The sequence below is a fragment of the Amphiura filiformis genome, chromosome 7, assembly GCF_039555335.1.
Source record: "Amphiura filiformis chromosome 7, Afil_fr2py, whole genome shotgun sequence".
Taxonomy (NCBI): Eukaryota; Metazoa; Echinodermata; class Ophiuroidea; order Amphilepidida; family Amphiuridae; genus Amphiura; species Amphiura filiformis.
In genome coordinates this window covers 71322157-71461708 of record NC_092634.1, presented here as the reverse complement: position 1 = coordinate 71461708, position 139552 = coordinate 71322157, and the positions used below count along the sequence as shown (strand labels likewise).

Here is a 139552-nt window from a genome sequence, read left to right as displayed (position 1 = left end):
TGTATATTTGTGTACATAGTGTGTGGATCCACTCTCCTACGGACTTGGCTACTAAGCATGTCGGGAAGGATATGGCGGTATGCTGACCTGGGTCAATATGTTCTGGGCAGATGAGGTCCGACCAATTGCCTACGACCTTATGTGCGATCATGTGTAACAGGCAATTCCCGATAATAATAGAGGTTCCCTGCCATCATGGGTTCGAACCCTTTATTGTATTTTATTGTTAAACCTGAATAGCGTGATTACTTTTGAATGAGCGGCAGCAGCACATTTTTGTTTGAGGATAGCTGGATCTATCTCCTTTTCCTACATCTTCTCTGTAGTACCAGAGAAGATGTAAAAGAAGGAGATAGATCCAGCTATCCTCAAACAAAATATGTGTGTTGCCGCTCATTCAAAAGCAATCACGCTATTTAGGTTTAACAATAAAATACAACAAAAGGGTTCGAACCCATGACGGGTGTGATACACAAGTTGCTGCTTACTGGTTTTAGAGAAAGGTCAGTGTCTGTATACCATCAATACCATGCATACCATGCATGCAGATCCTAACATCCAGTTTATTTTAAATAAAATATGACCGAAGTTCCATGGCAAATAATAATTTTGCACGCTTGGTTACGCTTTCAACCTCTACGATTTATGATACAGACTATTTTCAATTATCAAAATATCTTTATTAGGTTTGCAGGAAATGACAGGAAAATACATTAAAACAATAAAATATAGATGATCAAAAATCATCCTGTTTCTAACAAAATCCTAAAACACTCTCCTAAATAATTAATATATATTCCAAAATGGGCGGATTTTTTTGGAATCTTTACAAAACTACATTTCTTTCTTATAGTATCCACGTGCGATATCTCTGCAGAGCAACATCAGGTTCTTAACACACACGTGTCATACTTTCAAGGAATTATCTATAGAAACATTGGATATGGTTTCAATTCTGGAGTGAAAATTAATCAACCGTAGTCGGCAAGGCACATCACATCAAAGGCTACTTTCAAGTAGATGTGTAACTACTTGAGAATAAAGGACTATGAATAGGTGCGACAGGATAACCTACGGGATTATCTCAAGGATATAATTCCGTTCTTCCTCCTTCTTTTTCAACTTTCCTGGTAGTACAAAGCTGTCTTTTTATCTAGTGTTTAGACAATGTTTACTCAACCATTGCTATCAATGGATGTTACCATTTTTGACAACTTCTAACTGTTAAAATGCCCAAAATAAATCAATAAAACCGTGTATAAGATATTTGCGGGGATATTTGGGCGCGATTACAAAAAATTAGAAAATAAATGGGCACTTCTGGGTTGGGTATCTATAGAGGCCCTGCATGAAATTATTGATTGGCTCCAAACAAAGAATTTGAACCGGTGTCCTTCACCGTAGTTATGGCGGAGTACAGTCCATTCAATCAAATGTTGTCATCAACCTATTTGATCGTAGTGCAGGGTTATGTGTGTGAGACGAACTGTCACGGTAGATTGCAATCATGCTTTTGTAGAATGCATTTGAGTAGTCTGCCATATTTACGGATGATACTTCACATGCAATGCCTCTATAGATTCTATAGAATTTAAGTATGATATATTTTCGATGGTAATATATTTTCACTTTCAAAGTTTGTAGTTTTCATAATTGCAATTTCTGAATATTATATAAAAGGTGGGAATAAGTCTATAAATGAAAGAGTATCGGATCATTTTGAATGTTAATAAATACGAAACGCCGGCGGTAGACACCAGCAATATCAGGGATTGCCGCGATTCTTGCAGTAGCTTTTATGAATAGAATACAATAGTGGATACAATAGCGGATACAATAGCGGAACAATAGAGCTCTCTTACGGGCAAATAAACCTCGTCGCGTTTTGCTAAATTTCACTTCTTCTTTTTCATGAACTAACCGTTATTTCATTAAGTAACCGTTATTTTTAAAACTTGGCAAAACCTCGACGCGAGGTTTTTAATATACAATTAACAGTCTACTGGTTATATACTCTATCTTAGATAAAAGATTCTACAGGTTCTACATACAGGTCATCTGGAGTTCTAGCAAATTTAACTCCCTGAGCACTACCTGCCGATCTAATATTGCCTCTGATTGGTCAATTACATGATATCATTACTTTAATTACCAATCAGAATGGAGCTTTGCAAATAATTCACTCTAATGTTTTTGCGTGGTGAAATTATTCTAACATTAATGGTTGACTATTGGTCCAATTGATAATGAAAACTTCTTTTTGGCCAATCGGCAGGTAGTTCTCATTCTCAAAATGCTTCATTCTGGCCTTTATAGAATCTTTTTCATGTTGAAAATAGGTCTTTCTGACCTTTGCCGTATTTAAATAATTCAAAGACGGCCCGGGAAAGACGGCAAACGAAAGTCCTAATAAAGTGATTGATGTATTATTATAGCACGATCTATTTTTATGATGCACTCTTTAGGCCTATATTATGTACGAGTCACGTATCAATTTCCAATAAAGACAATTTGTTTTCATTTCTATAAACTAAATACGAAATATCACTTCGGTGATGGTTGTTGTTGTTAGATTATTTTGAAATGCATAAAAAAGAAAGAATAAAAAAACAACAACAAAAAAACACAACAACAAGCAAAAACAAACAAACACATAAAACACATGAAGTAGTGTGTTATCAGCAGTAGATAGCAGATGAAGTAATGTGCTATCAGCAGTAGATAGTTGATGAAGTACTGTGTTATCAGCAGTAGATATAGCTGAAGTAATGTGCTATCAGCAGTAGATAGCTGATGAAGTAATGTGCTATCAGCAGATGAAGTAGTGTGTTATCAGCAGTAGATAGCAGATGAAGTAATGTGCTATCAGCAGTAGATAGTTGATGAAGTACTGTGTTATCAGCAGTAGATATAGCTGAAGTAATGTGCTATCAGCAGTAGATAGCTGATGAAGTAATGTGCTATCAGCAGATGAAGTAGTGTGTTATCAGCAGTAGAGAGCTGATGACGTAGTGTGTTATAAGCAGTAGATAGCTGGGTAGTGTGTTATCAACAGTAGATAGCAGATGAAGTAATGTGTTATCAGCAGTAGATAGTTGATTGAGTAGTGTATTATCAGCAGTAGATAGCTGATGAAGTAGTGTGTTATCAGCAATAGATATTTAATGAAGTAGTGTTCTATATCAGCAGTAGATAGGGCCTACTTGATGAAGTAGTGCGCTATCAACAAAATATAGCTGATGAAGTAGTGTGTTATCAGCAGTATATAGCTGATAAAATAATGTGCTATCAGCAGTAGACACTTGTGTTATCAGCAGTAAATAGCAGATGAAGTATAATGTGCTGAAGTAGTGTGTTATCAACTATAGATATTTAATGAAGTAGTGTGCTATCAGCAGTAGATATATATAGCTGATGAAGTAATGTGCTATCAGCAGTAGATAGCTGATAAAATAAGGTACTATCAGCAGTAGAGAGTTGCTGAAGTAGTGTGTTATTAGCAGTAGATAGCTGATGAAGTAGTGTTATAAACTAAATACGAAATATCACTTCGGTGATGGTTGTTGTTAGATTATTTTGAAATGCATAAAAAAGAAAGAATAAAAAAAACCAAAAAAAAAACACAACAAGCAAAAACAAACAAACACATAAAACACATAAAGTAGTGTGTTATCAGCAGTAGATAGCAGATGAAGTAATGTGCTATCAGCAGTAGATAGTTGATGAAGTAGTGTGTTATCAGCAGTAGATATAGCTGAAGTAATGTGCTATCAGCAGTAGATAGCTGATGAAGTAATGTGCTATCAGCAGATGAAGTAGTGTGTTATCAGCAGTAGATAGCTGATGAAGTAATGTGCTATCAGCAGATGAAGTAGTGTGTTATCAGCAGTAGAGAGCTGATGACGTAGTGTGTTATAAGCAGTAGATAGCTGGGTAGTGTGTTATCAACAGTAGATAGCAGATGAAGTAATGTGTTATCAGCAGTAGATAGTTGATTGAGTAGTGTATTATCAGAGAGTAGATAGCTGATGAAGTAGTGTGTTATCAGCAATAGATATTTAATAAAGTAGTGTGCTATCAGCAGTAGATAGGGCCTACTTGATGAAGTAGTGCGCTATCAACAAAATATAGCTGATGAAGTAGTGTGTTATCAGCAGTATATAGCTGATAAAATAATGTGCTATCAGCAGTAGACAGTTGATGAAGTAGTGTGTTATCAGCAGTAGATAGCTGATGAAGTAATGTGCTATCAGCAGCTGTAGATAGCTGATGAAGTAGTGTGCTATCAGCAGTATATAGCTGATAAAATAATGTGCTATCAGCAGTAGACAGTTGATGAAGTAGAGTGTTATCAGCAGTAGATAGCTGATGAAGTAGCGTGTTATCAGCAGTAGATAGCTGATGTAGTGTGTTATCAACAGTAGATAGCAGATGAAGTAATGTGCTATTAGCAGTAGATAGTTGACGGAGTAGTGTGTTATCAGCAGTAGATAGCTGATGAAGGAGTGTGTTATCAGCAGTAGATAGCAGATGAAGTATAATGTGCTGAAGTAGTGTGTTATCAACAATAGATATTTAATGAAGTAGTGTGCTATCAGCAGTAGATATAGCTGATGAAGTAATGTGCTATCAGCAGTAGATAGCTGATAAAATAAGGTGCTATCAGCAGTAGAGTTGCTGAAGTAGTGTGTTATCAGCAGTAGATATAGCTGATGAAGTAGTGTGTTATCAGCAGTAGATAGCTGATGTAGTGTGTTATCAACAGTAGATAGCAGATGAAGTAATGTGTTATCAGCAGTAGATAGTTGATGGAGTAGTGTGTTATCAGCAGTAGATAGCTGATGAAGTAGTGTGTTATCAGCAATAGATATTTAATGAAGTAGTCTGCTATCAGCAGTAGATAGGGCCTACTTGATGAAGTAGTGCGCTATCAACAAAATATAGCTGATGAAGTAGTGTGTTATCAGCAGTAGACAGCAGATGAAGCAATATTCTATCAGCAGTAGATAGCTGATTAAGTAGTGTGCTATCAGCAGTAGATAGCTGATAAAATAATGTGCTATCAGCAGTAGACAGCTGATGAAGCAGTGGTTTATCATCAGTAGATAGCTGATGTAGGGTGTTATCAACAGTAGATAGCAGATGAAGTAGTGTGCTATCAGCAGTAGATACTTGATGAAGTAGTGCGCTATCAACAGTAGATAGTTGATGAAGCAGTGTGTTATCAGCAGTAGATAGCTGATGTAGTGTGTTATCAACAGTAGATAGCAGATGAAGTAATGTGCTATCAGCAGTAGATACTTGATGAAGTAGTGTGTTATCTGTGTCGCCCATAGTTTCAAGTGGTATTCAGACTTGTTTCGTCAGAAAGAAATGACTTTTATTAATATAACTTATACTTAGGAGTTGCTTTCTAAAATGTGTGGGGCTAGAGGTTGTAACATGCCTAGAAAATATAAAACAAAGCTGGTTATGCATATCCATGTTTTCCTCCATGTCGCCAGCCAAGGTACGTTCCGTATAATGTGTCCCTGATCGCTAAACATGCACGCATATAATGGATTATAGGTACTCTTCATTAGCTGGTATCATGCCCTAAGTTATAAAGTATAAAACATAACAACACAGGTTATCAAATTTTTCCAACAGGTCTTTGAGACTATATCGCCAATATTGTTCACAGATACGTTACCATATTTCTAATGGATAACAATCTGTGAAAATAATTGGCTTGATGAATGTTCTCATATGTGATGAATCAAGTAGGCTCCATAGTTATATTATATGTGTGGTACATAATATAATGGTTTCAAAGTAAAAAAAAATCAGGTCTATTAATGGGAAAAAGTCCTGACGTTACGTTCATGTCGTCACAGATACGTTACCTAAATTCTACTCCCCTGTGATAAAACGCTGTGATAAATGAAGCCAAATACCTTACCAGACTTTTGTACATTGAGTCGGTAAGTTTTACACTTGCACGATTCGGACAAAGGTGGGAAAGGGTTTCACAGATACGTTACCACAGAAACGTTACCCCCCCAATACGTACAAGTAATATTGCTTAAAAATGAAGTATTGTTGAAAAATCACCCATGCATTGCTTTGTGTTCTGAAACTATATTAAAGTTTACGATTCTGAATGATTTTCATGAATTCTTCGTGGTTGGCAATTTGTCATTCCTGAGACCAAACTTGAACACTTTATCGGAGAATGTGCCTAATCAGCAGTTTAGATAGTAGTGATGTGTTATCAGCAGTAGATAGCAGATTAAGTAATGTGCTATCAGCAGTAGATAGCAGATTAAGTAATTTTCTATCAGCAGTAGATAGATGATGAAGTAGTTTGCTATCAGCAGTATAGTAGTTGATGAAGTAGCAGGGTTGTTTTTATTTAAATCACGCCGATTTAAATCATTGATTTAAATCGCGATTTAAATCACTTGATTTTTTTTTTTTTTTAATTACTGATTTAAATCAACTTTTTCATTTTTTACCATTTTTTGATAAATGTAAGTTAATTTCTTCCTTAAATTGACTGTTTTACTTCATTCCTGATGTTTCTACAACTTTTGGATACAATTAAAATACCTTTTGGATACAATTAAAATACACTTTATCTATAGCTAAAAAATCATCTTCAAGGTGCAGAATTCAACAGTTTTCCCCACAATTTTTGCCAATTTTTTTCTTTGAAATTTTCACATGTAAAAACATGTTTTGAATTTTTGTAAATACCTGATAGTATTGCGCATATATGTCTAGCATTCCATTGGTCTCTTTTATTTTTATTATGGGGTATAGCAGTTCTTGGAATTAAAAAAAAATTCAAAATTGATTTATTTTGTACTAAACAAAAAAATCAGCAGAAGATAGTTGATGAAGTAGTGTGTTATCAGCAGTAGATAGCTGATGAAGTAGTGTGTTATCAGCAGTAGATAGCTGATGAAAATGTGTTATCAGCAGTAGATCGCTGATGAAGTAGTGTGCTATCAGCAGTAGATAGTGAATGAAGTAATGTGATATCAACAGTAGATATTGAATGAAGTAGTGTATTATCAGCATTAGATACAGGATGAAGTAGTGTCTTATCAGCATTAGATACTGGATGAAGTAGTGTGCTATCAGTAATATTCATGGAGCGAAAAGAAAATGGGAGACTCTTCTAACTTTGAAAAACGTTGATCAACATGATTAAATCGTGGAGGGAATTTGTAGCCCTTTAAATTTACCATATTTCTCTCTAACGTACGCACGGGATCAGGGGCGTAGCCGGAGGAGGGGTAATTTCCCCCAGAAACTAAGCTGTTATTCCAGTTTTTGTATTTTACAAGGAATTACATCATTCGCCTTTTAAGGGGTGGGGTATGAACGTTTGGACAGTATTTTTTGTGGGACATGAGAGCACATCAGACATATCGAATTACATTCTGAATACGAAGAATGTCCTTCTGATATCAAATAATTTTGATTTTTTGAATTCGCGATATAATACCCATTTATGGCAAATGATTAAAAATTGATATTTTGATATTTAACAGTCCTCGAAGTAAACTTAATAAATCTAATGATGTATATCTTCAATATGAAAGGTCAAACTTTTCAATTGATCGTTGGCTTTTCATCCCAGCTACATACACTTTAAGTACATATCATCAGATTTATAAAGTTTAATTCGAGTACTGTTAAATATGAAAAATAACAATTTTTAATCATTTGCCATAAAATGTGTATTACACAAATTGCGAATTTCAAAAAATCAAAATTATTTGATATCAGCAGGACATTCTTCGTATTCAGAATGCAATTCGATATGCCTGATGTGCTCTCATGTCCCACAATAAATACTGTCCAAACGTTTTACCCCATCCCATAAGTTAGCCATTAAAACAATTGGGCATGTGATGATGCCTGTTGTGACGTGTATGCCTGATCATGCATCATAAATGGATATTCATAGTGCCACAAAGGCAAAAAGGCAGAGGTTATGCCGGTGCACACACAGGATCACCCATCCTGAAAGATAAGAAATAAATGTGACGTGGTTTATCGAAAGGAGACAATTTTAATAGGCAGGATCGTAAGTGGAGAAATAGCAAATAATCGGCGTTGTGGAGCAAAATATCTCCTCCGTAGACAAGGTGAAAAACGGGTAAATTTCTTTAGAAGAGCATATATCTTCAAAAGATGTGAGCCGATTGAAATAATTCGTTCGGTTTATTAAAGCTAACGAATAAAGGTTTCTTTACATACCAAAATATATTTGATTCATTTTTCAGAAATAGAAGAAAAAGAGGGTACAATTAGGGTTTTTTGGTACACCCTATATATAACCCGACATTTGGGTGATTCTCTGAAAAGGTGAACTTTTAAGTCCCGCGACTTTCGGCGCTCATAAAAGTTTTAAAAGCGGATTTTTTTTTTTTTTTTGGCTTAGTCATGGACTTTTGTATATATAAAAATAGTTAAGAACATCCAAGTGGGGAAAAATAAATTTCTTGGAGTCAAAAAATTCTTCAATATCTGACGACCCCCCTGAAAACCCCATGTCCCGATGTCACGCACCGAATTTTAGTGATTTTGTAGTATTTTTGTGAGCAAGTGTGGGCAAGTGAAAATTACCACTGACTGGGGTAAATATCATGTCTAAGAATGTTTAAATGCTTAAAACCACTTCTAAAGTCAATTTTATGGAATAATTCAAAATTTGTGTCAAAAATTGCTGTCCCTTAGTTTTGCATCATTGCCGTCACATTGGCATCAAAACGGCTGGAGGTGAAGACCAAATATCAGAGGTCAATAATTTGACCCCGTACGCTGCCGTTTACAGACGACGAAAAACATCAACCCGAAATAGCTGCACATTGGCACTCTTTTCCTGCCAATTTTGAGGGTATCTTCAAGTATACAGGCGCGTACCTTTATTCAACATCATCTCCAAACGTTTCTGATCAATTTGATATAAGTGTTATTGTTGAATTTTTCAGGAAAATAATGATGGTTGAATATGTCCCACAAGCTGTTGTGGTGATATGCAACACGTGGGTAAGCTTTACCCTGCTATTAACCGTAAGTAATGTCTGAACCATCATCTCCGCTACATCAGTTGGCGTCACAATTTGCCGTGGCGGAGATGATTCTCTATAGGAATTCTTGTAGAAATATCATCTCCGTCACATCACCATCATCTCCATCACAGCAATGTCATCTCCATCACAATTGTTGTTGACCTTTATTTGACCTTTGACCCAGACAACATGGAATTTACTATTTGGAAATGTAATTGATATTGTATGTGTATATGTTAATAGAAATTTATTTAGTTATTTCAAGCAAAATTATGAATATACTTAAGTTTGTATAAAAAAAATACCAACAGACATGACTTTTACCGTACAGCCTGCCTCTCATTGTCCCAACTAAATGACGAAAGTACAAAGTCATTTTTTTTTTAAATGAAAAAAGCAAACATGAACCAAGCAACTTACAGGTTATCCATAAAACTCATAATTAAGAGTTTTAACAATTTTTGTGTCCTTTTTTCCTTTTTGGCCTAGATGTGACGGAGATGATGCTCACCTGGCACAACCTGCAGATTACGCCCTCTATAATATAGAGGGCGCCCCTAAAGATGGCGCCAAATATTGTTTTCATGCACTAGAGACTTACATCCTTACAGATATGTAAAGGAAACATTTTTATAATCATTTTCAAATTCATATTTGCCTATCTTCCAATAGTACACCTTTTCAGAGAAATACCCATTTAAATGTTAATCAAACGTTATGAAAAAAACGTGTTTATAACACGTTTGAAACGTTTTAAGAATATTTTTGGTGAACGTTCCTTAAGTCGAAATAAAGGTGTAATATTATTAAGAAATAATAAATTTGACTGACAAATTTTTTATTTAAACACACACATATTTCCACAATTGTCTGAAACCGATAATGTCCAATCCCCGTGTGTGTGTGGGGGCGGTACTCAAGTAAACATCTCAAAAAAAGTAACTAACCCCCCTTAAATAATGACCATTATTCAAAAACGGGTGATTGCATTATAAATCTATAAAATGCGTTGGAAGCAGAATTTATTTCTGCACATTTTGACACCTCATTTGTAGCAATTGACTAAATATTGACGTCACAGTGTACATTTAAATCAATGTAGCCCCAGATTTAAAAGTTGCAGTAAATTTTATTGATTTTGCATTCAGCGTAATGGAAGGAAATCTGTGTAATGATATCTGAGTGTTTTTGCATTGTAAAAATTTGTATGTAAGTGCAACTTTCAAATCTGGACCTCACTACATTAAATTTACAGTAACTCCTTTTTGAATAATGGCCATTATTTAAGGGGGGTTAGTTACCTTTTGAGATGTTTATATAAGATATACAGGGATGTACCGCTCTAACGGATCGTTTGTTTGCAAGGAAACCCTAAACATGGGTCCTGGTTTGAGAAAAAAATCCAGAAATATGGGTCCAGATTTAAAACAAAAATGGTCACAAACTGTCAAATCATCCATTTTTATGTTAAAAAATTCCTAAACATGGGTAGGGGTTTTATAGTTCCAGCGGCACACCCTTGTCAAAATGTAATTCGAGTGCCCCCTCCCCCGGACAAACACATTCCAAAAGAAATTTTAGTCGATTTGTAAACACATTTAACTGCTAAACATTGTTTTGAAATTTGATGACATTTGTTTAGGATTTTCAAAAACACATAATGTCTTGGAATTTGACAATGGTGTTTACGTTTAACATGTTTATTTTACAAATCTCTAGTTTAAACTGCAAAAAGTGTTATCTTGCACTACGTTTATAGACGTGTTTTACTACACATGTTTTATGGAATTTGATGCCTTGTGTTTAGGAATTTAACACACGATGTCTTGAAATTTGACAATGGTGTTTAGGAATCAAACATGTTTAGAAACGTGTTTTGATGTGGACGCACCATCGGGTAGATGAGTGCCACTGTTGTAAAAGTGAAGATTCCAAATAAATCTATCTATCTAACGTGGTGCAAGAAAAGTGGTGAATTTCTAAACACGATTTTTTTTATATCTATAAATATACATGTTTATGAAAAACGTTTTCAATATAGACACTGTGTTTTAAGTTTAGTATTTAGTATCAGGCGTTTAAATGTAAATAACCAGGGTGCCAAATAATTCATTTAAATTCGGTCATAGTAAAGACCGGGTACAAACACAAACATTCCCCCCCCCACACACACACCTATGTTACGTCACTTAATAAGCATCGCCTTACGTACAGAAATCCAATGTGACCCGAATCCATTCAGGCTAAAGTCGGAAATTTTGAAAATTGCGTTACTACCATTTAATACTAACTTCCTCAGTGTCTCTTGAATAGGGGGCCTACTTGGTTGCAAACTTAATGCAAAGCTATGAAAAAATGTTTATGTCAATTTTCTTATGTTTTTTAGGCCTATTGTTTGTTTTTTTCTCCTCATTTTTGCCTAGTATTATCTCAGTTTCATTACCGACTTTAAAAAAAAAAAACATAATTAATATTGTCTACATTGCCATTGTGCAGAGTGTTACCCTTACTAAGTGTAACCTAATTTCCCCCCGAAAAAACAATAAACTAATGTTCTTGAAAACCGAAATCGGACGCAAAAACAATTTCACTAACGATGAAGTGTGTTAACTGTATTATAGTTAATATCAGAGAGGCATGACGTTTCCCGATTTTTTTTTTGTAATGAGACCAAGTGATTGTACAGCTTAATTCTAGGAACATGTTCGTATGTTTGTTCTTAGTAAACCTCAGATAACGTCAAAACCAGGGTATATCCGATACACCATCCAGGCATCCAGGCCTACTTATTTAGAGTCAGCCGTTCGGCATATAGTTCTTCATAATAAGTATATTCTCTGTCCACCATCCCTTTAAATACTTGCGCTAAAATTGGCGGAATCTGTTTCATTAGTTCATCTTCAGCGCTGCTACTATCAACAGTCGTAGTCGGTGATTTATGAAATCCTGTGCTTGCAAAGGTTCCATCATGTACTCCAACTGCACGATAGGTGAGTATGGTTTGCTTGGGAACCATCCAGATCTTTGTCATGACGTCATCACCCGCGGGCCAAGTCAGTAGATCTTCTGTGAAGGGGATGCCGATTTCTTTACAGTAAGCTTCCAGCATTTCTTTGGGATTCTCCAGAAGCTCGTCGATATCAATGATCACAGGTCGTGACTCTAAACCTTCAGCTTTCACGTACTTCCATAGTTCATTCAAATACTGAACGGGACGTATTTTGTCGGGAGTAAGCTTGGGGTTTTTAAATGATCCTGTCTTTTGTGCTCTCATAAACCCTTTCAGTTGAGATTTCATGATTTTATTAGGATTACGTATCAAGAAAGTGTGCCGAAATCCCTTCGGGATTTTATCATGTCGCGACTCTCTAAGAATACTTGCTCCCATGTCTTTCACGAAAACCATCTTCTTTCCAGGAAAATCACCTTCTAACTGCTCTTTCAGCCAATCAAAATCTTTGTCACTTGCGTCATATCCACTTTCAATCTTAGCTACTTCGGAAGCGCCTCCGTGCTTTTCCGCCAATTCTCGGTAAGGTTCGGAAAACATCGGATCTTCGACTTGATAGGAGAATTTACCGATCTGTAGATATGGCTCGTGCCAGGCTACGGTATCAGGCACATAAGTCATGCATTTGAGAAATGAAGTGGACACAGTGCGAGGAGTTGTCCAGAGGAAGACCTTGAGAGGACCTGCTTCACCAGCCATTGCGTCTCAACAAATAGGAACCTGAAAAATATCAATAATATTACATAGATTTTTCACCATTTTTTCAGTCTTCATTTTCACTAAATTAAAAAAATATTTTGGCGTATAGAATTAAAACAAAATTCTCTGCCTCCTAAACGACATCAACTGTAGGCCCCTACCATGCACAATTGGGTATCGCGAATCGTTATGATGTGCAGTTAATATTCATTCTTACAGGAGGCCTACTTCAGTTTTTACACAAAAATATTGCATTGAAAATCCTCCCACTCGGCTATTTCAAAAAAGTAATCAGGCTTCCATAGAATGTGCAATAAATTAGCACTAACAATTTTCTTATTCTGACAGCATTCTAGAAACACTTGGAGCATGGCGCAGTGAGGAGAGGTGTCCGAACTTCCGTGTCCCGATAAATTCCATTTGAAATCCACGCACCCATTATGGAAGACATGACCATAATCTCCCACATGCACACATAGGTGCATATTTCAAATCGAGTCACCCATTAATAGGTATCATAAACCCATTTGAAATTCACTTCCTTATGTGGCAGATTTAATAAGGCCATGTCTTTCACAGGGGAGGGGGTGTATGAATTTCAACTGGAATTGCCCATAGCACTATCGTTTACTTTATAATTGAGAGTAACTTGAGAACTACTTAATTATTTTTTGCAACTTTTAAAAATTACAGAACAGTTAAATGTTGGCATACCATTCAAATGAAACTTAAAGTTGGCTTTCAAATTTGGTTGCACCGTGGCCATTTTTTAGATAATTATTATTATATAGGATGCACAGTATACGCCATAGCATCGAAATGTCTATAGTGTGTCATTTCTCCTACTCTGTTCCGACTCAGGCATGCAGTGTAAATATAACAGCGCAACTGTGTTTAAGTTTATTATTATATAGCAAATACTTGAATAGCAAAATTACATAAGAGCTATTTGCTATTACACATACACGTCGAAAAAGTATATCATCTCGTAAAATATGCTAGTTTAAGAATAACTAGACACCGCAAAAACGGTGTACAGAAATTTACATACTAATTTTTCTAAACGCATTTTGTAAGCACTTTGTAAATACGTTTAAACCTTTAAACATGTTTGCAGTTCTATAAATTATCATTCTGTTGTTTTATGCATTCCAGCCCTACAGCAGCATCAAGTTTAATTATTAAAATTAAATTAAACAACTCGTGTTTTAGATAATTATAATGCCTCGAACATTCGTGTTTTCTAAAATGAAGCATAAAACTATTATTGTAGGGGGACTATTATCATTATATGAGGGGGGCCGGGGGGGCGGAGTGTTCCAACAAAATTATGAAAGAGAACATCAGGAAGGCACAGGAAAAGAAAAGGAGCCCGTTTTCCACCACAATTCACCCGATCATGGTTCAAAATAGTGTGAAAATTGTTGTGCTCCTTATCCCAATGTCCCAAATAAAGCCTTTTTTGGAAGCTCGAAGATCTTGAATAAAAATAGTCTACATAACCGGTCAATGATGCAACCGGATCTTTTTTCATTACTAGCTACGTATTCATGTTATAATGCATGCTTGAAATCATTTGATCCTGGGAATGGATTATAATCTTCGGAATCTTTTATTATTCACCCTTATATGCGGCACGGCATATAGGCCTATATTAAAATCTTCGAAAAGCAGGAAGTGAAAATTCTAAAATAGACTGATCTTCTCAGCACGCTCAGTGACGTTACGACGCCTAGATCCCAAATACCAAAAAAATAACGAATTTAATATGCTCAATCAAATCACCGAGATAATAAAAAAATAGGCACATTTTGAATCCCGGCTGGCAGGCCGGCTATAATTCCACACAGTTGAATCTTAAAGTGCCGTACTATTACGCTGACTTTCGTATTCGGCGAGGAGGACGATTTCGACCTCCTGGTTTGTTTACAAACAGAGAGGTAGACAAAAACCGTTCCGCTTGTCCAAACACTCAAGTATCAGAAGGATGGTCCACAATAGCGTGATTCACGTAACCTGCATAGGGATTAAAAAGCTGGCACGTAGAACCATGTGCTTCTATTGTCCAATTTGCCATCAAGATTTCATATGGAAACAGTTCAGACCCAGTACACGATCATGTCAGAAATTAATATTTTGTTCTGGGTCTGATTATTCGGACTAAGTTGTCTCTGATCATGAGCCCCGGGTAATGAGCAACAACAAGATGTAATTGGAATTACTATAACTTTAAATAAAAATATGTTTTCTTCTTATCAACAAAAATTATAGTATTATACATAATACGTACAGTTAGACTTACCGAGCTTTGATTAATACTGAGCTAATAATTCCACCAGCAGTACCGTGCACTACCAACCACCAATTATCAGCTTTTAGTAAGATGGCCGGCTGCGGAGTTTATGTGAGTACAGGTAGGGGTGTGCGACGTGCGTTAATGGATGAAACCACTGAACTATGAAAGTAATGTGAGCTTTGTTGACATTTCCCGTAGGCGTGTTAGACTTGCTTCAAGTCCTTTGGCGTCCATAGTTAGTGAATGTATAATGGACTAAGCTTTGCCACATCTTCCAAAAATGTCTGTTTCAAAATTTGAAGTTATTCTTTCAAAATAATTATTTACCATCATAACTTTGTAAAAATCTACAAATTTGACATTTGAATCATGTTTGAATTGTTAGGCCAGATAGTGTCATAGTGGACTTTCTTATCTTACTTTACCCCAGGCATACTGTGCACTGCAGGGGTAGTGTTTGAGAGAAAATGCTAATGTCCACAAGGCACACTTCCTCCCTAGGCAGCGCCAAGTGGCACAAAAAATCTGACCTGACTAAAAATTTGAGAGAGTCCAGTACCCGGGGGGGCACTTCCATAGTGGATACGCCTCATGTGCCTCGGGAATGACCCCCTTTTTCAAACCGGCTTGTACCCAATGACCCCCTTTTTTGTGTTATGGTCCTACCTATTACCCAATGACCCCCTTTAAAAAAATCCATGTACTCAATGACCCCCTTTTTCTATTTCCTGCTATACCCAATGACCCCCCTTTCAATTCCCAAATTTAGGTGGTATTTGTGTTCTCCTCCAGAAATAATGAGATTTTTCACATTTCCAAGGTGGCCAAGATGTTTTTACGCAGTTTGGCACTTATTTATGTGTACTTAATGATACTCTTTTGGCAATCCTGTACTCAATGACCCCCATTTTACTTTTTGTTACCCCAATGACCATCCTTTTTTCACAGTTTCATACCGAATGACCCCATTTTTATTCAGGTTGTGTACTGAATGACCCCATATTTTTGTATTGTACATTTGACCGAATGCCCCTACTTTTAACATGGCCGAGGCACATCCCTGCCATTTCAGATAGGGAGTGCCCCCCCCCCGGGGTCCAGTATATGATACTTCTACCACTGATTATACATGGGTCCTATGAAGAGCATGAATAGAGAAAAAGCAAAGGAGGAAGCCTTGATCAAGGCTATAGGCGTGTATGAGCTGCTGCCACGTATTAGAAAAGCTTAGAAATAGTGATATTATTTGCAAATCTTTCGAGGCGCGAGGTCAAGATACTTTACGTAGGCCTATATATGAGATTTCATTTTAAGCAAAATGAAATTGTTACCCCGGGAATTGTTATTGATTAAATAACATTCAATAGGCCTACATGTATGTAGCCTAATTATCATCTTTGTTATTGCCCAACCAAGAGTTAAGGGCCTATTCAGTGATTGACTCATCCGGAGGATATCATCAACAATCAGATACTATAGTAATTATATAAGCCTATAGTTTGCTAGCGGTTAAGCCGAAAGCCGTGGATTTAAGGGATCTGGAATGAGCGTTTTGAGCGTTTCGACACTTTTTTGTGGGACATGAGAGCACATCAGACATATCGAATTGCATAATGAATACGAAGAATGTCTTTCTGATATCAAATAATTTTCATTTTTTAAATTCACGATATAATACAAATTTTATGACAAATTATTAAAATTTGATATTTTTCACATTTTTGATATATAACAGTCCTCGAAGTATATTTTATAAATCAAATGATATATTCTTAAAGTGTATGTAGCTGGGAGGAAAAGCCGACGATCAATTGAAAATTTTGACCTTTCATATTGAAGATATGGATTTTTTCCCCAAAAGACCTAATTTTTTTGGTGTTTTGGAAAAAAAATCCTTATCTTCAATACTAAAGGTCAAAATTTTCAATTGATCGTCGGCTTTTCATCCCACCTACATACACTTTAAGTACATATCATCAGATTTATAAAGTTTACTTCGAGTAGGCCTACTGTTAAATATCAAATTTTAATCATTTGCCATAAAATGTGTATTACATTGCGAATTTCAAAAAATTATTTGATATCAGAAGGACATTCTTCGTATTCAGAATGCAATTCGATATCTGATGTGCTCTAATGTCCCACAATAAATACTGTCCAAACGTTCATACCCCATCCCTTAAAGGGAAATAAGATATAGCTACAGTGGGGCTTCAACTTTGTAAATACCGCTGTTTTCCTGTTGTTTTGTCTTTTTTTTTCCTTCTTCTTCTTTTTTTTTTTTTGCGAGCATTGGTCTCCACTGAAAAACCACCCATCGAGACCAAAATCCCTGAAAAGGTCCCAGGGGGCCCACTCAAGTATGATAGTGTACGCATGCGTGACCATTTTTTTTAAACACCCCCTAAACGAGTTTTACCCTACCAGAAAATTTAGCCCCTTAATAAGTTAATTTAATATAGAATTTACCCCCTAATGAGTTTTTGGCTAGTAAAAAAAAAAAAATGTACCCCTTTTGGACTCGTAATTTACCAATAATTTGAAAAGGTACCCCGAACAAGTTGTTCGGTTTCTCTTGACAATCAGTGTTTTTAGACCCTAAAATGCGTCACGCGCGTAACTTGCCTTGCCTAAAAAAACACCCCATTTTACTTTTTTTTTTGGTCAGGCATGCGTACAGACTATTTATATGAGTGCCCCCCGGGAAAAGGTAAGCCCGAAAGCTTTCTTTTTTCATAAAGTCACAGTTAGAATTAAGTAAGGGGTTATGGAATAGTGATTAATAATAATAATAATATTTATTTCAATTGCCACAAATTCATCGGACCAATAGGCCTATTTTTAAGACATGATTAACATCATTGAGAGACGTATATCGTAGTAGTTATGCCCGGCGCAAGGGATTTATAAGTGGTGCGGCGCTAGAAATATACTATCCAATTCGAGCGTAGTGAGCGACGCGAGCGGAGCGTGTAACGGCGTGGGGTGCAGGGGCCCGCTAAAGGGCCCGTGAAATTTTTTTTGTTTCTGGATGCGCTTAGAGGCCATTTCCTGTTGTTTTTTAAACAAAATTGTGGATATTCTAGACCGTAGTTAACACCAAAATACTAGGTCCCGGTTGCGCGAGAATCACGAAAAAAAAAATCACTCTATTATAATTTCCCCCAATTTGCAATGGTAAATATGCAGATTAAGAACTTCACATTATAAAACCCGGGAAAGGGGGGGGGTGCCGCTTAGAATTTGAAAGTAGACCCATCAATATATACAAGGTGTCAAGGGCGGATCCAGGACTGCTTCCCCGGGGTGCTTTAAAATAAAATATCGTAAATGTAAAAAAATGTATCCTACATGAAGCGAGCATCGTATCGCAGGGTGGTGTCTGAGGGGGGATGTGCCCCCCTGAGAAGTAAGAAACTTTTTGCAAAATGAAGACCTAATTGAAGCGATTTGGTGGACCATTTTGTCTTTATTAGTGTGTAAAATTTTAGTTTGAAAAAACCGACAATTTGTGAAATGACATGGCATGAAGCCTTTCGTGGACAAGTTTTCCCTATTGTTGTAGGCCTATGTTTAAATTTTAGTTAGAACATGTTGAAAAAGCCGAAAATATTTGTGAATGACGGCCCGTCCATATGAAGCCTTTCGTGAACAAGTTTTCCCTATTATTGTCGTCTAGTGACTTTGGTGACAAAATGTGAAAAGTAATTTGCACCGTGCTTTTGGTACGAGGACCCGTCTTCAAGTAATGCCTAAAATAATCAGGCCTATATTATAGGGCCTACTTCCGATCGATGTGCGGTCTTTTAGGCATGGACCTACTCAATTACGTGCAATTTAACTTTTCTCTCCTCCCTTTCTCCTTTTTTTAATAGCTTTTTCCCCCTTTCTCTTCTCTCATTTCCTCTTTTGTGGGGGGGGGGGGGGGGAAGGAGGGCCCCCCTCCTAAACCGGGCCTGGTGTAAAGTTATGCCCAATACGGGGGCCCCCTGTGTTGGAAGGGGCAGCGCCCCCTTGCCTAGGGAAATTTTGCATTTCTGAACTCAATTCGCCCGATTTGGTGCATACTTTTCCTTTCTTTCTCTTTTCTTTCTTTCTTTCTTTCTTTCTTTTTCTTTCTTTCTTTCTTTCTTTCTTCCTTTTCTCTCTCTCTCTTTTTTTTTTTTTTTTGCTTTGCTCAAAACTGGTGCGGCGATCGCCTGACCTGTCGCATAGGTTGCGCCGGCCCTGAGTTTGAAAGGTTAGGACAAGTATTATGGGAAACGGGTGTTGGGTAATTAGAGATAGGCCTATCACGAGAACCGTCCAACCCGAGAACCGCGAAATCTATATAATAATAATAATAATAATAATAATAAATACAAGATACACATTAATAATTAAAACATTAGAAAAAAAAGTGAAACTCTCTAAGACTCTCAAAACCCATGGTTTGTTTGGTGGAACCTCAAGCATGATTGATCATAGATGGCTGCCATGGAAAATATCTCCATCATGTCCAAGGTTAAATACCACTAATTATGTATTACACGTGTTTCAATGGGAAAATGTCTAATTTCGGGTGGAATTTTCTCATATTCAGAACTCTCACAGTTCAATGCCACCAATATCAGGTGAAACTATATGATTTAGATTCCAAATGATCAAAAATTCAACATAGGTTGACCTGAGACTTTTCTTGTTTTAACGCACTGAACCGTAAACACCTTAAAATGACAGTGCGCGCTCGAAGCTGAAAGTTAAAATTATGATAAGGCGACTATTTACTAATAAAAATTCCTTTAAAAGGAATAGGGTGGGCAAATGAAAAATTGTCAAGAGAAATGAAAGAATGAGTAAGTCAAGTTCACAATAAATAAAAATTCCTTTAAAAGGAATAGGGCGAGCAAATGAATTGTCAAGATAAAGGTGTAGTTCCATATTGATAAGTCCAAGTAAAATAAAAAACATGTTTCACGTCCAGGTTTTTGAAAAAAAGGAGTAGGAGGGGCCTTTTTATTTTGTATCGCAGAATCGATGTAAATACCCATATTTAAAGCTATTTTAGCGTGCACAATAATGCCTGCAAAAAGGAGGAGGCCTCTTTTTATTTGTTGTTCTGAGGGGTAGGCCCCCTCTAATGATCTCGAAACCTTCCAAATTGTTTCTTGTATATTGAGAAGGCTATAGAAAGCATCTCAACTCCCTAGACATAATTTTTGTAAAGTTATAACTGAATTGCAAAATATAAAAATATAATTGAAGAAACCTCCAAAAAGGAGGGAGGGGAAGTGAAACATGTTTATTTTTGTATTTGGCCTATGCAGTATTACTTCGATTATCACTTGTCATCATTAGCAGAGGAGTGAAATTTTGATTGAAAGATTAAACTAAGGGACGCACCATTTGATACTGAGAGGGGGGGTAGGAAGTTGGGGTCGGGGAAAGTTTTTTTATTTTTATAGTTGGTGGGGAAAGTTTTTTTTGCTCATGAAGTGGGTGAATTTTTTTTTTTTTTTGAAAAACTTCCTACCCCACCCTGAGAATCTAATGGTGCATCCCTAAGAAGGTTTGTGTTTGAAGTTATATAAATAACGAACTAAAAGCAATCGAATTAGGACAACAAAATAAAAAAATAAAAACCCACACCATAGGACTGTACGGTAAAACATGTACCAACAGGCTACTTTTTAGTCACCCACCTTTGTAGGACTACACAACAAAATAGCCCTCCACCATAGGACTTTGCGGTAAAATATTTAGAGGAGTATGCCAATTAAGGCCAAGTAAAAAAAATGTATATGTCCGGACTTTTTCAAAAATTGGTGAGGGAGGTCCTTATTATTTGTTATCGTGTTATTGTTTTACCATTCATTTCTGTGTTAAATTGCAATGGCAAATGTTTGTCAACACATCATAAAATCGGGGAGGCCCCTAATATTTTTGTTATTTCCCCAAAGCCCTACCCCTAGCTTGAAGAAAGTGTTTGCAATGTGTTTATAAATGATAACCAAGAACTTCTAAACATGTCATTTCATCACAACAATTTTATAAACAAAGTAAGGAAGCAAATAGGAAAAATAACTAAAATATTTGAAAATCTCCAAAAATCGGAGAGGGCGGGGACGATATACACGTTATTTATTTTACTTGGCCTAAACAATGAATCACCACTCATGACTCGAGGTCAAAACCATTATGTAAATAAGATAATGTTTGCATGCGATGTCAAACAAGGAAATGTTGACATAAATTAATTGACTGTTTGGTTTTCACGATGCTATTAATTTAGCCCAAAGATTAGGAAAACTAGCAAAACTGGTGAACTGGTACTGTTCAAATAAAAACATCTGCAAATCTTGCTGCAATTTCCAAATAGTATTTCTATTACTTAAATAATTATTTTTGTTATTTCTTTTAATACAAACACATTACTGCCTATGACGACTTTATCGTATTACTTACATATCAAAATCAAGTAATAATTACAAAACTCGCCGTAAACTATCACCTCTGTGGGTGTTTGGGATATAACCGGCACGAATATTTTCTCAACACTGCGGCATGTGAAAAAGTAGGTCAATAGTCATAGAATACGGGGTGCGGCACGCCGCACCCACCCAAAACCGAAGCCGTGCGTATGAATTTTGGTACTATTACATCAAAATGTCATATAATGAGAGAAAATGTACCATTTTGAAGCATCAAACTCTAAAAAGTACTTTTTGGCTATATAACTTGATCAATTTCAGCGATTTTAATGCAGTCTTTTCGAACAAATAGTTCCTCATCGTATTTCAATGTATCCCCCAAGCCTATTAGTGGAATCATAATAGTTTAACCCCAAGAGCTGAACAATATGTGCAATATTTCAAATGAATAGCGGAAGTCTTAAACATTGTTCAATCTTTTAAGGTCAGCACATTTTATCTTCAAAATGATTATATTTCATCATGATAAGAGATGTAGGTTTTTTTTCTAATTATTTGATTGTACATTTTTTCAATTTAACTACTTTTTGTAAACAGGCAATACTATCGCATAACTGCGACTTGTACGGCTCATTTGTCAACAATTACGGTATAATAACATCATATGCTGATAAATTAATTGTCTGTTATTATATTTCTTTTTAAACGGGCCTTTTCATGCCATATAACATGACATATAACTTATATGTACATAATTATTATTATTATCATGTTATTCCTATTATTAGGATTGTTACTATTGTTATTATATTAGTTATTTATTACCATGATTTATATTATTATCATTATCACTATTATTGCTTCTGCTTATCATTATTGAATTACATTTGTACATTGTATTATTGATTGGTGATTGGCAAAATAAAATATGAATGAATGAATGAATGAATAATAGGTGGTACCAACATAAAAACACAAAATTTGTATGTATAATTCAATTATTTAATTCACAATTTTTCATCATTTTTTCACAATTATCCCCTGTTTTCTGTCACCCTGGGTACAACATTGTCTATGGTTAACCCTATTTATTTTCGCCAACACCTTCCGTCTACCGACGGCCTTACATGAACCGACGGCCACGCTGGTTTAATATAATAATAACCCATGATTAAATAGTAGTGTTCAACTGTAAAAATCCGAAGGAATCGCATGGGTGACCGCTAGTATACATTATATTACATCATCTTGTATTTTGTGAGCTCGCTGGAGGTTAAGCAAAACTTCTGACAGGAAACATTACCCAACTCTGGAAAATCCGGTGACTGAAGAGATGATACACTTAATCATTCAGCCATCTAGACTTGCTCCAAGTCCTCAGATTTTCTGTAGATGATGCATTTTTCTAGTTGATCATATTAATCCAATACATTGGCCTAAATAGAGTATCAATCAGTGTTGTTAATTTACCGGTAAATTAAAAATGGTGGTAAATTACCGGTAAATTACCGGTAAAAAAAGGTAAAATAAGTAAATTACAAAAGAGCTAAAATATGACCAACAAAAATTCAATTCTTTTAATATTATAAGCTACATAGATACTATAGTACACAGTCCTGTTTTGTAGAATATACCTCTCCAGATGAAGATCATCTTCATAAACAAAGATGAAGTTGAAAGAAGTGAATCAAAAGTCATGTAGTATTTACGTACATTTTTAGAAAGTGTTTTCATGTTTTCTCTCATAAACAGACACACAGAGCCTGTGTAGACCACTCGGCAGTCCGGCGCTATAATACTCCCTATTCCTATTCTACTGAAGATAGCTATATTGATCTGCTATCTACAGAAGATAGCTATATTAATCGGCTATCTACTGAAAATAGCTATATTGATCTGCTATCTACTGAAGATAGCTATATTGATATGTTATCTACTAAAGATAGCTATTATATTAACCTGCTTTCTACTGAAGATAGCGATAGTAATCTGCTATCTGCTGAAAATAGCTATATTGATCTGCAATATACTGGAGATAGCTATACTATTGATCTGCTATCTACTGAAGACAGCTATATATTAACCTGTTATCTACTGAAGATAACTATATTAATCTGCTATCTACTGAAAATAGCTGTATCTGCTTTCCACTGAAGATAGCTATATTGATCTGCTATCTACAGAAGATAACTATATTGATCTGCTATCTACTGAAGATAGCTACATTGATCTGCTATCTACTGAAGATAGCTATATATTAACCTGCTATCTACTGAAGATAACTATATTAATCTGCTATCTACTGACAATAGTTATATTGATCTGCTATACTGAAGATAGTTATATAGTTATATCCATTTGCTATCTACAGAAGATAGCTATTATTGATCTGCTATCTACTGAAGTTAGGCCCTTATTTTGACCTATTATCTACTGAAGATAACTATATTAATCTGCTATGTACTGACGATAGTTATATTGATCTGCTATCTACTGAAGATAGTTATATTCATTTGCTATCTACAGAAGATAGCTATATTGATCTGCTATCTACTGAAGATAGCTATATATTAACCTGCTATCTGCTGAAAATAGCGATATTAATCTGATATCAACTGAAGATAGCTATATTGATATGCTTTCTACTGAAGATAGCTATATTAATCTGCTATCTACTGATACTGAAGATAGATATATTGATCTGAAGATAGCTATATTGATCTGAAGATAGCTATATTAATCTAAATTAGTTATATTGATCTGCTATCTCACTGAAATCCCTCTGGCTATTTTGGCCATTTAAATTGTGGTGGGGAATTTCGCGCTAAATTTGGAGCGAAATTGTGTAATATTTTTCGGCGTGATTCGTGTGAGGAAAACTGTCGATTTTATCTTTGTTTGAGCCAATCAAGCCAAATCATTCGGCACATACCGGGTATGTAATTTTGTTTCCACTTTTCATGAATATGTTATTGGTTTTATCCGATTGTACTTCTGATGAAAATAAAAGGCTGTATTTTGTGACTATTGTCATTCAATTTCGGCAATGTTTACGTCCGAAATGTCATTTCCTGGATGGTTGCGCACCACGTAGCCAGTGGCAATAGAAGTTCATACATACACATGAGGGTTATACATTAAATACGTTTTTTGCTATATATTTCAGTTCCCGATATATCTGACCATCTATAATCGTTTCGATACTTTCTGGGTTGAAAACAAAAATCTCATAATGCTATGTTTAGCCTTTTTTAACATAAAAATAACACATTTTGTAAAGATAAGATGGAGTGGCCATGTTCTACATATAAATAGCTAGACTGCCCCACAGTCTGGGTTCCATCTGTGGGTAAATAATTAGAGCTAAAACCACCTTCTCCTTCACTCCAAAGATTAAAACAATACACCACTAAACCCTAATTATAAACGACAACAAAGTTATAGTGCTCCTAGAGCACTGTGTGTCGACGAAAACTCAATTAATCTACAGACCAACTTGTTTATTTTTTTATAATAGCTCTCCTAAACCCATAGACTGTCCCACAGTCTGGGTTCCATCTGTGGGTAAATAATTAGAGCTAAAACCACCTTCTCCTTCACTCCAAAGATTAAAACAACACACCACTAAACCCTAATTATAAACGACAACAAAGTTATAGTGCTCCTAGAGCACTGTGTGTCGACGAAAACTCAATTAATCTACAGACCAACTTGTTTATTTTTTTTATAATAGCTCTCCTAAACCCAGACTGTTCCGCTTTGATAGTAAACTCCCTTCCAAATAATTATCAAGCTATGTACGTGACTGTGGCGTCAATTATGATAGCCCCGCCTCATTGTCAATTCAAATTAAAAACCTCGCGTCGAGGTTTTGCCAAGTTTTAAAAATAACGGTTACTTAATGAAATAACGGTTAGTTCATGAAAAAGAAGAAGTGAAATTTAGCAAAACGCGACGAGGTTTATTTGCCCGTAAGAGAGCTCTATTGTTCCGCTATTGTATCCGCTATTGTATCCACTATTGTATTCTATTCATAAAAGCTACTGCAAGAATCGCGGCAATCCCTGATATTGCTGGTGTCTACCGCCGGCGTTTCGTATTTATTAACATTCAAAATGATCCGATACTCTTTCATTTATAGACTTATTCCCACCTTTTATATAATATTCAGAAATTGCAATTATGAAAACTACAAACTTTGAAAGTGAAAATATATTACCATCGAAAATATATCATACTTAAATTCTATAGAATCTATAGAGGCATTGCATGTGAAGTATCATCCCGTAAATATGGCAGACTACTCAAATGCATTCAACAAAAGCATGATTGCAATCTACCGTGACAGTTCGTCTCACACACATAACCCTGCACTACGATCAAATAGGTTGATGACAACATTTGATTGAATGGACTGTACTCCGCCATAACTACGGTGAAGGACACCGGTTCAAATTCTTTGTTTGGAGCCAATCAATAATTTCATGCAGGGCCTCTATAGATACCCAACCCAGAAGTGCCCATTTATTTTCTAATTTTTTGTAATCGCGCCCAAATATCCCCGCAAATATCTTATACACGGTTTTATTGATTAATTTTGGGCATTTCAAAAGTTAGAAGTCGTCAAAAATGGTAACATCCATTGATAGCAATGGTTGAGTAAACATTGTCTAAACACTAGATAAAAAGACAGCTTTGTACTACCAGGAAAGTTGAAAAAGAAGGAGGAAGAACGGAATTATATCCTTGAGATAATCCCGTAGGTTATCCTGTCGCACCTATTCATAGTCCTTTATTCTCAAGTAGTTACACATCTACTTGAAAGTAGCCTTTGATGTGATGTGCCTTGCCGACTACGGTTGATTAATTTTCACTCCAGAATTGAAACCATATCCAATGTTTCTATAGATAATTCCTTGAAAGTATGACACGTGTGTGTTAAGAACCTGATGTTGCTCTGCAGAGATATCGCACGTGGATACTATAAGAAAGAAATGTAGTTTTGTAAAGATTCCAAAAAATCCGCCCATTTTGGAATATATATTAATTATTTAGGAGAGTGTTTTAGGATTTTGTTAGAAACGGGATGATTTTTGATCATCTATATTTTATTGTTTTAATGTATTTTCCTGTCATTTCCTGCAAACCTAATAAAGATATTTTGATAATTGAAAATAGTCTGTATCATAAATCGTAGAGGTTGAAAGCGTAACCAAGCGTGCAAAATTATTATTTGCCATGGAACTTCGGTCATATTTTATTTAAAATAAACTGGATGTTAGGATCTGCATGCATGGTATGCATGGTATTGATGGTATACAGACACTGACCTTTCTCTAAAACCAGTAAGCAGCAACTTGTGTATCACACCGTCATGGGTTCGAACCCTTTTGTTGTATTTTATTGTTAAACCTAAATAGCGTGATTGCTTTTGAATGAGCGGCAACACACATATTTTGTTTGAGGATAGCTGGATCTATCTCCTTCTTTTACATCTTCTCTGGTACTACAGAGAAGATGTGAGGAAAAGGAGATAGATCCAGCTATCCTCAAACAAAATATGTGCTGCCGCTCATTCAAAAGTAATCACGCTATTCAGGTTTAACAATAAAATACAATAAAGGGGTTCGAACCCATGATGGCAGGGAACCTCTATTATTATCGGGAATTGCCTGTTACACATGATCGCACATAAGGTCGTAGGCAATTGGTCGGACCTCATCTGCCCAGAACATATTGACCCAGGTCAGCATACCGCCATATCCTTCCCGACATGCTTAGTAGCCAAGTCCGTAGGAGAGTGGATCCACACACTATGTACACAAATATACATTTGGCCACATTTTATTATACGATTAATACGAATTTATTAAACATGGTAACAAATATTCTCTAGCAAATCGGTTATAGATGGAACTGGTAGGCATATTATAAATTCGGGATATTAAATATCTTCCTGACCAGCCAGATCTGCGCATGGTCAAAGACGAGTATCAGACCGACGCAAACTGGCTTAGTCTCCACATCAGCCAGTTTGGTTCCGCCCCTCCACAGGGAGCGTAACCTGTGAAGGAGACTCGGTCGGACCTGGTCGGACCTCATCTCTCCCCATCGATTGTGTCCTATAATCCCCGACATTGCCCTTTTATGAAGTCACATCGCCCTGATGATGGGTGTGATACACAACTTGCTGCTTAATAGTTTTAGGAAAAGGTCAATGTCTGTATATCATCATACTATGCATACCATGCATGCAGACCCTAACATCCAGTTATATTTCAATAAAATATGACCGAAGTTCCATGTCAAATTATAATTTCTGACGCTTGTTGACTCTTTCAATACGATTTATGATAAAGACTATTTTCAATTATCAAAATATCTTTATGTTTGCAGTTTAAAAACCACTAATCGCGAAATGAGGATATCGAACATAGGCCCCGCAGGGCTACAAAAACTGCTAACCGCAAAATATGGATATCCAACTAGTTTGCCTCTCGAAGCTGTAAAAAACCACTCACATCCAACTAGTTTACCCCGCAGGGCTACAAAGAACCACAAACCGCGAAATATGGATATCCAACAAGTTTGCCTCGCAGGGCTACAAAGAACTGCTAACCGCGAAATATGGATATCCAACTAGTTTGCCCTCGAAGCTTCAAAAACCACTCATCGCGAAATATGGATATCCAACTAGTTTGCCCGCAGGGCTACAAAGAACCATTAACCGCGAAATATGGATATCCAACTACTTCGCCTCGCATGGCTAGAAAGAACCACTTACCGCGCAATATCCTTTTACCTCAAAAAAAAAGAATTAATATCTACCAAAACACGTTTCAAAACGTAAAAAGGGCCAAGTTTAAAAATCTTTCCTGTGTGGCTTTTCACCCTTTTTTAAACTTGGTCCCATTTATGAAAGTTTCTAAAGACCCATACGAAGTCATCTTTAGGCTACTTGTTTGTTTTCTTAGTTGTCAGTGTTCATTTTGTAGAGTAAATTAATTAATGTTCGTGCTTGATTGAAGTTTTTCCGTAAAAAGACGTTATAATGTATTTTGATTTAAGCAAAAGTAGCAAATACTCACTTTGTTAAATTCTTCATCGTCTTGTGCGATCCTGCGCCTTATGTACAGATGTAGGGACTATAATATGTAACAGGTTGACAGACAGTCAATTTGCTAAGTATATATAATACTCTACTACTCTTTATGAACACGCAATATAATGAAACATAAACCTTCAAATGTTTTTGATAATACATAGCCTACGTCATATTGCACCGCTTTCGAACAGCCTTAAACCTAATTGTTGCATGTAGAAATTAGGACTCATTCTTCATGTTATTACGGTACCACTTTACTGAATGGGACCAAGTTTAAAAAAGGGTGAAAAGCCACACAGGAAAGATTTTTTAAACTTGGCCCATTTTACGTTTTGAAACGTGTTTTGGTAGATATGGTAGGCACATAACATGCATGACCCAGTTCTATTGTCATTTTGCGCGCGCGTTGGTTATGATCAATAGACTATCAATGAAAACCTATTTCAAATATCGCCTTGCTTGCCGAGATCTACATTGATTGGTCAGGCTAAGTAGCCGCTTACACAAACGCCCACACAAACGGCAAGACAGTGAGACCACGGACGTGATATATAGAAAACTCGTCTGACCCAGGATCGGTAAAAGTGAACTCCCACAAAATGCTGGGAGCTGGAAGGCAACTTGCCTACACATTGGAAGGGTCCATGTATCGGGTTTATTTAATGTTGTATAATCTACATTACCAGTCGTTCTCCATGGACCCGAGGGAGGGTCTACTATACATATTAGTATTACACCGGTATTTTACAATTCAGAATCAATGAGAAGATGCTGCATGTGCTAATCATCTCGCGGAGACGCGAGGTGAAACTAAGCGTGGTTTTAGTAAATATACTAAATTTTGAGGACACATTCTTTAACAGGGAGATGGGCAACTGGCAGAAAGCTTGAGACTGATAATAGGGGGCACTCAAATGCGCCGTTGTCCGTATGTGCCGTCAGGATCTGACAGAGGGCAGGGGGATTATTCTTATAGATTAGACTGAGGGGGAAATGCCCCCTTCGTGCCACACCTTTCATCTTTCTTTGTTCTTTCCCTTTAAACTGAATTGACGGGGTGCGGCCGCCCTCATTGCCCCCCCCCCCTCCCCGTAATGTGCTTTAGCGACGTGAAAACCCCCTGTTACGGTCCCGACCAACCCCGATTATTATTTACAGGCCTATTAAGTATTAAGCATATAGTATAAGCTAATAAAAATATATTGTTTCTCTTCTTAGGTGCAGTAATAAATGATTATGTCTGTGAGAGTAGTAAGTTTCACCTAAAATGCCCATATGGGCATACTATCTCTGTTTATCGGCACTATACGGTCGTCAAACTGACGTCGTGTGTCCGAAGAAAAATCAACCCGTCAATGACGAACCAACAGGAATAAACTGCGCAGCCAACAGTTCACTAGAGGTGGTTAAAAACAGTGCAACGGGCATCGAACATGTGACATCGTGGCCAGCAATAGTGTCTTTCATGGTGATCCATGTAAAGGGATATATAAATATCTGGATATACAGTATTCGTGTGGCGGTAAGAATGAGACAACTGATAGGCCGTAACATGCATGAGGCTAATTTTAGATCAGTACAACAAACCTAAATAGGTGTGAATTATGATATTTCATTAAACTTCATAATTCAGGATGTCAAAATTCTGAAGGAAAGGAAAAAAAAAGTTTGCTAACTTTTGCCGACTTTATTGCCAAGCTTGATCATATAGTTTTATTTATTAGTTATTACATCATATTTACCCAGGGTAGCCCGATCAGCAAAATGTTGTTCTTACACGGGGCCCTGCATCAGTTGAAGAAAGGGTTGAAATAATTCATAACCAATCAATACCATGACTCAATTTCTCGCTTTCAAACCAGCCGAATTTGTCATATTCAAGTTTGCGTTGGTAATACAGCCTGTCTCAAAAAAAATTGTGCAAGTAAAAAGCGCCCTCTGTGGCAATTAGAAAAACCGTTGTGACATAGTGCTTACATCAACGTCAAGGGCTTAGTCTTAGCTCTCAAATGCAGTTTGTTCTGTTCAATTTGCTTGTTTTAATCTCGAGATATGTTTAGTTAAAGACGAAAGGGTAAAATCACAATTGTGCCACTTTTACTAGGGAAGAGGGATTTACATGTAAGAGTTCTTTCGTGAAATCTAAAGAATGCATCAATTACACAATACAAAATGTTTTTGACTGTTTTTACTGTTTTATCATGATGCAGGAATGATGATTCTCTTTTTACACTTAAAAGAGATTAAAAGATAAATAAATATTTCACATTCTGCTGTAAAAATTAAATACATGTGCATGTCAATGATTTTATCATGGTAAATACTGTTTTCTTAGTCACTTAAGACATGTTAAAAGACAAACAAATATTGCGCACTTATACGTGTTATAGGTTGATGAACGCGCATTACTTGTTCGGAGATATATTAGACAAAATAATGCACGCGTGCTGATGTTGATGAGTCTAATGCATGCGCCCCGAAAGGGAGAGTGCATTAGAGTCTAATTTAGACGCATCAACATCAGCTATCATTGATTTACATGTACAGCACTCCTCCATAGTGAAAGTGGCACAATTGTGATTTTACCCTTTCGTTGTTAAATAAACATATCTCGAAATTGGAACAAGCAAATTGAACAGAACAAACGGCATTTGAGAGCTAAGACTGCGCCCGTGACGTTGATGTAAGCATTATGTCACAACGGTTTTCACTTGCACAATTTTTTTTGAGACAGGCTGTAGATACCCTGAATTTAGTCCATAGCCCGCGTAATACGTAAACTGCAAACGAACACATGTTTCTTTAGTTTTATGATGGTGTTACACGCAAATAATAACCACTTTCTTTCTAATCTGTTTCTGTTTTAGGACCTATTCCTGGTTATGCATGTGAAGGCAATACATTTGACATGTCTTGTGACGTCGGCAAGTCCATCAAGGTGAATTCTGCTCTATACGGGAGATATATTACCGCTATTTGTAACAATGGTCCTATCCATAACATTCATTGCGCTACATCCAACTCGCTATACTTAGCTCGTCAGCAGTGTAACGGACGTCGAACCTGCAGCCTTGGTGCCAGCAACAGTGTGTTTGGTGATCCGTGTGAAAGGACATAAATACCTGCAAGTTGACTATTCTTGTGAATAGTTTTAACTCAATTATTATTTTGTAAGTGAATTAGTCAATTAACAATTTCAGTACAGATTGATTCGGTAAGTTTGACACAAACTACAACTTTCAGGCAACGAAAAAAAACCCACTGTACTACCGACTCAAGTAGGGTCAGTCGGTTGATGTTTTTTGTTCCGCAGACTGTTTTAGTCCGAATTGAAGGTGAATGTTGCTATATTACAGGCCAGTGCGCCCGAAGCGCGCAAAATTTTGCAATTTTTGTAGGCTATTTTGGCCCAAAACATGGTGTGTTTCGGCTAAAATGGAAGATGCATACTGCACAGGGCTGCTTTCTTTTATAGGCAACAGGAACCTCTATAGAGGTGATGGGTTGCCAGTCTGAAGAAACCACTAGTGTAGTGGTGAAACGTCACTAAAAATGTGAGTTTAACATCTTCATTTTTCTTGGATTTGCATAAAACGAACTATTTTAACATTGAAGTAAACAGTCTAAAATATATAGTTTCACTTGTAAATAGATGTTTTATTCATGATATGCATGATGGTTTAAAGTATAATATCATTTCCCTGGGCATCATTTAAACCATGATACAGGGTGTCCCAGAAAAAAATTACCGGGCGAATGAATTTGGACGTAAGTCGAGAAATAGCCATCAGAATCCAAATATCTAAGAATCAGCGTGTAGCCCATCTTATTCTGCATCTTTACCTTAATTTGGCTGGAATCGGTTGACTGATTACGAAGAAATGAGCGATTACATAACGTATGCGTCAATTCACTTCATTCCAAGTTTGAAATAAAGATCATTCAACACAATGCGCACTAGTGGTGAACGCTGTCAATGGGCTTCATGTTTTGTTCGGTGAAATCCTTTTCGTTCTTTTAAAAAAATCTGTTTCTTGCAAAACATTTAATTAGGTTTTGTTCAAATTTGAAAACCTGCACGATATTAAAAATGAAAGCTTGCATGTAAGATGATGCTCGGTACTTGTAAATATCTTTTTTCGTTAATGTTGATATAAATGTTACATAAAGAATTATTGCATAGAGAATTCCAGCTGCCTTTAAAAAATTTTCACACATATTAATGTTTTTGGAACATTTCCAAGAAATTGTAATGCAAAGTTTAAATCGCTTAAAACTTCAACATTATAATGTTGCATGGTATCAAAAATCATACATAAATCGGTAAGCACTTGATCATTGTCAATCTTGGCTAAAATGTTCTTTGGAAAGTTAAAATTTAACATATTTGCACAACCTAAAGAATGAAGTTGGAAAGCTTCCAATTGCCCCAAATTGAACTCACCATTCGCCAAGATCAAGCCATCTGAGGCTGTTCGTCACTTAGAACAGGCTTTTTAGCTCTTTTTTTTCCATCGCTTAATATATTTTGCCCATCAATGATTGATATAGGGGTCAAATCCGTACCCGGTAACGGAACAAACAGGAGGCGAAATTATTTCAAATTATAGAGCCTAAACTATTTCAGTATATCAACACGGATGTTTGGTGGAGTTCTTGAAAACACGGATCAGGGATGTGAGAGTCCCTGACGCATCTAGTACGACATCGCGGATATATGAAATATTTAGTCGCAAGTGAGTAGGCCAATTCTGGAGTTTTGTTTTCAATCAAGTTTCACTGGCAGCATTGATTTTGTTTCAGCATGCGGTATGGGAGAATACATCTGTATTATATTCTCACCCCCGTGTAACTGTTAAAAGATGGGCCAATTTAATTAAAGGCCAAAATCAAAAATTTCTCATGTACGTGGTGGCAGGTGCCATATCGTTCCAATTTAAACCATTTAACTAAAACCCTGCCGTCTATGTCTTAGGGGCTGAGCAATAACTATGAGCCTTGGGGAGGTAAAATTGGCGGGGGAAGCAATTTTGGCAAGCCGAGGGGGGAGCGATTTTGGCACACATTCTTGGGGCACCTTTTAAATAAAACGCTCTAATAAAAATTCCCTTTAAAGGGAAAGCCAGCTTCAATGCAGAAGATGCCTTGTAATTAGTTTGGGTGGTGGCATTTTTAGGATCACTCTTTTTTATGATCCATTATGTTTCATGACAGTCCACCAAACCATCAATGATGAGAACATGCACACAGAAACAGCAAACCAAACAACTCCTATAACTTCCTGTCAATTAATTACTCCAAATTGTTCTTTTTGTCTTTTCTGCCTTTTAGGCTGTCCTACTTGCCTTATACATGCACATTAATTTTATATTAATTCGCAATAAAATGTATAAAGACTGATATTGTTCAATTATAATAGGCCTACATGTATATAAATTATACCCATATCAAAAATAGGCCCTGAAATTGCATCGAATTTTTCCCGTTGAAAAGACAAAACTGATGTTTAAGATATAAATTATTTCATAAATGACATTTTGAGTCATTTTTATCCATAAAACGATACATGCAGGATATAGGATATTTTTACTTTGACTTTTACGTCCATAAAGGTTTTAATCATGTTATCAATACACTCACATCTCATGCTGTGCTGATCTCCAGGAGGTCAGTGTAAATCTAAGAACGCCTGATAACAAGGATTCTATAATTTTCTTTCGTTGATATGCTGTGGAAACTATTATAGGCCTGGCATGAACTTTTAATGTCATATTTCCTTCAAACCACAACTTTTGAAATTCTCACTCGTTTTCATTCGTTGAAACGACAAAACATACTTTCTTTTTCTTACAAATCCAATAACAGGTCTATTATATATTTTCACCATAAAAAGTTCCGCAAAGTAATTCAAACCAATGCTAGTACCCCGTAATCTCTTTAGCAAACAAAGACGATCTCCGAATTAGATAGCCAGCTAACGCTGGCGAAAATGCTTAGGAAAACCGTACGGAAACACTTAAATATGCAAATTTACCTGCTCGCTGCGCTCGCAACATGTATATATACTGCGCCAATAAAGTATCCTTACATTTTGAAAAATAATCACAATTTCCAAATTGGACAATATTGGGGTAAATTTGTTTTTTTAATAGATGCACTATTTAATACTGCACATTATGACACCACATTGAATCAATGTGACTTCCAGAAACAAAGTTACAAGCATTTGATTAGATGAAGGTCCAGTTTTAAAAGTGACAAGCTGGCCTATTCAAAACTCCACAGACTAGAAATCTGGTTTGAGAGTGGTGAATGGCTGATTTATGCGTTTGGCTTTAATTTAAAACAAAAGGAACAAAAGAAAACTGAAACAAAAGAACTGACAAATAAAATGAAAGTTATGAAAAGTACAGAGAAGTAAAAACTGAAATAAAAACTGCTTTAAATAATGCTTCATTGAAGAAACTGTGTTGTCTCTTTGTTGCGGCTTGTTGGAATCTTTTGCGCCTTGTATAGGCCAGTTTGTCACTTTTAAAACTGGACCTTCGTCTATTCAATTGCTTGTAACATTACTTCTTGAGGCCACATTGGATTCAATGTGGTGTCATAATGTGCAGGATTAGATAGGGCATCTATTAAAAAAACAAATTTACCTCAATATTGTTTAGTTTTGAAATTGTGATTATTTTTCCAACTGTAAGGATACTTTATTGGCGCAGTATAGAACATTAAGTTTGCGAATTGAAATCCCAAAAATTTGGCATGTGCAAGGGGGGGGGGGCAAAGATTTTTGGCGGGCCGAGGGGGGGGGGGGCAAGGGATTTTGGCAGGACGAGGGGGGGCAAGAAACAGATTTAAAAAAAAAAAAATCAAAAACAACCTGTTGAAAATGGAGGACTTTCAAAAATGTCTTACCGAAAAGAAATAATGTGACAACCTCAAATCCAGCTCCCACCTTGATATCTTGTGGTGTGTCCCTAGTGTAACTTGATTTGCGTGCTCTCAGTGGGAGACTACTACCATGACTACAATCCCAGGTACCTCATAATCCCCCGGGACAATCTTTCGCCGAATTCACTTGACTTGATATTTCTAAGAAATTATACCTTGAATCCGGGTGTTTCGTATATTAAAAGGGGCATACCGATGGAGAAATATTAATATACCAAGCGACTGTCGAGACACAATCAACTCGAGTATCATTCTGCTGTGCAACTAAAACAAGATTCGAGTTCAAGACGTTGGATATTTTCCCATTGGACTTTAAACAAGGTAAATTATATTCATTCCTTTATTTTCTGTAAATTATTGGCGTATTCCAAGAACGGCATTTAACTTGTTGCACTGTGCACTCTAAGATTAAAGCCATATTATAACATTTGCTGAGGAGAACGCCCTATTTTTAAATTCTGTTTTTTTCACGATTGTAATGTACTTTAGTAATCAAAGATATTCTGCAAAAATCACGACTTTAGGTGCTGTATTGTTTTGTCAAATTCCGAGATTTTCAATAAAACGCAGGAACCGTCGTTTTATTATTATGGAAATATCAGTAGTAAATTCCAATTTTCTATGCTTTACCTCACTTGTTCGGTTCAAAATTAATTAAAAGGGGACATATCTGACAGCTAAAGCTAACATTTTATGTAAAATAAATACTGATCTGAATTAAAGTTTTAACTTCAACACTACACTATTTTTCGCTCACCTGGAACGTTTTCACTATCCGACTAGCGTCTTCAGCAGATGGTGATGCTGTGGTAATATCTTGTCTACAATCGGGATATTCCTCACTGATGACGTCATATGTCATATGACTATCCACTCGTATAAATACTGATCTATTTTTACAGAAATGTTATAATATGGCTTTAAAAGTGCTTTGTATCAACGCGGGGTAATTATAAAAGGTATAAACACTTTTGGAAAGGAAATTAGTCAAGGAATCTAGTAGTACAAAACATTTTTTTGGGTAGGCCTAAGAGCAACACTTTTTGGAGAAAATCACCAAACTTAAACAAAACGAACAAACAAAAACATTTATTTGGAACACACTATATGGAAAAAGTTAAGATCTATATTGGCTTTGTGTGTTTTTGTAATCTGGACACACCAGTCAAGGGAAGTTTTTTTTTCCATATTTTGACTATTGGCCTTATTTTTGGATAATAATAATTAAATCATGCTGATGTTAGACAGTAAATATCCGTGGCGTATATAAAATTAATAATGACAGTAATATTATTATAAAACCATACCACAATTTACAGGATGGATCAGTTGACACGGCAAATAATTACCGTAATTGCTTAAAACAAAGTTAAGATATTTTAAGAAGCTTAAATATTATACAGGCATGTGGGAATACGCATTCATGAAAAAGTCTGTAAAAGCGCGTAAAATTGGGCACCTGAAAATGGGCTGAAATTAAATAAAACTGCGGAAATTTTGACATAAAAAAAGACTGGTTCCAGAGTTTTGACTGGAAATTCTCATGCCTGATTATATGATTGACAAATTTGAAACGTTGACTTAATAGGGGTAGTCGACAAGTTACTTTCCCAGATATAAATAGTGTCAAGTAGCTCAAAATGAGCTATAAATATAGACATAATTGCGTACAAGCTTTTGTAACCCCATTCTTTTATGATGTTAATGAAGAGTTGATAATTGAGTACTGAAATGAGTAGGTTCTAAAAGAGTTGTGAACATTGCCAAGATTTTCCCCCATAACAATTCAGCCCCCTGGAAATCTATGCGTCCCTTAAAGATAGTGAAGTTAAGGGTAGACACGATATTGTCGATCGGTCGATTTTCAATATCTAAATCAATATAATTGAATAACACTTTGATGCTTTGCAAAAGTTCATTCTACAAATCATATACTTTGAAAACTTGCTTGATTGGTAATGAGTTATGTACGTTTTACAAGTGTGTTGTTGTTTAAGCCCTCTTTACAACATAACTCAAGAACCACAGGATGTCACCCTGTACTACCTGCACAAAATTTTCGTAATTTTGGTTTAAAATGGATGGGGAACGGGGGGGGCAAGAAAATGCCCCTGACACTCCCCCCATCCCGTAGTGCTGCCACTGGTTATAATGCTGTTTAAAATTGAGCCTAACCACCCGGGGCCCGTCAATTTTTGTTGGGTATGCTCCGATCCCCTGAAAAAGATGGTCTTTCGGAGCAGCGAGCAGCAAAATCGTTTGTCTTTTTCCCAGAACTTGAGGTATTTGCGTCTTTTAGAGCTGAAATTATGAAAATCAAGGGTAGCTTTCACCACTCTGCACTGTTTTGGTAAAATTCAGGAGTCTTTTGGGAGGCCCAACAACAGGGGTCTTTCCGGGAGACCATACCCGCGTATGTTCATTTGTGTTAAGTGCCCCTCCCCACCCAACCTACGAAATTGGCGCTTATAATTTAGACTACTTAATCATGTTAATTAATAAGGGATATTTTCACATTATGTAACAAACATCGGCACCGCGTTGAAATGTTGATTTTTTATTTGCTTTCAAGAAATGTGGGGGTGGGGGTGCATCTAAGCATGTAGGCCTATCTTGGACCAAACCACTAGTTTTATTAAATGTTAATATTCATAATATTACGACCATTTTTCCTGCAGATTAGTGTCATATACCCACATACGAAGATGTATACTGCTTGGGTTTCCATTATTAGTGTGGTGACGTTGGCTTTCTTAGCAATAACCAAAGGTATGGCCATGTTGCTTAACGTTTTCTTTGTACTTTTTGCCAGTGTCTTGTGTCTGACCACTTCAAATTTAAACCGCTGTGCCAGGTTTTCGTTATACATTCTTTATTCGGAATTCTAGTTTCGGTAAGAGCATCCCATTCTTCAAGCAATGACCTCCAAATGATGGTAATGACCCATTTTGTAAATCAGAGACCATAGGCCTATTTTAGTTTCGATTTAATGGCAAAACATCACTACACGTACCACCACGTTCTTCATTTTATTGATGTAAAGGTGCGAAGAAGGTATTTGGACACCATGATATGAGAGCTATAAAGAGACACTGGGAACCAATATTGAACTTCATTGTCCACAGGCCAGCATATAGCTTGCCTTTGAGCATTTTACAAGCGTGTCTCCGCACATCGGAGCGACCGGTTAAATAAATAAATTAAAATGGCTCCCATCATGTATAAGTTGTTCCATCATAAAACTGGTTCATGAAAGCAACTATTAACACAGTGTAGACCATTAGGTAGCATTTTGGTAGCTACCTGTATTTGCAATGCTAAAGGCTTCAAACATACGTCAATATACAATGGAAGGTTAACCGCTTAAAGGGACACTACCGTACGTTTGGGGCTTAAAGGGGTGTAATCAGATATTTTCTTTTCAACATTTTTTTTTGTATGGAACATGTTTATTGCATTATTTAAGAAGAGGAACATTCATTTACACAGCAAATACAATTATAGGGGTATTCCTTGATTTGTACGGGTGTCAGGAATGATTAATAGTGTCATGATGGGTTAAGGGGCCGGGGCACTCCAACTTTGGAGGTGACGCGTATGTAGGGCTGTTAAGACCCCTTTTCAGCATCGCTGTCACCCAAAGACCCCATATTTTTTACGAACACATGCTCTGTCACCCGAAGACCCCTATTTTTCCATTTGATCTGTCACCCAAAGACCCTTACAACTTCAATTTAAACAGCAACTTTCATTTTTCACTGATTTTGTTACTTATTTTGAAAAAACAATGAAATTTGAAGCCATTTAGAACTAGAAATTTGATTTTCGCGGTTTATGTGGCGCTGTTTCGGCTCTCACCCAATGACCCCATATTTTTTACATTTTGCTCTCACCGAATGCCAAAAATCATGCTCTCACCCAATGACCCCATATTTTTTACATTTTGCTCTCACCGAATGCCAAAATCATGCTCTCACCCAATGACCCCATATTTTTTACATTTTGCTCTCACCGAATGCCCTTAGTGCGAAAGTGCCAGCCCTACACCTATATCCATTTCATATTGAAGTGGGAAACACGCGCATAGATAGTATTGTTTGGTAAAACGCAACTGTGCCATCTAGTTTTTATTGTTATTGTTTCTCCTCTTAGGTGCAGTAATAAATAATTATGTATGTGAGCACAGCACCATTCACCTAGAATGCCCATCTGGCCATACCATCTCTGTTTTATCTGCACTATACGGTCGTCAAACTGATGCTGTGTGTACAAATGGACCCGGTCTTCAAACAGACAATTGTGCAGCCGCCAGCTCACTAGCGGTGGTTCGACAACGCTGCAACGGGCATCGAACATGTGCCATTCAGGCCAGCAATGGTGTATTTGGTGATCCATGTGTTGGGACGTTTAAATATCTGGAAATACAGTATTCGTGCGGCGGTAAGACAAACTCTTTCACAACTTTTAGGTCGTAACATGTCTAAATAAGTTCGAATTCATTATATCACTTGCATATTTCAACTTAAACAGTTTAGGAAATCTGCCGTTTTGTGTTATAATTCAAAACGTCAAAATACAGCACTCTTTTCTGGAATTTCCAAAATTAGGGTCGTATTCGTACAGCAACAACTTTTCCCCTGAATTTTAAAATTAAGGTCAGTCGGTGGAGTGGAGGACATGGAAACTCTTCTTTTTTTACCTTAGCGGGTTCCAAGGAATATTGAAACTGGAAGGGACACTAACAATTAGAATGTGACCTATTCTTAAAATGACCTGCATATATATTTATTATAGGCCTTACTAAAATTTGAACTCAGCACGTTTGGGCCGGGCGTACTTCAATTTATCATAATGCATTAATCAATTTGATTATAAGTTCACGTTGGCAATAGTAAAAACATGCATTTAAGTCATAAGCCCGCGTAATACACATTTGCACAATGTTAGTGTTTAAGGGACACAACCTAAAAGTTTGACGAAGTCACAAACGAAAGTGCTTTCGTTAGATGGTTGAAATCCTCCCGCCTACTCTGTAACGCAAGTGTGAAATATTGAACATTCTAACCTCAACAACTTTAACCTAATCGAACTTTATCATCTCACTCTCGGTTTGTTAACCGCATTATCTAATGTTTGCTGTGCTCTTTTCTGTTTTAGGAACTGTTCCTGGCTATGCATGTGAAGGCAATACATTTGACATGTCTTGTGACGTCGGCAAGTCCATCAAGGTGAATTCTGCTCTGTACGGAAGACAAATAACCGCTATTTGTAACAATGGTCCTATTCACAATATTCATTGCGCTACATCCAACTCTCTATACTTAGCTCGTCAGCAGTGTAACGGACGTCGAACCTGCAGCCTTGGTGCCAGCAACAGTGTGTTTGGTGATCCATGTGTAGGAACATATAAATACCTGCAAGTTGACTATTCTTGTGAATAGTTAATTATTAAACACGATTCAAAGTCACTTAAAATTACAAAGTTTTTATGCTTAACATATAATATAGGCGACGAAAAAACATGTTCTATGAGCCCGACCGGACCAGATTTTCCGTTTTGGTATTTTCTTTTTTTTTAATTTGATGTATAGTATGCATGTAAAATCAGCCATATTTTGACCAGAAGTGGATTCAGTTTGACAGAATTTGTTGAATGCATGTAAAATCAGCTGTTTATGGTAAAAAGTTGATTTATTTTGATTGAAAAAACGCGAGCAAAGTGAGGGAATAATTTACTTACAGATTTTGGTGACTTTGGAGTCGATCTGCTAAAACAAAATCAACTCAACTTGAAAGATCTGTCCGCCCGTAGAACAAGTTTTTTCTGTCGTCTTAGGCTTATAAGGCAACGGAAAAAACACTGTTCTACTGACGGACAAATATTTGGCTCATGTAGGGTCAGTCTGTTGATTTTTTTGCTAAAGTCTGAAATGATTTTCCCCCTCAATTTGCTTGCGTTTGTCAGCCAAAATCAACCCACTTTTGCCCCCTGCTGATTTTACGACAACAAAAACAAAAATGCAAAATGTGGGCCAACAGGCCCGTAGAACAGGTTTTTTCCCGTCGTCCAAGTATAATTATGTTCATTCGAAGTACCATCAAACCTTAATAAATAATAATTCAACATTGACAGTTAGTAATTGTTAAATTAAATTCGAGAAGTGTTTTTATTTCATATTTGCCAAGCTAGTAATACAAAATCATGATAAATGTTAATCGCACTTTGCATGTATCAACTAAGGGTTTATCAGTTTCAACTTAACATTCTTATGATGAATGTTGCCAGATGTTTAAAGACCAGCTTCCTTGGCATTATTTTAAAATGGTAATTGTCATAAGAATTTAAACTTCAGCTGTATGATATCGGATAGCCTCTAAACTTGACCTTTATGAACTATTGTTTTATGACTCTAAACTGAAAGTTGCTATCTTCAGTAGATAGCAATGCATATACTGTACAAGTAACATCCCAATTGTCATTGGGGGTATTTCAATTGCAATCCATATAAACCTCCTTAATCTCCCACACAGGGGGTGTAGATTTAAAAATGGAGTCACCCATTCAGGTTACCCCATTTTAAATTCACACTACCTGTGTGGAAGATTAGGCTAAGGTCTTCCATAGGGGGTGTATGAGTCAACATTTTTAATATATTAAGATTGTTTTCTGATATCTGATTAAATGCATCTCACAATAATACAATATCAAGTGTGATGGATTGTCATTACTGAACAGTTTTATCATTATGGTTTTCTAGTTGAAGTTTACCGCAGAATTCCATCTATAACATATGTGATGCGATCAAGCAAAATCAGTCGGAACTCGGAAATATTAAATTTTCAGTTTCTTTTAAGATAGTAATAGTCATTTACAAAGCTGCATTTTGCAGAAAACCCCATTGAAATTGAACAACCTGTTCCAAAGATATGAACAATTAAAGAGTTTCCAAAATAATAGGAAACAAAAGGAAATATATCCTTTGTTTGGCTATATCTCAAAATCGATATTTCCGAGTTCTGACTGATTTTGCTTGATCGCATCACATATGCCTCGAAATGAGATTTTTTGACGAAAGGCATACAGACACCCTCCACAAAAATATTACAATAGATTGGTCTTACAATAATACATGTTTGTACAGCCGCCTGTATCAGTAATATAGTTGCTCAATCAGCACATAGAATACTGTAGAATTCCATCTACAAGCATGCCTCTAAATGAGGTTTTTCATTGACAAAGGGGCAGATACCCTCCACAAAGACTTTATTTGGAGTTTGAGCAACTATATTTCTGATACAAGCAGCTGTACTTGTACAAACATGTATTATTGTATGACCAATCTATTATAATGTTTTTGTGGAGGGTGTCTGCCTTTCGTCAAAAAACCCTCATTTAGAGGTATATGGTTGTATACACGATATGGCCCAGGTGGGTATATCTTAAAGCCAGAGTTTAGTCAAAATTGCTCCAATTTAACATAGCTAGAATGTTTCTATCTTCATTATATGGATCCAGAATATGTATGGTCAGCATGATTTAAAATATTTTAATTTTGGTATGACTTTATATTTACAAAAAGTAAAGAAAATCGCATCAAGTAGTACAACCAACTTACACTTCTCTTGTGCTCTTGACATTTATGGCTTTTTTTGGACAGACACTGCATGGACGGATTTCTTTTTGTTATGGGACCTATTGATTGCTATACTTATTTATACTATACTGTATTACAAAAGGCACACATATTTGGACGGATCACTATTATGCATATTTGTACATATAAAACATATATTACAGAGAAGCATTTTTAAAATTTATAATATGTACAGTTGGATATATCGATTTGGTATATCTGGACGGACCTTTTTAGCATCTTGAAATAAAGCAACCAAGAAACAAAGTAACAAACTGAATTCCTGCTTTGAAATGCACAAAGCACTATAATAAATTTCAAAGTAAGATAACATAAGCTAGCTGAGAGTTAAAACTCATAATTAAGAGCAAAACTCTTTACTCCTTTTGGTGGGAAAGACGAATCAAGAGTTTTGCATAAATTGAGAATAAACGATGGGAATTTTGTTTTGTTTTTACTATCCCTTATCGTGTCATAGAGGATAAGCAGGTCCAATACTTTTAGTAGTGGATGCAGGTGCAGCTGGTAACCAGTGCCACTACATTGCCTATCCTCCAATACCCTAACTATATGGTCATTCCTATCAAGGAAAATTGGAATGTAATTTATTTTTTAACTAAATACCAACTACTTTTGGTATAAAAATATGGACATGGAATACTTTCATTTATAAATTCATACAATATATACTTACAGAAAATTTACAACTATTGGTAATAATTATCCCTCAAATGAGAGAACTAATTTTAATTGCAATAAATATTAATATATTTATATACCAATGCATGTGCATGTCATATGTACATCATGATGTATCTCACAAACATCTTATGCAAAGTAACACAGCACCATGACTCACTAATTCACTGCACAAGTTGAGACTCAACTCTTGAATCTGAAATTAGAAAACACAGAAAGGACTTATGTAGTATGTATACAATGTATCCACGCTGCTGTATAAAATGTAGTTTGGCAGCATACATTTTACAACAAATCCAATATTAACACTTCATAGTTTAATACGATCAAAATCTAAAGTTAAGCAAAATTATAGCATAAATATATTGAACACTTCCATTCTCACAAAGACAACAAGTAAGAAAGCAACAAACAGTCATGGTTTCAGCCTGGACATTGATAGTGTCTGCTGAAGTCAAATGAAATACCTTCCATTTTTGCTTCATAAATATGCAATTACCTTTCAACAGGGATGCAAATGGTAGTTCCTGAAATTTGATTTGGCTCTTGAACATGTGGGCTTGTCCAGGGAATAGGCCACAGCAGAGGTTAAAGAAGATCACCCCAAGATTTAAATCTTGTTTCAAACATTTCAATACATTGCATGCCGATTGATTATTACGCACAGGTTTTATGTCCACAGACCTTGTGGATTTGTTATAGTTAACTATGCATGATCCTGGTTCTTAGAATGGGGTGACTGTCACCTTCATATATACATCAGTTCACTTCAAGTTTGGTAGTGACATAGGTGCGTAATTTGCTGGTCACGGTATCAAATCGTGTGTGTCAAGTTAATTGCAGAAAGCGTACACACATGCGTAAAAGGGTGCTTTGTCAGCACACTTGCAGCACTACCTCGAAAAATCACTGACTTCACTACCGAACTTGAGGTGAAGCAAAGAATAGTCACTATTATATAGAGTCCACAAAGTTCCAATCTAAATACTTTTTTAAATAAATCGAAAACTATTTGACAAAATGCAAACGTATAAAAAGGTATGGGTAGCCGTATTTGTTTTACACATATGGACCAAATTATAACGTCACACATCATTGCGTTCAGTCACAATAGTTCATTATGTAAAAAAAAGAGACCGCTTTAAACAGTGTTAAAAGTTGCATCTGAGTTCATAGGAGTCAGTTTTCAAACAATACAGTAGGCCAGCAGGTCTGTTCAAGTGTTTGTTAAAGAAAACCTGACTGCTATGGACTCAGGTGCAACTTTTAAAACTGCCACTTTTCTTACACAATTAGCCATTGTGACTGAACGCAGTAACATGTGACGCTATAAATTGGTCCAAATGTGTAAAACAACATATCTTTTTACATTTCATAAAAAAAGTTTTGACTTATTCTAAAAAGTATTAGGGGGGGGGGAGTTGTGGAGCGTATATCTTACCTTTACTATTCTCTTTACGAGGTCTAATAATCCCCTCTCTAGATGGAGGTCTATTAGATACCAGCCTCACACCAGCTGATAATGGTGGTTTCCCTACAGTCCTACTATGCTCATCGTATTCATAAGCTGTCATAATGTGGGCCGACACTGGTAGATATAACATCTCATTTTCTGTGATGATTTCTATGTGATGACCTATTGACCCTTGACCGCTGCCACCTGTGACACCTACAGCTATGGCGTAAAGTTGTAGATCAAGTTGGGCTTTCATACCAGCAGCAATCTATAGAAATATACAAACAAATCTTAAAAAGTCAACAAAAATATTAACTTGCAAAATAATAATGTAACTTGAAAATTCAGAAAAATGATTTTATTGTAAAAATGAATACCAAACAAGTTAGGAAATTCATTGAGTTATGGGATTTAAAGCCACCTTAAAGAACACTGCTGGCCAAAAATGGCCTGTGAGGGTTTCTGTTTTCAGCTGATTTGAATTTTGAATTTTCCCTTTTTTCAACAACTAGAGTTTCATAAGAACAATTAGAGTTTCACAATTGTCCTCCTCTTTTATGTGTAGTCGTCACTCTCACCCATTTAAAAGGGCTGTTCTAGTTGAAATCCATACCCCTGCTATGGAAGACATGACCTTAATCTCCCACACAGGGGTGTAGATTCCACATAGATTCACACATTCAGGTAATTCCACTTGCAATTCACACCCCCTGTGTAGAAGATGAAGGTCATGTCTCCCATAGGGGGTGTATGGATTTCAACTGGAATAGCCCAATGCACCCATTTTATCAGCATTGCTCTATTACTTACAGGTCCAGGTTTATAAAGCACTTGCATGCCGGTAGCAGGTGGTGGCTGCTTCACCTTATATCTACACCCATCGATCCCGACATTCTTCAGATGTACAGTGAATGCATAGGTGCAGCCCTCACGTAGGGTACCAAAATGGACCTCACCAGGAACCAACTCAAAGCCACGCATAGTGGACAGTGCTGCGATGCCTTTGGCTTCTGCTCCAGCGATGGAAGAGTTAAGTGTTTTGCGTCGGACGGGATCCTCCAAAGTCTGAAACTGTGAAACGTTACGACTTTTGTCAGGATATATTTACAATAAGCTATTAAATGCAATCAGGAAAGCAAGCAAGCCAGCCAGAAAGCCAGAAAGCAATCAAACAAATGAACAAAACAAGACACAGCAAAATGACATACAAATATATTACTGGACCAATACGACCACTATATGCAATTATTTGTATTTTCAGATCTGTGGCCTAAAACACTTGCCTGCATGCCAGTGGCCCGTAAGTTTACTGTTTTCATATTTTTATTCTTGGTGAGTCAGCGACATCAACGTGTTGAGACAGCTGTTTTGCGGTGTCTTTAAATGCATACACCAGCATGTGAGTGAACCCTTGCAATTTGAAGCTGCACCCAATGAAATGTGCACTGATATCAATGACTCACCACAAGTAAAAATGCTATATGCAGGTTGTGTTACAAAAATACCTACCCATTTGACAATTTTATCCAAATAAAAGCCCCTAATTTGATAGCCAGGCCAGTAACCAGAGAGTATTAATTATGGGAGTTGGTAGCCGGTTGAGGATGTGGCGTCTTAAAAGCGCATGCATGTGTATACAGCACTTTGAACGAACACTAGCGATTTGAATCTGTACCCAATGAAATTTGTACTGATGTCACTGCCACATCAGGGTGAAAAATGGTATAGAGTTCAAAAAATATCCACTTACCCTATCATTAGGTACAGCTCCGGGTTTTGTTCCCAAGATTGCTGCCGGCAGCCTGACGGTGTCTTTACGAGGTTGTCCGTTTACATCTGTCACTAGACTCCTAGTGAGAATTATATCACTCTGTGCTGATGGGATAACTCCATAACCAGCTGCATCAGGATTGGTCTCACCGCTGGCTTGCTTCAATACTTCACTTTGTGCTATAAATAAAAAGATTTTATGACTTGTGCTATTATTATATTAGGGATGGGCAAATGACACAATTTTTTTTGGATGAGTGAATTTTATGGCCATTTTGGCTGCTGAACAAAATTATGACAATCATTTTGACCTGCGATGAAGTTTGATATTGGTTTCCGCCCTTTTTTTGAAAAATGGCGGGAAAATGGCTTTTTGGGCATATTTTCGTAATAAAGTACATACAAATGTTATGTAATATGTCTTTTTATATGTTTTTGAGGCTGCTGAATTCAAATATGAACATATTTAAGACATTGGAGGTACTTGTAGGGTGATGTCCAAGAAAAATAACATTTTTTAACAAAAATATACAGAAAATACACGATTTGGGTCTAAGATTATATGCATATAATGCAATTAGGCCTTCTTGGAAGCCCTCCTGACATTGATGTCAGGAGGTAGAAGAAATAACACAGAGAAGAGAAGAAAAAAGCAGCAGCAAAGAGCAGGCTGGAAGAGCAAAAGCAACTAGATGAATCAGAAATGAGTGAAGTTCTTAATACTCCAATAGATAGTGAAAGTGATCCAAATTTTACAGAGCCACAGACATCAAAGAAATCCCTCTTCACAGATCAAAAACAGCTTCGTTTATCAATAAAAGAACCAAATCTCACAGACATCGATGAAAAACAGGGCTCTGCATTTCCACAAGTTAAAGTACGCACTGGAAGAAGAAGTCTGAATGAGAGTTTGATGCGACGTGTTGTGCAGTGCCTTGAAGAGACAAGGATGTCACCTGATGAGGTTGCAAAAGTGGTAGTTAGATAGAGTAGCTAATATGGTGTTTGGTCAGAATTGGAAACATCAGAATGACAAAGATGATGATGATGATGATGAAATTGAAAGTGACGAAGAAATTGAGCTGACAGAATCATCACCAATGACGCCAGGAGTCCATCGCCTGTCTTCTGACTTGACATATGTGTTTCCAAGTCGCAGGTCAATTAAATGCGATATTAAATCCTCAACAAAGAAGACCATATTGTAACAGTAGGCCCTGATGACACCACAAAGGCAGCTGGTCATCGTCATTACGATGTTAAAGCAGACCACACCACCATAGTTGGACCTTCAGGTAAAAGGAAATCACTGCTGACACTTGGCATTCAGTGTCCCTCTACAATGATTTCAAGTCTTGGATGGCAGATAACAAACTTCAGTGCAAAGGTTTCAAAAGATTCGTAGCTAATAGATTTGGTAGAATCACAGAACTAGCAAAAGTGTACTTGACATGGCGTGAATCAATTCAGTAGTTCTTCAATGCAGTCGTGGACACCAACAGTAACTTGTTCTTGCGGTTGCTACATTTATTCAGAATGAGTGGTTCACCTGCTGTTCTGAGATTTACTCAATGATGGGTGATCTGATCATCTTCCCAATGATGGAACTACTAGGAATCGACAAGATGGGTGATCAGGACAGTGTAGACATAAAATGGGCAGGTGTGAAGAACTTCCTTGAGGGCAAACTAGCTGAGTTAGAGAAGATTATGTTGGACAAGAGAGGAGAAGCAGGATCTGGAAAAGATAGACTTGTTGCTGCAGTAATTGAAGAAGTTATTGATGCAGTGTAGAACCAAATTTCCAACACCAAATACTTCAGAAGGACAGATGATGATGGAGATGATGACATGAAGTATGCTCCTTTGACCAACTTGTAGGGTGTGAATCGGAATTTTCAAAGCTAGACCACAGGATCAAAGTTACTGGTGGAAGTACTTCAATCCAAACTCTTTCAAGAAAGAATCTTCTTGCAAGTGATGGTCTTCTGGTAGATTATGAATTTGAATCGAAAACATTAGATGAAAGAAAGGCAAGTTGGAAGTGGGCTCGTTGTTCTGAAGAGGTGAATGCAGTGCAAAAGCTAGAAGCAGACTTTCTTGCAACTGTTGAATCTGCAAAGAAACCAGCACTCCACAAGAAGGAGGAGCTTTAGAAGAAGAAAGCCAGTAAAACTCTAACAGTTTTAGAAAGATGCATAGAGCATAATGGCCCACCACTCCAAACGACCTGCACATTTTACCACATCTTACAGAAAAGCAACTCCTGGATGAAATTTCTAATCTTCGGCTCACAGTAGCTCCAGACATTCGGCAGATGAGGCGCGTGAAAGGAGTAGATGGCAAGTTTAAGATGGAAAAATTCTCTGTGGAGGAACTGAAAGCATCAATTAGAAATGCACTGAGAGACCAGAAGATAATGTCACTGAAGACATTTTAATAAAATAATCTATTACTGAATGTACTGTTAACATGATAGCTATGGTTCAAAAATTCATGTATGTTTCATATGAATAGCCTAAGCAAGACTGTTATACTGAACTTGCACATTTTGGCAATTTTGACCAAAATTTGTCAAATTATTTTCCACAAATTTTAACAACATGAGCGATGTAACTCCTGATATAATTATATTTGAATTTTGTTGCAATGTACAGTGTAATTGACCATGTGAAAACATGAATAAGCCCAGACATATGTAAGTCACAGTTGTAATAATATCCGAAATCCTAGGCCTATATACATTTTGATTTAGGGTAATTTTGACCAAAAATGCCTAAAAATTACTTATTTTCAACATATTTAGACATTATATATGGTACAACTTATCTATTTTTGAATTTAGAGACCTTGAAAACACGTGGTTAGATATATTACACCCATAGTTGCATGAATGTAAGAAGGCTAATAAACAACAAATAGTGATTTTGGGGTAATTTTGACCAACAAATGATTAAAAATACAGGTTTTTTACCCCAAATGGAGAATATAAACATTTCAACAGGTCTAATTCATCTATTTTTGGATCCAGTGACCATGAAAACATAGGATTAGACATATTACAAGCCAGAGTTGCTCAGATATTTGAAGTTTTATATACAAAAATAGTGATTTTGGGGCATTTTGGCGGCCATTTTGAAAAACGCTAGAAACCAATATCAGATGTCATCTGAGGCCAAAGAACTGATTAGATTTGGAATCAGCAGCCAAAATGGCCATAGAATCCATTCGTCCAAAATTAATTTTCCCATAAATGGTTTCATTCGCCCACCCCTAATTATATTTTCTCATGCGTGTGCGTGTTGCCTATATGGATATTGAATATTCTACATGTACTTCCCACAAATTACTACATCCAACCAGTGCTTGATATAAGTCAGGCCTTTGGACCAAAAGCATGTGAAAATCATTGAAGGCCCATCAAGATGCTACCCTAAAGTTGTGAGTCTGAATCTTAAAAAGTGTCAGAATGTGGATCAGTCTAACATTAAAATTTTACAATTTCAGTTCCGACCTATGAAAATAGATGAGGGCCCCTAGATTTTAAACCTAAGAGCCCAGATGGCCTTGATGATTTTGGCTTATTTCAAGCCCTGCTTCAACCCTGTTGAATGCAAAATGCTGCATTACCTGTAAACTGTTTGCACAGTAGTAACTCACTGTAAGCCTACCTGTATTTGTGCGTTCAGTCAAACCCTCTTTGCACAGTAGTAACTCACTGTAAGCCTACCTGTGTTTGTGCGTTCAGTCAAACCCTCTTTGCACAGTAGTAATTCACTGTAAGCCTACCTGTGTTTGTGCGTTCAGTCAAACCCTCTTTGCACAGTAGTAACTCACTGTAAGCCTACCTGTATTTGTGCGTTCAGTCAAACCCTCTTTGCACAGTAGTAACTCACTGTAAGCCTACCTGTATTTGTGCGTTCAGTCAAACCCTCTTTGCACAGTAGTAACTCACTGTAAGCCTACCTGTATTTGTGCGTTCAGTCAAACCCTCTTTGCACAGTAGTAACTCACTGTAAGCCTACCTGTGTTTGTGCGCTCAGTCAAACCCTCTTTGCACAGTAGTAACTCACTGTAAGCCTACCTGTATTTGTGCGTTCAGTCAAACCCTCTTTGCACAGTAGTAACTCACTGTAAGCCTACCTGTGTTTGTGCGTTCAGTCAAACCCTCTTTGCACAGTAGTAACTCACTGTAAGCCTACCTGTATTTGTGCGTTCAGTCAAACCCTCTTTGCACAGTAGTAACTCACTGTAAGCCTACCTGTGTTTGTGCGTTCAGTCAAACCCTCTTTGCACAGTAGTAACTCACTGTAAGCCTACCTGTATTTGTGCGTTCAGTCAAACCCTCTTTGCACAGTAGTAACTCACTGTAAGCCTACCTGTATTTGTGCGTTCAGTCAAACCCTCTTTGCACAGTAGTAACTCACTGTAAGCCTACCTGTGTTTGTGCGTTCAGTCAAACCCTCTTTGCACAGTAGTAACTCACTGTAAGCCTACCTGTATTTGTGCGTTCAGTCAAACCCTCTTTGCACAGTAGTAACTCACTGTAAGCCTACCTGTGTTTGTGTGTTCAGTCAAACCCTCTTTGCACAGTAGTAACTCACTGTAAGCCTACCTGTATTTGTGCGCTTCAGTCAAACCCTCTTTGCACAGTAGTAACTCACTGTAAGCCTACCTGTGTTTGTGTGTTCAGTCAAACCCTCTTTGCACAGTAGTAACTCACTGTAAGCCTACCTGTATTTGTGCGTTCAGTCAAACCCTCTTTGCACAGTAGTAACTCACTGTAAGCCTACCTGTGTTTGTGCGTTCAGTCAAACCCTCTTTGCACAGTAGTAACTCACTGTAAGCCTACCTGTGTTTGTGCGTTCAGTCAAACCCTCTTTGCACAGTAGTAACTCACTGTAAGCCTACCTGTATTTGTGCGTTCAGTCAAACCCTCTTCTGTTTGCTCTGGAATAGTAGATGGATAGTTGGGAAATGATGCATAACTAGAGGGCGTCTCACTTGCAAGCACAGGACCTCCTGTGTTATCTGTCAGACCTCCTGGTGTAGGATTACCTGAAAAGAGACAAATCATTGGATTCAAGTCATGTGTACTTCGATTAACAAATAGCTGAGGTGACACCAAACTGCCGACCAACCTTGAGGGTCTGAGATTAAAAACCTGCAGCATATCAGATACTGTAGGGCAATATGATTAACAGCAAAGTGGTCAGTGTAATCTCATGCATGTCAATTAGGCTAGGAGCAGCAACCTCAACAAAGCTGTTCACCTCCCACTACATATGTGACACATTCTGGTCCATGGGGGCCAAAGGAGGCATTTTTGAAAATTGAGTTACTGTAATTATTACATTAAACATGCAATAGTCAATCATTTACTGAAAACACCAAAGGTCTAGCATACTTGGTTCTAAAGTTATGAAGTTTTTTGATGTCTATTTTCTTATGTATTTTATTGTTTTTTGCTCCATATTTTTACCTTTATCTCTGTTTCAAATTTGCCGCCTTTGGCCCCCATGGACCAGATCGTGTCACATATAAGGTTTGACACCTGAGGTAGTTAGTATGGATTCACTAGATTACTGCTAATTGTGGTATCACTTTTTTCTACAGTTTTATATATGGACGTGTAATAGTGTAGAATATGTAGTTAATTGAATGTTCTATCTTTCTGGTCTTAATTGAATGCAAACATAGGTTTCATTAGAACATGATTGGATATCCTTCCAACCATGAAATGAAACCTACATTTCATACACAAGTGAAAATGTTTTTATAAACACTGCAGTCACTTCATATATAAACAACTATCAACCATATTTCTCTTTTAACCAGACTAGTCATGTTAAAATACAGAATATGCCTAAAACTAATAATACATTGTACAGTTGGTACCTCTCTTTGATGTTCAGAATCTATTATGCTTTACAAAGTCTACATAACTATTACCTGGTCTTGTGGGTGCACCTTGAAGAGAAGCATGCCCTGGGGTAGGGTTGGTAGGTCTCAGGGGTGTAGGGGTGCCTTTACCTTGGGCGTGTCCTGGGGTGGGGTTCAGAGGGCGCACATCAGATGGGCTAATACCTACAAGGCAAATAAGGCAAAAATTTGGTAAAATAGATTAAAACTGAACTTTGATCTACAAAAGCAAATGCTCTCTACAGATAACTTCACAAAATTAAATTGGAACATTATTAGGTAGATAGGCTTTCACAGCAGGAATTCAAAATAAGTTGGCATTTCTTAGAGAGCACCATCAGTTATCACAGTACCGGTGCAGTCGCTCCTTGTGTTAGTGATTTCATTAGATGTGTCTATGAATTCATCAGGAAGACATCATCTCATGGAATCTTAACCAAATGTTTCAAAATAATTAATAGAATCAATAGAGACTTGAAATGATAAGTTTGGGTTTGTAAAAAGTAAGCTCTAATTAGAGTACCTTAGAAATATTGAATGCAGGAGTGTGTCTTGAAATAAAATGAAAACAATGCTTCTTGTTTTAATAGGGATGGCTACAAAATCCAACCACTGGTTGATCACTGGCATCTTGACAGAACTAGTTATTGGGCCTAGTTTTTATTGTTTAGAATAAAGCACAGCCATACTGCCAGTTTACCAGGGTACTGTCTGTTGACCATAGGTTGACTTTTGAAGCCATCCCATATTAATCATAGCTTTTAGTAAGAAAAAAATCCAATATCTTGAAAAAGCACTTTGCAAATTGGGGTACTCATTCAATTACTGGGATGCAAATATAGCCAACAGACATGGTAATCAAAACAGAGGACATAATAAATCTGTATGGCATATCTCTTACTTTTGTCTGCAAAACTACTGTCTAACTACAGGGAACTTCACACAAAAATAATTGGAACATTTCACACAAAAATTAGGATGTTATTACTTCAATTGTAATTAAAATTGTTCCAAACAGGTTCCAAATTTATGTATGCAGAACATGGACACAGTGGATTTAAAAGGGCATTTTGTGATCCACAGCACATCCCCCACTTTTCTTTAAAAAAGTTGAGATTTATATACCACTGGAAGCCTCTGGCTACATAATGTTTATTTAAAAAAAATTTCTTTCAGATTAATTCGTTTAGCCAAAAAATTACGTTCTGGTGCATAACTCGCAAACGCAAAATCGGAATCAATTGAAATTTTGGGAATAAGCTTTTTGTTGTCGATATCTGCTAGCAAATGTCTTAAAATGAGGATGCTAGGATCATAAAAATACAGATATAATAGTAGCATCACTGGCAATCATAGTTCAGTCAAGCTAATGTAATCAGTCTGTTAGGGTTAGAGGTGTTACCTTGAGTTGGAGTGACTTGCATGCCTTCTCTGGATGCTGTCAGATTGATTTGTTTCTGTGGTGATGTACTGTCAGCACCTGACTGGTTGCCTTCCCCTGAAGCTGACAAATTAAAATGAATTAAATACAACTGAACATAAAATAGAAGTTTATCAAAATATATTTCAATCAGTCTCATAGTCATCCACTTATAGTGAGGTAGTGGCATCTTTTGCTGGCCACAGTATCAAATTGTGTGTTATCATAATCCTGCATTGTGAATCTACAGACATACTTATACAAAGGCTAGCCAGCATGCCTGTGGTGCAACCGTGTGTGAATCTACAGACATACTTATACAAAGGCTAGCCAGCATGCCTGTGGTGCAACCGTGTAAAAGCACTGATGTCACTACTACATTTGAGGTGAAACAAAGTGCAGTCACCCCTCTGTGGGTTGTACAAGCGGTAAAGTTAACTGATTATGCTTGTATATTAAGTGTTCAGGCCAGACACCATTTTTTGTCAGCGGTGGCATGTTATCATCAGTGGCAGGTTTTCGAAAGTGGGCAGGGGGGTATAAGCATCAATCCCAGGGGAGGGGGACAAGGGGGATGTCCTCCTCACCTTTTGGCAAAAGGACCCATTTTTTTTTCTTTTTAGCCACTTTTTGACAATTCAGGATGATTGTCCCCCCCCATATTTCAAGACAGATTGAGGCAGTAGCCACCTGGTCTCAATTCCCTGACTGCTCAAACAATTTTTGGCTCACTTTGAACCCCTTTAGCAACGATCCTATCCAAATTTGGTATCCCATACATTTTCCTACGACAAGATGCATTTCACCAGACTTGGTGCATGTCCACTGACTGGGTGCGGTGGGCTCAGTGGTTACGGCCTTGGACTCAAGAGGGCACGGTGGCTCAGTGGTTACGGCCTTGGACTCATAATCTGAGAGCTTGCTCGACGTGTGTGGGTTCGATTCCCCGTCCCACCACCGTGTTGCGCTCTTGGGCAAGGCGCTTTGCCTCGCTTGCCTCACCCCACCCAGATGCGATGGGAAGCTGAAGGGGTAGTCCCAGTCGTTGCACTGATGAACTCTGCGCCATGTGTAGGCTGCAAACGTGGTTCCGACATATTCTAATGACGGCGGAATAAATGTAAAGCGCTTAGAGGCTGTTTACGGCATAAAGCGCTATATAAATGTCTACATTTATTTATTTATTTTGCACTTTCCATGACATAAGTGGGGGCCGTGTAAATTTCTGACTGAGTGCATAAAATGGGGGTGGTAAAAGTGATGAATCTCTAGTCACTTTTGCATTTATACTATAACAGAGGCAATGAACAAACAAACCAACCTACCATTACGAGTGCTGACAGGTGTTTCAGCTGGTGTACTAGGCAGGCTATGGTTGGGTCCTTCTCCTTCTCCCTTCCGTGTCTCTACAGCAAGATTTTTGGTCAGTGCATCCATGTCAGGACCTGCACTTAATGAGAGCAGAAAACTTTTACCCCACTCACTGTCAAAGTAGTTAGGCACCTCTCGTTTCTGTAGGGCTTTACGGCAGGCTTGTTCCTCCAATAACTCACTCCTGAAAAAAGAATAACCACAATTATGCATGCATCATGATTATACCAAATACGAATGGGACAAGATGAACACGTTCAAAGAGATCAACACTGCAACTTCTCCAGAGTGTGGATACGTAGGTACTCATCAACCAAACACTGCTACCTTAACAACGAGTATATGCACATGTATATTACATGTAGGAGTTTACTGATCAAATCATCCATGGTCACCAGTGACTTTATTCAAACAAGCTGTGATAAATCTGATCCACATACCTGACTCTCTCCCTATCACTATCTGTGTATGTATTTTTTCACCTGTGTGCAGGGGCCAGGGGTAGCACTAGCAGAGGCAGCATAGTAGCATTATGATGCCTTTTAGATAATGAAATATTACCTCATCAGAATAAATCCACATACCTGGCCCTTTCCCAGTCACTATCCGTGTATTTACTTTTAGGTTTTGGTGCTGGTGGTAATTCAGGTGGCGCAGTAGCGTTCTCATACAAAGCTTTGACATCATCCGATCCTGAGATATCCTTTGGCTTAGGAGTTGGTATTAGGGCTGTCTCACCACCTGGGATTGTATCTGCTAGAGGGGCTCCTTCGGTTGCTGCAGTTCCATCTGGTTGTGAGTCTCCTTCTTGTATAGGGGCTGTTTCCTCCTCCTGATGGGGAGATTGTGTGAACAGGTTAACAATGTATTCTGATATCATCATTGCAAACGTTATTTTTTCTGTTGCTGGATAAACATACAAAACTGTGAATTTGAATGGTGGAGAGAGAAATCAGGGAATACAAAGGTACCTTTAAACCATTTGATTTCTGCAACAATTTTGTGACTAAGTGACTATTTATCCTAGATATGGGATATTACTCCAATGTTTACTGCCATGAGAGGCTCTTGTTAAAACATGGGGCTAATCAACTATTTTGTGAAGAGTCAATGAGGTAACAGTGACATTAACTACCAGCCAAATGCCGGTCAAGTTGAGGGCATTTGATTCAAACAAAACTTCCATTTTAATGCAAGTTTTAAAAATTAGATGTAACTGGGCATTCAACCTACTGAACATGTGATCCGACCCAGTCGACTCAGGCTAAAGTCATATTTTTTCACAATTCAGTTATTATCAGGTTTATATGAAGTATATGCAATTCCCTTTCTATGAATCCAAACCCCATGTTTTGAATTGATTTGATTTCCTATTTCTGGCTTTATATGTTTTGTATTTGCCAACATTAGCCTGAGTGAACTAAATCGGGTCACATGTGTAGCTTCCTTGAGACAGTGATGTCAGTACGTGCTCCAGCGCATGTTGTATCATTGCGTGTGTAGACTCAAAGAACTGGCATGTTTACATGTGCAATCAAAGGCGGTACATCTGAACTTCCAACAAAGCATTAACGTCACTCTCATGATGAAGCCAAATAGACTATATAGGTTTTCATATGCTATTACCTCAAACATATCTGCAGAAATAGCAGAAATATAAAATGATAAAACAAATACAAGTACCTGTGCCAGGATGTGAGCAAGTAGTTCTCCAGCTCCAGCTTTCTCTTCTTCACTCCTAGGATCTTTGATTGCATTATCCATCCAAGTCTTCTGCTTCTTCACAACTTCCTTAGCATAAGCCTCCAACCCTACTCTCATCCTGTCCCTCAATTCCTTACTCAGCGGCTTGTACTCGGTAAACTGTCGCAGCTCAAGTTGACTTGGGCATGCCGGGATAGGTCCTCTCTGCAGTGGCTTCTTTATTGAACCAACAGCTAGTCCTTTGCCTACGTTAGTGCCAAACTTTGGCCCCGGTTGCTTTGCTTCATACGGTGGAAGCTTGGAGAAGTCCCGCGATTTTAGATGAGCCGGGATGATGTTGTTTTCGTCAAATTGAACCAACCAGGACTGGCTGAGCGCTGTGCTGTACGGTCGCATTATGTTGATGCCTTTGATATCGGGGTGATCCGGGATTGGATCAGCAAGAATCGCTGTTGTTGGATCGCGGTCTGCTATCTCTAGATATTCACGGATGTCTTTCATTCGTAGCAGCTCCATGCCGCTACCGTCATCATGGATCACAAAGAATCGTGGAGCATGTTGATTATCTTCCTCCGTCTTTCCTTTCTCCACTTCGTCCTCTCCTTCTCCTCCTCCATTCTTCCCTTCCTCCAAGTCTAACCCTTTCAGTACCTGTACATCCCCTGTATTTTTCACAGAGAACATATTCCCATTTTTGTCCACCATTTCAAAAATCATTGCATGTTTATGCCGCATAGTGTACAAAGTATCCGGATTATTAGCTTCTTGCTCATGTTTAGGCGTGTACAATGCAGTACCATCACCATCAACATGCAGTCTGCTGCCCTCGTTATGAAACACTTCATAAGTGCCATCTGGTAAGCTGATGACTTGAGTTCCATTGCCAAATATGGTAGTCGCTATACTATCGTCGCAGTTGAATATGACGGTTGCAAAGCCCATGCATTCAACTTTGACCTGCTTAACCTCGCGTGTCTTGCCAGGTGTTGTCTCCCCTACAATAGATAACAAAAGGAAAATCAATTAAGCCCAACATTAGAATTCCACTATTCTGCATAGAATAGGTCTAATATCAAAAACATGCAAATTTTTTTATATCAGTTACTGGTGCTTCAAAAATGCTACCTTTGATGCGTAATTCATGTATACGCTATAATACAGGTAATCATGTGGAATTAGCATTATTTTTATTTGCAAATCAAATTTACAACAAATGGGCTATCCCATTTAAAATCCACACTACCCCTGTGGAAGATTTTGGAAATATGTTCCACAGGGGGAGTATGAATTTCAATCGAATTAGTACATTAGGCAGCTCCATTTGATTTTCATACACCCTCTGAGAACGATTCAACCTGAATCTTCCCCAGAGGGAGGGTCAGTTTCAAATGGAGCTGCCTAATGTGCATTCCATTTGAAATTCATACTCCCTCATTGGAACATATTTCCAAAATCTTCCACAGGGGTAGTGTGGATTTTAAATGGAATAGCCCAATACACAAGTCAAAAAATATTTTCAGACAAAAGCAAACCTGATTTACATTTTTCCTTTTCTATTCTCATGTGCTGACCAAAGTAGTTTACAGTGCCATGGGACTACAAGGTGCATGTACTAGTGGAATTGAAATGCTGCCTGAATATTACTTAATTAAATGACACCAATTGACAATAATGTTAAAACAGTATTTAAAAAAAAGCTAACGAAGTCTGATCCTTTAACCTGTTCTATGGGCAGATGGACTTATTTATTTTAATTTGTTTATTCTGGGGGACGCTAAAAACCCTTTAAAAACTCAGCGGAAATTGTCTGAATTTTTCAAAAAATGTTAGTGAAAATCAATCTACTTCAAGCTATAAACTGCTGTTTTCGAATTTTTTTAAATCAAAATGCAAAACATGGGTCAGAGAACAGGGTTTTTGGTTGCCTAAGAGCAAATCCTGCTGGGCAATGTGAAAGGTATTTCATAATGACCATTTTTATGTACAATTCAGTGGGTGAGTGAGTGCTGTATGGGTTCGTACGAGTCAAATTTCCTGACCATATAGTGTATGTAGGGAAGTATGCAATAGGATATTCCAGTTGAAATCCATACACTTCCTCATGACCTTAATCCCCATACAGGGGATAGGTTTCAAATGGAGTCAACCATTCAGGTAACCCCATTTGAAATTCACACCCCCCATGTGGAAAATTTAGGTCATGTCTTCCATAGCAGGTGTATTGATTTCAACTGGACTAGCCCAATTCATCCTGTGGATCTCACCTGTCTCAGCCTGTTCATCGTTATCCTCATGTACATCTACCTGTGTGTAGTATGTAGTAATACGTGTACCTTCATTATGATCCACTATACGAGTCTTGTCTGGTCTCTCTACAATAACAACTCTATCTTCCCTTGTTGTCATTACCTAAAAACAACAGATGTAAAAGATATTGGTGGGTTTGCATTGAAACAAAAGTACTCCAGCAGGCTTCATGGATGAATCAGTATTCCTGGGTGCTTTCATCTGCATCACTCAGGGATGCAATTATTTTTCAGTACGTACTTCTCTATAGATTAAGACACATATCATAGTGAAATGATATTAATTGGCATACATGTACATATGCAAATTGGTGCATCGCCTATGCCAAGCGTGCTTTGTGATGTGATTAATACATGTTTCTGTGAATGTGCAATACAGATAACCAAATAACCGTCGCATATCATGAGTTGAACCAAGTATATGTGAGAGGTTAGTGACTGTCCATCAGTTGTTTTGAGGGTATTGTGAAAAATTTAAACATTATGTCTGTCCAAGCAAAATAGTTAGATTTTTCACAATACCTGAAAAATAACTGATGATTCCATCTGTATAATATTGTTATATAAAAAAAAAAAATTAACTTTACCTTTCTCTTTCATTTTAAACAGTCGAATAGCCGACAGTGTTTAATCATGCGATGTTCAAATATGGTAGTTGCATGCTCAAGAATATGCACGCTGAGGTTACTATAATGTTATGCAAAGTTCCACTGCTGTTTATTAGTAACCGCGCATCACGTTTGCATTTTGGCAAATAAATAAGTTAGATTGGGTCATGTGCATCGTGTATATTCATGAGGTTATACTTAAACACGGTTGCTTAAAGTTGAACTTCATACAGGAAAACACTTTCCGCTGATGAAATTTCATCAACAAATCCCACAATTATGCTTGATTTGTGTTTGTCAGTTACAAGAACCTTCTCTACAGACTTTAAAGAACTCAGAACCAACACCTTACCTCAGCAGTGACCGGATCCTTAGCAGAGAACAGCATACACGGTCTGACATCATCCAGTGTACCATCAGGTTTAGTAGCAATCCGTGTTCCATCAAGAGCTGTTGTCACCCAGCCACTATCAGACTCATCATTAGTGACTTCTAAAGCTGGTATATCATCAGATTTATCTGCATTCTTGCCTTTAGCTGAAAATACAAGTTTGTATCAAACTCAAACAATTAAAACAAAGAGAAAGTAAACTACTCCATTACACAACAGGTATCCTCTACCAAATGACTTAACTTAATGCTAAAATGGGCCAAACTGAGGATTAGACTAAAAGGAACATACACAACACAAGTTTTTGTTAATTTGGTAAGATTTCAATAAAACTCACTACACACTATTTATAATCATTAACACAAATTACATTTTCTCATGCTCACTTGGTATTTTTAATTATTTCAAACAACATTTAATTTTGAGATGGTCAAAAAACAATTGTTTGATTTTCATGCAACCTAGCTAGCTTGTGAATTAACAATGGCATGTATCACACTGTTATCGGCCTTACATTTTGATAAATGATCAGCAAACTTATGCATATTTTTCTCAGGTTTCTCTATCCCTTTTCCCTTCCCACCTTTCTTAATATCCCTCCCATGCCCTGTATGAATAGAACGAAGACATTAACAAATGAAATATAACACGCTACATTCACAGAATGGCAATACAGACTCAATTTTGTTTCGAGTACGTTTTGGAATTACATTAATTTGTTTTGGTCCAATAATGTGATCAAGTGCTCGCTTTCTATTGTACCATGATTCAATTAAGGTCATTTCACAGGAAGAGAAATCATTGCCCAAAAAAATTTGGGAATCACTTCACATCAAGAGAAAGACTAACCCCACCCTCAATTGGGCTTGGGGCCGAAAACTTTCCAAGATGTATGATTATGTTCTATAGAAACACCAAAAATTCCATTATCAGCAGTGATAACCATTACAAACAGAGTATGGTTACTCTGAAACATCAGGAACAAAATTTAGTGAGGACTAAAGACTTGTTTTAACCTCATCTATGCATGTTTTCCACCGACACATATAAAAGTCAAACACTCCTTATTTTACCTTTCTTGGAGGTAGCCATTTCACTTCCCTGTGCCATGCTTAGTGCACTACCTGCCCTCTGTGGCGAGGCATCCCTGCTATGTGATCCCATGCCTGCGGACACGCCACAGGAACCAGCACTACAACTTACAGCACCATCAGCAAACAAGACCTGCAAATAGAAACAATGCCAACAAAAGTATAACAACAATCAGTGTCTGTGTGTGTGCAGTGGTTACACCGGGGTTACACTTTATGAGTTTAGCCATGTGTTTGACATCAGTGCTTTTAAATTGGACCCAAAACAGAGCCCTGAGGCACACCAAGATTAGCTGCAGATGATGGAAGAACAGTGATTCCAACCAGTAGGTCCCACCTGCAGATGGGATATTCCAGTCAACATCCATACACCCCTATGGAAAACATGTTCCCTAATCTCTCACAAGGGGTGTCGATTTGAAATGGAGTCACCCATGTAGGTAACCCTGTGTGGGAGATTAAGGTCATGTCTTCCACAGGGGGCATATAGGTCATGGGCTCAAATTGTGGGGTTGCACGAGTAGGATGACGGTCTTGGCTGTCTTTTCAAAAATGAGGTCTCATTCAGAAAGATTTGGATCTCCTGGATGAATGGGCTATGGTTCGTCTGGATCCAAATCTTCCTTTGGTCCCATTTTAAGTAAATTGGATCTCATATTGGGCCAATTACAAGAACAAGTCATTTGGAAGAAGAACTTTGTAACTTTGCCAAACGGATGGAATATTGTGTTTGGTAAGGTTGTGCTTGACAATGTGCTACATTATTTTCATTCATTTTGTGTTCTTCAAAGCTTGTGTGAAATGAAAACCACACAAAAATGTTTGGAATTGTAATAGCCTGAAAAACTAAAAGCACACAAATCCCACCTTTACAGTGAAGGCATTCCCAAAGTATTTATTCACTTGTAGACTGATTGTTCAAACATCAAATTGGTCTAGTTAGCATACCTGTGTTGATCCATCTTTCATGGTTTTAATGACCGTTCCCTCACACGTAATAAGTCTTGATAACTCTGCCATGGCTGGTGTCTGCCTTGTAGATTCACATTGTTGTTTACCACTAGTCTTATATGGATAGCATTGTCTGACTAGTAAAGGATCTGATGAGCTGGGGCTATCTGCTTTCACACCTGAAATGAAATCACAACACACATATGATATAAATCAAACATATTATGAGGCTAGTTTTATTATTGAACAAGTTCACAAGTTTAAATATCTTGGTGTAAAACTTGATTCTAAACTTTCTTGGTCAGCTCATGTAGATTATTTATGTAAAAATGTTTCTAAAAAATTTGGTGTCATTAGGCGTGTTAAATACTTCCTGCCTTATCAAACCATCAAACCATTGTTATGTTATCAAATGCACTTGTTATGCCTCAATTTGATTATGGTAACTCTGTATGGAGTAATTTTTCTAGTGAATTCCAAACAAGGCTGCAAGTGTTACAAAATCAGCTAGCCAGGACAATTTTATCTGCAGATATTAGAACACCAATACTTGTAACTTGATGAGTGCACTAAAGTGGACAAAACTAAATGATAGATGGCAAAATCAACTTTTCATTTCAGTTTTTAAATGTTTGAGAAACATAGGGCCATCTTATCTATCAGGAATCATACATCAAATACTTTAGTTGTACCAAAATGTAATTCAAATTCAGGCAAGCGTACATTCCATGCCAGAGCGGTTAATACTTGGAATGGAAATGCACCTCAAATCCACAAAGAATTAATCTTTGCCATATGTAAACCAATATTATGTTTTTGATTTACCATGTGTATTTACCGTTTATCTATATGTATTACATTATAATTGTATGAGGGCCTGCTTGGAAAGCAGTGCTTGACACTGAAGTGGAATTACCCACAATAAAGAAAGATTATTATTATTATTATTATTATTATATACCGATGGATACAGTCCTAGTTTTCTTACACTGACAAACTACAGATAACTTATAGGCAATTCCTTTGCATAAAAGCGACCTTTATATCAAGTTTGTTTGCAATACAAAGACGTTTAGTATTGGGCAAGATATCCAACTAGTGCTGATAAAGCTATCGCTGTACCACATGTGACGATAATGTTTTCAACTGAGGACCCACCCCCGCACAAAATATACACCATGTCTTGTGCACTTTTTTCTGATTTTTTACTAAAAATAAAGACAAACAAAAATGCAGTGATTTATACTGTGCTACACACAGGCACCACCCCTAGACGTTGATCCACAAGCCTCAGCACTTTACAGGTTGTTGCTATGACCACTCTATATCATTCCATAAACAATTAAACAACAACACAGGGACTTGCAGCTACAATGTAAGAAGCACACACGGGTTACAACAAGTTCATTGTCCAGGGGATTTCAAGTTAACCCAATTTGTACACGAGAGAGTACTAAAAACCCTAGGGTTCAAACCCACAACCTCTCACACCATAGTCAAACGCTTAATCGATTGAGCTAACTTGACTTTCTTTACATGTCTTCCCCTTTTCTATTCCTCTTGGTTATTACTTGCTCTCACCTGCCATTGCTTCTGTCAAATAATTGACATGAAGGTCATCAGGACAAGATATATATAACTGTTGGTTATTATTTGCTCTCACCTGCCATTGCCTCTGTCAGATAATTGACATGAAGGCCATCAGGACAAGATATATATAACTGTTGGTTATTATTTGCTCTCACCTGTCATTGCTTCTGTCAGATAATTGACATGAAGGCCATCAGGACAGGATATATATAACTGTTGGTTATTATTTGCTCTCACCTGCCATTGTTTCTGTCAGATAATTGACATGAAGGCCATCAGGACAAGATATATATAACTGTTGGTTATTATTTGCTCTCACCTGCCATTGCTTCTGTCAGATAATTGACATGAAAGACATCAGGACAGGATATATATAACTGTTGGTTATTATTTGCTCTCACCTGCCATTGCTTCTGTCAGATAATTGACATGAAGGCCATCAGGACAAGATATATAGAACTGTTGGTTATTATTTGCTCTCACCTGTCATTGCTTCTGTCAGATAATTGACATGAAGGCCGTCAGGACAAGATATATATAACTGTTGGTTATTATTTGCTCTCACCTGCCATTGCTTCTGTCAGATAATTGACATGAAGGCCATCAGGACAAGATATATATAACTGTTGGTTATTATTTGCTCTCACCTGCCATTGCTTCTGTCAGATAATTGACATGGAGGCCATCAGGACAAGATATATATAACTGTTGGTTATTATTTGCTCTCACCTGCCATTGCTTCTGTCAGATAATTGACATGGAGGCCATCAGGACAAGATATATATAACTGTTGGTTATTATTTGCTCTCACCTGCCATTGCTTCAGTCAGATAATTGACATGAAGGCCGTCAGGACAAGATATATATAACTGTTGGTTATTATTTGCTCTCACCTGCCATTGCTTCTGTCAGATAATTGACATGAAGGCCATCAGGACAAGATATATATAACTGTTGGTTATTATTTGCTCTCACCTGTCATTGCTTCTGTCAGATAATTGACATGATGGCCGTCAGGACAAGATATATATAACTGTTGGTTATTATTTGCTCTCACCTGCCATTGCTTCAGTCAGATAATTGACATGAAGGCCGTCAGGACAAGATATATATAACTGTTGGTTATTATTTGCTCTCACCTGCCATTGCTTCTGTCAGATAATTGACATGAAGGCCATCAGGACAAGATATATATAACTGTTGGTTATTATTTGCTCTCACCTGCCATTGCTTCTGTCAGATAATTGACATGAAGGCCATCAGGACAAGATATATATAACTGTTGGTTATTATTTGCTCTCACCTGTCATTGCTTCTGTCAGATAATTGACATGAAGGCCATCAGGACAAGATATATATAACTGTTGGTTATTATTTGCTCTCACCTGTCATTGCTTCTGTCAGATAATTGACATGAAGGCCATCAGGACAAGATATATATAACTGTTGGTTATTATTTGCTCTCACCTGCCATTGCTTCAGTCAGATAATTGACATGAAGGCCGTCAGGACAAGATATATATAACTGTTGGTTATTATTTGCTCTCACCTGCCATTGCTTCTGTCAGATAATTGACATGAAGGCCATCAGGACAAGATATATATAACTGTTGGTTATTACTTGCTCTCACCTGCCATTGCTTCTGTCAGATAATTGACATGAAGGCCATCAGGACAAGATATATATAACTGTTGGTTATTATTTGCTCTCACCTGTCATTGCTTCTGTCAGATAATTGACATGAAGGCCGTCAGGACAAGATATATATAACTGTTGGTTATTATTTGCTCTCACCTGCCATTGCTTCTGTCAGATAATTGACATGAAGGCCATCAGGACAAGATATATAGAACTGTTGGTTATTATTTGCTCTCACCTGCCATTGCTTCAGTCAGATAATTGACATGAAGGCCGTCAGGACAAGATATATATAACTGTTGGTTATTATTTGCTCTCACCTGCCATTGCTTCTGTCAGATAATTGACATGGAGGCCATCAGGACAAGATATATATAACTGTTGGTTATTATTTGCTCTCACCTGCCATTGCTTCAGTCAGATAATTGACATGAAGGCCGTCAGGACAAGATATATATAACTGTTGGTTATTATTTGCTCTCACCTGCCATTGCTTCAGTCAGATAATTGACATGGAGGCCATCAGGACAAGATATATATAACTGTTGGTTATTATTTGCTCTCACCTGCCATTGCTTCTGTCAGATAATTGACATGAAAGCCATCAGGACAAGATATATAGAACTGTTGGTTATTATTTGCTCTCACCTGCCATTGCTTCTGTCAGATAATTGACATGAAGGCCGTCAGGACAAGATATATATAACTGTTGGTTATTATTTGCTCTCACCTGCCATTGCTTCTGTCAGATAATTGACATGAAGGCCATCAGGACAAGATATATATAACTGTTGGTTATTATTTGCTCTCACCTGCCATTGCTTCTGTCAGATAATTGACATGAAGGCCATCAGGACAAGATATATATAACTGTTGGTTATTATTTGCTCTCACCTGCCATTGCTTCTGTCAGATAATTGACATGAAGGCCATCAGGACAAGATATATATAACTGTTGGTTATTATTTGCTCTCACCTGCCATTGCTTCAGTCAGATAATTGACATGGAGGCCATCAGGACAAGATATATATAACTGTTGGTTATTATTTGCTCTCACCTGCCATTGCTTCAGTCAAATAATTGACATGAAGGCCATCAGGACAAGATATATATAACTGTTGGTTATTATTTGCTCTCACCTGCCATTGGTTCTGTCAGATAATTGACATGAAGGCCATCAGGACAAGATATATATAACTGTTGGTTATTATTTGCTCTCACCTGCCATTGCTTCAGTCAGATAATTGACATGGAGGCCATCAGGACAAGATATATATAACTGTTGGTTATTATTTGCTCTCACCTGCCATTGCTTCAGTCAAATAATTGACATGAAGGCCATCAGGACAAGATATATATAACTGTTGGTTATTATTTGCTCTCACCTGTCATTGCTTCTGTCAGATAATTGACATGGAGGCCATCAGGACAAGATATATATAACTGTTGGTTATTATTTGCTCTCACCTGCCATTGCTTCTGTCAGATAATTGACATGAAGGCCGTCAGGACAAGATATATATAACTGTTGGTTATTACTTGCTCTCACCTGCCATTGCTTCTGTCAGATAATTGACATGAAGGCCGTCAGGACAAGATATATATAACTGTTGGTTATTATTTGCTCTCACCTGCCATTGCTTCTGTCAGATAATTGACATGAAGGCCATCAGGACAAGATATATATAACTGTTGGTTATTATTTGCTCTCACCTGCCATTGGTTCTGTCAGATAATTGACATGAAGGCCATCAGGACAAGATATATATAACTGTTGGTTATTATTTGCTCTCACCTGCCATTGCTTCTGTCAGATAATTGACATGGAGGCCATCAGGACAAGATATATATAACTGTTGGTTATTATTTGCTCTCACCTGCCATTGCTTCTGTCAGATAATTGACATGAAGGCCATCAGGACAAGATATATATAACTGTTGGTTATTATTTGCTCTCACCTGCCATTGCTTCAGTCAGATAATTGACATGAAGGCCATCAGGACAAGATATATATAACTGTTGGTTATTATTTGCTCTCACCTGCCATTGCCTCTGTCAGATAATTGACATGAAGGCCGTCAGGACAAGATATATATAACTGTTGGTTATTATTTGCTCTCACCTGCCATTGCTTCTGTCAGATAATTGACATGAAGGCCATCAGGACAAGATATATATAACTGTTGGTTATTATTTGCTCTCACCTGCCATTGCTTCTGTCAGATAATTGACATGGAGGCCATCAGGACAAGATATATATAACTGTTGGTTATTATTTGCTCTCACCTGCCATTGCTTCTGTCAGATAATTGACATGAAGGCCGTCAGGACAAGATATATATAACTGTTGGTTATTATTTGCTCTCACCTGCCATTGCTTCAGTCAGATAATTGACATGGAGGCCATCAGGACAAGATATATATAACTGTTGGTTATTATTTGCTCTCACCTGCCATTGCTTCTGTCAGATAATTGACATGAAGGCCATCAGGACAAGATATATATAACTGTTGGTTATTATTTGCTCTCACCTGCCATTGCTTCTGTCAGATAATTGACATGAAGGCCGTCAGGACAAGATATATATAACTGTTGGTTATTATTTGCTCTCACCTGCTATTGCTTCTGTCAGATAATTGACATGAAGGCCATCAGGACAAGATATATATAACTGTTGGTTATTATTTGCTCTCACCTGCCATTGCTTCTGTCAGATAATTGACATGAAGGCCATCAGGACAAGATATATATAACTGTTGGTTATTATTTGCTCTCACCTGCCATTGCTTCTGTCAGATAATTGACATGAAGGCCGTCAGGACAAGATATATATAACTGTTGGTTATTATTTGCTCTCACCTGCCATTGCTTCAGTCAGATAATTGACATGAAGGCCATCAGGACAAGATATATAGAACTGTTGGTTATTATTTGCTCTCACCTGCCATTGCTTCTGTCAGATAATTGACATGAAGGCCGTCAGGACAAGATATATATAACTGTTGGTTATTATTTGCTCTCACCTGCTATTGCTTCTGTCAGATAATTGACATGAAGGCCATCAGGACAAGATATATATAACTGTTGGTTATTACTTGCTCTCACCTGCCATTGCTTCTGTCAGATAATTGACATGGAGGCCATCAGGACAAGATATATATAACTGTTGGTTATTATTTGCTCTCACCTGCCATTGCTTCAGTCAGATAATTGACATGAAGGCCGTCAGGACAAGATATATATAACTGTTGGTTATTACTTGCTCTCACCTGCCATTGCTTCTGTCAGATAATTGACATGGAGGCCATCAGGACAAGATATATATAACTGTTGGTTATTATTTGCTCTCACCTGCCATTGCTTCAGTCAGATAATTGACATGAAGGCCGTCAGGACAAGATATATATAACTGTTGGTTATTATTTGCTCTCACCTGCCATTGCTTCAGTCAGATAATTGACATGAAGGCCATCAGGACAAGATATATATAACTGTTGGTTATTATTTGCTCTCACCTGCCATTGCTTCTGTCAGATAATTGACATGATGGCCGTCAGGACAAGATATATATAACTGTTGAAATGGTGGCACTTCAGGTTCCTTGGTCTTCTTCATCTCTTCAAGTAGCTTTCTCTGTCTTTCTTCCTCCTAAATAAAGAGGCATTACAAAGCATACTGAAGTAAGAACATGGAGTTGTAAGTAACATATGTCTCAATTTGCAGTATTCCCAAATTGATAAAGATTATGTTGGATTACATCAACTTCTTTTTGCTGCTTGGTACATCTTCATTAATTAGAGTTTTGTTTCATGTAGCTGTGTTTTTTGCTTTCTTTTTATTTCAAAATTAGTGCAAAAATCAATATTTATTACTGGAATAAATTAAGCTCAATATAACACTTTTATATGTGTACAAGTTGATTCTATACTTGACTTGGCCAAAATCAATCAATCAATCAATCAATCAATCCATCTATTAATCAAACAAATAAGCAACCAATCAATGATTAAATAATCATTTATTAAATAAATCAATCAACCAATAATCATTTGATTGATCAATCACAATCAATCAATCAATCATACACTGACCTCTCTTTGTTGCTGTTCCAATGCCTGCTGAGCTTGTTTTTCCTGTTCTGCAGCTTGCTGTTGTTGCTGTTGTTTTTTACCCTTCTTACCAGATCCTCCTCTCTTACTGGTGGGGGATGGAGCTTGAGGGGGTGGTGAAGGGCTAAAGGGAGGGGGTATATAAATGTCTGCCTCCTCTTTATTGTCTGCAATGCAAGATAGAAAAGGTTGACTTAATGCATTGCTACCACAGAATTAAAACCAGAGAACCCAGACTCCCTATACCGCCACCTACATTGGTGCCGTCAGCTATGGGAAGAAAATTTGGGGTATTCGAGTCCTTGTCGATAGTGCGTGGAAACGAGTGAAAACAATAATGTGTCTCATCTGAAGCCTTTAGGTATCGCATGCAGATCACACCAATTGCTTCTTCATGCCATATCGCATTCACATGGCAGGATTGCCTCGAGCACATTCTGAGCTAAACCAATATACCCAAAATATTTGCTGCATGCGTGCGTCAAGATGGCAGTCAAGTCATGGTTCTCTGGTTTTAATTCTATGATTGCTACAATGAGAATGATTCATTACATGAAATTCATAACCTCATTAATAAACGCGATGCGTGCGATCCAATTACATTTAGTTATTTGTGAAAACGCGAACGCAAATCGAGGTCATTAATATCCCACAATTGACCGCAAAATGCGTAATTGTTCCAATGTCGCACACAATTGACCGGCGTTTGCGTGTTGTTGTGCGTCGAACAAACTTCGCGCGCACTGGCTGCCGTATTTGGATTGCGCGATACCATATTTGCACAGATTGTGATACGCACTTTTGTTATTGGTCGTCATGTTTTAGCCTGATCGATTTTTGGAAAGGGAAGATGTAAAAATCATCTATTTTTATAAACTTTTGAGCACAATTTTGTGTTATTTTGTTAGGTGAAGAGATTAAAGTGACGGTTATGAATGAGGTTAATAACTTTGCATCGGTAATATATAAAAAAAAAAAAAAAATCTAAACATTTTGCTTTGGACCTCGGAATATCCCTCGGTTCCAAAGGCAAAATGTTTAGATTTTTCACAATGCCCTCCAAATAACCGATGCGCAGTTATTAACCTCTAAATAAATACGTCTTGAGTATAGTCAAATGAACCTGTGAACATCTATGCTTCATTGTCATCTCCAGTCTGATAGCGACGGAGAGTGCATATTTTGCTGAACATAAGATCAAATGGTGTGCACCACCCATATCCCACAAATCATACACATGTGTTGATGAGCAGTTAGTCAGCACGCTTGCAGCACAATTGGGTAAAAATACCGACGACACTAACAACCTCAAGGTGATACAAAGTGTGTATTGATGTACGTCTGGAAATGCTAACAAAATGAAGGTGAATTGCTTACCAGATGAAAGGTTTTTATCGTCAATCAATGTTTGTGCAATGATATCAAAATGTAACCCCCTGAGCACTACCTGCCGATCTAACATTGCCACTGATTGGTCAATTACATGATATCTTTAATCACCAATCAGAATGGAGCTTTGCAAATCATTCACCCCAATTTTTTGTGTAGTGAAATTATTCTAACAATGTTTCTGATTGGTCCAATTGATAATGAAAACTTCATTTTGGCCAATCGACAGGTAGTTCTCATAAAATTAATATGATGATATACAAAAGAGAATCTCTCGCTAGAATTGATAATGTTATTTCTCCTCAATGCTTGTCACTAGAGAAGTGGGAGAGATATGATTTGGAACCTTGGGCCTATAGTAGTTGGCAGTCAGAATGCTGGTCTAGATAGCCAGGGGTTCAAAGTTCACAACCTGGTCAAGAGTGAACATTTTCCTTCCTTGGCCTACTCAAGGGAAAGAATAAATTTCGTGAAAGAGAGAATCTTTTAATTTTAATTGATGGTGTTTCAAAAAAGTTCCTGAGTTATGCTAAAACATATTATGAGGTACTTCAAGTCATGTAAGTGAGTGAAAATTAAAAAAAATGTAATGGGAAAAAATGTTGGTTTAAAATGAATTGAAATTTGCTTTAAAACTAAGAATTAGTTTCTATACCTGCAGACGATTTTCCTTGATTCCCATAGTTGCTGAATGACAGCATCATACCATCATTGAGGGCAGCAGTAAAGGAGCCAAACAGACTGAGTGGTTTTTCTTTCTTCTGTGCTGGTTCCTTGGTATCATGTAATCCTGGTTCAAAGGCCATTCCCTTGGTTGGTGATTCACCTGAATGTCAAAACAAATTGGTTTATTTCTTAGAAGTTCAAATCAATTCTACTGATTCCAATGAGAGTACAAACAAGTTTCTCAGTAAGCTGGTCTTGAAGGGGATGGGTATGGGCCATTCCAGTTGATATCCATACATCCCCTATGGAAGACACAACCTTTATCTACCACACAGGGAGTGTGAATTTCAAGTGGGGTTACTTGAATGGGTGGCTCCTTTTGAAAGGTACACTCCCTGCGTGTGAAATTAATGTTGTATCTTCCATAGGGGGTGTATGGATTTCAACTGGACTAGCCTGGTAGCAGAATATTAATATTATTATTTGGCATAACATTTCATTTATTTAGTCCAGATTTCAACCAAAAATATCCCGCAGGTTACGCCACTGTTTATGTCTTATATTAAACTCACAATACAACCAAGGCATGATCGTAATATCTATGTCTCTAGGAAGCTGCTGCAAGTCATAGGTTTGTACCTGCACCTTGCTTTGGTGCTTAGACTGACCAAGAGCACTGGCACTAGCTGATCAAACAATAATATCACCAGTAATTACCCTATATGTGTACATCCATATCAAAACGATGCACTTGTCGGCTGCTACATGTGTCTCATTTCACATAATTAGCTTGGAATAAATATCAGACTCATCTTAAGTGGAGGTCACTTCAAATCATCTCCAAAGTCACATATGTGACTCCTCGCCACAACTGAGCCCGGATGTCGCCAATCATCATTTTTGAGATATTCAACCAAAATATTCTGCTTGAAATTAGCTTTAAAATGATGTATATCATGTCTATAGTACTTGACATTTACGTAGTGAAAAATCAATAAAACAGTCAATAAATCCTTTCTTTCCTATTGTTTATTGTTTAGTTCGAAGGAGCATATCTCAATAGTGGCACTGGCGACATCCGGCTCAGTTGTGGCGAGGAGTCACATATGGTCAAGGAGTGTCCTCTATTCCTAAAACATGCGTCTTGGGAATGATTTGAAGTGATCTCCACTTGAGATGAGTCTGGTATTCAATCCTAGCTATTATGTAAAAAGAGACACATGTAGCAGCCGACAAGTGCATCGTTTTGATATGGATGTACACGTATACAATATACCAAATATGAAAATATAGTGTTGGTGCAAGTTGTGTAAGAGATAATGGAACCATATTTGCTATAATAATGAAAAACCTTGAAAACCTTGTGCTGCAACATTTTTAACTTATAACAGAAATAAAAAAATAAATTTATGGCACATATAAACTTCTTCTGGATTTGTTATAATCTGATCAGGTATTCAAACCTTGCTATATAGTCTAATTAGGCATAGAATAATATACCGTTGTAAACCAAACTCCCTTGTGTGACATGCATGAAGTGCAGTACAGTGTGCTGAAATTATTATAGTGCACCTATATGCCAAGGTGAGTGTTTACTGCATAAGAAAATATGTGACCAGCTCCAACAAAACCCGGAACAAGTCGACAGGCATGTTTTTGAGTTATAAGCAATTATAGAGCAATAATGGGTACATAATTATAGTCACAAAAAGAGAAGTAATATTTTCAGCCACCACTTCCAACTTAAATTTTGGAAAAGAATGTGCAGGGAGTGGAAACGAGAAGCATTTTGGTTACATGTACAACATCTTATAGAGAGTTTCAGAGTTCAAAATGAGACTGAGCATGGGAGAGTAATTAAGCATATAATAAACATAATTTGAGGGAGAAGAAGAAAGGGATATTCTAGTTGAAATCCAAATACCTTCTATAGAAAACATGATCTTAATCTCCCACAAAAGGTATGTAGATTTCAAATGGAGTCACCCATTCAGGTAACCCCAATTGAAATTCATATTCCCTGTGTGGAAGATTTAAGGTATGTCTTCCATAGGGGTGTATAAATTTCAACTGGAATAACCCAAAATTGAGATGAGAGAAAATATAAAAAAGAGGCATATGTTATATATTCAATAAATACAAAACTGCTTGTTTTAAATGTACTTTGAGAGGGAAAAAAGAAAGAATACAAGAAAATAACAAACACTAAAGATGAAAGGAGCATTGTTATCCCAATAGAGATGCAAAGGATTGGTGGAGTGAGTAAGTACATGTAAGTGAGGTTATATATGCTGGCAGGGGACACTGCATCACAAAACTACAACACTTCAGACAACTGACCATCTCGACTACCACCAAATTGATCGTCAGATTCGGCGGCTGATGCTCGGCCATCAGACCCCATTTTGATGGACACATCACCGCTTGCTGCGCTGTCACGTCCATCGCTTAAAGCATCGTTGATGACTGAAGAACCAGATGAATGGAATAAATGAATGATGAATGAAATGAATGATAGCGTTAAGTGAGATGCTAGACCAGTTCTCTTTTACATATGAATGCAATTGCATCAGATGAAAGACCCAGTATCCCTGACTAAACGATTTCTCAGAGCTGATCAAAGTCAAACCGAAAATAAAATATCTGCACTAATATTCACTGTATGCAATGCCAAGGAATTACTATATTTAACTGCACTAATATTCACTGTATGCAATGCCAAGGAATTACTATATTTAAGTGGCCATCTTACAATAATCTTACTTGATGTATTGAACCATTGATCAATCATATTATGTCAAAGTAATTACGTACCATGAGTGACCGCTATCATAATTCACTCAAGTACATGTATGATTGATAACAATATGCTGGCAAAAATCTTTTCAAGTACCTTAAGTTAACTAAATCCCCATAACTCAGCAGTGGCTTAGCTACAGGTTGTGGCATCTGCAGGGGCAAGGATACACCCCTCCCCCAATTCCTGAAACTACTGCGTGTGGAGTGTGCAAATTGCACAAATACCCCTAAATTGGTTATAATCAAGTTGAATTTCAGTCTTCAAACAGGCTTTCAAATGCCTATTTATTTTGACATGCATGTGAAGCGAATATTAATTTAAACTTTTACCACTTGGAGGATGCACAGAATTGATCTAAGCAGCACTGAATCGTAACTCGGACAATACCTGATATAGGTTCAATTCCGGTGCAGTGGTTATTTTCCTTCCATCTCAGTGCAGTTTTTGAAAATTGAGAATAACAATACCCTTTTTATGAAATCTGACTGAAGATTTTGCCCAGTCACTATCAAGTAAGGGATAAAATCATTACGTCTGATCCAAAGGCTTCGTAATCTAAAAGAGAACAAGGACTTCATGAAATAAGTACTGCTACGTACAAAATAGATCATTTCTAATTGGCCCTTTTTTCCTTTCAAAGGCAGAAACCATCTTTGAACTTAGTTTTTTCTTGTCTAACCTGGGACACATTTCACAAAGCTAACAAGTAAGTTATAGTATTTCTGCGAATACACTTGTCGGCTATATCACAGTGCCGGTGCAGCCGGTCCCTCTGATGAAGTCACAGACACATCTGATGAAGTCAGACACATCTGATGAAGTCACAGACACATCTGATGAAGTCACAGACACATCTGATGAAGTCACAGACACATCTGATGAAGTCACAGACACGTCTGATGAAGTCACAGACACGTCTGATGAAGTCACAGACACATCTGATGAAGTCACAGACACATCTGATGAAGTCACAGACATGTCTGATGAAGTCACAGACACATCTGATGAAGTCACAGACACATCTGATGAAGTCACAGACACATCTGATGAAGTCACATACACATCTGATGAAGTCACAGACACATCTGATGAAGTCACAGTACTTCCGACGAAAGCTTGACAACTCACTCAGGGACCAGCTGCCAACTGACATAAGCTTGACCACTCACATAGGGACCAGCTGCATTGATACTGTGAAAAAATATGGTGTACTTGTAGAAATCCTGCAACTTATTAAGACTTCCCATTAAGAAAGCATCTACTTAACCCCCAGTTACCTGGGTACACCCTTGCTTCTAGAATATTTTGAATATAGTGGTGGGCTTATGTTGATCAGTGACAGAAAACAGTCTACAGCCATGACAGGTGGGCTTATTTACAGTATTCACCTGCTTTGTCCTCTTTCTCTGGTTTCTCCTGGTCAGCTTTCTCTGTTACGCTCTCTTTATCATCCCCTGTAGCTTCATCGTCAGGTTCCTCATCACTTGGCTCTTTGGGGTCGATGATATGCACCACAAAAATGTGGCCGTCTTTCAGTACTGACGTCTTTACAAAAGCTGGGCCTGGAGAGTGTGACAGAAATATTTTTTAAAAGATGTTAACTCATAGCCTCATCTTCATCACTTAAGGTCATGTCATACTATAAGCAATCGCAAGGAGCATAGTTTTTTTGTGTGTAACTAATCTGTCCCTTATCACAAAAGCCATTGCCGATATCTGATTGATAAGTCGCAAGCATGTCCAAGAGTCAAATCTCAAGTACTTGAATGACAGCTTAATTGCACTTACCATTGATAATTTGAGTCTTTTCTGTGCGAATCTGTCCTCCATCACAAGGAAACATAGTTGAAGTAGATCCACTACCATGGATCAAATTATTCCCAACATCATAACCTGTGAACTGTTAAGGGAAAAGAAAAGTACTGTTGTGGAACATGTTTTGTACTGATACCTGTATAGCACTATACAACAAAAATCAAAGGTGCTATGCAATGTTTATTTAGCATTACAAATTTGTCTCATTACGTATTGTTAATTTTTCCCCAATTATTTTACACAAATATATGTATTTGTAAACATTTGTTTTAAAAGAATTTGTTGGAAGAATTGCATGATACAAAAATTTATACTGCATACTTATTCACCCTGTCCTATGTCAAAAGATTAGGGAGACTTGAGGAATTACTGTTTTTGCTGGGGGTTTTAATTTTACAGAAACAATCAAATGATTTAAACTTCGGTTTTAAGCCAGTTTTGGTTTTAAGGGTGTTTTTTGAAAACCCATCTGACCTTCTGGGATGAAGGTCGGGATCGGAGAAATCATTCTAAATTTGGTTCTAGATGAAAATTGCCTAAATTTGCTGATTTGGGCATTTTTGGCATGAAACATTATGCAATTTTCATCTAGAAACACTGGGATATGTGATCCAAGAATGATATGATGGTTTGTCATATCTGGTGCATGAAGGGCGCACACCACTAAATAATCTTCCCATTGAAACACGTGTAAAAACACTGGTTTTCTTTGCTCATTTTGAGGCCTTTTGGGCTCGTTTAAAAAAAAATTATGATGACCAGTCGATTGCAAATCGATTAAAGTTTAACATATGTTTCAATGTATGGGGTCCTACCACCTCATTTTCCCGCTTCTCAATAATTTTAAAAATGCGACTTTTTTGGCGACTCAAATTTATGTATAGACTTTAAACTTTTATTTAAGCTATAATTCGCCACTCTTTCTGATTAATAAGTCTAAAGACCAGCCCAAAATACCTCAAAAAGTTTCTGTTTTTTACCGGAACTCATTAGGGTTACACAAATGGCGCATTGATTTAGTGGTGTGCCCCCTGAACCAAATTTATTCCAACCTTCATCCCCGAAGGTCAGGTAGATTTTGAAGAAAAAAAAACACCCTTAAGCTCTCATTTGTTCAACTCACTGGATATATTCTCTCTGGTTCTTTGGGCTCTTCCGCCGGGACCTCCTCTGCTGGTTTACTTTCCTCCGCTTTATCCTTGTCATCCTTGCCATTCCTACTGCCACGCCCAGATTTAGGTCGCTTCTCCTTCTTATCGTCCTTCTTCTCCTCCCCTTTTTTTGGAGAAGCTGATCTGGATCTGGATCGAGGGCGCCCTTTCTTATCTTTCTCCTGTCGTTTTCGTTCTTCCTCTTCTTTGAGCTTGTCATTTTCCACCTTCCATTGTTTCATGGAATTTGGGCGCATGAAGTTTTTGCTGTTGGGGTCTAAATTATCCACAGACACTGTGGGACTGGCACTACGCCTCCCTGAAATGAAAAAATTGAATGAAAAAGTGGTCATTCTCTGGAGTAGGATGCTCTGATTAGCAGCCCTAACTCCTTATGCAGTCTAGAACTTGTTGGTCTATATGTTGGTTGCACTGACTGGTGAGGCTGCTGCAGCTCTCATTGGTAAAATATGACAAATTATTTAAGGGGTCTATCATACAATGTACTAACCTTTAGGAGACTTGGACCTTGATTTCTTTGGTGATGCTGATCGTTTACCACTCTTGCTCTTAGAACTTGATGGTCTAGATGTTGGCAGTGCTGGTGAGGCTGCTGCAGCTCTCATTGCTTCCATTTCCTTCCTGGCTATCTCAGCCTGGTAGATTACCTCTTCTTCATGGATCCAATTAGCTACCTCAGGGATGGTACAAACATGCTCCATGTAATTTCTGAAGAGGTGATAGCATACAGTAATATATCCAATCATCAAATACAGCCATAAGCATAAATATCAGAGGGGATAAATCTCCCCCTCCCCCACTGCAGAATTCCATCTACATGCATATATGTCTCCAAACAAGGGGTGAAAGGTGAAAGGCACACACTATACACTAAAACATTATTTGGAGTTTGAGTTTGCTGATACAGGTGGACATATTAACACAGAACAACATATTGCGATGTTTTGTCAAAAAATCTCTTGTTTAGAGGCATTTATGCATGTAGATGGAAATCTGCAGTATTTTGATAAGAGGAGATGGTCCATACAATCAGCCCCCATGTTTGGCAATTTTAGCCTAAAAAGTGCAATTTGTTTTGTACAAATTTGTTCCAGTTTTGCACCATACTTTACCATTTTAGCTTCAATGTATACACTTCCAGTGCATTTGTACCATAAACTTATTCTGTTGCCAAAACATGCTGAATTCACTTTACTTTAAGAACTTTATTTTCAACTCCAACACCCTCATTGTCAAAAAGAAGTCTGGAAGTATGTGTGTGATAATCCGGGGAAATAACATGATCAATCGTTGTTTGTTTAGAAATAATCTTGGGCAAACTGACATATTGAAAGAGTGAAAACATTGGGTCACTTGGCTTACATTTATTTGGTCCTAAAATATTAATTGTGTCTCCCATTAATACTGTCTTATTTTATTGAATCATTAATTGATCAACTGTGTCTATGACAAAGGTAATACACAAAATTTTCAACTGCGTCTATGCCGACTGCGCCCACATAAGAACCAAGAACTTATATCCATATCGTCACCCTGCTACGATAATTGCCTTACAAGTCATTTTTGAAATGTTGCCAATTAATTTCAAACTTATTTTTTTTCTAAGTCAATACCCCAGCAAGTGTCCATCACCGGGAATTAATCCCCGGACCTCATACCCCAAATTTGAGGACCCTAACCATTCGCTACACTCTCCCAAGTAGAGCAAAGAGTGTAGCTTGGCATCTGCAGATTTAATTCAATCAACACATGACCTACTCACCTAAAGCCTACATCTGAGTGTAACTTGGCATCCCAGGGTTCATAATTCTGCAGGTTTGGTCCCACAGGATTATGCATAACTACCAAGAGTGAGTGGTCCCTCCTATGATAGTAGGTATCCATGTATGGATACACCTGACGAGCTTCCTCTAAAACCTGAAAAATAAAAAAGGTTAAGAATTATACCTCATACAGGGGTTATTATTTTAGGGCAGTTTTTCAACTATTTCCACCTGGGGAGAGTAACTTTTGACAGTACCATGCTAAAAGCACTTGCTCCATTCTTCGTGACGGCAACAAAACAGGAGGGGAAAAGACTTTACCTCCCCTCCGTAAATACAAATAAATCGATTGTCGCTGATATTGATTTTGCGATATAGCCAATAAAAAGTATTCAACTTCCTGGCACACAAAAACGAAATTGGTGCTGAATTTGCTTGATCTTATCTAGCATTATCACATCACATAATGCACAGAAGATGCAAGTGAAGCAACCAAAACACTGTTTAAATTTATATATTAAACTTCTTTTTATGATTTTATTTTTGAAAATATTAAAATAATCCAACATTGCCAAAAGGTGAATGACTTTGGAATACCTCTTGCACTAAATAGTATCATTTGCACTAAAAAAGTATCCCAAACACTATTCCTAACCTGATATCCTAACTCTATAGACCAAAATTAACCTTAATTCTAACCCCTAACCCCAAAACCCAACCAAAGTTATCACATGTGCCAAAAATGTAATGGTCTTATTTTAAATAGCATTTATAGTACTCCATTCACCAACTTCAAAACTTGACCCAACTTGTGGTTTAAGAGTTTGTATGTAACAATTTTGTATAGTCATTCTGTAATGTACTTATAGGTTCTAGATCTGTGTCCTTGACACACAAGCATGTTTGACATGTGCCTGTCATTTTCACCAACTGTGTGTCCAAAATTTGACACTAAAAACATAAACCAAACCTCTCACTTTTTTTCCCTTTGGGGGGGCAGTCAGTTCAAATAACTATATAATTGCTATAACCTTGATTTATTAATCTGGTCTTGTTTTGAGTTCACAGAACTTATGCAAACACATGTCACATGCATTTTTTTACCCGTCCCAAGAGCAAACTACCCATCCAAAATGACAGGTGGACAGGTGACTAGCTAAGACACTGGCATATACCCTTTCAAGTAAAAGTGCAGTATCCATAAATAATTTATTGAATTTAAATATGGCGTCGACCGTAAGTACAACGAACAGTGACACAGCTGACTTGATAAAAGACATTAAACTATGGGTGCGTATCAATATACCATGCTTTATACGTGTGAGTGAATGCGAGGTAGCTTCGGCTATACTTGCTGCCGCTATAATACAGAAGAAGATGGTTTCTTAAGTGCTAAAGACATTTTAGGGGTGCAATACATGTCGGGTGCACAGCCGTTTTGGATTGTCAACCTCAGATCTATTCAAGCCAAAGCCCGTGTATTAGCTGCTGGCAGTGTGGAATTGAAAGAGAAATCACTTCAAATATCAGATTTTTCTGCCGCCCAGTCTACACACCCCAAGAAAGCTAACAATATAAGACTAAGTATTCACGGCATTCCACAGAATGTTCCTGATGCTGAGGTTGAAAGTTGGGTTGGTGTTTTTGCTACCCTCGCTAGCCCTATCTTTCGCCATAAGAGTAAAGAAAAAGGTGATAACAATGAATTTGCACACCTGTTAACTGGACATAGATACTGTTTTGTTAGCAAGATACTTGAAGAACAACCCAGATATTCAAAGATGGCAATACCAGATCCACTGGATCCAAAATCTTTGACTGATGTAGAAGTTGTCCTATATTACAATGGACAAACCAAGGCCAATTGCAGATATTGCCATGGTACAGGTCACACCATATCATCGTGCCCTGTGAAGCCCAAGCCAAAATGTTACCATTGTGGTGTTGTAGGTCATGTGAAGCAGCGGTGTCCAGACTTGGCAAAGGGTCCTAAATGTTTCAAATGTTCCAATTATGGACACAAGAGTTTTGAATGTAGCGGTGCCGTTGATCAAGATCAAGACCTGCAAACTCCAAAAGCAACAAGACCTGCTGGTAAAGGCGACAAAGTAGCAGAAAGCTTCAGCGTTAAGCGCAAGAGCTCATCGACCACTGTCTGCAGCATGATAGCAGTAAATCGCCAGAACTTTAAACAAGGTAAAGGCCCTACTGAACTTTGATGTTGTAAGCGAGGAAAATGAAGATGATTTCCCATCGTTGTCTGAGCAAAATACTAAACCTAAGAAGAAAGGTGGTAAAAAGAAATCAAAAGTACCAGTAAATAAAAAGAACCCTCCTCCTAATACCACAGCCGGTACATCAAATAAAACGAGGCAATCCTCAATGAAAGACTACGGTAGGCCTATGGCCTCGCAAACGCTTGCCTCAAATAAACGTAAAAACCTGTCTCCGCATCAGCAGACTCTAAACAACCGGATAAAAGAGACAGGCGCTGACGGTTATCGCAGGAGGATAAGGGGTTCCTAGTTCAAGTAAAATTCAGGAAAGTGCCTGCACAGAACCAGGAAACTCCTCTGTACAGTAGTTTTTCACAATATTATGTTTGTATGTTTGTTTTAACTGATGAACTCAATATTTTTATGCATTTATCATGTTTAATCTTGTTACATTTAATGTTCGTGGTTTGCGAAACCAGAAAAAACGCAAGACCATTTTTCACTGGTTGAACACCAAACAATGTGATGTCTGTTTTCTACAGGAAGTCTATTGCTGTCAAAATGATATTGATACCTGGGAAAAAGAATACAATGGTACCTTTTATAGTAGTACAGGTACAAATCATAGTAAAGGTATTTTGATTGGTATTTCTAATAAATTTGATTTACCAACTGATGTTGAAAAAATCTATGCTGATAATGAAGGTAGAATATTGGTATAAAACTTTCTATTAATGATGTCAATTACAATTTGTGGAATGTGTATGCACCTAATGATATTCCAGATAGAAAATTATTCTTTGAGCATGTGCGCAATATTATTGATAAATACAGTGTAGGGGGTCACACAATTTTGGGTGGTGATTTCAACACTGTCCTGAACCCACTGTTAGACAAAATAGGTGGTAATATTCCTAATCGTGCTTGTTCTGATATTATTAAAACAATGTTGGATGATTATGAGTTAAATGATATTTGGAGGCTAAGGAATGGTGATAAAAAAGATTCACCTGGACACAAAAATCTCCTCCAGTTAAGTGCACACTTGACTATTGGTTTATTCCTAATGCTATTGAGCACACAGTGAGAAAAATTGATATCATATCTGCACCTAGATCAGACCATTTAGCTGTATTTTTAACTATTTGTCACAATGATATTGTGAAAGGTAATGGTTATTGGAAACTGAACAATACATGGTTACAAAATTCTGATTACGACCATGGCATTAACAAACTTATTGATGAATGTGTTGTTGATTACGTTGATGTATTGTCCCCTAAACATTTCTGGGACTTATGTAAAACTAAAATCCGGTGTTTTACAATTGATTTTGCAAAAGGCTCACAAAAGCAGAGAATGAGTGCGCTAAAGCAAATTGAATGTAAACTACAAAAGCTTTATGAAAATTGCATCAATCAGACGGATGATGAGAACCTGAAATTGCAGTATAATGCGTGTAAACTGGAGTATGAAGTTATGTACAGTCATTTTATGAACGGGTTACAAATAAGATCTAAAGAGAAATGGATTGAAGAAGGTGAGAAATGTAATAAATATTTTCTGAATTTGGAGAAAAAAAATGCTTCTAAGAAGTCAATCAACAAACTTCAGTGTAGTAATGGTGTGATGACAACTGATCAATCTGTTATTTTAAATGAAGTGGTTGTCTATTTTTCTGATTTGTTTAAAAGCAAAGTTGATGTGTCTGAAATAGAATTGGATGAGTTTTTTCGAGATACAATTTTTCCTACTCTGACTAATGAACAGAGTGAAAGCTGTGAGGGTATCTTGACAGCAGAAGAATGTGTAGGCGCGCTCAATTCTATGGCAAAAAAATAAAAGCCCTGGCTATGATGGTCTCACGGTAGAGTTCTATCAGCACTTTTGGCCAAAGATTGGTCCCATTGTTGTTACGGCGCTTAATGATGCGTATCTTTCTGGGTCACTTACCACCTGTCAGAATCGTGGCATAATCTCCCTCATTCATAAAGGTAAAGGGCTTCCCGGATTCCCTTAATAACTGGCGTCCAATTGCTTTGTTGAGTATTGATTATAAGATAGCCACTAAAGCATTAGCTTCTCGTATTAAAAACATTCTTCCGTCTGTTGTGAATACTGATCAGAATGGTTTTGTTAAGGGTAGAAGTATACACGAAAATATCCGCCTTATTGAAGATGTTTTAAGATATGTTGATAATAATAATTTACCTGGTGTTATGATGTGTATTGATTTTAAAAAGCATTCGACAGTATAGAACGTGACTTTATATTTTATGCGCCAGAAAATTGAATTTTGGTTCAATGTTCAGAAAATGGATTTCAGTTATTTTTCCAATACCACTAATTGTATTATTAATAATGGTCACATCTCAAGTTCCTTTGATGTAAATTGTGGCGTACGTCAGGGATGTCCGATTTTGCCTTTGATCTTCGTCCTTAGTGTGGAGTTGCTCGCTTGTAAAATTCGTCAATCCAAGCAAATCCAGGGTATTACTTTACCATTTGAGAACTATGAGCGTAAAGAAATTCGCATCTCTACTTTTGCAGATGATACTACCATTTTTGTAAAAGACCCTGAATGTGTTAAAACGGTTATGGATGTATTTGATAACTTTTCAAGATTATCTGGTCTTTCAGTAAATCATTCCAAAAGTGATGCCGTATGGATTGGGTCCTTGAAAATAATAATTTCGCATCGGAAATGTTAACTGGAAATTAGCGCCAAATAACACTGTTAAAATCCTTGGTGTGTATTTCTCCCCAAGTATCTCAATAAATCATTTGTCTTGTAATTGGGAGGATAAAATGAATAAGATCGAGTGTTCAATCCGTGCATGGAAGATGCGAGGCCTATCAATGGTTGGTAGAAACTTGATCGTGAAAACATTGTTGGCTTCACAACTTTCATACATTGCTCCAGTTGTAGACCTTCCTGAGAGAGTTGTAAAGAAATTAAACACTATGTTTTTTAATTTATTTGGAATAGAGTGGAAGCGGTGAAGCGGAACACCATTATTGCAGATTATGAAAGAGGTGGTATAAACATATTTCAGGTTCAGATGTTTTTCAATGCTTTAAAGATGTCTTGGATCAAAAAACTAAACAATCCTAGTCCTGCTTGCTGGAAGAACATTCCACTTTACTATGTCAACAAGTTTGGTTTGGGTATGAATGTGTTTAATTGTAATTGTAGCTTCAACCAAATCAACAATGTATGCAAGAATGTTATTGACACCTTTCCTGTTTTTTATAACAACATGTTTAAAGTCTGGTTCAATACTAAATGTACTTCAAATAAAGCTGACATATCTGATTACTACAATCAAATCATTTGGAACAATGATGCTGTAACTGTTAACAAGAAAACACTTTTCTATAGAGACTGGATTGAAGCTGGCTTTATTTTTATAAAAGATCTTTTTGATGATGATGGTTCAATCTATTCACTTGAGTATTTTAGGCACCGCATTCCGCGCACTGGCAACATTCTTTTTCAGTACTTCGCTCTTTGCAATGCTCTGCCGAATGATTGGAAGAATGCACCAATTCTAGACCAAATTAGGACTGAAGCAATTGTCTTTAATGCAGTCCCTATAGAAGCCTGTTCTTCAAAGTTTTTTAGACATGCCATGGTTGATAAGATTTATGTTCCACCAATTTGTATGAACTATTGGTGTAGAAGATTCCCCAATTACAATTTTGATTGGGAAAAGATTTGGGGTTCAATACCATGTTGTACCATGCAGGCCAGACTTATTTCACTTAATTGGAAAATTATTCATAACATTTATCCAACAAAAGTTTTATTATGTAAAATGGGGAAAGAAGATACAAATTTGTGCAATTCCTGTAATGCTGTTGATCATCCAGAGCACTTCTTTTTTCATTGTAATAAGACCACTCCTATTTGGGAATTTGCTAACAGGGTTATTACACAAAGGCTTGGTAAGAACTTTAGGCTTTCTGTTGAAAATGTTTTATTTAATTATCATAATGACATTACCAGTGATCGGTCAAAATATATCAATTATGTTATATGTGTTGGCAAAATGTGCATTGGCAAATTCAGATACGGGATCATCCTTGTCTTCTGTTCCTCTTTAGGCAGGAACTTCAGATGAGAGGTTTGGTCTCATGATGACTTTAGCTAGTTGATCGCAGATGAACAGTTACTTGGATGACTTCCGTGTCTGTTCTTGGCTCTGTCATTTTGCTTAAATTATTTGTTTGATTTTCTTATTATATACACTAGCGGATACCAAGGCTTCAAAGCTGGTCCCCGCTAGATGAGTAAATGGGAGCGTTCACTATAACAGGAAGAATTACTGAACAGGTAGAATCATTTGAAAAGGTACATTTTATTTATCTAAAATCTGTCTCTTACATTTTCTTTTTTAGTTTTTTCTGCTTAGCTTGTGATTTTTCGTTTCCATGTTATTTATCTGTTCTTTCTTACATTTCCATTTTAGCTTTTTTTTATTTGCTGCTTGTGATTTCCCGTTTCCATGTTTTTTATTTAATTCTGTTCCCATTATTTGAGCTTCTTTTTTTCCCTTACATTTCCTGATTAGTTTCTTTCCTTCTTTGTTTCGCTCCCGCTTTCATTTAGTTAATTTAACCCGTCCATGTACCTTTTTGTCCTTTATTTTTCCTTCTTTCCGTATTATCATGTCCACTGGTCTCTGGCTCGCAAGTCGCGTGGCTTTGCGCCGTACTGCCAAGATTGGCGAGTCGCATTACGCGACGCTGGCGCCGACGCACTGCCGGCCAGCTGCAGTGACGCGTGAGGCTGGTAACCGATTTTCATAACAAAAACCCCGCTTTTACCCATATTTTCACTGTTTTGCAGCCAAATCTTGCCCGCTTCCAACCAAATTTTCGTGATAACCGCTTTCGTAACATCCTCGATCTCCCGTATGAATTTGGCGACATTTGGATCGAAACTGACGGAGCCTTTATACATGATACATAGATACATAGATAGATACATAGATACATACAACATTCCCCTATTTATAGTAAGATGTATGTAAATTTGTTTTATAACATCTACTATTATATATGGATTATGTGCAGTGCAATAACTTTTGTTGTTATAATATTTATAGTGTATTTAATGTGAATAAAAGGCATTTTGCCTGACATACTATGTCAAAAGGAAAAAAAAAAATTTATAAAACAGATACTACCTGTTTACTTGGGCAATGCATGCTTTCAACAACTCTGTACAGGAGCCAAACATTGTTAATCGCTGATGAATCCACACTTTCACAGTAGCGTATACACACGAACGCAATGAAACAGAAGCTTACATACATGTTATGCAAGAGTGCATAAAATTTGACAGGCTTACCTGAATGAGAACACTTGGATGAAAGTGTTCAGCAAACCTCCAATCATCTAGATTCCTAAACTGTTTATCAGCTACATCCTGCACACCAATCTGACTACTAGCTGATCCAGGCCGCTGGGGGTTAGCAGGAGGAGCCAGATTATTACCATTATCATCTGGTTTGGATGCATCCTGGGGTAGGTCTTTGTCTGGGACAATGGGTTGCCCTGATGCATCTTTTTCAAAATGAACTGCAAGAGAAATTGTTATAACATCAAAAGTGAAAATTAACTTCACATAAGGATAGTTCTGGTGAATTTTCAAGCTCAGAAAGTATATATTTTTATAGTAAGAAAAATTTCTTTTGAACAAAAACAAAACCAAAACTTTTACTCACTCTTGATGGTTTCGCCTATCATAGTCGATAGGCATCATCAGAATGATGATTGTTGATCCTAACTTCCGGAGAAGGGGGCCCAATACCTAAGTCACACGTATGATCCTCTCCTGACTGTAAATATAACCTCTAAAGTCAGAATACATCCAACCGGAAAGGATCAACAACATTCTGATGATGCGTATCGAACATTAAAGGCAAAACCATCAATAGTGAGTCAAACAAATATTTTTGGTTTTGTTCAAAAGAAATTTTTCTTACAGTATATCAACAAACCTGATGAATCTGTTTAGTGATCATGTTTTATAGTTTTTAACTTCCTTAATTTGTAAGTCTACATATACATACTTACAAAATTAAAGGCTTACTCTCAAGTATTATTTCAAAAATTATACTCTCCTAAAGATCCATCTCTTCCATGTAACTGGCTGTTTCCCCTATCCTGGTTTTCTTTGTCACAGCCTTGATTGCATTCTTATGGGTAGCAGACACTTTACAAATGTACATACAGACAGCTAAAGCATACTAGTTATGTTCACCCCCGTATCATCCAAAACAATAGCTTGGGTGCAGATTTGCCCAATGATTGAGCTCATCTTTTGTTTATTCATACATATATAGTAGGAATAGCTAAACTTAAAAAAGTACAGAGATTTTTGACACAAGTATTTACAATTACGGTATAAAGCAGGCCTGCTATAATTACTACAAAGCTATCTATGAGTCTGCATCATATTCTGTTTGCAGTTTATTCTATGCTGCAGTTAGGCTAGAACATGAACCAAAATCATGCAATATCTACTATATACACAATACATATAGGCCTAATTGATACATATTTACAATTGGATATTTGGGGAACGTTTGCAGAGTTAAGACGACCAGCGGTGTATTAGGCAGGTGTGGGGATGGATCCACAGCGTGTGCAGTGGCGTAGCTAAGGGGCATGGGAGGGTATGTGCCCTGGGCGCTGTGTTAGGGGGTGCTGAATTGACCAATTCATTACCACCTAGATCGATTCTGCATCCCCTCCAAGCAGTGAAGTCAACATAAAATAATAGTCATTTGAAAACCTGTTTTGACTTGATTATAATCAAATTAGTGGTATTTGTGCAAATTGGGGATTTTAGGGACCATTCTGTATCCTTGCCCCTTAGCAAACTCCTTAAAGCTACGTCACTGCTATAGCGTGCACTGTGTTGTGGCCTGTTTACACCAAAAATCAAGTTACTTTTTAATTTTCAATGTTATCAATAACTTGGCAAACTAGCCTGTGACATTATGCACATTTTACTAAACTAGAATATAGCATCAATGGGTGCTTGATGCGAAAGAGGAACAAGGGTCAGAAACACAAAAGGTTTTACATAATTGCTAAAATCGAGGGCTGCAAATAATATAAAGCTGCATTATCTATAATAGCTGCAATATTGGGCTCTGCTAGCTGAAATCCGTACACCCATGGCCGTAATCGACCACACAGGGTGAGTAAATTTCAAATGAAGTCACCCATTCAGGTAACCCCATTTGACATTCACACTCCCTATATGGACAATCAAGGTCATGTCTTCCATAGGAAGTGTATGAATTTCAACTGGAATAGCCCATTATGCAAACATGCAGATAACTATCATCATGCATCAATTAAATGAGACTCGCATACCATCATCGTCGTCTAGCTCCAGGTCTGTTGAAAATTGGGGAAAAACATGGAAAGTTTGCACACAATATGAATCAATTTTACATACATAAGAAGTCAGGTAAGAAATATCACACATAATCATGCACATGTACTTATTGAAACAGTGACACAAGATTTGTTTCAAGCCCTAGATTTCTGTTCATTTTTATCTACATGTATACGGTATCTCTTCTCTCGTAACTCTCTTTTACAAGTTTCTGCTATCATCCCATTCTTTCATCCTCCCTTTTATGTTGCTTTATTTATTCTTTATTCCACTTTCCCCTCCATCTTCCTCCCTTCTTCTTATCATCATCCATCTTTTCCTCTTGTTTTCATCTCTTCTCCCTCCTCTTTCATCCTTCCTCCCTAGGTGATTGCCACAAAGCCGTTATCAGCATCAATGCATATCATCATCACATTCCATGTCACATTCACCTCCAGGGCATAATGTAATACATCAATGTCATAAGTCATGAGTCCATTCTATCAAATCAATCACTCTATATCCCAAGGCAATTCACATCTCTTGGTTCAACAACCTTTCTATAGGGGTGTTCAGACGGTCATATGATTCTTGAGGATCAGCGTACTTGAGAATTATGATTCCTTAGCCAATCCCGACTGTGAGTCTACACGACTCCATTGAAGACTAGAACCCTTGAGTTTTGTGATGCCCAATGACGTCAGCTTTGGAATTACAACTGGAAGCTTACTTTGGCATATTTAGTAGCATACCAAATTGAGCCATGTTCAATATATAATTAAAGCAAGGTCATAAAGTTAAGCTCAGCACTCAAGAATCGCAAAATGGCTTGTTCACACAGAGTACCAATCCCTGGGGATTGAAATCCTGAAGACAGTTCACACAGCGGATTTCTTCCAAGTTTTTGCTTGAGAAATGTGTTGCTTAAAGAGCCGTAATTGGTGACCAGGCCAGCCAAGCACCATATCTGTCACCAATAGCACCCATAAAATCTGACCTTATTGACCTTTTTTCTATTTCTAAGATTCAAACCTGTTTACAAATAGTCAAATCCCTTCTACTAGATCGTAAAAAATGTCATTATCCAATTATGAACACCTCCCTGGTGTATGTAGTTGGGGTGGTAAATACGGCCCTTTAAAGCAAACAGCCCTCCATGTGTTGTGCCTTATGTGACAATCCCACAACTAAATCCCCGAGACTCAAGCGTTCCTATACAGGAAGATCATTTAAACAAACAAACAAACTACTGCCTTTCTAACAGCATTCCTTATGCGATATAATCATCTCGGCGATATTTAAGCTCAATCCTTTTCAGCCCTACCATCATTTCATACAATGCTGCTAATTGCCTCAACAAATTATAATAGTCTTGTGGTAACCAATCAGCAGGTAGTACTCATGGGGTTAAATAAATTGAAGACCCTGCATACTTTGTATTGGTATGGGATCATAGTGAGAAAGGAGGTTAAGTCACAAAATCATGAAAGTGTCAGTTTCTGCTACAAGGCAGTTATACTCTACACCCTCTATGCCAAGTTTTATAGTAATGTGGTAGAGCATGACTGTGTAAATGACAGTGAGAGGTATAACCTGAGGATAGGCCTATAACCACACCCCAAATCCCAAAAAGTCCCCTTTTTTGACCCGAAAGTCTCAGTTGCGATTGTAGAGAGCGAAGAAAATTGGGTTTTTTTTATGCCTTTTTGGTCAAAAAGGCCCCAATTTTGGAAAAGAAGTCAATTTTTTCAAAATCTGCCCCCCCCCCCTAGTCCAAAATGGTCCAAATTTTGAAATAAAGGTCTACTTTTTCAAAATCAGCCCCCCCAATAAACCTGGTTACGGCCTGCCTGAGGAGGTCAAGTCCACAACATGGACATAAACACCTTCTTGTATTGAAACTTAATATTTTAAGATGGCAAGTCCTGGATGTAACTTCCTTAGATTAACAGAATGTGTTGGACATTCCAGTTGATATCCATACACCCCCTATTATGGAATACATGTCCTTAATCTCCCACACAGGGGGTTTAATAGATTTCAAATGGCATCACCCATTTAGGTAACCCCATTTGGAATGCACACACCCCGTGTGGGAGATCAAGGTTATGTCTTCTACAAGGGGCGTATGGATTTCAACAGGAATAGCCCATAGTACCCACTGACATACCTATGCTCCTTGATGACCTGACACTTGCAGCTGAGCCTTGTCTTGATGATGTCTTGAGGATACCAAGCTGGGAATTGCTTGGACCTAGTGTCTGATCGGATTTACCATTTGTTTGCTGAGCTGGAATGGTACATGACAACAAAGCTGTTAGACATGGAATAACATCAAATATTCTTGACAGAAATTTTTAAAAAGACTCTGCTGAAGATGCAGGTTGAGCCGGTGAAAGCGCTGCGGTGAATGTTACTAATTTCTCCTATTCAGAGACAGTTTTAGCTCTCAATGTTGTCACATAGATTTGTTTGCCTGATGAAGTCTGATGGTATCAGATGCAACGTAACAAGTTGTAAAAAGTAAGTTCCAGCAAAAGATTTAATCAAAAACTTTGAAACATGTCAAATATTAATAGAAAACAAAAGAAATTGTAAGAAAAATATTTATTTTTAAACCTTTGCCAAAAGAATGAGCAACTCTCATGTGATACATCATTTTAAAGCTTGAAATTTGAGAATTCTAAATCTAGACAAATCTCAAACTTTTTTATTTTGCTAAAGTTTTTTTTTTAAAACTTCCGTGGTCCGGGTACGCGCTGGTGAATTGCGATCGCGTAGAAGTGACAAGGTCGCCTACTACACGCCGCGCCGAAGACCAATGGGTCAGCCGGCTTGTTGTCAAGTGCATTGATCAGCCAATCAGCGTGATTGTTTATTGCTTTTGCGTTTACGCTCGTGTACGCGATACGCACATGCACGACCACGGAAGTTTAAAAAAACCAACTTTACTTGGTGCGGTTTTTGTGGGATTAGGTCACATATGGTTGCACAAATGTTGCTATTCCAGTTGTAATCCATACACCCCCTATGGAAGACTCCCTTAATCTTCCAGACAGGGAGTGTGAAACTACACTCCCGACATGGGAGGTTAAGGTCATGTCTTCCATATATGGATTTCAACTTGAAATAAACACAGCCAAATTAAAAAGTCTCCAGTAGTTTCATCCCCATTTACTCAGAGTCTGATGAGTTTATGGCAAAATCATTTTTATAATAATTTTCTATACACTTTCCTTCGAAGGTTGATACCAAATTTGATATCAAAAGTTTAATCATTATGAGCAGAGGAACCTTTGTTTGGAAAATCGTGCAATTTTAAAAATGACAAAGGGAATTGTATCACGAAGCGGAACTAGTGTGAGTGCCAAGAATTATGTCGCCTGAATAGGCCAGCAGGTTAAAGGTTTACCCATGCATGTCAAAATGCAAATCAAATACCCCGCTCTTTCAATTGTGCGCAGGCAAGTGTACAATGATTCCTGTACAGGTTGCTTCAGGCTACATAATAAGCTGATACCATGCATTGACTTTTGCGTGGTCAATTCGTAATTTGTCATTTTTGAAATTGCACGAATTTCCCAACAACGACTCCTATGCTCACGATGATTAAACTTTTGATATCAAATTTGGTATCAACCTTCGATGGAAAGTGTATAAAAAATTATTAAACAAATTATCTTGCCATAAACTCATCAGACTCTGATTAAATGGGGATGGAACTACTGGAGACTTTTTAATTTGGCTGTGTTTAGCATCTTACAGTGAGTTTTGTTAATGATCTTGTGGGAAATCGAAAAGTGTCTAATAAAAAGGTTGATAAACAGTTTTATTATGACCCACAAAAGTTAATCTTAATTGCGACCCAGTGCATTTAACACTAATATTCATGATGTGCATCATAATTCAGCCCATTGTTAATCCCAAACCCTTCCAAACTAAATCCCAAACCTTTCCAAAGGAAGTTACGGTGGGTTAACTTATGATCCCTTGTAAGACTTACAACACGACATAAATATTAGTCAAATAAACTAAGCTGTACTACCAACCAATCAATCAGTGTGCGGCCTTACCATCTTCTCCTGGTAGTCGAGGCACAGCTATCTCTGTCAGCATATCATCATCAGGCTTCTTAAACAAAGGATACGGATCATCCCACACAACACAACTCCCACACGTCTCAGTCTCCAAAACAAGCCCTTCCTCGTCTGTCTCTCTTAACTTCAGACTTTCAAAAACAAACTGCTTAAAAGCGTGCCCAAACTCGGCCTGGTCGATACTTCCGCTGGTGCAGAAATGGATGAGTTCATGAAGACGAGCGGCTCGCTCTTTTGAAATGTCCGTTGTTGGACGAGGAAACTCCCTGAGCTTGGCTACGGGGATGTAGTCCATCATGGCGAGTTCAGCTTCCATAGGGTTGAAGCCATTAATGGAATTCAGGTGATGGAGACGTCTGGCCAGGTTATCACCATGGTGATAGAAATGAGGTTTGGTGGTGTTGTTGTCAGACTTGGTAGTGTTGAGCTCAGCTGGTGTGTTCTATACAAAGGAGACATTAAGATGCAATATTAATTGGTGAACATTGTGTTATATAAGTGAGGCCCTGGGTAGAGTATTATAGGTTTGCTTAATGTACTTTTTAAAAGGTAGCATGTTTTAGAGAAATTGGGATATATAAAAACCATAGTCATTGACTGATTTACCTTTCATGTGCTGTAACATTATACAAAATTAGCATCCAGACAATGCTTCAAGGTACAGCAATTATGACCACCTGGTGTCCAGATAAAAAATTAATATAATATAATCTATAATAAATTAGGGTGTTGGAAACCTTTTTGGGATTAAAAATTCAAAGTGTGGTGAATGGTATTCATACAATGAGTACAATGCATATTCACCTCATATTTTTCAATCTTATTAAAGTCCAAACCTGAGGGAATAAAAGTAAAATCCAGGGTCTAAAATACAGTGTACGGTCACTACTATCGCATTTATTTATGCATTACTGTTTTCGTGTGTATTATGCGATGGCTGTAAGTGCTTTAATTTGCATGACTTTGTGTATTTTGCGATTGCCTGCGGTCGCATTACTCCTATTGGTGTAAGTCTGTATCACTTGCACCATAATAAAATGAGAATTTAGTACAAAAAAGTGGGTACATGTAGAATGCAGACAAAGGAATATCAAAATGAATAAGGAGAGTGGGTGCCAAGAGGGAACCACTATCATCTTACAATATTTCACAAAATAATTAATTATTAGTCTTTTTTAATCTCAGTCCAACATAGACTGGTAGAAATGAATATCGCAATTTTCCATCGCTCCATTTATAAACCACCACAAAAATCATAATATTTACGAATTGCAAAAGAAGGGTGACCACTACTAAAATTGTGTGGTTCTAGGCTTATGGGTGGGCCGCTTTAAACAAATAAGTAATTAATATGTACTCAAATTAACTTCTACCAAGTTTCATCATTACAGGACAAACAGGACAACTGCAAATTTAAATCAACCAAATACCAATGGCATTCACAGGACAAGTCACCTAATTGAACATGGCACAATAATTATTAGTGCTCAAATTTTTGCATCTAGAAACACCTTTTGCTACCATTTTGCTTTCCTGCCATTTTTGAAAGTTTAATAATTAAAAAACTATTATTTTGCCTGGTAAATGTCAACTGACCTTTTTGCATTGCTCAGGTGCTATACAATACCCACCGTTATAATGGTTTACTATATACACTAACATAGCTTGCATATTTATGAACATAGCATTAACATTTACATGACAAACACAGGTTGAGCAAAGGGGAATGACTTCCCCAATGCGACATCTCATAATCAAACATTCATGTGATCCGCATGCATGACTTACTAGCAAGATTACATGAATAAACCAGGTTGAGCTGAGGACTAAACCAGGTTGAGCAAAAGGTAACGATTTCCCCAATGAAAGGGCGTCTCTGTCTGATTACATTAATCAAACATTCATGTGATCCACATGCATGATGAATTCCTACCAAGATTACAAATAAACCAGGTTGATACAAGGACTAAACCAGGTTGATACAAGGACTAAACCAGGTTGAGCAATAAGTAATGATTTCCCCAATGAAGGGGCGTCTGTCTGATTACATTAATCAAACATTCATGTGATCCACATGCATGACTTCCTACCAACATTACAAATAAACTAGGTTGATACAAGGACTAAACCAGGTTGAGCAAAAGGTAACGATTTCCCCCAATGAAGGGGCGTCTGTCTGATTACATTAATCAAACATTCATGTGATCATGCATGACTTTATATCAACATTACATGAATAAACCAAGGCAAGCTGAGGTGAATGACTTTTACTTCCTATATATGTAATTTTACACGCCTCATGTCTTGCATAAAGTTTATGAACACAGCTGAGGCTCTAAGCAATGCATTTCTGTGTGATTATGTGTCAAGCCTATATAACTTGACATTATGTGACGTGATAAAGGGGGTAGTATAACGCTGCCAAAGTTTATTTTGAGCAAGGCTTATATTAACCAGGCACCCAGGCTTTTTTTTACCCCATGGTTGCCAAGTTTTGGCTCCTGGTGTGTCCAATATTTTACACTACAAACTATAGGACCAGCAGCCATCTTTGGGACCAGAAGCTCATTGTCCAGGCATACTTAATATAAGGCCTGATTTTGAGTTGTTGGCACAAAAATGCTCAAATTCTTTCTTATTATTTTCAGCAGCTGAAAATTATCTTGGTAACAGAGGCATACCGTCTTTAGAAGGAGGGGGGGGGGGGGTGCAGAGCAAGTACTCTTAATTTTGAAACATTCACTAAAAAGTTTCTTAAAATAGTACAAATCACCAGTTTGTGCGTTTACCTACCCTAGAGCCATTAGCAGAGTTGAGTTTAGACGCCATCTTTTCTACATGCATTGCTAAGCTATATTCCAGACCATCATCCCTTGGTGTAGCTGCCTTCTCACTGGGAGGTGGCCTTTCTTCTTCTGTCGCTATGATCTGTTATAAAGAAAAAGAAATGAAAGAATATATTTGTTACCACTGTACAAAGACCCATTCAACATCACAATGGAATATATTTATTAGCCAGTCAGTAATCAGTCAGCAATCATTGCTGTTTATTATAATAAAAAAGGCAGCAATTTAAAGTGTGCTAATAAGCATACGCATAAATGCACAAGGATCAGCACACTTTACAAGAATTCGCTGACTATTGTGGCCCAAGACACACCATATCCATTTACCAACAAATAGGGAATTGTAGCTAAAAACTTCACATCCTTTAAATACCACAATAAAAGAGACACAACATGCTCTGTCTATTACAGTATTAAGGGCACACACCACCAATAACGGAGCTGGGCAGTGATTAGGAAAAGGGAACAGGGATGAAAAGGGGATTCATAAAAGCTCAAAGAGTTTTCCTCATGTTGTGAAGGATTAGTTTAACAAAGATCACTAAGAGTTTACGAAATGCAGTTTACTTCACCGTCTTTAAATAAATTTGTTTTAATTACATAATGATCATGACAATAACAAAAACTGTCAAACTTGAATACAATACAATAAGGCCCTTCAACAAGTTCAACCCGCACCTTCCGAGATTCTGTCGAGCTTGTTAACTTTGAAATTAAAAGTTAAAACAAAACCTGTCATGCATCAGTTTGTTCTGAGTCTATCAAGTGTTACAATGATAACCTTTTGATTCTAGTCTGTCATTGCTAAACGACATCACTAACTCACTAACACTTTTTCAAATGGCATGTGACATCACCATGAAGCTCCAGGGGATAATTGGCTCAATGTGTCAAAGTCTTCAAAGCTATTTAGGTGTCAAAACTGACTAAATGTGGTCAGCTTGCATGGACAGATATAAACTTGAAACATTGCCATTATGATATATAATATATAAAGTGTGATATTTGGACATGTGTGAGGAACATATGGCTGTGGCCTGATTAATATCTAAATTGAAAGTTGAATGTATAGACGTATAGACGTCTCCAACGTTGGAGACAGGAGTACTTCCGGTAAAACAATAACATCCGGCCGGGATTCCCGCTCCAAGCAGATGGATCAATAACAACATCAATCGCTTTGAGAAAGCCAGAAGGTTTCTGGCGAAACTGTCAGCAGAAAAACGTAAGTTTTTCCTTTGGTCTTGGCAAAGAACTTTAATTAGCTGTTTAATCAACAGACCTGATGAACCTCTTCAGTCATATTAGAAATAACTGTCAGGAAAGGTTTCTGTCCATTTTAACCCCAAACAACAAGGTAGAATGAAAGTTTGGTCATTTAATGTAGAGTTCTATGGAGGATTTAATGGCTGAATACGACATTATGTCAAAATGGCTCTGTTGACCTGACAAATAAATTTGGCTGATTCTATTTAGGTGTTAAGTTGGGACATGTGTTAAATCTTACAAATACGCCAAAGAGTCAGGTTTGAAAAAAATGTTTTCACAAGCTTTGATAACGCATAACAGGATAGTAAAAACAAAAGTTCCTATCGTTTATTCTCTAAATGTGTGAAGTTGGATACGGCCTCACTAGACCATCATACCACTGGGAATTGCATTGTGCAATATTTGTCATTGCTTGCTTGGTTCCAACACTCTCATATAATGCTAATCATAGTGTCATCTGTTAGCATTATGTACATGGCTAATGCAATGGGCTATTCCAGTTGAAATCCATACAACCTCCTATGGAAGGTATGACCATAATGTCCCACATAGGGGGTGTAGATCTTAAATGGAATCACCCATTCAGATGACCGCATTTGAAATTCACACTCCTTGTGTGGGTGATTAAGATCTTCCATAGGAGGTGTATGCATTTAAACTGCAATAGCCCCATTTGACTGCCTTACTTGTCCATATTTTGAAATTCTAATTTACATATTTCATAACATAAAAAATTTCCAACAAATTAATTGCATTGGCGAAATTAAAATACAATTGAACTGGAAAATGCAGGGAAAAGTGTTGGTGCCCAGGGACCCATCTCTGTTTGATAAATGTCAAGCTAAGAAAAGCTGTTACATTTAATATAACGTGTGATTGTGTGATATTTAGCTAGGTGTGAAGTACATGTATGATGAAACCAGGCTAGATTGTCAAGCTATCACTGAGGACTTTTAACTTGAGTCTTAAATGTTCTCTAACTTGTTATGACATGTTTTAAACTTAAATATGGGCTGTTCCAGATGAAATCCATACACCTTATGGAAGATATGGGCTGTTCCAGATGAAATCCATACACCTTATGGAAGATATGGGCTGTTCCAGATGAAATCCATACACCTTATGGAAGACAAGACTTTAATCTTCCACATACAGGGTATGAATTTTAAATGGGGTTGCCTCAATGGGTAACTCTATTTGAATTGCACATCTCCTGTGTAGGAGATTAAGGTTATGTCTTCCATCACAGCAGTCCAGGAAGTCAAACTGTGTAGCTACGTAAGCTTACATAATAATACCACGTTGAAATTAGCCAGTGGTTGTTAGACCTACCTGTTCTAGCATACAGTGCATAATGAGTGGTACACTAACACTCTCATGAGGCACACAGTCCATCATCTCTGTGTAATATCTAGAATCAACCTCAGATGACTGTACTTTGCCTTCCCCTAACACATCAGTAGCAGGTGGAGCAAGTCCTGCAGCTGTCATAGACACCGCTGATTGGGCATCTGAAACTAGGAAGAAACCAAACAAATCATATCACAACAAGCCACATCAAGAGGGTAGTATCTGATTTGTTCATTGCTACTCCCCATTCCAGAAAAAATATAGACCTAATTTTTTTGGATTCAAAAATATTATTCAGCATTTAGTAGCAGTTACTGCATTTTAATTTGCCTACAGGCATACAGTAGTGAGTTATTGAAAAAATAAGTCTTGGCCTAATGTATGATTTCAGTCCAAATTAAATTTTGTTATTCTTTCCCAATAATCTTTACGTATTTTCTGATTATTTTAAGCCGAAAAATGAGGTAAAACAAAAGAAAACTATTTAGCCACTTATCTGTGGAGCTCTATGGGGGAATTGGTGAATGAAACTGGCGATCCCCAGTTTTAATCAAATATTCTTAAATTTGACTGTAATTAAAGCACTTCAGGCTTAGTCTTTCACAAAGTATACACCACTGGGTATTATAATCATGCAAAAAGTCCTAGTGAGCAATTCATAACCTCATCAATATATGCAGCAAGTTCGATCCAATCACAGATAATAACTTTTAAATATGCGGACGCAAATGCAGGTCATTGAAAAAGTATAATGACCGCGTCTCGTGACGTAGCTAAAAGTACGCTCTACAATGACCGCGTTACGTGATGTGTTACGCGTTTGAACAATTTACGCAGACACTGGCCACCGTAATTGGACATTGCATGATTGCGTGCTAGTGTAATTGGTTGCTAGCGGTATTTCCTTAATGGGCTATTCGATTTTTTACAGGGAAAACGACAGATAAAGTTAAAATTGTGTTCTGTTTTAAAATTAAAAGAAGAAAATGTGACGTAAATTGAATTAAAAAAGTGAAGAGTGACGGTTATGAATGAGGTTATATCCCTCGGGATATTCCTCGGTTCCAAAGCACAATGTTTAGATATTTCACAATACCCTCAAAACAACTGATGCGCAGTCATTAACCTCTAAATCACACATTATCAGCAAATTACACTTTAATTGGATGGAAATTTAACCTCGAATAGGGTTTGTCCGTGCAATTTTACGATCATGACATGCCAGTTTTAAGCTTACTTACTATGGACGTGTGTAGCCTAACATACCTGCAGCGCGTGGATGAGGCCCAACCAGGGGGACCTGATAGAGTTACCAGGACAAAACTGACGTGTAGCCTAACATACCTGCAGCGAGTGGATGAGGCCCAACCAGGGGACTGATAGAGTTACCATGACAAAACTGACGTGTAGCCTAACATACCTGCAGCGAGTGGATGAGGCCCAACCAGGGGGACCTGATAGAGTTACCAGGACAAAACTGATGTGTAGCCTAACATACCTGCAGCGGGTGGATGAGGCCCAACCAGGGGACTGATAGAGTTACCATGACAAAACTGACGTGTAGCCTAACATACCTGCAGCGGGTGGATGAGGCCCAACCAGGGGACTGATAGAGTTACCATGACAAAACTGACGTGTAGCCTAACATACCTGCAGCGGGTGGATGAGGCCCAACCAGGGGGACTGATAGAGTTACCAGGACAAAACTGATGTGTAGCCTAACATACCTGCAGCGGTGGATGAGGCCCAACCAGGGGACTGATAGAGTTACCAGGACAAAACTGACGTGTAGCCTAATATACCTGCAGTGGGTGGATGAGGCCCAACCAGGGGGACTGATAGAGTTACCAGGACAAAAGTGACGTGTAGCCTAACATACCTGCAGCGAGTGGATGAGGCCCAACCAGGGGGACTGATAGAGTTACCAGGACAAAACTGATGTGTAGCCTAACATACCTGCAGCGGGTGGATGAGGCCCAACCAGGGGACTGATAGAGTTACCAGGACAAAACTGACGTGTAGCCTAACATACCTGCAGCGGGTGGATGAGGCCCAACCAGGGGGACTGATAGAGTTACCAGGACAAAACTGACGTGTAGCCTAACATACCTGCAGCGGGTGGATGAGGCCCAACCAGGGGGACTGATAGAGTTACCATGACAAAACTGATGTGTAACCTAACATACCTGCAGAGGGTGGATGAGGCCCAACCAGGGGACTGATAGAGTTACCATGACAAAACTGATGTGTAACCTAACATACCTGCAGCTTGTGGATGAGGCCCAACCAGGGGGACTGATAGAGTTACCATGACAAAACTGATGTGTAGCCTAATATACCTGCAGTGGGTGGATGAGGCCCAACCAGGGGGACTGATAGAGTTACCATGACAAAACTGACGTGTAGCCTAACATACCTGCAGTGGGTGGATGAGGCCCAACCAGGGGGACTGATAGAGTTACCAGGACAAAACTGACGTGTAGCCTAACATACCTGCAGCGGGTGGATGAGGCCCAACCAGGGGGACTGATAGAGTTACCAGGACAAAACTGATGTGTAACCTAACATACCTGCAGAGGGTGGATGAGGCCCAACCAGGGGGACTGATAGAGTTACCATGACAAAACTGATGTGTAACCTAACATACCTGCAGCGGGTGGATGAGGCCCAACCAGGGGGACTGATAGAGTTACCATGACAAAACTGACGTGTAGCCTAACATACCTGCAGCGGGTGGATGAGGCCCAACCAGGGGGACTGATAGAGTTACCATGACAAAACTGATGTGTAACCTAACATACCTGTAGCGGGTGGATGAGGCCCAACCAGGGGGACTGATAGAGTTACCAGGACAAAACTGATGTGTAGCCTAACATACCTGCAGAGGGTGGATGAGGCCCAACCAGGGGGACTGATAGAGTTACCAGGACAAAACTGACGTGTAGCCTAACATACCTGCAGCGGGTGGATGAGGCCCAACCAGGGGACTGATAGAGTTACCATGACAAAACTGACGTTAGCCTAACATACCTGCAGCGGGTGGATGAGGCCCAACCAGGGGACTGATGGAGTTACCAGGACAAAACTGACGTGTAGCCTAACATACCTGCAGCGGGTGGATGAGGCCCAACCAGGGGACTGATAGAGTTACCAGGACAAAACTGACGTGTAGCCTAACATACCTGCAGCGGTGGATGAGGCCCAACCAGGGGACTGATAGAGTTACCATGACAAAACTGGCGTTAGCCTAACATACCTGCAGCGGGTGGATGAGGCCCAACCAGGGGGACTGATAGAGTCACCAGGACAAAACTGATGTGTAGCCTAACATACCTGCAGCGGGTGGATGAGGCCCAACCAGGGGGACTGATAGAGTTACCAGGACAAAACTGATGTGTAACCTAACATACCTGCAGCGGTGGATGAGGCCCAACCAGGGGACTGATTGAGTTACCAGGACAAAACTGACGTGTAGCCTAACATACCTGCAGCGAGTGGATGAGGCCCAACCAGGGGACTGATTGAGTTACCAGGACAAAACTGATGTGTAGCCTAACATACCTGCAGCGAGTGGATGAGGCCCAACCAGGGGGACTGATAGAGTTACCAGGACAAAACTGACGTGTAGCCTAACATACCTGCAGCGGGTGGATGAGGCCCAACCAGGGGGACTGATAGAGTTACCAGGACAAAACTGACGTGTAGCCTAACATACCTGCAGCGAGTGGATGAGGCCCAACCAGGGGACCTGATAGAGTTACCAGGATAAAACTGATGTGTAGCCTAACATACCTGCAGCGGGTGGATGAGGCCCAACCAGGGGACCTGATAGAGTTACCAGGACAAAACTAATGTGTAGCCTAACATACCTGCAGCGAGTGGATGAGGCCCAACCAGGGGGACCTGATAGAGTTACCAGGACAAAACTAATGTGTAGCCTAACATACCTGCAGCGAGTGGATGAGGCCCAACCAGGGGGACTGATAGAGTTACCAGGACAAAACTAATGTGTAGCCTAACATACCTGCAGTGGGTGGATGAGGCCCAACCAGGGGGACCTGAATCAGCTTCATGTTGTCAAGATAAGTTTGATATTGCCTCTTGGAATCCAATAGGTCGTACATCATGCAAGCAACATCTTCAAATAACGCAGTACCATAATCAGTCTGCGGGAAGGAAAAAAGAACACAGTGATTGAACAGATTCATCAGGATCGGTATAGTAAACTGGTTAACAAAGTTCCTTGTATCTGATCCAGAAAGTTCACTTACTTGTGTACGTTTCAACAACACCTGTTGTCTTTATCAACACTTGATTGGTAGTGACTGCTACTGACAACCGACGCTAGTGTCGTGCGATGAAACCGCACAACACACTCAGAAAACAGCTGGTACATCCTAAAGACAAACGCGATCCTAACAACACCACGGATGCGGTATATAAGATACCCTGCAAGAACTGCGATTTGTCCTACAAACCTACATAGGCGAAACAGGTAGGAAGTTTGGCACAAGACTTGAAGAGCACAGAAGTGAGGCAGAGAAAATGAGCAAAACGGTTACCACCAGAGCAGGTAGAAAGGAATCGCTGTCAACTACACACAAGTCAGCCATCACTGACCATGTCGTCGACAAGAATCACATCATTGGATGGGGGAAGCTGAGGTCATCGGCACGGAGCAAAATAGATACACTCGCTGGATAAAGGAGGCTATAGAAATAAAGAAAGAGAAGGGCACCACCATGAACAGAGATGAAGGACAGTACCAACTATCTCACATATATGATGACTTTCTGAAACAGGGACCTAAAAAATCCCTTGGAGGAAAATCAACTGGCAACTCCAAGATCAACGCTGGAACTACTTCTAGCGTCGGTTGTCAGTAGCACTGTGTTGATAAAGACAACAGGTGTTGTTGAAACGTACACAAGTAAGTGAAATTTCTGGATCAGATACAAGGAACTTTGTTAACCAAAGAACACAGTAATAAGTTTAAGGGATTTTTGAAGGCTTTTACAGAGGGAGATTTTCCTAATGGAATTGGCTAGGGTTCATTATTTTGAAACCCACATTCCCTCTGTATATGATTTTACATAATATCTTCCACAACTTTGAAGAAGAAATTGGTGAAATATTCCACAGGGGGAGTGTGAATTTCAAATGTAATAGTCCAATTCTTGTACAATAGGGTAATGTAAATCAGGACCCTTACTTTGGTAAAGGATCAAGAAAAGAAAAAGAAAACTTGCAAACCAAATTGGCTGGTATGGAATTTCATTTACAGTTTGATCAGCTCGTAAGGGAACAACCCAAAAGTTCGATGAAGTCCTAAAAACTAAAGTCCTTTTGTTAGGGACGGAGGGATTCAAAACGTCCGACTACGTTTGTAAAAAATAGTTAAAACATCGGTCAAAGTTGATCTTTTAAGGTTTAATATATAATTTTAAAATTTTAGTATTTTCTGAAGTACGATAATTGTAAGTCCATTTTATAAAGCAGCTGTACTGCACATTGGTTCTTTTTTATTTGAAAATCCAGCAAGTCCTAATTTTTTTGGTCCTCAAAAAAGGTATGAAGTAAACTATTTTGAAATAAAATAGAAAATTTGTTTCTCCTACAAACATGATTAATATCTTAGCATTGTCGTAAAACCATCGTAAAGCCCATCCACCATAGCGACGTGACGTCCCTGTATCCTATGAATACAGGTTGGAATTGTCTATGTTTGACACTTACGTTAGAGGGGAGGGGGTTTATGGGACTTCATCAAATTTTTGGGTTGTTCCCTAATCGGTCATATAACATCACAGATTAATATCAATATATTTTATTTCGAGAGTTGTCTTGTGATATCTCACCAGAATTATCACAAATTATTAATTCAAAGTCCTATGCTCTATCTACTTTATTCAACACGCACAAAATCGATCAGATAGGCCAACTATATCACTCTTAACGTGGGTCAAATTTTTGGCGTAGTGGTAAAGGCCTAACAATTCTCGCCAATTACAAGCTTATCAAACTATACCAATGAAGTTTGGGATCAGCTGCATACATCACTTGAGAGCAGAGTTTTTTTCAACTTTCAATTGCTGTGATCAAGCATAAATTTTGCTTTATAATTAAGGAAAAAAAACTTTCCTATTTTAACACAACAAAACGATGGGCTATTCCAATTGAAATCCATACACCCCTGGAAGACATTGCCTTAGTCTGGGAGTGTAAATTTCAAATGGGGTTACCTGAATAAGTGGGTCCATTTAAAATCTACACCCCCTGAGTGTGAGATTAAGGTCATGTCTTTCAAATGGGGTGGATGTATTTCAACTGGAATAGCCTTACCCTTTGCTCATTATCCTGCAAGTCGTTAGGAACGATGTGATCTTTGACTGTGTACGTGAGCCTTGCTACATGATGCAGTCTGGACCCATGAGATTAAGGTCATGTCTTCCAAATGGGGTGGATGTATTTCAACTGGAATAGCCTTACCCTTTGCTCATTATCCTGCAAGTCGTTAGGAACGATGTGATCTTTGACTGTGTATGTGAGCCTTGCTACATGATGCAGTCTGGACCCATTAGGTGCTTTATTCAGGAACGGCTCATGCTGCTGCCAAAACTTCTCCAAGTCACCAGTTTCCTTCTCACGCTTTGCTTTCTCGGCTGCGACCACTGCAGTAAACAAGGAAAGTTATGATTAAAAATCAATAAATTCTTGAAAAACAAAGCACCATAAAGGGGCTGTGCAATAATTATGAAGGTAAAATTTCCAAATGGCCCACAAAAAAATTGCTTGCCCCCCCCCCCCACCCTTGGCCTGCCAAAAATTGTTTGGCCCCTCTCAGCCCGCCAAAAAAGGCTTTTTAGAGCGTTTAATTAAAAAGATGCCCCACAAATGTGTGCCAAAAATTGTTCCCCCCGGGCTCATAATTATTGCACAGCCCCTAAATATTTGAATTTTAAGATACAGATATGATATGCCAGTGACAAGTAACCTTTTGGGGGGACACCCTGTAAAACATTTTACATCAGTAATAAATATGTTCACCTGTTGTTTTGACTGCCTGGTATAAATTTATCACATTAGCATGTTGAAGCTATTAACATAATGTACTGTATATCATCATCCACATACCATAGAGAAATCATATAGGATTTATATGTGCACATCCATATCAAAATGATGCACTTGTCGGATGTTACAGGTGTCCTTTGTTGCATAATAGCTAATAATAAATACCAGTTTCATTTCAAAAAGACCATGAAATTTGGGATGATTTGAAATGACCTCCACTTGAGATGAGGCTGGTATTTATTCCTAGCTATTATGTAACAAAAGATACCTGTAGCAGCCATCATTTTGACATGGGATGTATATTGATACAAAATCCACTGACCTTCAGCAGGTTTTTCATCTTCTTCCTCTTCCTCTTCTTCATCTGTTTTCTTCTCAAATCTTGCATAATCTTCAGACTGTACTCTAATGATAGAATCTACATAAACACCAAGTTCCGCAAGTAGAATGAGTAGTGGTGCCTTGTCAAATCCTTGTAGTATTATGTATTTCTGTGGACCATCGTCTGGCTCATCATCTGAAAAAGATTGCATGAACATAAGTGAAACCATGTGCAGTGCTTCAAAAATAAATATAACTTGAGTTTGGTGTAAGCAAATACTACAATTCTTTTTTAATTGAGATGTGCAGAGTCTGCTCTTTTCAATGATATTTTCATTTACAGCGGATTCTTTCTAGATTTTGTACAAAAGCCCCACAAACATGAGTTTACTTCATTTTGAATCACCTTGTAGCCCAGTTAAGGGAAATCAACAGCCTCAGATATCAGTGAAATGAACCTAGGATGTCTACTCACCAATAAATTTATTTTCTTGATCCTCTTCCCTCTCTTCTTCAGTTTACTGTCCTTTTTAGGTGATGGTATTTCTGGTGACTTATTCTTGCCTTTGCCTTTAGCTGGAGACTTACTTCTTGGTCTCTTGCCACCTTCTTTACCCTTTCCTTTGCCATCTGTTGCCTGCAAATACAATCAAAACAGTATTTACTATCCTTATATATCCTGGTTTATTCTTAGTGTAAGAGAGCACGAAATACTAAAAGGATTAGAGTTAGGGTTAGGATTAGGGTTAGGATTTTGGGTTAGGGTTAGGATTAATAGAGTTGGGATTTGTTTGGTATTCTCTTACACAAAGGATACACCTATTTCCTGGATGAATAAAGAGTAGAGACAAGGGTTTGTCATTCTGTGGATCCATGTGACACAGGGGTATAATAGGGTTATGTAAGATGCACTCCCATGGGTACATTAATTTTTTTTTAATTGGACAAAAAAGGTCATGTGACATGAACCTTACTGGATTAGTGAAGAATGGTTTAGGCATGTGTCAATTGAGGGAAAAAAACAATTTGGACAAAAAGGTCATGGCACGTGATCTTATTGGATTATTGAATTATATGCATGTGTCCAAAGTTTGCTTCATGTAAATGTGACACAAGCATGTTTTTTGACATCGCTAATAATAATTACGGGTAATTCAATGTAATTTATAGTCATCCAAAGTAACTGAAGCAGTGAGGCTTAAACAGCACTGTAACAATTCAAGCCATAAGATTTTAGAACATGGATATCAAAAAGTTGTATTTACAAGCCGACGTCAAACGTCGGCTTGTGCTGTCTTCTTCCAATTCTTCTTCTTCTTCTTCTTCTTTCTTTCTGGCAACTCGTGACATTTTGCGTGACTTGCCACGTTTTGCCCTAGCTCTCTTATGCTTCGACAGATTTCAACCATACTTCAGCCAAATGACCACTGGACTAGGCCAAACCTTACATTTGACTTTGACCTGACTGTGACCTTTGACCTTGACCTTATGGCCAAAAATGTTGATTTCACAAAAAATGCTACTTCTTCCACAAATTACATGCAATGATCATGTGACTCATGCATATGAATCAACATGTGGCAGTGCTTAAAACTTCCTAAAAAGAATTGAGGTCAAAAGGTCATTAAGGGGTCATTTCCGGTCAAAATCTGAAAAATTTGTAAAAAATATTCAAAAAATCACTGTCTGTACAAATTACATAGCAGAGAGTAGCCATTAACACACATGCATTGCTATTAGCCAGGGTCTTTAGGATGCCTACAGTTTCGGGTCAAAGGTCATTAAGGGGTTACTTCGGTCAAAAACCAAAATTATCAAAAATGTTCAAAACATTTTTATCTCAAAATGTAAACAGACCAGAATAATATAACCAACATACATGAATTAGTGTTCCCTGATGTATGCATGGTATTTTTTATTTTGGGGGTCAAAGGTCATTAAGGGGTCACTTCCTGTTTTTAGCTGAATAACTTTAAGAATTTTTATCTCAAGAACTGAACATGTTAGAATTTTTTAATTAAATTTGGAACAATGCATTTTGTCGGTGTACATAAGTTGTTGTTTTCATTGAGGTCAAAGGTCATTCAGGGGGTCAAAAGGTCAATCAAAATTTAAAAAAATCAAAATCCATGTTTAAGTTCCGATTAAGCTGAAATTCACCAGGAATATTTCTTATGACATCCTAAGCACAATGCAAGAGCAGTTGACCCCATACCTAACCCAGGGGTCAAGTTATAGGGGTCAAATTGCGGCTTGTATTCAGCGTCTGTTGACTCTAGTTTCTTTCTTTTTTCTGATAAAATATGTTAACAAAAAACCTAGAGACTCTCTTTTAAAAAAGACAATGCCATGGATGAAGATGATGTACACCACACCAGTGAAATGACTTTCTCAAACTGGATGGTTGTGACTTGGCATGGTACAACACACAAGACTGATGAAGCCTATTTCAGCTTTAATGTTCCATAATTTTAACCACACTAGAAGTGGGTCAACATTCAATTGTGTGTTTTAAAGGAGTCAGGTACAGCATTCTAGGAGCAGCAAATAATCAAGAGTGTTTACATCTTCAGTTTCCTTCAATAGGCTTCATCAATCTTTGGCTTGTCTTATAACCAGGAGATGTAAATGTCTATGCACTGATGCTTTCATCAGATTGAATAAGCTCATATCCCGGTTTTATGTTAGGAAATCTTGATGGTAATATTGATAAATGGATGGAGAGAAAGCCCATATATTGGGGAGCCATATGGACTATGAGATTGGTGTATATGGGAGTAACAGTTGCTGATTGTGGAAGGCAATGGAAGAAATATTGAAAGATGACCTACAGTGGGTATAGAAATGTCATAGATGTCATGTCATGTATAGATGTCATCTTTATAGCTGCAACACACTCCATTCGAGTTACTTACTTAGTACTCAAAGTTAATGGTATGCACATAAATTTATCCTTTTTCTCAGGAGGCCAAGGAAGAATCATTTTATCCTTTACCATGGGACCTCCAGGTTCAAATCGTGGCCAAGGATGAAATTTTTGAAATTGTGGTCAAGGATGAAATTATTTCTTCATTGACCTCCTTGATGGAAACTGGGAAAGAATAAATTATGTGAATACTCTACTCTATTGGTCATGGTGATACAAACCTTTAAACAAGTTAAATAGTTTTATGGCATAGAAAAATACAATTCCAGCACTATATTAATTTAATGCAACATGGGACTTACCTGACTTACTAAATATTTCACTTAAAGATCAAACTTATTTTTTAAACGCTCTTGCACAAACTGAAAGGGATAGCAGCCAACGGGGCATAAATTTCACATCATTTAGTTCTAGCATAATAGAATCATTATAGGCCCATGGGTCTAATAGAAATATAATATGTTCATATTTGGCCCATTCCTTGTAACAGTAAGGTGCAAAGAGAATTTTCTTAAATAATTTTAAAGCTATGTGAATTTTAGCTAAATTGGGCTATTCCAATTATTGAAAACCACTCCCCCTATAGAAGACATGACCTTTAATCTTCCACACAGGGCACATAGATCTCAAATAGGATAACCTGAATTACATGTGAAAGAGATTAGGATCATGTCGTCCATGTGGGGGGGGGGGGGAGTGTGGATTTCAACTGGGATAACCAAATGGATATAAAGGCATAAAGGCATGAGACCTAGATGCAGGAGATCAATCCTCATCACAAAGATGTGATGTGAATATTGTAAAACAAGCATATTTCTGTTGATGTGCATGATAGTTTCATGATAGTCAGCAGCACTAATTTCTCTTATTCTGAAGGCCTTTGAGAGAGAGAGAGAAGGCCTTTGATACATCGATCAGTATAATTTGTGAAAACTTCTCAATCCATATAATACCGGTACTGGTCACTAAATTTACTCACCCAACTTCACGTACAAAATGGGGGTGCTTAGCACATCAATAATTTTAGTTACCCTATATAAATGTTGTATATTATGTGACCTGCTCCCAGGAAATGAGCCTAGAGTCGCAAGTTGGGCATTCTGAGAGCTTCCAGTTGTTGAGTTGCTGTTCTTTGTTTGAAGACACCTGTACAGGGAGTAATATGTCCTTTTTGAGTGGGGCCGGACATAATATGTTGTGCTGTCCCCATTAACCATAGACAGCTACTGTCTATGCATTAACAAAGGACATACCACTGACTATACAGGTGTCCTCAAACAAAAAGCGGCATCTCAATAATTTGAAGTTAGGGCTCGAAACCACTAACTTACGCTCATTTTTGTGGAAACAAACCACAATTACCACATATCATCAACATGAGGAAAAAATTCTTGAAAATTCTTGATCTGACAATTAAATACAAAATATCTACTTTTTTTGACAAAAACTTGAATATTACAAATGACATTTACACCTAGGATCAAGTGCAACATGTATGTCACATCTGTAAAATAAGAACATGCAAAGATATAATCACAAATACAAAATGCAAATGCAAATTCTTTCCTTTTCTTTCTAAATTTGTAGAGTTCATTCAGATCAAATTCACAGTTTCTATTTTTTAAATAACAAATTTGCTTAATACATTGATTGTACCTACATAGGATATCTTACACTTCCTAAAATACATTTCTTCCGTCCAGATTTGCCATTCAGTGCAACATAGGTTGATAGAAATACCACAATTGCAAGATTTGGATGAGCTCTGTTCATTGCAGTATTTCTTATAGCAAATCAGTACAAGGAAGCAATGCATTGTGGGAAGTGTAAGACATCTTCTCTGGATTGTACCAACATTTTACAACTTTGATGCAAAAGTTGGTACCTTGCATGACAAACTGTTACTGGAATCTGGTTTACAGCACAAATAAGTGCAAGTATGGGCCCCAGTTCCGGCACTCCGTGTATCCACGGTACTCATATGTCAAAAAACGTTGCAAAAATTCCGGGTATTTTTAAACATGATTCGCGAAACACAAGAAAAAGGGTGATTTTCATACCACTTGTTCGCGAAATGGAAAAGGTGCATGCTTATCACACATGTATATAAATTATTGTAGTTTCATTATTCTTTATTGCGAATCCTATCCACAACTCAACTTAGTTTCATTATTCCGTTTGGCGCAGATACATCACAATGATCACACTATATCAAACAACCTCATGTGCCGTGCATACCCTATACATGTACCTACATGTTTCCGTCAAAAAAGGGGATATTAGAAATGTTGTTTGTATTTCAGCGAAAAAAGAGGCATTGAAGGGCAAAAACACTCGCGAAATCGTTAAAAATAGGGGCGTTTTATCCTGAAAACTTTGCGAAATTAGATGCAAAAGGGGGTGTATTCAAAGTTTGCAGACGAGTATGAGTACCTGTGGATACACTGAGTGCCAGAACCATGGTATGGACCCTCAAAAGAGACCACTTCTCCCATCATAAAAATATCATGCTACAAAAATATTATGCTTTTAGAGTTGGCAATGTACACTACCTCTGTGGAGTAATATGTATAATGAGTATGTATTATGGAGCAGGTGTAGAGGATACTGAATATAAATAGACAGAGGATGTGTGCTGGGATCTTTGATAGTGTGCTTACCTTTCTTCTTCTAATTAACCTCTGTTTGAAAAGTATAATTTACTCAACACATTTAATACTTATGACAAAGAATTTGAACTGGGTTGACAGTGCAACATAACATCTACTATCACATATAAACTTGACAAACATTTTACTTTTTTTTACATTTCTGAATTGAAATTAAGAAACTGCCTTTAATCAATTAACAATTTCATTAGCAACGATTACAATTTAAATATTGACAATAAAGTTTAATACATTTAACTGGACAGTGCAATACCTAGAAATATAAAGATTAGAAAAACATCCAGATATCGAACCGTGTACTATGGGTTAGACCATTTGAAATATGTTTTATTCCTGTGGAAAATTTCAGAATTCTTCAACCTTGCACAAAGGGACTCGGGAGTATGTTTTTCAAAGTGAAATTGACAAGGATTTGTATTTTGAAACCCATTATACTCCCCCTGTATATGGCTTTACTGGTAGCTTCCCCAACTGGAGGAAGTATTTCAAATGAAAATAACTGTCCATACCATTTGAAACCCATACTCCCTCTGTGGAAGACTAGCTAAAGCTTCAGGGGAAGGGAGTGTAGGTTTCAAATAGAATGGCCCAATGTAATTCTAATGATGAGATCACTTGGTTGCCAAGATGCTGCTCTGCAATCTGTGTTTCATACAACCCTAGCATCTTATTCTTTTCTTTTCTCATTGATTTCTGAGGTAAATAAGGCCAATATAATTATTATATAAAAAAAGAGAGCTTTGTGCAGTTGTCCCCTCCCAAAAAAAATCATGCACACGGCCAGAAATGGCCCTTATATCAAGCATTAATTATTATTCCTCTGATGCGTCAGCTTTATTTGTCTTAATATTTCAGTGCAAACACCACTAGGCCATGCTCCCCCTGACCCACCTTAAGGGGATTAAATAAGCTTAAAATTGCAAAGAGATCTAAAAGCTTCATTTTGATTGGTTATTCAGATGATTACACCATGTATTTAACCAATCGGGGAGGTTAATACAAACCTTTTGTTCATCTTCTCTCCTTTTGACATCTGCTTGTTTGATTCCTAGCAATTTCCATTTCAACAGTTTGGCAAGTAGCGGTACGGGAATGGTCTCCCCTTGGTCCACATGGTTCTTGGCTACCTCACAGATCTCTGAATACAGTGGAACATCTTTAGGTTTCTTGGCCTTGGGGTTACCCAACTCATGCACCTGTAGAAACATGACGTAGAACATGTAAATAATCAGGGATAGTAGCGGCAAGGGAGAGGTTTCCCCTTGGTCTAGATGGTTCTTAACTACCTCACAGATCTCTGAATACAGGGGACATCTTTGCATTCCTTAACCATGGGGTAAACCAAATCATGTACATGTAGAAATATGATGTAGCAAATCAGGGTTAGTTTGGTTAGTTGATGCAAAGTATTGGTGACCACACAGTTCAATATCATAGTTTGCTCAGCTCGTAATCAGCAGGAATTATTGTGTTTTTCAACTTTTTCCCATTACAACATGATATCAAAAGGGCACAGAAAAAGTAACTTTTTTTACATTTTTGAAAGGAAAACTTTCTCAATTATTTTTGAGAGTGCCCATTTTATCACCAATGTTAGGCAAAAAAAAAAAAAAAGGTTTGTCTCAAAGCTGACGAGTGATCTGAAAACAAATGCGAAATGCGATTTTTTTTTTTCCAACTTGATATTTTTATGGTGTGTCAAAATTGAAAATTAGTGTGGTGGCTGTCGAATTCAGCAGTGCCAGTGTTGTCTATACCCATCATTTCCAACACACAAGCTATCGGAGCACATGGATTCTCGCCGTTAAGTATTTCTAAAGCAACATCTTTTAGTGTGTTCGTAGTTTTGGTTTTGTGTAAAAATCATCCTTTCTCTTTATTTTTCCCGGATAATTTGATTTTCAAGATCACAAACTCGGATGATGCTGCCGCTGAATCCATGATGACTTCGGGAGTGGGAGGATTAATACTCGCCATGTATTTAATATTTAAATTAAACAAACGTCATCGTATGCGTCATAGTCATTCATATTGCCACAAGACGTAAAATGACAACATTAAAAATGTTGATGAATATTCAGCGAGTACTCGAGTACATGGTGTACAATTAAGATTTTTTATTGTAGGATCGGTCTTAAAAAATAGTATGATTTAAATACGCATACAGGTGTGTCGTTCAGACTACAACAGTGTCATCATAGGTGACTTTTTAGTTAGGCTGTTTTAAATTCTTGATCCAGGAGACGCACTGTGCGATGTTCGATGTTTTTTGATATTTTTATTTTGAGAAAAAAAATCTGATTTTCTCCGAATTTTTCGGGAAAAAATTAAAAAAAATAAAAAATTTTGAAATAAAAAAAATGTCCGCTTTCTTTTTTTTCAAATCGAGCGATTTTACAAATGCGCGCGTCAGCTTTGAGACGAACCATTTTTTTTTTGGCCTTATATCATTTATTGCAACAATTTGTGCTGACATATATACAGGGGTGTGAGAGGTCACAGACCAAAAAAGAGGAAAATTACTGAAAACAGCGTGAAGTCAGGGTAAACCCTTACCATAAATGAAGGCCTTCAATTAGCTGTTTGAAAGCCTTCACTGGTTCAGGTAATTTAGCCTTCAGATAGTAGCTGTTATTTAGCATGTACTAAGCCTTCAAAATGATGAATTATGTAAATTAGGTACAGCTAGTGACAGCCTTCAGTAGCTGGTCAATAATAGCCTTCACTAGCTGTTTAATAATAGCCTTCACTAGCTGTTCGATGATTATAGCCTATTCACTTAGCATGTACTAAGCCTGCAAAATTTAAGCTTATAACTATACTTACATTATCCATGATGCGGCATATATTATTGTACACAAAGATAACTACATGCATTACATATGATATTGTCCACATAACATGCATCCCAAATGTAAAAAGTGAAAAACAAGGCCTATAAATAAAGCTGGAAACTAATATCCAAAGGTTTAGATTCCATCCCCGGGGGGGTCACTCGTATACCAAAGTGGTACGCATGCTCGTCCCCAAAAACGTCGAAAAAGGGTTGATTTTTGGCCTTGTGGCAGCGTCGACGTTTTTAGAAAAAAGGGTGCTTTACAGGTTAAGTTTCGACATTTAGGGTATCTTTTTTCAATTTCAATGGATTTGTTTTAGAGTTTACGCCATTTAGGGGTCCATTTTAGTTTCTTACGCCGAAATACGCCATATTTTAGGGTAAGATTTTCAGAGCCTTACGCCAATAAGGGGTGAAATTTTTCTACACTGATTACGCCATTTAGGGGCCATTTTTGAGGTGCTGGGACGAGCATGCATACCACTTTGGTAAGCGAGTGACCCCCCCGGGATTCCATCTGCATTCATCCACACCAGTTCAAAATGGCAGTTCATATATTCCCATCCTATTTCACCCTTGGGTCAACCATTGAGGAAGTGAAGGCTAGTGAAGGCTATAACTGGCTAGCAGCTATAAGTCAAGTTCAAAAATCGAACAGTTGTAGCTAAACTAGCTGTTCAAAAATGTGAAGGCTAAATTATAGCTGTTCAAAAATGTGAAGGTAATAATTATAGCTGTTCAAAAATGTGAAGGCTAAATTATAGCTGTATCCAAGCATGTAGCAGCTAAGCTACTGGCTGTTCAAACTTGCAACTGCTGAGTAACAGCCTAGTGAAGGCTTAATTAGCTGTTCACGTCTTTGGTTCAATATGGGCTGAAAATGCATAAATTTTGCCAACTAAAAATGATGAGGAAATCAGCTGAAAAGAGGAACTCTCACACCCCTGTGACAATAAAGAAATACTGGCGATGAATAACATAAAACAGCATACATGTATAAACATTCTATGGTTCTACAATGTACCTACATCATGAAGAAGCGACTCCTTGGACACAACACAGAATAGTTTGCGTAGGCCAGAACTGACAGATTCTGTCAGAATACCGAGGTTGTCTTTATCTTCCAAACGATTTCCCACCACAAATGCAACGCTGGCTTTCCAGTTCTCCTGAAAATGGTAAAATAACAAGACAATAATAAATCTTAAATGACATAACAGACTGAAGAATGGCATTCAGCGCCATTTGTGAAACCCTAAAAAGTTCTGGTAAAAAAACTTGAATAGGAAAATGTTTGTGGAATTGTTTAAAAACAGCCCGCAAAGGTTGACCCAATTTTTTTTCCGGTGGTTTTTCCGTGGTTTGAAAAAGTGAAGAGCAAAAAAAAAAAAAAAAAGGATTATAAGCGCTAGCATCCTAAAAGCCCTAAAACGTAGGAGCCAAAAATTTTGACTTCGACGATTTTTTATTAGTAATTACTATCACATTAACAATAGGCCTACCTATCTTGTATCAAGTATCTTACGTAAACATCACCACAATTTTGTAACACATTAATTTTTTTAGATGACTCTTGCAATTTGCCGACAATCACACATAGCTTTGACTACATTTGCCGACAATCAAATGGTTTTGACGACAACAATCAATTTTTGCCAACAAAATTGTCTATTGGGGTGTCACCCCCATACCCCCCCTCTAGCGACGGCCCTGTCTTTGACTTTGACTTTGCCTGTCCCAGGAGCACACTCCCCGTCTAAAATGATGGCCAGACGGGTGGCTAGCTAAGACACCAAAGGGTGTTGGATAGTAATAGGGAGGACCATCAAAATTTCAAACTTATCCTACTGCTTTCAAACCAAGTGTAAATGAAAGAACTGGTGAAAACTATAATATTGGTTTTTGAATGGTTAAAATTGGTCAAACGGTTGATGTATTGTGAATTTTTGAAATTTCTATATATCGCGATTCATGAGACAAGAAGAAGAGTAAAAGGTAAATAATAGACAATATCTATTATTTCTATTATCATATATTTTTAATAAAAATGTGTATTCTCTTAAATATTGCAATTAAGTACAAAGTGAAAGTTAGTTGACACATAAAAGTAAATTTAACTCCAACAACATGTACGCATATATCGGGCCTCAAAATAGCAGAATTAAGCAAAATGTAAACGGTACCGTACATAAAAATCCAAGATGGCCGAATTGGGACACTCCAAAAAAACAACAACAAATTTCCAATATTTTTTTTCTAAGTATTTTGGACTATTGGGATGTTAAATTTATAAACAAAATTTCAAATGCAAAAAAAAATGGAATTTTGACTTAGCTCTGCTGAGAAAGTTAGAAACGGGGTATACTATGAATGTTTGAGCGCATCGTTCCGGGTGTATACTAAATCGAAATGGACTGAAACTTCACATTTAATTGACTGAATATCATACTACTTAGACACTTTCAAATTCGATCAAACAGCTGCAAAATCAAGTAAATAATTTGTAACATCGGCATACAGCAAGATACAAACATTTCTGGAACGCTGGCAGAGAGCTGTAGGTATCCCGGACGTAGATGCAAAAGGGCGTGTCAAAGTTTGAATGTATACACCCGTGCCTGGGACCATCTTTAAAATTTGCAAGGTCTCCTGGCTTCCCAAGCTAATTGCTGCTGGACTTAGTTTCTGGTCAGATTTTCGAAGGCGGTCCTGAGGCAAATTTGCGAATCGCTGCACAGAAAACGACAGGGGCTATCACAACGGGAGTTGGAGGAATTGTTGATATAATATTTGTCTACGTAATCTGAAATTCTCGGGAAATAGAGCAGGGGTAGCGTTAACCCCCGATCTGGGGAATGACCCCCCTAAATTTAAAAAATATTAATTTTTCACCCTCTATAATAATTGGGAATATGTGCAAGCTCGGGGGTGAACTCTGACCCTCTACTTTTGGACCTTACTCCTACCCCTGGCTACACTGCAAAATATTTTTCACTCCCGAGATTTAATTTTCACCCCATGTATTTGAATTTTCTGCAAGCTCGGGAGTGAAAAACACAGGAAAACAACCCCCGACTTTTGGGCCTTAAGGATACGATACATGATTTACCGACAAGCGAATCATTTCGGAATGCGATCATGAATTAAAAAGAAAAAAGTTTCCACAGGCTTCGTTGGGACTCGAACCAGCGATTCTAAACTTCCTTCGATTACGCGTCTAGCGCTTTACCGCTTCGTCCACCGTGGCAGTTGAGCGGATGAGTGTAATGATAAAAGATAAATCTCATAATGCCATCTTTAGCCTTTTGTTTACTAAAAAAAGACGTGTTTTGTAAAGATAGATTAGCCGTTTTATGCAAATAGCACGAACGTTTGGGAAAGGTTTCAAACAAATAATAAAGACACTGATGTGATGATGAAATTGCGTAAGTCGGGAATTATCTGCGTCCGCAATGTTTTGTTTTGGTTTTAGGAATTTGACCTTAAAATTTACGACTTCATGACATTATCATTCGAAATCAACAAAAGATATTTCAACACTATATGTCCTCATTCTTTCTCTAGAATGTTTTATACATGTATGTATGTGAAATAGCTTCAACAATGGTTCGATGCATAATGGTAAAATTAGCCTTGACCTAAAAAAGGGCGAGAGGTACCATATTTACGGATTCAGGCTAAATTTAAAATTGATATAAAACGTTTGTTTTTTGATCGATTACAAAAATTAATTTTGTTGTATAAAGAAATTGTATCTGGCGTGAATTACACTACAGTTTTTATAGGGCTCTTGACTTCTTCAAATAATTTTTTAAATGATAGAGTGAATCCCCTGGCCCTCTATAATTACGGTACGCACAAAAGATCAAGTCCCCTTAATGCTACCCCTGAAATAGAGTAAAAAATAAAAGAATAGCAACAATTCTCGCTATTCGCAATAAGGGCGCCGCCAGCGGTTTGCGATGTAATCGTGATGTATCATGGGAAAAGGTCGACATCCAAGTCCGTGCAATACGAATATTACCATGCTATTACATAGGAACATGTGACAATATTTTTTAGTTTGTCAAAATGAAGGTGTTACACGCGAATCAATACTCAATAATACTTAATAATGTGATTTGAAATGTGCACAATTAATTTTTTCTCTATCGATTTGCGTGTAATACCGTTATATTGACAAACTAAAAATATTGTCACGTGTTCCTATGTACATGATGTAATAGCATGGTAATATTCGTATTGCGCGGACTTGGATGTCGACCTTTTCCCATGATACATCACAATTTTCCCATGATACATCACGATTACATCGCAAACCGCTGGCGGCACCTTTATTGCGAATAGCGAGAATTTAAAAACTGTGTTTTAACAGAGTGCTCTGTGTGGCCTGTGCAGGAGAATAGGGTATTGTCTCATGGGATTATCTGCTCCATTGGTCCTCCCTAATAGTAATCTACAAGACAAGACGGCTCCGACTGAACTTGACTCGATCATGTCGATATAAAAGATTAAGTTTTAAGGGCGATCCTGACTTTTTAGACTAAGGTACCGTACCCGAGCTATAAAGGTTAGAATTGCTAATTTATCAAATCTTTCAACTGTAAATAAACATATCTTTTATTCTGATTTCTGTCGGACAAGCTTTGCCTTTATTTTGTTCCAAAATTCACATTTTTTATAGCTATTTTGACGTAAAAGAGCTCGCTGCAAAACCAGTGATTCCAGCTCCGAAGCTTTCGCGTAGCACAAGCGCATGATGCACATGCGTTTTGACGGCAATTTTCACTAGCAAATCAGGCATTTTCAAGCATGTTTGACATCTTTTACTGCGTGACGCAATTCTGCATTTATTCAAGATGGTGAATTTCTCAAAAAACAGGACGTATTTCTCTGAGAAAATTCCCACAATTCTCACATTTTCTGCAAATTTTCACTCCCTGGAAAAATGGCCATTTTCACTTGTTTTCAAAAAGTTGTTTTGTTGACCTTGTCCTTGCCCTTGACGTTTTTACCCCATTATTCTTGAATTCCCCTCCTTTATCGAGGACAAAGCCCTGTCCTCCTTCCAATACATTAAACCTTCACTTCAAATTGTTTTGAAACTGTTTAACCATGATGCAAAACTAAACCTTGATGCAAAAGTAACAATTAAGTCCTTATAGGGTGGTCTAAAAAGTCAGAATCGCTGTTTTTAAGCTTAACTAACAAATACACATGTACAATACAATCAATGCTGAAAAGTTATTTACTCGTACCTCTTCAAATTGGGTCTGTAGAATACCAGATTCCCAACGAGAGACACCAGCTGAACCTGCTCCACTCTTTGCACGCTTCTTGGACCTTTTTTCAACTTATGCCAGGCTAGTTTACTGGAAATTTGTGAACTTCTTATCCCCATAAATTCACGCCATGCAAGTCGCCATATTGTTGTTCACCGTCATGACCGTGTTGCTAGGGTAAGGTGGCATGAATTAGCCTCTTGAGGGCGCTGTAATGAAATCAACTTTTTTTCAGGCCTGCTTTTTTTTTTTTAAAGCTCACATTCGTGAGATGAGAGTAATGAATAAAATAAATTCTATTCATTATTTTATGTCAATTATTATTATTTGATATAATTTGTTAAATTTGATAAATGCTAAAAACAAGGAGAGAAGAAAATTGAAAGAAAAGATTCAGAAATAAAAAAAACAATAGGCTTATTTTTCTAAGTGGATTTCTTTTGGGGAAGTATTAGCCCTATACTATGCTTGGTATTAATTGGTTTCATGATCTGGAATTGGATTTTGTATAAATCTAAGTGCACAGAATGAAAAGAAGAATGGGTGAAAAGAAAAGAAAGGAAGAAAGAAAGAATGAAAAAAAAAAAGAACTTGAGGAATGGAATAAAACAAAGCAAGAAAGAAATCCACAAAGCTATAGAACGAAATAAAAATGAAAGGGAGATAGGCCTATAAGATCATGAAGATTAAAGAATAAAAGAAATTTAAATTAGAATAGGCCTACTTAAAAGGGAAAAGGAAATAGAAAAAAAGCTAAAACAAGAGAAAAGAAACAAAAGGGTAGGCCCTAACTCTCTTAGGGACCGTTCACAAACAGGGCCATGAGGAGGGGGGGGGGGCTGACTTTTTTTTATCTCTCTGCATTGAAGGGGGGGCTTGAAATATTACCTTGTTTTCATCAGGCCCCCCCGTTACAAGTGTTTGTGAATGGTCCCTTAACCCTATAGGCCTAAGGCCTACTGAGCCATAGGGCCCTACTTTGCAACACGAACGGGTGGGGGGGTGCAGCCCACACATTTTATATTATAAAGTGTTATAATATACCGGGTAGTGTCATATTTGAGTGGGGCCATACGAGTTATTTTTTGTTAATTTATGTCTCAGCTAGATAAAAACGGAACACCAATCTTTTTTATTGCTAGTGATTTTAGTGATAAAATTTTTACCCAGCACTTTACCCGGGGCGGGGAGGACCGACCGGGGGACCGACCATCAAAAATCACCATGTGGGCACTATAATTTGTAAGCGCTCTTTAATGGCAAAGTCATAGTTCATTGAATACAACCGTACATGACAAAACAGGCAAAAATAGTAACTTTGTGCACAAAATTTGCAATTTTTGAAAAGAGAATTGGCTATTTGCTCATTAAAACGAGGCTAGTAGTAGGCCCCATATGGATAATATAATTATAGCGTGCTCTTTTATTTAATGACATAAAATTTGAAAAATATTGCAAGGGAGTGTTCATTAATACTTTGGTAGTGGTAATTTTTCGCTCAAAAACTTTTTGAACCCCCCATGGACCGCTAAACTTTTGACCCCTCTTTTGACAGACAAAACTATTTTGACCCCCCCCATTATCGTATAACAAACATTATACTTAAGGGTATACGAGGTATTGTTGGTCGAAGCAGCCAAAAATGTCGATTTTCATTATCTGAATCAATATATTATTGAAAAATAACACTTAGGTGGTTTGCAAAAGTTCATTCTACAAATCATATACTTTAAAAACTTGCTTAATTTATTGTTGTTAATGAGTTCTGTACGTTTTACAAAAGTGTTGTTGTTTCAGCCCTCTTTACAACATAACTCCCCGGCATAACTCAAGAACCACAGGACCTACAAAAGTATATCTGTGATATTTGAATTCTTCTACACGCTCGCAATGAATTGAGCAATGCAATTTTTGCTCACTATAGGCCTATACCATTCGCAAGATGCTGAGATCTAATTTTTTCAGCTGCTTCGACCAACAACACATCGTATAACCTTAGTTTTGTTTCCAGTGGTGTGGTATGTGGGTCACATGTCATTGAGTGAGGAAAATGCTTGAAACATTCCCGGTGTGGGGTAATTGCACATGTTTATAATACAAGCACAAGGAAATTTTCACAAATTCCAGGGATAAATGAAATAGAGGATTTATTTTGAGGTTCATATAGGCACAGCAGCATAATTTGCTGTGGCTATGATGATCCTGGGATTATGATAGTACAATGCGTGCGAACCGCGCAAAACATTTGGCAATATTGAAGCTTGAATGGTCAAATCATTGTTAAAATTGGAACTTTATTAAATTGATACAAAAAGCTAAAATGGCACAGACATCAGTTTTGGCCCCCTAAGGTAAGACTGTGGCACATGGGCCTGCCAGTATCTGCATAAATGCGTAGCACTGAGTAGCAAAATGCTAGGCCTATACAATTTTCATCATTTTGGAATGTGTAGCAATTATACCATTCATAAGCATTCGCTCCCAAATTTGGTGAGCATTTTTGCTACACAAACTTAAAATTGCTTAAGGCGTTCCTAGACCAACCGAGATGATCATCTTTAATGTTATATTAATTAATAGAGATGTGTGCACTAAGTGCCATAATTTTTTTTTTTTTTTTCCCAAACTTCCCCATGTTAAAAGTGATGATATAGAGAGTCTCAATGCGCGCGAATCGCTCAAAAATAGGTTTTAAAGCGGAAAACTTTTTTGTCCCCCCCTCTTTTAAGGTTCAAAACCTTTTTGGTTCCCCCACCCTTTTTACCAGCTCCCCTACCAAAGTATAATGAACACTCCTTAAGGAACACTTGAGGTTTTGTCTAAGACTTAGGGCCTATAAATCCTACATTTGGGTCAAAAAATGTGCTTGGATACTTGGACGCGGAGTAGGTATTTGTTCAACAGATTTACCACATTCGCCTAGCTACTGTTGACCTAATATTGAAAAGTGTTTTTAGGGGGAAGTGTTAGCTTTTGTTGAATAGGCCCCCTATAAAATAAATTCTGATTGGATGAAGGGAACACTTGAGGTTTTGAGAAAAAACAAATCACAGAATCATATTTTCCACTAGATCTTACACAGTTCTTATGGTGTTATACCGGTACTGCTATGCACTCAACCGTGTAGTGTAAATCACAGACTGTGTAGAGATATTTCACAGCTTGCTTGGAAGCTCTTGGACGAAAATGTGTGCTCAGCAGGCGCGGGAGCAGGCGTATCGAGGTGGAAACTGTGCATAGATGATTAAAGAGTTTAACTTCAACACTGCACTATTAATTTAATTTTTTCGCTCACCTGGAACGTTTTAGTTCGACTAGCGTCTTCAGCAGATGGTGATGCTGTGATGATATCTTGTCTACAATTACAATCGGGATATCTCTCACTGATGACGTCATATGATTGACAGGATGACGTCATAGGATGTTACGATGTAGCGCCCCCCGCCCCCTGGGCATCAGCAAGTTATCCCAGATGGGGTCTATTTCTAGACCTTTGTCACGATTCAATCTTGGTTTCTGAGTCCTTATGTGTATATTGCTTCCAGAACTCTACGGGAATATTCCTTTTGCTCCCGTTCAAGAACTTTTACATTTTCCCAGTCAATCTGGTGTCATTTTGATCTTACGACGTGCTCCCTGACAGCTGATTTGGAGCTGCCAGCGGTTATGTTCACTGATCCTTTTCTCGAGCTTCCTGGCCGATTCGCCTGTATAACTAGCATCACAATCAGCGCAAGTGATCTCGTACACAATTCCAGACTTGTTGAAGAAAGATGCTAAATTCATTTGGTCAGAACAGTGTGAAAATGCTTTTCACAAAGTCAAATCAATACTCATGAGTTCACCAGTACTTACCCCGGGGGTACTTACTGCACCTGATTTTCAGAAGCAGTTCAAGTTGACTGTTGATGCCAGTGACATAGGCTGTGGAGGTGTTGTGATGCAAGAGGGTGAAGATCAAATAGATCACCCCATTTGTTACTTTTCAAGGAAATTCAACAAGCACCAGAGAAATTACTCCACAATTGAGAAGGAGTGTCTAGCATTGCTATTAGCACTCCCGGTTAGCACTGCTACATTTTGATATGTATTTGGGTACCACAGTATACCCTGTGCTTGTTTTCACAGATCACAATCCCCTCACCTTCATCAACAGGATGAAGAACAAAAATCAGAGACTGGTGAGGTGGAGTTTGACCTTGCAAGAGTACAATCTGGACATCAAACATATTAAGGGAAAAGACAATGTAATGGCTGATGCCTTGTCCAGAATTGCATAAAAAGGAACATGTGTGTGGCAAGTAGTCACTGTGTAAGGTGTAAGAGTTGTAATGTAACTTCCAAGTTGACAATGTTATAAGTTCATGTGAATGAGAAAGACTTTAAGAAAGTGTTCATTACATTCAAACTTTCTTCTTAAGGGGGAGGGTGTGATGTACCCTGTATAATTGTGTATCATGAAATAGGGGAAGTTACCTTTATAATCATGCCAGAGTTTGTTTATTATGACATCATGGGGGAAAACCCAGATGAATGCAATAACAACATCATTTGTGAAGACTATTTATTTCAAGGGGAAAATCCCCTGAGACAGATTGTGAAATGGACATAATAGTGGGAAAAACCCACAGGAAGTGATGTAATATTAAAGGTGAAAGTCTATTATTAGAACATTGGGAAAATCCCAGATTTGCTTCAAAACATCATGTTTGCAATAATTCTAGGCAGTCCTGTATCGATATGATTGTGATGTGAATGGATGTAGCTATAGCTCTCAAAAAGAGAGTATTTAATGTTAACCAGTTATTCTGGATACTCAGAGAGTATTTCAAAGTGTGGCCATGGAGAATTCCTACAGTGCTACAAGTTCAGTCTTTGAGCGAAGAAGATATGTAGATGGATCTCGTCAAGTGCGGATACCGTTGTTTGTCCACAGGGCAATTGTTTCGTCTTCAACGACATGCTGAAATATGGTTATTTCAAAGCTACGAAAATGGCCCAAAGTAAGACATAGGGTCTACTGCGGATTGTTTCGGACTTTATGGAAAAGATTACAATTATTATCATCTGGATACAGATCTGACAGGCTGCAATAGCCTTTATTATTGACACAGTTTATAGTGTTGATCTGGGCTAGCTAGCTAATATGCTTACAGTCCAATTCCTTCAAAGAAAGGAAATTGCAAACCAGAAATATTTTATGTAGTCAAAGTACTACTATTTGCCAGTGTTGTCGGAGAAGATCTAGAATACGTCAAAGAACGTACTTCTTCCAAGAAAGGAAATATATTGAAGTCTGGTATTTTGATTCAACGCAACTGTCAATATAAGTGGGGGACAACTGCATCGCAGTCCTGCTTCCTGAAGATACTGTGTGAAAGGTGGAAATAGCACCAAGTTTGGAGAAAGCAGCGCAAGGAGTTTAATATTGGAGAACGGCGCAAGGAGTAAAGTGATTTGGAGAACTGCGCAAGGAGTTACGAATGTGTTTGGAGAACGACGCAAGGAGTTTAGTACTTGGGAGAAAGTAACACCATTTTCGTATGAGGATTTTATACGCAAGGATTTATCAATGCAAGTGTACAAAGGACTTCACTGATTTTCGCAGAACAAGTGAATAAGGATATATTACATCAGTCGTCCAGAACATTGCAAGAACTTTATGATCACCAAGAAGAAGAATGCTGGCTAAGTACTAAATAGTTAAAGAGTGATTATATTTGATTATTATGTATGTGCATTTGTTGTCATATATTGTACCAATCATAACTGGCTTTCAAGTAAAGACTTAGATTTTGTTAGCTTAATCAAACAGTGTATTTGTGTTGTGCATTCGTGTGAATTTGGGAAAAAGGTGATTTTGGCCTTGAGTCAAGTACGACTCGTAACAAGGGAAACTCCTCAGGACAGTACCGGATTTGCTCCATTTGAGTTACTATATGGAAGGACTGTCAGAGGACCCATGAGCATATTACGACAATAATTGTGGACAGGGGAAGTAGAAACCCCTGAAACAAAATCAGTTTATCAATATGTAATTGATCTGAAGGAGAGACTTGAAAAGACATGTAAACTGGCCAGGTCAGAATTGCTGAAATCAAAGGCAAGGTATAGGAAGATCTATAATAGGAAAGCCAGGTCAAGAAACTTTGCAGTGGGAGATGAAGTTCTGTTACTCCTTATACTGGGTCCTATTTCATAAAACTTTAAGATCATCTTAAGGGATCCAAAATGAGCGTTTATTGCGTTTCGACAGTATTTTTTGTGGGACATGAGAGCACCTCAGACCTATCGAATTGCATTCTGAATACGAAGCATGTCTTTCTGATATTAAATAATTTTCATTTTTTTTAAATCACAATATAATACAAATTTTATGACAAATTATAAAAATTTGATATTTTTCAAATTTTTGATATATAACAGTCCTCGAAGTAAATTATATAAATCTAATGAAAGATTCTTAAAGTGTATGTAGCAGGGAGGAAAAGCCGACGGTCAATTGAAAATTTTGACCTTTCATATTGAAGATATGGAATTTATAAACAAAAAGACCTTTTTTTTGTGTGTGTTTTGGGGAAAAAATCCATATCTTCAATACGAAAGGTCAAAATTTTCAATTGATCGTCGGCTTTTCATCCCACCTACATACACTTTAAGTATAAATCATCAGATTTATAAAGTTTACTTCAAGTACTGTTAAATATCAAAAATATCAATTTTAATGATTTGCCATAAAATGTGTATCAAATTGCGAATTTCAAAAATCAAAATTATTTGATATCAGAATGACATTCTTCGTATTCAGAATGCAATTCGATATGTCTGATGTGCTCTAATGTCCCAAAATAAATACTGTCCAAACGTTCATACCCCAGCCCTTAAGTCAGACTTAAGATGAATTTTATATGAATCCTTCTTAAATAATTTAAGATGAATACTTAAAATTAATCTTAAATAGAAGCTTTATGAAACAGGACCCAGATCACAATAAGCTGATCATGCACTGGAAAGGTCCATTTCCAGTTGTGGAAAAGGTAAGTAATAAATTAAAGTAAATAATAAAATAAATTTCGGATTTATATAGCGCCTTTTCCCAGCTAGATCTTGAAGGATTCAAAGCGCTGTAATTTCGCTGCCATGGTGAATCATCACAATCAGATCACATCATCTAGGCCAGTTAGATTACAAAATAGATCGCCAGCAGACTTTCCATGCCAACCTATTCAAATATATTCAAAGCCGAAAAGGTGAAATAGCCTCCTCATGCATTCAGGAAGAGGAAGGAATTTTCCAGGTAGTATGTACATCGGTGATAAAAGCGGAACTACTGGAGAATGATTAGGTACTCAAGGATACCTTGGTTCTTAAACCATGAGGAGCTATTACATTTGCCTCCTTTGGAACCCAAGGAATCGGTGAGTGATTTACATATAGGTGACAACTTAGTTGAGACACAAACAAATGCAGTAACAAGACTACTAGGAAGTTATCACGAAGTCTTAACTGATCCTCCAGGAAAGACAAATTTAGGTGAGCATGAAATTAAGCTGATAGATGAGGAACCAATGAAGAGGAAACCCTACCCTATTACCCCATGCTTTGAGGGACAAGGTAAAGGAAGAAATGCAAACTATGTTGAAAATGGGAATCATAGAACGAAGCAACAGTCCATATGCTAGTCCATTAGTTATTTGCGAGAAATCAGATGGTTCAGATCAGAAAACGATTTTTGATGCTGAACCTATTGCTGATCAGGGAGAAATTTTTGCGAAGTTGGCAACAGATCATTATTTCACAAAAATTGATCTAAGTAAGGGATATTGGCAAATCCCTATGGCCGAAAGTTCCAAGAAATACACAGCCTTTGTGACGCCAAAATGGACTGTATAGCTTCAAGATGATGCCATTTGGTTTAGTAAACGCCCCAGCCATTGTAGCAGAATCATGAGAATTCTATTGGAGGGTGTAACTAAAGAAGACAATTATATAGACGACATTCTGATCCATACCGAGACTTGGGAAGAACACATGAGTAAGGTAAAATAGGTATTTAGTAGGCTTAGAAAAGCTAAACTCACAGCTAGGCCCACAAAGTGCTTGGTACACTGCAAAAACAGCAGAGCAACACTTAATAAACACTTTAACACTTCATAAACATTTGTTTGTACAGTGAAGGTATAGGGGTGTTAATTTATAAACACCAAAACACGTTTAGAAATATGAAGATGTTTATGTTTTTTAACACAAGATAGTATTTAAAATATGTATTTAAGAGGGAGTCCCTCACTGTAAGTTGAGAGTAAGTATAAGGAGTAATCACTTCTTACCCAATTTGACTTTTGATCATTTGAGCAATAATACTTTAATGCAAATATTTGTTGCCGACGGAAGTTGTGATTTGTTGACACAAGAGCAAAAAAAAAGAAAAGGATTATAGGCGGTACCAACATAAAAACGCAAAATTGTCACCCTGGGTAAAAAATATTCTATTGTTAACCAAATGTTTTTCAGCAACATAAACCGACGGCCATGACGAACGTTTTGACACAGCTGGCACCTAATTGGAATCATCCAAATTTTTGTTTTCTTCTTTTTTGTATAGGATAATATGCCACAAATCCATGTTAAACGGTCAAGATGACCTGTTTTTTTTTACCTCATTATTTCGGCAGAAACCTTTCCTGACACTTATTATGTATATTATTTCATAATTTTTGTTAATTTTGGGTAAAGATTAACATTTGGCAGAAATGCGGTAAAAGGCATATTATCAGGTGGAAGACCAATAAATGAAGGTGAAACTGCTTTTGCTATACGTCTTTGTTATTGTTTTATTGTTGATGTTTTTAACGAACTAACAGACACTTTGTATATACTTTACCAGTAAATCTAAGTTATTAACTAGAAAAATAACAAGAAATAAAATACAAGCCCTCAACTTCGCACAGGTGCCATTATACAAATGCTGCATCATGCAGATCCCTAAAACAAGCACCCCGCCCACACACCCATCACCATGGTATACACAGCATGCCGCACAGTGTCATTGCTCCGATATCTTCATGGCAGAAATCGCCATGGTAGGTTGAATCCACAGTCACGCATGGCCATTTTGTTCCGACCTTTGAGACGCATAATGAGCCGAGGGACATGACTACTGACAATAGCCTGGTAATTAACCTCTCTGTGTGTGAGTGAGCATGTATACGCCATTGAGGTTAATGGTCACCAACTTTTATACTGCCTCCGCAGGAGTGAGTGCAGCTAGCCTACGCGCTGCGCTATATAGTTTTTGTAAGTTTTTGAGTTCAAGACGCACGCTTCTTTCTCAAGACGCTAGCTAACGACCATCATATCCGTTGAACATATATATTCAAGTGCAAGGAACCAAATCTGGATTCTTTAGACTAAATCAATTACGGGAGATATTCATCATTTTCTACCCCGGCATCCAAAGATTTATCGTCTGAATATCAAATCGTGCATAGCACATTCACGTGTATCGATCCCGGTATTTCTGCTGTACCAAGTAATTATTAGCCAGGCGATGTCGGTGTGTGCTGTGCCGATGCCGCTGTAAAACGTAGTTAAAACTCTGCAAAGTAAATTACAACTCGCCATTCCACCAAATTGACATAAATGCAATCGGGTCACTCAGGTGTGTCCAAATTGGACATAGGCTATAGACCACTTGACATGTGACGTCATTGCCCGGCAGTATGCGCACGCATTATGGTACTTTCCATTGTTCTTTGCCCTGCAGTGTGCGTGCGCATCGTAGTCTGCTCAGGGCATGTGTATTTTAAATCTCCCACCACATTTCATATAGTACAAGAAAGCCATTGAACAGTGAAGCGGTTCGTTCGGGCATATCGACAGACCAATCCCTCGCCTTTGTTGATAAACAATGATGTAAAGTGGTCTATACGCTGACAAAGTTACGTAATAATCGGATTAACTACCATAGCAATAGGTCAAAACAATTTTTGAATATACCGCGCTGCACTGATACATTCACGCGATACCTCTGCGTTGAACCATATCATGCTGATCACTTGCACCTGTAAGATGTAAGATTAGTATATATCTTTGAAAATACCAGTATTGTATTCAATCTATGATTGCAGACATACACAGGTGATTAGTTCAACCTGCTTGTAGTGCAGCACGATATGTTCAAATTTTTTTTTGACCTATTGCTATGGTAGTTAATCCGATTAATTACGTAACTTCGCCAGCGTATAGAACTGATTTGTATAGGGGCCAACACACAAAGCAATTGTTATACCGTTCCGGATAGTTCGAAGGTGACAGAGGGGACAGGTCTCGTATATAAATTTAGTTCGATTCACCTGTTTTATTGTATTATCATGCGAATTGGCCCGTGGTACCTTACGGATGTCAGACTTATATATCAATGAGGATGACTCTGTCACGAGTGACATGGTATCGCATACCCTCTATTCGCCGTAGAAGTGACGTAATAATTGGATTAACTACCATAGCAATAGAGGAATACAACAATCAGATTGCACTAATCACCTGTGTATGTCTGCAAACATAGATTGAACACAATACCGCTCTTTTCAAAGATACTAATCTTACAGGTGCGAGTGTTCAGCCCTTCTTTGACATCTATGGTTCAATGCATATACCAAGTGAACGTTGTAGTGCAGGACGATATGTTCAAAATTGTATTCCTCTATTGCTATGGTAATATTAATCTGATAAATTACGTCACTTCTACGGCGAATTGCTTTAAGCAATACGGAATATTGACCGATTCAGGCTAAATTTAAAATTGATATAAAACGTTTGTTTTTTGACCGATTACAAAAATTAATTTTTGTCATATAAAGAAATTGTGTCTGGCGTGAATTACACTGCAGTTTTTTATTCTTAGGGCTCTTTAACTTCTTCAAATAATTTTTTTAATGATAGAGTGAATCCCCTGGCCCTCTATAATTACGCACAAAAGATCGAGTCCCCTTAAGCCACAATATTCTGTATTATTATTGAAGGTCTTCTGTCATCGACCTGACAACAGACACGCCCACGGTACAAACAGATGTAACTTGTGGAAAATCGTATTTATGACAAAAACCATTAAAAAAACGATACTTTTAGGCATTGTTCTGTTAGCTTCTGTATGGCACATACAAACACACTGTCATGTGTTGTGGTCAAAATGGCAATAATCTTGATTTGACCCCCTACCCACCTGGCATCTTCAAGCTATCCCCTGAAGATTTATTTTGCTTGTGTAAAAATGACCTCCCTACTGTATTTTGTATGGGTCCATAAGTTTGTGCATATGGCAATAAAAGTGAACAAAACACGCATTCATGATTTCTATTATTTTGCCTATATACATCGCTAGAACATCCAAACCACGACGTATTCAGTGCTTAAATAGTTAAAGAGTTTTTGATTTGTCAAAACCAATTGAAGAACTTTCGGGTAGAAACTTACTTTATTGCTGATAGTATCGTCAATAAACCACTGACTTTTTCGACGCTTGTTGTTGTCATGATCAGTGGCGTAACTAGGGTTGGTAGCGCCCGGGGCAAGAAACAAAATTGGCGCCCCTACCCTACCCCACCCGAGAATATCTTATACGCGGGTGAATGGGAATGGCATCGGTTCAATATTTTGTAAGTGAGGCCGATTTGGCGCCCCTAGTGGTAGGGGCGCGGGGCACGTTGCCCCCTTGCACCCCCCCCAGTTACGCCACTGGTCATGATGATCTAACAGCTGACGACTGGCGGGAAGTTAGGTCATTTCCGGTAGGTGGATCAAACACGTGACTTAGATTATTGATCCCTTGTCTCTGTTCATAACTCCTTGCCCCTCCTCCTTAAGGTTGGTCTGAACCCTGGAATTATGGAAACTTTCGGGCCTCATAACTTCTAAATTGTTTGTCTAAAGTATATAAAAGTATACATATTTAGAATGGCAAATACTGGATAAGTTCATCTGTGAGGTCAAATTTGGGCCAAAATGGCACTTTTGGCCCAAAATCCCAAAAATAACGGTTTTTGGCCCACTTCTTTTTTGTGCACCGTAACAAAAAAATTCTTTGGCCAAAATTTAATTTTTATTAATTTTTAAAAACTAGATCAAAATATCTAGGACCCATTTTTTCATTTTTTTGAATTTTGACCAATTTCACCAAAAATATTTGAAATTTGTGCCAAAATCGGGCTTTTTTATGATTTTTTTGAAAAATCAACATTTTTTGACCATTTTTGGTGCAAATTTCTCAAAGTTAGTCGAAATTCAAAAAAATGAAAAAACGTGTCCTAGATATTTTGATCTAGTTTTTAAAAATTAATAAAAAAAATTTTGGCCCAAGAATTTTTTTGTTATGGTGCACAAAAAAGAAGTGGGCCAAAAACCGTTATTTTGGGGATTTTGGGCCAAAAGTGCCATATTGGCCCAAATTTGACCTCACAGATGAACTTATCAAGTCTTTGCCATTCTAAATATGTATACTTTATATACTTTAGACCAACAATTTAGAAGTTATGAGGCCCGAAAGTTTCCATAATTCCAGGGTTCAGACCAACCTTAAAGTCACGTGTTTGATCTACTATTGGAAACTGCTAGCAAGACTAATATCGCTACCAGAAGTGACATCACCAGTCATCATCACAGTAGCAACAAGCTTCAAAAAAGTCACCGGTTCACTAACGGAACTGTCAGTAAGTTACTTCAATTGGGATTGACAAATTAAAAACTCTTTAATTACCAAACCTGTTGAAACTGCTTAAAGTGTTTAAATAGATCAACAAATCCTTTTACGTTAATCATCTATTTATGAATGATACGGGGGAGGGTGTGTCACTCCCATTGTGGCCTGTACACCATCCGCGATAATAAAAACGTGTAAAAAGGGTAGTTTTTCGTGGGTAGGCACGATACGCGCATATCGTGTTTAGGGTGTCAAAGACCCCGGGGGGTTCTTCGAAAAATTTTGTACGGGGTGTGCCACGCAGACTTTCGGATGCTGACTTTCTCTATACCTACTTTTTGCTGTTTTTGCTACCCATCAGTATACCAATTTTCAAGAAAAAGCACCCAAAAACCACCCAAATTTGCCATTATTGGGCGCTTTATGTGCACTTTTTCCAAAATGCGCCCAATTGGGCGCATTGGTCTCCACTGAAAACCCACCCATTGATATACCAAAATCGCTGAAAAGGTACCCCAAAACCGTGGCACATCCCCGTATACCTTCAACCAGGAAGAACCCCCCCCGGGTCAAAAACATGAAAAATTTGAAAATAGGGTAGCAAAATTACAATTGCTAATACGCGGAAATGAAATTTAGGGTATGAAATTTGATGCAAGGTATAAAATCCTTGTTTAGGGTGTGAACAGGCGCGTGTTATCTGTTTAGGGTATCGTTTTAGCCAAGGGTTAAATCCTTGTTTAGGGTGCTTTTCAAAAGTTGATTATCGCGGATGGTGTAGGCTACAATGGGAGTGACCCCCCCGGGATGATACCACATTTTGAGCGTTTTATAATGCAGGAGCTCATTTCTGCTGTTTGCAAAACTACCCCAGTAGGGGGTTACGTCAAGACATTATTAATCGATATCGATTGTTTATCACTACCAATTTGGGTGGTATCTTCATGGCTACCAATGTTCCCCCACCCTCGACGAAGTTGTCTTGTTTGGACTCTTTGAGAACTATGTCTTGCCTGAGCAAACTTCCTCCTGAATCTCACCGCCATTTTTATATACATTGATATATCTGTGCCACCAGTAGCGCCATAATTGGCAACGTCACTGGCAGAAGGAATAACAGTTCCTTGGTTTATTGACTTCGAGTTAGGGTCCGACAGAAAAGACGAACTTCTAAATTTTCTCAAGCCATCTTCCCGCTCCTTGTCCTTTGTTACGGTCAATTTGTTGAAGGACAGTGGTGGTAAAGCATTATCCGAACGCATGTTTTTTAGCTGCCAACTAGGCAATTTCGGATGGAGTTGCCGCGCGTGCGTAAGCCATTGTTTCTGTTCATCTTCATCTTGACGATCTGCAAAATCGACGTCAGTATCATTTTGTCTCTCTTTGTAGCTCAAGTACTCAATCGTTCTAAACATTGGTGAGAATTGCGGGGTAGCACTTTGTGCTCTACGATGTGTTGGACTCTGAAGCAATCTCCTATGTGTTAATACCAACGGATCTATCTTTAGCCGCATTTCATGTTCATAATCACTCACAGCAATGTCGTCCTTTTTATCAGATTTCGGTTTAGGCAACGGAGGTAGGGAAGAAGACATGTCCGCCGTCTCTGATGGGATATTCTCAGGGTCATCTACATCAAGAGGAAGATTTGCGGTATTTGATTGGATGTCTTTCTCATCACTGATTACAATTGATGGTAGATGCTCCTGTGTACTTACGTCACTTTGGACATCAAATGTGACAGACTTCTTGGCATCATTAACCTTGGCGTCATTTTCGACGTTAAATTTAAACGAACTTTTAACAGCTTGATGTTTTTCTTCCTTTTCATCTTCATTGGGTTCCTCTTTTTGTCGACTAGGCAGTCTAGTCTGATTGATATAATCCCTAACTTTCATTCGAGAACCAGAGCTTGCGCTACGCAAATGCACGTATTGATGTCTTAGATTGGCACGAGAATCCGTCTTCTTGTTAACGATTTCGTCTTTCTTTGCTCCTGTAGTATCATCAGCAAACGAGGCATTATTGAACAAACTATTGTTCTGTTTCTTGCGTACAATATCTCGAATTTCATGGCGTATCTGTACCATCTCACTGTCATACGATTTCATTGTTCGTTCATGTCCTCGTTTCATCATTTCCCAATGCTTTTCAAAACGTTTTCTTTCTGCATTGTTTTGAAAGATGAGGTTTCTTGATTGTTCGGCGATGCCGTCGCCTGATCCCCAGTGCCAACTAAAATGTCCAGGCGGGTTCATGTTGTTAGGCTTCACTTGTAAATATTCACCAAGAATACGATGTTTCTAGCAGTCATGTACACTTCGTCAACACAAAATTAACATTGTAAGAGCAGTTTCTCATTTCGGATTCAGAAAAATTATACAATATCTCAAGAAAACCTTGCTTTGGGGTTTCCGTCAATTCAAATTGTTGACTGACCATGACCGATCTCTGTTGAGTTTGTATCATGGCAACATACCATAAACAAAGCGGAAGTTAGGAGCTGTTAGGAAGTGAATCATAAAGTTTCTATCCATGTTCATCACCAGTGCCAAATTAGTTATAATCCAACAAAATCTGTTCGATTAACCGATTTTGTTACTTTTTTCGATCCTCTTCGAAACGAAATTCCGAGGCAACTGCCAGATGGATGCAGCGCAATCATGTCATGTAAAAAGTTTCGTCATAATTATGTACTACGTACTTATCATTAAGAACATGATACCAAGTCTTCTTCATAAAGCCCAATATTGCTTTGGAGTTGTTATTGCCGACTTATATAGTACCTTAGTGACTGTGAAAGAGTCTACATATTTATACTTTGATAAGATCATCCGCATCGTATCTCAAACCTCCCATGCAAATTTACACGTGAATAGACGACATGTCTGTTCATTTATTTATTTTTTTGATTTGTAACATGGCGTACGACATGCACAAAGTGAACATTTTCGTTTTAATACCATTTATACCAACGTGTTACTCTCTGAAAATGCTTAATGTAAAAAAAGTAAAAACCACTGTAAGAGAGCAATAGATATGAGTAACCGATCTTTATTGAGTGAACATTATACTTGAAATTGAGTGTAAATCACTCTTTAATCTATAATCAATAAAATATCACATTTTTTTTAGAGTTAAATTTGCAGTTGTGTATTCTAAATTATATAGTGCAAGTGTCAAAAAGAGTGTAGAATTATTTATAATGGTTCATTATAAACAGTAGTATTTTATCATGCTTTATTGTGATACTTTACATTAATTTTATAGAGAATGGGTTTATAATTTCACAGAGAATAAGTTTTTATTGGCATTCTTACTTATTGTTTTCCTATTTCCCCTTTAGTATAAACATAATAAAACAGGTATAAAGAGGGAGCGCGTGTGGCCGAGTGGATCAGGCGCAAGACTCTTAATACATAGGTTGTGAGTTCGAGCCCCGCTCGTGCCAACGTGTTGTGTCCTTGGGCAAGGCACTTTATCCTCATTGCCTACTGGGGGATGGGGTTGGGTTGGATTGGATGTTTGTTTAGTTGTTTGTTTCAATGTTGCAATATTGGCGCTGATTAAGCTGCTGCCTGCAAATTGCATTGTGTCTGTTTATTTGTGTTTAATGTACAATTCTAGCAATTTGACCTGCGGGTCACCATTAGAGTTTGAAATAAAACCTTTAAAAAATAACATAACATAACATAACATAACATAACATAACATAACATAACATAACATAACATAACATAACATAACATAACATAACATAACATAACATAATATAACATAACATAACATAACATAACCCCAGCATTTATACGAAAGGTGCCAATAAACTTGCATCATTTATTTCCGATCCTCGCCTATTGCGCCCTGCCAGATTGAAGCATATAGATCGCATACTCGTATCCTTTCTTAATTCTTTTATAACCGATAACAAACAAAAACTTGTTTGCATCTATCAAGCAAATCTATTAAGACAAACTATCATTACACCTATCTATTACAGTTAATCATTTACTATACATTATACACATGTTGTAATCCATAAGTTATATATCCTAACATCTCTTATCATATTAAGAATTCGGGTGACGCATAATAATGCTGTGGTACGGTACACAGTGTCATCGCCCCGATATCTTCATGGCAGAAATCGCCATGGTAGGTTGAATCCACAGCCACGTATGGCCATTTTGTTCCGACCTTTAAGACGCATAATGAGCCGAGGGACATCCCGACTAAGGCTACTGTCAATACCTCGGTAATTGACTTCTCTAGTGTGTAAGTGAGTTTGTATACGCCATGTGAGGGGGTGCTCACACTACGCTGTGTGTGACCTCTGTGTGTGAGTGAACATGTATACGCCATGTGAGTGAGTGCTCACATCAGAAAATCAGAATATTTTTGCGTTCAGAGTTCAAGACGAACGCTTCTTTCTCAAGACGCAAGCTAACGACTATCATATCCGTTGAACATATATGTTCAAGTATCTGGGTTCTTTATACGAAATCATTTACGGGAGATATTCATCATTTTCTACCCCGGTATCCAAAGATTTATCGTCTGAATATCAATCGTGCATAGCACATTTACGTGTATCGATCCCGGGTATTCATTTCAGTGTCTCTGGCTATAATGTAATTATTAATCGGGCGATGTCGGTGTGCGGTATGAAAATTTATTATACAAATGTGACTAAATATACAATTGCGTTCATGGGATATCGTACAAACATGCGAGTTCAACTGATTTTTGATTAGGTATGAATGGAACTATCACGTTTGAAATCAATATCTATTGAAATATAATTTGAGCAAAACTAAAATCACCGGGTCTTAACCTCCCGGTTAAGGTAATTTTATTTATGTTATTCGCTAAAATCGGCGCAAAGGATGGAGTTGATACGATTAGCTCAAGTCATTGAGCGTTGAGCGTTTTATTGCACCGGAAAAAAATTCTGCAAACCTCCCTCCAGGTATAAGAATAGTACCTCAGTCGTGAGTTTACCCTATTTGCAAGTGTAAAACACCCGAGGTAAAATCCGGGACATCTTAAATCGTCATATGTATGCGTCAAGCTAAAATGACTGCTCTAAACAAAAGAAAACATATCAACAATATAAAAAATGGTGCCGTTTTACTGTTTGATGAGCTAAATCGACTGATATATGGCCACGCGTTTTGAACTCGCCACCCAAAAATGGTGGTTTTGTTACGCTTTTCCAAATCGAGACTCGTTCAAATTGTTATATCTCTGCTTAAACAAAAGGTTTTGTAGTGTGTTTGATGTCATTTTGTAGCTAAATGAGTGACCTAACAGACCTCCAAAGGAGACTTGTTTATCAGCTAAGATAGTGGAGTTATAATTTTTTGAGTTCAGAATGGCCGAGGTGGTTGTTGTGGCGGTGGCGGTTGTGGCGGTGGCGGTATGTACAAAGTCTATGAGAAATATAGATTTTGTGTGTGCACGTTGAATCAACTGATCATATCTTTGCATCCATATGGGCTTAGTTATATATGGCATGGTTAAGAGCCCCTGTAAAAGGTTATTAATTATGCTAATTGTTTTTAATCATTTTGAACTCTTTATGATTGGTTTAGTCTATAAAATACAAACTTTTACGTACAAAACTACCCGTTTTCATATTAAACACTGTAGTAAGCAATGCGGATGTCTTCAAAATCTAAAAGTTGCTGTAAATATTTAATTACTTATCCTATCATAGTCAAAGTATACATTTTCTGAGAGGAAATTTGATGAGGAATCTAAATATGGACTTACTTTTTCTGTATGGGTTAGGGGTAAAATGTTTCAGTTCAAAATATGTTGAATTATAAAAAAATTTGAACATATTTTGGGACACCCTGTATTCTGAGATTACCAAACAGCTGTGATTTTTTTCTTCCCCAGTCAGTAGGATCCCCCTAACCTCTAACCAAATCAATGTTGTTTACTTTCAGTTTATAACTGCAAGTTAGTAATAAGCAATGCATTAAGTGACCCATTTTTAATTGGAATTTTTTATTCCACCCTGTATAACTTCAAGGTCACCCTGTACAATGAGTTGAAATGTGTATATTTGAATTGCTTATGCCTTCAGCTTTTCAAAAATGTATACTTTTGCTAGTTTAGGGTTGATCGTTGTGTAGATATTCGAATTTGAAACTTGATTGGTGTAAAAATTCATAATATTTGTGATGTAACGCTAAGGGTGGCGAGTTCAAAACACACAGCCATATCGTAAATTACGACACCGGCAATAGAAACAAACTCATATTGACCATAAAAACGAATTAATACAGCCGTCTCTCCACGCGATATTCAAAATTCTCGGGCGCCGAAATTATCCAGTGACGTCCCAGTAATACAATGAAGGCTGACAACAATTGAGCACAAGTAACCATGACGTCATTACACTAGACAATTTCGGCGCGGGAGTTTTGAATATCGCGTGTTGAGAGCCGGCTGTTCTTATTCGTTTTTATGGTCAATATGAGTTTCTTTTAAATAAAACCATGTGATTCGTACTTGATAATTATGTTTTTAACATAAAAGGCATCCGCTGAGTGCACCAAATCCGCGTAACTTACTAGTTTAGTATCTTACTTCTTTAGTAACTACTCCGCAACTGCCGCGTATCTTACTAAACTAGTATTTTTGGGACTTGCTCTGAAGCGCAACTGGCGAGTAACTACTTCTTTAGTATCTTCGTTAATGGAGCAGTAAATCCCAATCAGCACCTTTAATATCTGATATCAAATAATTTTCA

General features: G+C 37.7%; 3 protein-coding genes across 3 annotated transcripts; 1 reads left to right on the top strand and 2 right to left on the bottom strand.

Moving 5' to 3' along the window:
• Nucleotides 1–10812: 10812 nt before the first annotated feature.
• Nucleotides 10813–15228, bottom strand: LOC140157574 (uncharacterized). Its single transcript, XM_072180813.1, has 2 exons — nt 15080–15228; nt 10813–12798 (listed from the first exon to the last, which is right to left on the bottom strand). Exon 2 carries the CDS (start codon nt 12775–12777, stop codon nt 11851–11853), a length of 927 nt encoding a protein of 308 aa, XP_072036914.1. The 5' UTR covers nt 12778–12798; nt 15080–15228; the 3' UTR covers nt 10813–11850.
• Nucleotides 15229–29855: 14627 nt separating this feature from the next.
• Nucleotides 29856–42242, top strand: LOC140158061 (rhamnose-binding lectin-like). The gene is given in 7 exon segments (XM_072181309.1): nt 29856–30135; nt 31456–31702; nt 31704–31716; nt 35759–35860; nt 38218–38308; nt 39692–39979; nt 40697–42242. Coding segments are annotated over 7 exon segments (1305 nt in total). The 3' UTR covers nt 40981–42242.
• On the bottom strand, nt 41174–123878 carry LOC140158060 (sperm-associated antigen 17-like). Its single transcript, XM_072181308.1, is given in 39 exon segments — nt 41174–44068; nt 45314–45596; nt 46139–46399; nt 47079–47278; nt 52009–52155; nt 53050–53184; nt 54422–54523; nt 55765–55994; nt 56395–56642; nt 57494–58509; nt 59779–59923; nt 60781–60965; nt 61893–62043; nt 62859–63040; nt 64443–64536; nt 67809–67816; nt 69609–69741; nt 70185–70369; nt 72247–72417; nt 74598–74723; nt 76446–76619; nt 76846–76957; nt 77996–78342; nt 78535–78752; nt 79807–79961; nt 87380–87609; nt 91593–91712; nt 93496–93961; nt 96313–96447; nt 98967–99151; nt 103009–103150; nt 105474–105655; nt 106381–106575; nt 106855–106881; nt 106884–107016; nt 112979–113170; nt 115839–115979; nt 120069–120163; nt 123719–123878. Coding segments are annotated over 39 exon segments (7443 nt in total). The 3' UTR covers nt 41174–44036.
• Between the last annotated feature and the right edge of the window lie 15674 nt (nt 123879–139552).

Bases quoted from the DNA above. Each gene is read 5' to 3' on its own strand.
- LOC140157574 (XM_072180813.1), bottom strand. From the start codon at position 12,777: ATGGCTGGTGAAGCAGGTCCTCTCAAGGTCTTCCTCTGGACAACTCCT.